Source organism: Canis lupus, chromosome 18 (assembly GCF_048164855.1).
Source record: "Canis lupus baileyi chromosome 18, mCanLup2.hap1, whole genome shotgun sequence".
In the NCBI taxonomy this organism is placed as follows: domain Eukaryota; kingdom Metazoa; phylum Chordata; class Mammalia; order Carnivora; family Canidae; genus Canis; species Canis lupus.
Genome location: NC_132855.1, coordinates 60,355,423 through 60,493,053, shown reverse-complemented (window position 1 = coordinate 60,493,053; position 137,631 = coordinate 60,355,423). Strand labels below are relative to the sequence as shown.

The 137,631-nt window shown below is 57.4% G+C and overlaps 7 protein-coding genes and 1 long non-coding RNA gene across 25 annotated transcripts; 3 read left to right on the top strand and 5 right to left on the bottom strand.

Annotated features, from left to right (window-relative positions):
• Positions 1-9,201: 9,201 nt before the first annotated feature.
• Positions 9,202-14,406, bottom strand: IBA57 (iron-sulfur cluster assembly factor IBA57). Of its 5 annotated transcripts, none has more exons than XM_072784673.1 (3): positions 14,042-14,406; positions 10,599-10,939; positions 9,202-10,347 (listed from the first exon to the last, which is right to left on the bottom strand). In XM_072784673.1, exons 1-3 carry the CDS (start codon positions 14,380-14,382, stop codon positions 9,956-9,958), a joined length of 1,074 nt encoding a protein of 357 aa, XP_072640774.1. In that variant the 5' UTR covers positions 14,383-14,406; the 3' UTR covers positions 9,202-9,955. The 5 variants fall into 5 exon arrangements, with proteins under 5 accessions (XP_072640774.1, XP_072640775.1, XP_072640776.1 ...); XM_072784674.1 differs by having other exon boundaries at positions 14,048-14,406; XM_072784675.1 differs by lacking the exon at positions 14,042-14,406 and adding an exon at positions 13,721-13,849.
• Positions 14,407-19,965: 5,559 nt separating this feature from the next.
• Positions 19,966-28,657, bottom strand: GJC2 (gap junction protein gamma 2). Of its 5 annotated transcripts, none has more exons than XM_072784668.1 (2): positions 28,505-28,657; positions 19,966-22,143 (listed from the first exon to the last, which is right to left on the bottom strand). In XM_072784668.1, exon 2 carries the CDS (start codon positions 22,122-22,124, stop codon positions 20,820-20,822), a length of 1,305 nt encoding a protein of 434 aa, XP_072640769.1. In that variant the 5' UTR covers positions 22,125-22,143; positions 28,505-28,657; the 3' UTR covers positions 19,966-20,819. The 5 variants fall into 5 exon arrangements, with proteins under 5 accessions (XP_072640769.1, XP_072640772.1, XP_072640771.1 ...); XM_072784671.1 differs by having other exon boundaries at positions 28,376-28,514; XM_072784670.1 differs by lacking the exon at positions 28,505-28,657 and adding an exon at positions 28,149-28,286.
• An 822-nt stretch (positions 28,658-29,479) lies between these two features.
• On the bottom strand, positions 29,480-35,831 carry GUK1 (guanylate kinase 1). Of its 6 annotated transcripts, none has more exons than XM_072784683.1 (9): positions 35,683-35,806; positions 33,463-33,646; positions 31,843-31,956; positions 31,471-31,512; positions 30,974-31,070; positions 30,137-30,281; positions 29,972-30,056; positions 29,764-29,849; positions 29,480-29,651 (listed from the first exon to the last, which is right to left on the bottom strand). In XM_072784683.1, exons 3-9 carry the CDS (start codon positions 31,952-31,954, stop codon positions 29,616-29,618), a joined length of 603 nt encoding a protein of 200 aa, XP_072640784.1. In that variant the 5' UTR covers positions 31,955-31,956; positions 33,463-33,646; positions 35,683-35,806; the 3' UTR covers positions 29,480-29,615. The 6 variants fall into 6 exon arrangements, with proteins under 6 accessions (XP_072640784.1, XP_072640786.1, XP_072640787.1 ...); XM_072784685.1 differs by having other exon boundaries at positions 30,143-30,281; XM_072784686.1 differs by lacking the exon at positions 35,683-35,806 and adding an exon at positions 34,734-34,902 and having other exon boundaries at positions 30,143-30,281.
• Positions 35,812-39,107, top strand: MRPL55 (mitochondrial ribosomal protein L55). Of its 4 annotated transcripts, none has more exons than XM_072784689.1 (4): positions 35,812-35,955; positions 36,577-36,633; positions 38,373-38,571; positions 38,920-39,107. In XM_072784689.1, exons 2-4 carry the CDS (start codon positions 36,608-36,610, stop codon positions 39,067-39,069), a joined length of 375 nt encoding a protein of 124 aa, XP_072640790.1. In that variant the 5' UTR covers positions 35,812-35,955; positions 36,577-36,607; the 3' UTR covers positions 39,070-39,107. The 4 variants fall into 4 exon arrangements, with proteins under 4 accessions (XP_072640790.1, XP_072640791.1, XP_072640792.1 ...); XM_072784690.1 differs by having other exon boundaries at positions 35,822-35,992; XM_072784691.1 differs by having other exon boundaries at positions 35,829-35,964.
• A 374-nt stretch (positions 39,108-39,481) lies between these two features.
• On the top strand, positions 39,482-40,065 carry LOC140609330 (uncharacterized). The gene is made up of 3 exons (XR_012011223.1): positions 39,482-39,620; positions 39,750-39,836; positions 39,929-40,065. It is a non-coding gene; the product is annotated as an uncharacterized lncRNA (long non-coding RNA).
• Positions 40,066-40,648: 583 nt separating this feature from the next.
• On the top strand, positions 40,649-42,933 carry C18H1orf35 (chromosome 18 C1orf35 homolog). Of its 2 annotated transcripts, XM_072784680.1 has the most exons (8): positions 40,652-40,835; positions 41,092-41,242; positions 41,358-41,403; positions 41,478-41,560; positions 41,666-41,738; positions 41,850-41,938; positions 42,187-42,321; positions 42,408-42,624. In XM_072784680.1, the coding sequence occupies exons 1-8, from the start codon at positions 40,742-40,744 to the stop codon at positions 42,487-42,489; spliced, it is 753 nt and encodes a 250-aa protein (XP_072640781.1). In that variant the 5' UTR covers positions 40,652-40,741; the 3' UTR covers positions 42,490-42,624. The 2 variants fall into 2 exon arrangements, with proteins under 2 accessions (XP_072640780.1, XP_072640781.1); XM_072784679.1 differs by lacking the exon at positions 41,666-41,738 and having other exon boundaries at positions 40,649-40,835; positions 42,408-42,933.
• Positions 42,934-43,382: 449 nt separating this feature from the next.
• On the bottom strand, positions 43,383-57,580 carry ARF1 (ARF GTPase 1). Its single transcript, XM_072784687.1, has 5 exons — positions 57,444-57,580; positions 45,193-45,377; positions 45,003-45,113; positions 44,802-44,926; positions 43,383-44,643 (listed from the first exon to the last, which is right to left on the bottom strand). The coding sequence occupies exons 2-5, from the start codon at positions 45,338-45,340 to the stop codon at positions 44,482-44,484; spliced, it is 546 nt and encodes a 181-aa protein (XP_072640788.1). The 5' UTR covers positions 45,341-45,377; positions 57,444-57,580; the 3' UTR covers positions 43,383-44,481.
• Positions 57,581-73,260: 15,680 nt separating this feature from the next.
• WNT3A (Wnt family member 3A) lies at positions 73,261-119,458 on the bottom strand. Its single transcript, XM_072784803.1, has 4 exons — positions 119,288-119,458; positions 105,844-106,085; positions 86,018-86,283; positions 73,261-73,778 (listed from the first exon to the last, which is right to left on the bottom strand). The coding sequence occupies exons 1-4, from the start codon at positions 119,356-119,358 to the stop codon at positions 73,299-73,301; spliced, it is 1,059 nt and encodes a 352-aa protein (XP_072640904.1). The 5' UTR covers positions 119,359-119,458; the 3' UTR covers positions 73,261-73,298.
• Positions 119,459-137,631: the final 18,173 nt, after the last annotated feature.

The following is a 137,631-nucleotide window of genomic DNA, read 5'->3' as shown; positions in this document are numbered from 1 at the left end:
TTGTGTTAGAGGGATTCCCACACTGCGATAAACGGCACTCCCTTCTCTGCGTTGTGTTGTTGGTTTTGGAGAACATAGCTTTTCATTAAAAGTATGTCTCCCATGTGAACACCATCTCTTGTCCTGCTCTGTGTGCCAGGTAAGGAGCCAAGTTTACTCCCTTGGTGAAATGTCATTGAGTCAGGATCCCTGAACCTGCTTTATATTGTGATTAACTTTTCCTTTATGATACAATAAAGCTGACAGCATGGAAAGATGCAATCCACGTGAGCATCTTTGTAGTGTCGTCATGACGGGCAGGAAGGCCCAGGTCTCACTGAGACCACTCGATGGGTGAGGGGCAGCCCCCTCAACAGACAGTGTTGGATGTCCACAGTGGAAGTTCTCCCTGACATTGGCCTTGGCAAAGATTTTTTAGACCTGATGCCCAAGCACAAGTGCCAAGAGCTTGTGGTAGGGAGAACCACATGGAAGCCCTAGCTTCTGTGCAGCAGGTGAAACTGTGGATAAGGTGAAGTGACAGCCTACAGATCAGGAGCACTCTCTGTAAACCACATGGCCGTAAGGGATTGTGGCCAAATGAACCCATGTGGCCCAACCGAGGCAGAAAAAGAAAGGGTCAGATTCACAGTAATTAGTCAAATGGTAGCTGCCAGGGGCAAGCGGATGAGGACAAACATCATCCTTCATGACAAGAGAGAGTCCCAGGGATCTGATGCGCAGCATGGTTACAGAAGGAAAACACAAGCAGACACTTCCCCGAACTCACTGGATTATGCACTTTACATGGATGCATCAATATAGATGATTTAAAAAAAAAATGATATCATGGGGCACCTGGGTAGCTCAGCCTGCCTTCAGCTCAGGGCATGACCCTGGGGTCCTGGGATCGAGTTCTGCATCGAGCTCCCCGCAGGCAGCCTGCTTTTCCTCTGCCTGTGTCTGCCTCTCTCTGTGTGTCTCTTATGAATAAATAAGTAAAATCTTTTTTAAAAAAATATTATTATGGGATCCCTGGATGGCTCAGTGGTTTGGCGCCTGCCTTCGGCCCAGGGCGTGGTCCTGGAGTCCCGGGATGGAGTCCCACGTTGGGCTCCCTGCATGGAGCCTGCTTCTTCCTCTGCTTGTGTCTCTGCCCGTCTCTCTCTCTCTCTCTGTGTCTCTCATGAATGAACAAATAAGATCTTTAAAAAAAAATGATATCATGAGCAATCTCATCACAATGAAATTGAGAACTAAGATGATGTGGACAAGTTTTTAGAAAACACAACCACCATTTCAATTCATGCCTACAAAAACCAGTAAACTCCAACAACCGGTCATGATATTTCCTTTAGGTTTTATTTTTTATTTTTTGGCAGGGAGAGAGTGCATGGGCAGGGTTAGGGAGGGGCAGAGGGAGAAAGGATCTGAATGGACATTTTTCCAAAGAAGACATGCAGACAGTAACTGGCACCTGAGAAGATACTCCACATCACTCAGCCTCAGGGAAATACAAGTCAGAACTACTGTGAGGTACCACCTCACACCTGTCAGAATGCCTAGGATCAGAAAAATGAGAAACAACAGGTATTGGAGAGGGTGCAGGGAAAGGGGAGCCCTCATGCTCTGTTGGGGGCAATGTAAGCTGGTGCAGCCACTGTGGGAAACAGTGTGGAGGCTTCTCAGTGAAAAACAGAAATGCCATAGGATGCAGCAACTCCACTTCTGAGTATCTATCTAAAGAAAATGAAAGCACTAAGCTGAGAAGACCTCTACACCCCCATGTTCAGAGCAGCAGTATCTACAGAAGCCCTGACACCGACCAGGGAATGGATAAACATATGGTGTATGTACAAGGGAATAGTATTCAGGTATATAAAGAACAGAACCTTGCCATCTGCAACGTGAACAAACCTCCCAGGCATTATACAGAGTGACATGAGTCACAGACAGACATTTATTTCTTGATTACAGGATTTTACTCAGATGTGGAATCTAAAAAAAACCCAAAGAACTCAAATAAGCTTCCTTCCTCCCTCCCTCCTTCTGTCTCTGTCTCCGTGTGTCTCTCTCCCCTCCCCCCCGTATGGTATCACATCTCATTCACAGACTTCAGCATTGGGATCAGACTCTCTTCTCCCCAGAAGGGCTGGGTGTCCATGGACAGCTCGAGCTCTGAGTTTCCATCCATGTTCTCTGCCTCTAGGAAGCCTGACCAAGGTTCACCGTGGGCTGCGTGCTGCAGCTGCATCGCCCTTACCCGCCTGTGTCCTTCTCTTCAGGACACACACCTGCCTGTACTGACCCAACTCACACCCCTCATCATCTTCTCACTGTGTTCTCTCCTGTAAGGGACTCCTCCCTATGGACTATACCCTACCTGGCTTACTCTCTGGCCAAAAAGTAGGTTTCTGGAAAATGAACCATAGTTTTCCTCTGAGTTACACTTAGAACGAATCCTGTAGATATGTTTCTTTGCAGGAAAGTCTAAGCTGAAAAACTTAGTTCACGGTCTTCCCCATTATATACTGGAAACTTCTGTTTATGACTATGTTTTGCAGGTTAGAGATTTTCCTAAATTGATACTCTGGTCTCTCAGACACTCTCTCCTCCCACTTAATGTTTCTATTGTTTTAGGTGATGCATCTCCCCACAATTTTTTTCCGATACAAGACAAGCCTCTTAATGTCACATATTGAACTAACACAAAATGAGGTAGCGCAAAACTGACGAGCTCTACACTTCCACAAGTACATGGAGCCTGTTTAAAATAAGTGACATGGGCAGCTCGAGCTCATGATCCTGGAGACCTGGGATTGAGTCCCACATCGGGCTCCCTGCATGGAGCCTGCTTCTCCCTCTGCCTGTCTCTCTGCCTCTCTCCCTCTCTGTGTCTCTCATGAATAAATAAATAAAATCTTAAAAAAAAAAAAAAAAAAAGAATTATGTAGACAAGCTCGTGATCCTGGGATCGAGTCCCACATTGGGCTACCTGCATGGAGCCTGCTTCTCCCTTTGCCGGTGTCCCTGCCTCTCTCTCTCTCTCTCTCTCTCTCTCAGAAGTAAAATCTTTAAAAAATAAATTAATTAAATAAATTTGTTTAAAAAAGAAGTCTCTCCATGTGTTTGCAGAATTATGTAGACAGGGGATCCCTGGGTGGCTCAGCGGTTTAGCACCTGCCTTTGGCCTGGGGCGTGATGCTGGAGTCTGCTCATGATCCTGGAGACCTGGGATTGAGTCCCACGTTGGGCTCCCAGCATGGAGCCTGCTTCTCCCTCTGCCTGTGTCTCTGCCTCTCTATCTCTCCGTGTCTCTCATGAATAAATAAATAAAATCTTAAAAAAAAAAAAAAAAGAATTACGTAGACAAGCTCACACTCATATCCTCAATTTTAAAGTTGAAAGTACAACTGACTTAAAAGAGAATTTGCCTGTCAGTGTAGGTAGAGAAATTTATAATCCTTGTTTACACAATAAACCATCATGCTCTTGAGAAATGAAAAAAAGAAAGAGAAAAAAATGTAAGGCTCTGGTAGACACACACTTCCTTTGAAATTTATATGTGAAGGTGCAGACCATCCAAGGCCTGAAGAGCCTTGAAAAAGAATTAGGTGGAAGAGCCCATCATGCCCAAGAGAAGGCGTGGACGGATGAGCGGGACAGAACAGGGTACCCACACACAGACCCACACACACATACCCAGCTGGCCTCTGGCACACCAAGGGAAGAGGGGCCTTTTCAAGAGAGGGTGCTGAGCACCCGCACATCCACCCAAATCTCACCCCAGATGTTTGCAAGACTCGTGCAAACAGGGGCTCAGACACAGAACAGACACCATGCAGCTCTCAGAGAAAACACAGAAGAAAACCTTCTGAGTCTAGGACCCCAGCAAAGAGCGCCTGCACAGGGCACCCATCACAATGCATAAAAGGGAGCATGGGTATCAATACCCCGCCACTGGACATCTACCCAACGGATTTGCAAAGACGAATGCACCCCTGTGTTTTGTGCAGCACTGTTCACAGCAGACGAGACCCGGCAGGACCTGAGGCTCTATCCAGAGATAGATACCAGGGGGATACTCGCCACCGAAGAGGAGATCCTGCCATCTGAGGCCACCAGGCCGGACCCAGAGTGTATGGTGCTAAGTGAAGTGAGTCAGTTGGAAAAAGATAAATACCTTGTGGTTTCACTCACTTGACAAAGATAAAAACATCCAAACAAAACCCAGAAGCAGACGTGTAAATACAGAGAATACACTGAAGGCTGCTGGGGGGTGGGGAGGTCCCAACTCCCTGTGATAGAACAACTAAGTCACGGGGAGGAAAGGCACAGCAGGGGGACACGGTCCATACTATTATGACAGCATCTGCGGTGACAGATGGCAGCTACACTTGTGGTAAGTCACCATGAAGTACAGAGAAGCTAAGTCACAAGCTCACACACCTGAAGCTGCCATGATGCTGTGTGTCAGCTACACCTCAACAAAAAAATCATTATATAAACAAATAAAAAAGAGGTGGGAAAAAAATGACAGAAGGGACATCCCTACGAATCCTACAGAAATTAACAGGGTAATAAGGGAATACGATGAGCCACTCTGTGCCCCAAAGCTGATAGCCTGGAGGACACACAAGGTGCCATCTGCCAACAACACTCAGGGAAGGAGAGGCAGGCAGTACCAATAGGGCTCAACCTACCAAAGAAACCAAGGCAATAATAAATAACCTTCCAAAACAGAAAGCACCAGGCCCAGCTGGGATCCAAGTGGATTCCACCAAACATTCCAGGAAGGAACCTAACAGCCCCCTCTAGTCTCTGTGGGAAGGTAGCACATGGGGAACACCTCCCTTCTCTATGAGCAAGGCCAACAGCACCCAGACACCAACACCAAAGACATTACAAGAAAAGAAGACCACAAACCAACATGTGTCTTCAACAGAGACACAGAAACAAAAACACAAAAAGGAAAAAGGAAAGACCAGTGTTTTGGAGCCCATCAAAATTTAGACCTTCTGCTCTGCACAAGCCCAGGTGACAGATGGCACGTCCAGCCATCCACAGGGCTGGAAATGTGCAAGCCACGGTCGACCCTTGGCACTCATGGTTTCTGGCTTGGCGAATCCGCCCATGTGTGAAGCGTGCCTATGGGCCCACAGCAGTTCTGGAGACATGCTGCATCCCCGCGGACACATGCAGAACAGTGACACGGTGCTACAACATGAACCCTCCATAGGGTCCCTTCCACGGTTGGTTCAGGACCGTGATCTGCCCTTGGGGATTTCTGCTGGAGATGTCCCTGTGTACAAGCAGGGACCTGGGGGGGCTGTCTGGTGCTCCAGAGTGCAAGGGGGCTGCACTGTGCCTCACAGGGAGCATGAGCATGCAGGAGGTGCTGCAGTTGGGCCTTGAGTCTCGCTGGGGCCTGTGGGTCCAGTGTGAATGCATCAGCAGTACCTACACATAAGTGGTCTTCAAACAAGACATACATCAGGTGAAGCCGCCTATTGCCGACAGAAATGTTGAGGCCGGAGCTTGGCAGGAAGCAAAGTGCGCTTTGTGGGAATCAACACAACAGGACACTCTAGTACAGAATGCACGCACCCTTACAGGTGGGCTGCCCCAGGTCAGGAGAATCCTCAGCATCTGAGGAAGGACTGGGACAGAAACCCAGACTCCCCAGTAAAAATGAAACACAAGATCCCACTAGGAACCTGGCAAAAGTCCTGAGAAGGCATTGCAGCACGAGGGCAGACAGGCCATCAAGGAAATTCATGTCAAATCCACCACAAGACGCCTCTCACAACAGGTAAAACCAAATCCACTGGCACCCCAAAAACAGGAAACTGGATCTCTGGCATGCTTCCGATAGGAGCGCATGACACAGCAGGTGCTCCGGAAAAGTCTGCAAACCTTGTCAAGTTAACACGCCAATGGCCCGGGCCAGCCTCACCTCCTCTGGGCATGTGTACACGTGAAACCTGTGCATGAACATTCACAGCCGCCGTTTCTGCAGTCGACTCAAGTGTCCTGGCTCAGGGGGTGGCTGAACAGACCACGATGGATGGCCCGACGGAGCCAACAGGCAGGCAGAAATGAGCTCCATGCAGCCACCGTGGGGACCTAGCACAGTCCTGGAGAGCTGTGCTGAGTGGCCCAGGGGAGATGTCTGGGTGGGTCCTCTCCCAAAGCGCCGCTGACAGGACAGAATGTAGAAAGAGGGCAGATGGTGGTGGACATGGAGGGGCTATAGAGGCTGGGGGGGGCATCCTGTGACCCAACTGTCCTGGAGACACTGCCCCCGGTGACAACCCCAGCAGGACCGTACAGGCACAGGAACAAGAGAAGGGGGTGCTCACCAGGACACTGGGTCCTGTGCGATGTTGCAGCAGCTGTGCACACAGCTACCGCTGGAGACCGGCAGGGGGCGGGGAGGGCGGGTGGCCCAGAACACAGGGTGGTGGGGATCCCAGGCAGGTCCAGGCAGGGGGCCCCACCGGTGAGCCCTGGGCCCAGTGTCCCCCAGAGCCCGGTCCCTCCCATGGGTCCACCATACCCTCAGCTCCTGTCCTACAGGCCACCGGCCACCCAGCAGGCAGCCCTGCAAAGCCTCCCTGATGCCTCCTATAAGGAGGTGGGCCACCCCTGACTCCTCACCCATCAACACCCTCCCCACCCCCAGCCTGGGGATCCTACCAGGACCGCCACATTTCCCCCAGCTCCTCCTGTGCACAACAGTCCACCTCCCTGACCCCACCTGAGCTCCGCTCAGCCAGGCCTCCTCCAGTGCCCCCTCTCCTGGCCCCCACCTCGCCCCTCCCAGCCCCCTCCAAGCCCCGCCCTCCCAGCCCCACCCTCCAGGTCCCTCCAAGCCCCGCCTGCAACCACACTGCCCTATGCAGTTGGAAAGACAGTCAAGGTGTAGCATTCTGCAAGGCTCTCCCCCAGATGTACCCTCTCTCCGGGGATGCCCAGCACACCTGCCCCTCCACCCCAACCCTGTGTGTGTGTCCAGGCCCTGCTACACCCCGACTCCACACACTGCCTATTGGCCTGCTACTCCCCCACCCCGCTGTGCCTGGACCCTGCACACAGCCTGCCCCATTCCAGCTTCATCACATGAAAATCCAGCCTACTTTGCAGTTACCTTATGGCTAGTGGGCACTCACCTACTGAGGGAACAGATGAGTGAATGAAAGGTAGACCAGGACACGACATGGCAGACTCCAGAATGTTCACCAGCAGAATCCCTGTGGCCAACTTTCCCCGACCGACTCCCCTTGGAGAGCTCTCCACAAAACACAATTTCTTCAGAAATTACTCACAAATATGACCACACTGGATCAACACCCCAGGAAGAAATGGAGACAGGGACGTTGGGGTGGCTGGGGCTCCCCACCGTCGCTCACACACAGCCAGGCATCGGCCGGATGTCTGAAATCTAAACACCAGATCTCCAAGTGGAAGTTACAAGGGCTGCCACAGGTCAGCAAGGCCACGCTGTCCGCGGGCACACCACACGGAGTGGTCACGCCGAGAGCATGGGTGGCTCCCCACACAGCCCTGTGGGTCTGACCTCGGGCGGTGATCTGACCAGGTGAGGCTTATGTCTACAAAGGGCTCGCTCCCATTGTGGGCATCCGCGGAGACCCCCGCCAGAACAGGCAGAGCCCACCTGCTCAGAGCTCTGACATGGCAAGGGAGTCGGCCACCCAAGCCCATGTCTGCAGATTCACAGGCAGTTGGGAGCCTCCATCATTGGTGATGGGGGTTATGGTGTGGCTGCCGGGGCTGGGGCTGGAGACGGGCCAGTTTCCTGGGCAGGCTATGGGGTCATGAGTATTTACAACAGTCCAGCCAGGGTCCATCAGTCCATCTGTCCGCTCAGGGCTGCTTTCCCCGTAACAGGACACAGCAACACTAACTGTGGTCCAGCTGCCCGACAGGAGCACTGCCCTCCCCGCAAAGCTCTAGAGCAGCCTCAGCTGTGGGAGGTGGGGTGTAGGCACTGTCTGGAACGGGGTGGACAGGAGCTGCCCGGTGGTGGGAAGTTCCAGGCTCTGGGGTGCACAGCTATAAACACTTCTCAGAACCCATGAAATAGCAGCATCTATGCATTTCACCGTAGGCCAATTTTACCCCTGAGGGGAAGAAAGAGGTTGATGTTGATGAAGGCATTAGGCATGAGGGGGCTGAGGTCTGCCACCTGCTTGGACAGGCAACGAAAAATGACAAAGGCTGAGGGGCCCAGAAGATGGGGGTGCTGGCACGGGGACCCAGCAGCCAACTGCCTGCAGTCAGGCAGGTGCACAGGTGCTCACTGCCAACTCTCATGCCCCCTGGGCCCCTGGGTTACGTGAACACAACAAAACGTAGAGGGAAGTCAGGGCACTCAGGTGGCTCAGCTGGTTAAGGGACTGACTCTGGCTTTCAGCTCAGGTCATGATCTGGGGGTCCTGAGACTGAGTCCCACGTGAGGCTCCAAGCCAAGTGTGAAGTCAGCTTCAGATGGTCTCTCTCCCTCTGCCCCTCCCCTCCTCCATGCTCACCCTCTCTAAAATAAATAAATTTCTCAGTCTCTAAAATAAATAAGCCTTTAAAAAGCAATGTTACAAAAAAAAAAAGCAATGTTACTTGACAGGATGAGCACTGGGTGTTATTCTATATGTTGGCAAATTGAACACCAATAAAAACTAAATTTATTAAAAATAATAATAATAATAATAAACAAAAAAGAAATAAAAAAGAAATGTTGAAGGAAACACGTCTAAACAAGCTTCACGGTGGGGACCAGGGGCCTTGGGAGGGCCAGAGCCCTCCACCAGCCATTACCCGGACCCTCTCAGGGCACAGGGGTGGGGCATATGACAGCTTACTTCTCAGAACTCTGAGCTTCGCACGCACACACAAGCAGCTGTGAGACACAGCAAGGGGCTGAACACACACACCCGTTCTCAGAAATCGGCATTTGTGAGCACAGAAGCAGGCGTCAGCATCACGCACTGCCTGATGCCCTCGGACCCCCGGCGGCGAACACCAGTCTGCCCGCCTTCTGCCGTCTGCTCCAGGCTCCCAGCTCCCCAGCCCTCCCATCCTCAGAGGCCTCTTCCCAGGGCTCTGCTGGGAGATTTCATCTGCTGAGTTCTCAGGGTGTCTGGTCTACACAAAACCAAGTCCCATCACCTTCTACCCAAAAGGAAACCAGAATTCCACACAGGCTACTTGTGGGTCATACTTTAATAGCCACCCTGTAACATCAAAGAGGACACCCCAGCACCAGAGGTTCACATTGCTGGGGACAACAGAAGTCAGTGGTCTCAAGCGGGGAGGAAAGTCACCCCCAACTGCGAAACCTTGGCCACATCTCAAACCAGCAGCAAGTAAACCAAGCAGAAGCTCCATCCTGGGCCCTGCTGTCCAGGCCCAGGGCAGCTCCAGGGCAGGAGATGTGGAGGGCTGGCATGAGGGAAGGCAGTGCCCAGAGCCCGCCTGTTCTATTGGCCAGTCCCAGATGCAGAAGGATGCAGGCAGCCCCAGGGCGAGGCTCTGGACTGCCCTTGTCCTGCGCTGATGGTGGAATGACCTGCAAACCCTCAAAGCTGGTATCTTGTCCAACATCACACAGCAGAGGCTACAGCTCAGCTCAGCCCAGAAACAGATGTGCGGCAGGCTCCTCCTCACCCCAAGGCCAGGGTGGGCTCCTACCACTCCCAGCCACAGGGAAGCCCCCACACAACGGCCCATGCAGGGCCTCCAACCCACCACGAGAAGCACGGTGGGCAAGGCATGCCCGGGCCGCACCTGCACACCCGCAACACCGGCGGCCCTGGGAGGCCCACTACACCTGGGGGCCTCCAGAGCAGGGGACCGCTGTGGGCAGTGAGGGTCAGCCTGCAGAGCGTGGCCAGCAGACAGGCCCCTCCACAGCTCCCTTGGCAGCTCCAGAATCTCTGGGAGTGGCGGGCATCCGGGGCTACTTGGTAGCCATGGGCCACCAGTCCGGCACAGACACAGTTACAGCCACCTGGCCGCTCTCAGAGGTCCTGATGTGGAGAGGACCTCTGATTTTCTCTGACCGTAGCAAGGCCAGGCCCACGTCTCCCTGGCCTGCCCGGTACTTGCCAGCCACCTGCCCCGACTCCATGAGCACCGTGGTGCCAGGCGTGATGCCACTGGCAGGGAGAGGGCCTGAGAGCTGTACCGGGAAGAGGCGCTTGCGGATGACGCCCATGTGGTGGGTGCGGGCTGTCAGCTCCTGGCCGATGTAGCAGCCCTTCGTGAAGCTGACGCCATTCATGAAAGCCAGGTTGGACTCCAGGGGCAGGGCTACTCCTGGGGGCAGGTCACGGATCCCCTCGGGAACACCTGCGGGGTAGGAGGGAAGTGGCTCCCTGAGGCCTGAGGGGTCCTTCAGCCGGGGGGTGGGGGGCACCCCTCCCATGCCCCACACCCTGCAGAGCCCGCTGTCCACGCGCCAGCCTCCAGCACAGGTGGGGTTGTGGAGAGCTAGCACTGAACACCTGAGCCCCCGCCCAGGCCCCCCAGGGCACAGGCCCAGCACAGGGCCACCACTCCACCCCACCCCCACCCGACCATGCCCCATCCCACACCCAGACCTTGCCGGTACCGGTGCCGGTGATAGTCCCGGAGGTCTCCCAGCTGGCCCCTGGGTACCAGGGCCAGGCCCTCCTCCTGGGTGAGAAGCCTCCAGCCCATGCAGGCGGTCCGAGGGTCGCGGGTGAGGATGGTGGCCCCGTTGGCCTGCTCCCACAGTGGCACAGCCCCACCAGCATCCTCAGGGGAACTGGGCAGTACAGCCCACACACGCAGCTCCGGGCACGGCTCCACCTTGACCTTCCGTCGGATCTTGTACAGAGCCAGGTGCCCCTGCAGCGCGCCCAGCACTGCACTGTCACACTCCAGAAGGAAGGCGGGTGCCTCGTCCAGCTCGGGGAGACTGCAGGCAGAGGCAGGAGCTCCTGAGGTCAGTGCCCAGCCATGGACCACCCGTCTGTACCGCTGTGTGCCACCCTCACCCTAAGCCCCACATGCCGTGTGAGACCTCACGTCCACTGAGGCGGCCCTCCCCACCCATAGGGCTGGCAGTGCTGGTGCGGGCCCAGGGAGTAGACCACGTGGGGCAGGCCCGGGGCCACAGCCCTGCAAGGTGGGGGCAGGCCCGGGGCCATGGCACTGCGCAGTCTTCACAGACAGAGGAGCACAGACCACGGCTACTGCAGGGTCCTTAGCGGGATGTCCAGGGCCCACACAGTACAGAGGCGGGATCCTGGCTACAGAAGTGGATTGAACACAGACCCACAGCTGAGGGGAAACCGAGGCAGGGAACTGGTAAGACCAGCCAGGTTTATGTCTGAGAAGGTCACCAGGTGCTGCCCCTGGCCCTTCCCCTAGTCCCCACCAGCAGGCGCCCCCCGGCCCCTCCCCCAGACCCCACCAGGTGCTGCTCCCCTCCCCTCCCCACCATGCCCCACCACCAGGTGTCCCTGGTCCTTCCCCCCAGGCCCCACCAGCTGGTGCCCCCAGACAAAACAGGGTTAAGTGCTGCCCTGGAAAAACCAGTCACTCTCAAAGAAAAGAGCTGCAGGGGTTTGCTTGCCTCACCCTAAGTATACATCCTGTTGTGTTCACACTCATCCCACAAACAGCAGCCATGGGTCCCAACCAATACAGGTGGACAGAGCTAAAAATCGTCAAGGTATGTGAGCCCAAGCCAAACAACTCCCTTTGTCTGACCTCCTGAGACGACCCATTACTTAGGGTAGAAAGGAACAGCCAGGGAGGAGCAGGGGCTGAGAAGGGCGGATGTGCACACAGGGCTGACGGGACAGCTGTCCTAACCCAGTCACAGACACCTGCGCACCCAGACACACATTCACACGTATGTGGCTCACGTCCCACCCCTGAGTGTCACCCCAGACCACAGGAGGCAAGACTGTGTGTGGAACTATGGGAAGGGTGTTTGGAGCCTCCCTGCTCCTTTATCTGCTTCCTGTGTCTACAATTATTTTTAAAAAAATAAATAAATAAAAAAGTTAAGCGATAAAAAAGCAGCTGCCTGGGAAGGTGGAGCTCAGGGTGTCTGTAGGGGATCAGCGCCCTGCACAGCACCCAGTATGCTGGCATGTGCCCTGCCATAAACACAAGACTCCACTCTACCCTGGGCCAGGATCTTCGCACATACACAGTCCCTTGAGGATGCAGCTGGGGGCCAGGACCGGACAAGGACAGAGGCTTGCTGGCATGCTCCAAGTCACCTAGGGGTGCACCTACTGGGTACACAAGGGGGGCTGAGGACACAGTGGCCTGCAAGCTCCCAAGAGCTACCCCCCGGAAGGCCAGGGCAGGAGTGCTGCCGAGATGCTGGTTATATGCATATATGCCAGGGGGCACCCCCTGCTGGAAACAGGGGAGCAGATGACAGTCCCTGTCCTCAATGGGGAGAGCACCTAGCAAGGCCAGCATAGCCAGGGGCAGAACCTACAGCATCTCCTACACGGTCTGTACCCGGGGAGGGCCCACAGCACTCAGGGAGGGTCCCGCAGCATCAGGGCCACGTAGGGGTCACATGCATAGTTGGAATGAGACAGCACACAGCCTGGCCTGAAAGGATGAGCCAGCAAGTGTCACATCCGACAAACGTCTGTTGTTCAAAATACAGAAGAGCCCTGGAAACTCAACAAGAAACAAACAACCAGATTAAAAGCAGGCCAGAGACTTTAAGAGACAGCTCCCCAGGGAAGACAGCAGGAGGCAAAGAAGCTGGTTTGCAGGACAGTACAGCCGCTCTGGAAGACAGTTCGGCGGCTTCTGGCAAAACCAAATGCTCTTCCGCTACAACCCAGCCATGGAGCTTCTAGGCACTGTCCCAAAGCAGATCCCCAAATCCCGACTCGGGGGTTTACAGCAGCTTTACCATAATCGCCACAACCGGGAATTGTGAATGCCTAGAGACACCTTGGGCCGTCCACACAATGGACAGGACTCAGTGCTGAGAACAAACGGGCTTCTAAACCACCAGGAGCCGTGGGGGAATCTGAGGGGTGGGTTACTGGGTGAAAGCCGCCCATCCCAGCAGGCACGCACTCTGCGATTTCAAGTGTGGGGCGTCCTGGAGAAGGCGGGGCTGTGGACACAGGAGACAGGTCCCCTCTGGGGGCAGCGGGGGAGGACTTGGGGAGCACTGCAGAGCTTTGGGGCCGTGAAACCATCGTTGTGTGACCCTGCGGTCCTGGGCACACGTCCTACTCCGTGCCCACGGCAGGCACAGCACCAGGAGTGAACCCCATGGATGGGGGGTGGGAGGGTGAGGCGGCTCTGGGTGATGCAGCATCAGTGCGGGTCCATCAGCTGGAACCCATGCACCCTCCTTCTGGTGGGGACGCTGACCTGAGGGCGGCTGCATGCAAACAGGAGCTCTCCAATCCTTCCCCTCAATTCTACTGGAGCCAGAAGCTGCTCCAAACAGTCAAGGCCACTATAAAAGCAAAGCAGTGAAGCCACCCCTGCGACCAGGTGCCGCACCCAGGAACACCGAACAGGGAGCCTGAGGAAGGAACAAGGTAGGGACACCAGAAACTCCAGAGAGCAGCAGGCAGGGGGCGCTGGGCTCCCAGGGAGGCGGCCCTCTCCCCAGTGCGAACCTGGGCCAGGCAAGTAGGCAGGACTGGACCCACAGGAGGAGCCAGACCTCACCGCAGGCACTGGGGCCAGTACATACCTCATATAGGTATATGGCTCCTCACCTGCCCGAAAGGGAGCCGACTGCGGGGCGACCCCCTGTGGCACTGCAGACCCCACCCGCGGCTTCCCCAAGCGCAGCTGAGCAGAAACAGCCACTCGAAGGTGCTGACCTCGGACACCAGCTGGGAGTCTCCGGCCGGGCGCGGGAGGCCGGGTCCGGCGTCCTCCCCCGCCCTCCCCCGCCCTCCCCCCGCAGCGGGGCCGCCCGCCGGGGCCCTCCCCCGCCCCCCCCCCGCAGCGGGGCCGCCCGCCGGGGCCCTCCCCCGCCCCCCCCCCGCAGCGGGGCGGCCGCGCTCACCCGTACAGGAGCACGTCGTAGAGCGTGCGGCCCTGGGCGCTGAGGACGTGGGCGTAGCCGGCTCGCGCCAGGGGCGGGGCCGCGCCGGCCGCAGGGCCCGGGAGCGGCAGCTCATTGGTCAGCAGCCCCAGGAGGAAGGGCGCGGAGTCCGGCCCGCGCACGCGCAGCAGAGCGCGCTCGGCCAGCGGGAAGCAGGCCCAGGCCGCACCGCCCCCAGGGTCGTCGCCCTGACGGCCCGCGCTCTGAGCCAGGCGGCGCCCTGGAGCCGCGCGCAGCCGCCAGCACCAGGCCGGGCCGCCGCGCCCCGGAACCGCGCCCCGGAGCAGCGCCGCGGCCGCCATCTTGGGGAGGAGTGGGGCGGCGCGGAGGGGCGGCCCCGCTGCGGCGCGGGCGGGAGTGCACGGGGGGCGGGGCTCGCGGGGCAGGACGGAGCTTCCGGCGGGCGGGGCGTTTGCGCGGAGGGGGCGGGGCTCGCGAGGAGGGGCTGGGGGGCGGGGCCTCGCGCTGCGCGTCTGCCTCCCGCCCTGGGTCCGGGCGCCTGACCTGTCCCTGTGGTCCCGCCGGCTTCGCTGCGGCAAGGTGAGCTCCGCCTCCTCGCCGAGGCGCCGTCCAGCTCACTTGCGTGCCGCCGCCGCCAGCTGCCGGGACTCCCGCTGCCCTGTGTCGGGGAGCCTGACTCCCGAGGGCGTCCGGAGCAGGTGCCAGGGCTTCCTCTGTCGTGGGGAGGTGTCCGTGGCTTGGAGACCCTGGTCGCAGTTCCTGTGGGTATCGTGTGCAGGACGCCTTTCTCCCCCTGTGGGTTCTCAGCTCTCACAATCCCCTTTTCTGATGCTCTGGATGCTAGATGTGCTTGGGAGGGGGCCCCCGCTCTGGCCCCATCCACGTGGAGTCACACCCCACAGGCCACCTCACAGCAGACGCCAGCCACAGTCCAGGGGTCGCCCCCGCTGACCCCCCGGCTACAGGCCAGAGGCTCCCACGGCCCCTCCTCGGGTCCCTGAACTTGCTGGAGCGGCTCAGATCTCAGAGAAATGTTGGACGTTACCAGCTTATTATCCAAGGCTGTGACCCCGGGGCCAGCCCCGGGGCAGGTCACTCTCCCCACGTCTCCACGTGCTCACCAGCCCCAAGCTTCCCAAGCCTGTCCTCCCGGGTTTTCATGGGGCCTCATCACTGGGCATTGGTGACGGACCCCTCTCCCCTCCCAGAGATCAGGGGGCAGGACTGAAGCATCCAACAACCCTCTGCTCCCAGGGTTGGGTCCCCTGGCCACCTGCCCCCATCCTGAGGGGCCACCCAAGGTCACCTCCACACTCCCTCAGGGGCTCCTTACGAGCACCAGGACACCTCCATCGCTCTCCTCACTTGGGGAAACCCCAAGGGCCTTGGGCATTCTGTGCCAGGAGCCGTGACAAAGACACACGTGCTTCGTGGTATAAACCACATGATCAGAGGTGCATACCCCAAGGGGAGTTGCCAGGTCATATGGTAATTTTCTGACTTTCCAAGGAAAGTCCATACCATTTTCAGTGGTGTGTGCATCAATTGGGAGACACACCCCATCCCAGGTGGCTAAACCAGACATCGGTGTCTTGAAATTCTGGAGCCTGGAGTCCAGGAACGGTCAGTTTCTGCTGAGGCCTCTCTCCGTGGCGTGCAGACAGGCCCCCTTGCCTTTACTGTGCCTTCTCTTGACCTGGTCTACCTGTCAGAGCCCCCTGTAGCAACCTGGCATGCAAATGAGGCCAGAGGCCAGGCTGTGCCAGCCCCTGCCCAGTGCTCCAGGGCCATGCTCACACTCTGTGGTACCCCACCCCCCTCACACTGCCTGCAAGCACAGCTCCACGTCCCTGTCTGCACTTGAGACATCTTCCCCAAATTCCAGACCCGCGGCCTGCTGGGCACCCCCTTGTGTGTCCCGTCCCTCAAGCAAGAGCATGTTTGCACCAGTGGGACCCACACAGCTCCAATGGCCCTGAAGAACAATTTTGAGACACCTCCCTCTGCATACCTGCATCCAGGAGCTTGGGGCTCCACATGGCACCAGGTCCCCCTGCGGCGTGGCCCCTGGGTCTCCGCGGGTTCGGGTACTGAAGAGACCACTTGAAAAGGCTATGGCTGCTGGAGCCACAGCCACCCCGAGTGGCATCCCACAGTAAGCAGTGTGGTCCTGCACCTAGCGACCCCACAGCTGTCCACCTGCGGCCATCTCCAGACTGCCCCCCTTGCCCTGGCCACTCTCTGAGACACTGAACGCCCCACTGATTCATGTGGTTAGTGTGTGAGGCACCAGCATCCGGGGTCTCTGTGGCTCCCTGCCGCACCCTGGGGCACAGGTAACAGTTGCAATGCACAGGCCAGCGTCCAGGCAAGCTCCATGGGAGGGCCCATCGTGCGTGGTCCGAACACCTTGGCAGCCTCATCCGGGGCCCTGACCTACCCGTCCCTCTGCCTCGGCACTTCTGCTGACCCGGCTCCCTTGCACCCTTCCCAACCCTTCTCACACTCATGCTGCCCAGGACCTAGGAGGTGCCAAGTCCTTCCGGACTGGCGGCACAATGACGAGTGTGGGTGTCCCAGGTCCTTGGCCCCCCTCCTGGCTGGCGCCCTGGCTGTGACCCGCCAGCCCTGGTATGCGTCCCCCCTGGCCGCTGGCTGTGCGCCCTTTCTATAGAAGCTCTTCCTCTGCCCAGCCTGGCATTCCACAGGTGACCTGGCACCTCCCTGTGCGCCCGGGGAGGATGGAGAGGAAGCCACTGGGACGACACGGGCTGGGGGTCACGTTCCTCTGGCCTCACGTCAGCCCATCCCTCAGCCAGCACAAGAGAGCTTTCCCACCAGCTCTGGCCAGCAGGCACCCCCGGAACCTTCCCTGACCTTCCCAGTGCCCCCCCACCCCACCCCCGGCACTGTCCATCGCTGCAGCTGCCTGCCCCAGGGCTGCTCAAGGGCTCCCCAACCCAAACAGAGCCAGTGAAGCTTTGGCTTCTGCCTCAAGTCACTGCCACGCCCAGAGCCTCAGGGCAGGTGGCTGCCCCCACCCACCCACCAGCGCCGCCCCAAGCCCCCTCCTCCGGGAGGCCCTCTGGGGTCTCCATGCCAGCCTGGCCAGCCCGCCAGTGTGTGGGCTGCGCCTTCCTGGGTGCAGCTCTGGGCCAGAGGTGGTGGAGGCGGTGGGGCGGGGGTCTGTCTGGCCGCGGAGGCTCCCGGGCACCCATACTCCTCCACCCGGGTCGGTCCAGCAGCTGCATCGTCGCTGTGCCGCCCGTCGGAGGGGCGGAGAGCCGGGAGCTGGGAAACCGGCAGGCCTAGGGGTCCCAGACTCGACTTCCCAGCTGCTGCTGGGCCAGGGGTGGTTTCCTGTTATTCTCAGCTCGCGGCCTCCTCCCTTCCCAAAGGGAAGCATCCTGGCAGCCCCTCCCCACAGCCCTCCACAGTTGCCCCAGTGCCAGCAAGTTGGCTCCAGCTGTGGAAACGGATGACAGCCAGACAAAGCCATCCCGTCCGCTCTGGCCCCCCAGCCCAGCAAGGCCTGGGCTCTGCCTCCTCCGCACTGCAGGGACCAGAAGATGGGGGGCAGTTAGGGGATGGCCCTGCACCCTGGGTTCAGCCTGCATCCTCACAGCACTCCCAGGTGCATGGGGAAACTGAGGCACTCATGGAGAGGGGCTTGTTCAAGTAGCTGAATGAGTATTGAGTACAGGGCACCGCTCAGGTGTGTCTCCAGCTCCGGGAGTTAGGAGCCTCAAGAGCCTGGGCACCACGTCCTTTAGGGCGCCTTCAGGTGTGGGATCAGGCCATGTCAGTGTTCTGTAGGCTCTAGGCCTGGGCAGCCAGGACACCAGCCAAGACGGCACGACCACAGAGCCTAAGTCCCTGCGTGCAGGGGGCACAGAAGTCAGGGGATCCCTAGGGGTACATGTGGACCCCCGCGTCCCTGGGGTGGGTGCTCTGTCAGCAAGACTTGGCTGCTAGGATGTGGATTAGTGGGGGGTCTCTAGAGAATCAAAACCACTAGGGTATGTGTCGAGGGAGAGAGATTTATCTTAGGAAATGGGGTCGTGTGGGGACGGGGCTGGCGACCTGCATGATGGGCTGGGGACCAGGGAAGCTGGGCTGTAGTCCCAGCCTGAGTCTGTCCCAGCAATGTGAGTTACCTTCCATGCCACCTTTTTGTTCTGCTTAGGCCTTCACCTCACTGGGTCAGACCCACCCACACTGGCCCGGGCATCTGCTTTACTTGGTCTGCAGATTTTTTTTTTTAAGATTATTTATTTATTCATGGGAGACACACAGAGAGAGAGACAGAGACAGAGGGAGAGGGAGAAGCAGGCTCCATGCAGGGAGCCCGATGCGGGACTCGATTCCGGTCTCCAGGATCACGCTCTGGGCTGAAGGCGGCACTAAACCACTGCGCCACCCGGGCTGCCCAGTCTGCAGATTTAATCCCCAGACTGAGCGGGGACCTCAGGCTTTACTCGGCAGACCATCACCTGATTGGATGAGGCCCACCTCCACTGGCAAAAGCGATCTGCTTGACCAAAGTGTGCTATCAGTGTCAATGTCATCTGAAAACACACCTTCATGTGACATCTAAGCTGGCGTAGGCACAAGTCACTGGGCACGGATACCTAGCCTACCTACATCTGCCTTCTGTATCCAGGGACTCACAGCAGAACGGTTTCCCCATCAGCCCCCTGGCAGGTCCTCCTCCTGTTGACCCCAACTGCCTCAAATTGCATGTAAACCAATTAAGAGTGGGGTGAGGGAGGGGATTGGGGTACAGAAACCAGATAGGCTGCACCCTAGAGGCAATTCACAGGGGGATGTCAGGACACTGGTTTGAGGAGGGTAAGTGACCACGAAGTCCCTGGGAGCAGGCCCCAGCGTGGGTAAGGGGATGGGGTCCCTTGTCTATGGTGGGGAGCAGGTGACCAAGCAGGCCCTGGCATGGGTGAGGGGATGGGGTCCTTCATCTATGGGGGGGGGGGGTAGGTGACCAAGCAGGCTGCAGCATGAGTGAGGGGACAGGGTCCTTCTTCCTATGGGGGGGAGCAGGTGACCAAGCAGGCCCCAGCTTGGGTGAGGGGACAGGGTCCTTCGTCCATGGGGGATGCAGGTGACCCAGGCTGGCAGGGCCCATGTGGTGGTGGTAGTCTCTGAGACCCCACCGTCAGATTTCCTATCCCACATGTGCCCTTCACTGTAACATGGACCCTCCCACAATGAGTCCGGTTGGCTCCTGGATCCCGCAGGCCTGTGGCCACCGTGGAAACAGTGTGACATCCAGGCTGGGGACCAGAGTCACCGGCCTGAGCCATGCTGAGAGGCCCCACCACAGAGACCTGGATTCCCGGGACAACACCACCAGTAGCACACCTCAAATAGGGATGCATAGGCCTCCAGCGTGTCCTGGGCTGGACGCCCCTGGGGACCCAGCGTCACTTGGTGTCACGGGCAGGCTGACACTGGGCTGGGGACACTGACAAGGGTTTGCCGGCCAGGAGGGCTTGTCCCAGCCTGCTCGGAGGATGCTGGGTCCCCTAAGTCGAGTTGGAGGGGGCTCCTTGCTGGCAGCAGCTGACCCTCCCCTCAGCTGTGGCCAGGTTCAGTAATGCTGTGCCCTGAGTGCCCGCCACCCGCCTGTGTTCTTTGTTCTCACCATCTGCGGGTTCGGCCATGCTGCCTGGCACTGAAGGGCACCCACGTGGCTTGAGCCTTGCTTCTCCCAGCAAGGCTGGAGCTGAGCCATGCATCCCTGGGGGGCAGTGGTACACACAAGTGCATGTACACACACCCGCACGCATCACACATGCATACACAGAGGCATGCACACTCACCTACATGTCCACACCACACTATATACACGTGTGTGCATGCACAACATAGGTGTGCATGTCCACATGCACCCACGGAGGCAGCTGTAAACAAAAGTTAGTTTTATTTTGCTTCCTTTGTCCTGGGGACTGTGTTTGAATTAGGGAGGGGGCTGGGGGCAGAGAAGGAGCACAGAGGACCCCAGAACCCCTTCCCAGGATGACCTCCACCCAAGCCCCGACCACCACCTGCAGAAGGTGAGCCCACAGGTTTGTAGGACTTCAGTGTGTTCAGAGGAAGGGGCCACAGCACAGTACGAGAAGCCCCAGCAGCTGTGGTCTGTCTTATGGCGTCACCACTGTCCAGCAGGGAGCTGAGAGCATGCTCCCCTCGGAGGGAGGACCAGGGCCCAGCAGGGGCCAGGCACATCCCAACCTTGGTTTCCCCTTCTGCTCAAGAAAGACCTAGGATTGCTTTCAGCCCTGCAGGAAACAGGAGGGGGGCAGAGGGGGAGGGAGCCCCATTGGTGGCCACAGGGAGTAGGGACCTAGCACGGTGCCTCCAGTGCCCCCATCCCCCCCCCCAGGTGCCCCTGGGTGACGCAGGTGGGCTGCTGCAGGGGAGAGGGTGAAGCCCCTGCCCGCTCAGCGGGGTCCCTCCTTTTGGGCAGCCAGCCAGGGGGCCAGGAGCGGCTAGGAGGGGGTGGGAGGAGTGTACCCCAGCCACAGTCCCCTCCACCCTTCCGGGTTGGGGATCAGAGCTGCGGACCCTCGCAGGGTCCTCGTCCTACTCTGGACACAGGGGGGCTCGGGGAGGGACCGGCAGGGACATGGAGCGGACGGCGTGCGCCCCCCTCCCGCCTCCCGAGAGGGAGGGTCCCCGCGGAGGTGGGGAGGAGAAGGAGAAGACAGATGATGTCCGCTGCCCGCCCCGCAGCCGCCGCGCCGCCGCGCCGCGCCCGTCAGATCCACACCGTGGTCTTGCCCTCCCTACTGCTGGCACTGCCCTTCTCTGAGCCGGCCCGGGGCTTCCCGCCCGGCCCGGCCTGGCCGCCGCCCGCGCCCGTGCCCCCCGACGCGGCGCTGCCCGAGCCCGAGCCCGAGGCGGGGGCGCTGGGCCGCGCGGGGCCCCGGGCGGCAGCGAGGAGGCCGGGGCACGGCGGGCTGTCGCGTTCCCCCAGCGCGTGGCCGTCCCGCAGCGCCCGCAGCGCCAGGCTTGCCAGGTCGGGCTCGTGGGGGCGCGCGCGCTCGGCCGCGCGCACCACCAGGCTGTAGTCGGGCGGGCAGGCCAGGCCGGCGGGCGGCGGGCAGGGCGGCGGGCGGGGCGCGGGCCCCGGGGCGGCGGGCGCGGGGCGGCGGGCGCGCACGGCGTCCTGCGCGCTGCCCAGGCCCAGGTGCGCCATCTCGCACAGGTTGAGCAGCAGGCAGAGGCAGCTGACCACGTACATGACCAGCAGGAACACGGTCTTCTCCGTGGGCCGCGACACGAAGCAGTCCACCACGTGCGGGCAGGGCTGGCGGCTGCAAGCGAAGAACGGCCGCACCTCGAAGCCGTACAGCAGGTACTGGCCCACCAGGAAGGCCACCTCGAAGGCGGCCCGCGCCACCAACTGGGCCACGTACACGCGCATCAGGCCCTCGCGCTGGATGCGCCTCCGCCCGTCGTGCTGCCCGGCCGGGCCCCCCACCCCCGCCGCCTGGTCCAAGCCCGCGCTCTTGGCCGCCAGCGCGTCCTCGGCTTCCGCGTCGTCGGCGCCCGGGCCGTCGGCCGCCCCCGACTCCTCCTCGTCGTCGCCCAGGCCCAGCATGGGCTCCTCCTCGCTCAGGCCGGCGGGCTCGGGCCACCCGGGGTGCGGCGGGGGTGGAAGCGGCAGGGGCGCGCGGGGCGGCCGGCGGCCGGAGGCCCCGGGGGGCAGGCGGCGTCGGGGCGCGCGGCGGCGCTCCTCCTCTGAGGCGCGGGCCAGGCGGTGCACCGCGTAGCCCAGGTACATCACGGACGGCGTGGAGATTACCACGATCTGGAAGACCCAGAAGCGCACATGCGACAGGGGCGCGAAGGCGTCGTAGCAGACGTTGTCGCAGCCTGGCTGCCGCGTGTTGCACGTGAATTTGGTCTGCTCGTCCGAGTAGATGGACTCCCCGCCCACGGCTGTGAGCACGATGCGGAACACCACCAGCACGGTGAGCCACACCTTGCCCACGAACGTCGAGTGGTTGTGGATCTCCTCCAGCAGCCGCGTCAGGAAGCTCCAGCTCATGTTGGTCATAGGGGCGGGGGCGCGGGACCTGCAGGGGCGGCAGCGGGAGCTCAACCCGGGGCGGGGCAGAGGGTGGGGGTGGGCGGGTGGTGAACCAGCGGATCTAAGGGGCACTCCCAGGGCGCGGAGGGGGTGGGACAAGACCAGCGGGGGACCGGAGGGGGAGCTCAACCGGGGCGGGCGACGGGGCCTTCGGGGGCCAGCTGCCGAAGGGAAGGCCGAAGGGGCACAGGGGGTGGGGAGGGGAGACAGGACCAGGGGACTCAAGGAGCACTCCTGGGTGGGGTGGGGAGGTTAGGACCAGAGGACCAGAGGAGCACTCCTGGAGCAGGAGTCATGGAGCACTGGGAGGGACGGGGCGCATCTCAGCGCCTGGAGCCAGGGACCCTGCCTGAGGAAGGGGGGTGTCTTGCCACCCTCCAGGAGCTCCATGCCCACCCTGGGTCCTGACCTCGCCCTGAGGAGGGATACGGGAGAAGTCAGGATACCCCTGGCTCACCCCAAGACTCCTCCCACATCCCAGCGGCCTGCAGCTGCTCCAGCACCCTGTCTACCCTCCCACCAAAGCCCGGCCCCTGGCAAACTGTGCCCCACCCCCAGCTCTGGGGACCCAGCCCAGACCCTGAGAGCCCATGGGAGACCAAGGCCAGCCCCCTCAAGCAGTGTGCAGGTCAGAGGAAAGGGTCTCATGCAGCCCGGTCCCCACCATCTGGGCGCACCCCCAACCCAGCCCCTTCCGACCCCAGGCCCCCTAGCAGCACGCCGTGCCCCGCTTTCCACTCCACAACTGCATGGGGCCTTGGCTTCCTCCCTCTGCACGAAGGACCCCCCACCTTCATGCCTCCCTGAAGGCACCTGCAGGGTCCCCACGCTGCTGCCCAAGCCTTGGGGCTGCTTCCCCTCCTGTCCCGACACCACCACCCTGTCCACCCTATGGCCACATAGCAGGACATCCCCACTGGGAAGCCAAGGGAGGCCCGACATCCTTCCAAGACAGGGACTGGTCCAGCAAGACACAGGGACCTTAGGGCATCTGTGACCCTTGGAGACAGCCAAGGTCCCAGATGGGAGGCCCTTGTGGATGAGCTGCCCTGGAGACAGACGCTGCTGTTCATCTTTCTCTGCCTCCAGGAAGGGGACAGGGGCATCAGCCTCCCAACGCCCACCCTCCCAACTTGGTGACCAAGGCCAGTACCTGCGTCGGGGGGAGTTTGGGGACAGGAGACCCCTGATGTCGGGTGCGTCTGCCCCCTCCCTCTGCGTGAGAGGCAGCGTGGGCAGGTGTGGAATGGAGCTGCAGAGGCAGCAGGGGCTCAGGGAAGCTCGGCTTTATGCAGCTGGAGCCTCTCCCCTTGGGTGGGGGCAGGAAGAGGGGGCAGCTGGGGTTCCTGGGGAAATGACCCTTCTTCCTCACATCTGTGTGCAGTGCCCCTCAGAGCCACACATGCATAAGCCCTTCTCAGATGCATACATGCATATGGTTGCACATGTGAACCCCCACCTGCATGCTCATGTGTGCACACGCTCACAATCAGATGCGCAGATGTCCATTTGAGTATTTGGGTGCACACAGGACACACACGCTCCTGTCTGCACACATTTACAAGCAAATGCACTGGCACATGTGCAAGCTCTCAGACACACGTGTGCACACTTACACCCTGGTGCACAGGTGCACACCCCTGGGGAACACAGACACACATGCACCACCCCGCCCACACAGGGCTGCGCACCCAGAGCCCCGACTCCCTCCCTGGAGTGACTCTGACCCCCTGCACCCCCAGACTGGCTGCTCTTCCGTCCGGAGTTCTAAGCACAGGTCTCCCAGGACCTGTGCCCACCCCAACCTGACAGCCCCACCTCCGCAGAAACCCAGAAAAGGGGGAGGCACGGGGGGGGGGGAGGGGGCCCCCACCTCTTCTCTTCCTCCCAGGACTGGGGCCCCAGGAGGAGCAGAGAGAAAGAGTCGTTTGGTGTGTGCTCTAGGCGTGCATGGTAGCCTTGTAGGCCCACCAGTCCCCGGGGTCCCTGTCCCCACAGGCCCCTGGCCAGCTCCAGGTGTGTGCTGTGCAGCCCGTTCCGAGGTGTTAGGGTCAGAGCCCCGGAGGTGACGCAGCCCATCAGGTCTGGCCCTGCAGGCCCCTCAGTCTGGGGGCGGGGTGGGGGGAGGGTGCCATCTGGGGAGCAGGAGGCTCTCCCCGAGATCTCCCAGCACAGTGGGGACTCAAGTTGCCTTTGGGTGAGGGGCAGAGGCTCACAGGTGGCAGCACCACTACTCTTCAGACGAGGGCCAGTGCCCAGTGTGTGCAGGGCCTGGGTCGCACCCGCCTGATGCCAGCGCTGCAGTAGCCAGGAGGCTGCACTGACTGGCTGTGCCTGGAGGAGCCCAGGCCTGGCGTCAGGACCACGCAGGATGGGGCTCCAGATCCAGGCTTCCGCCCCCCCGCACCCCATGCCTCCTGACACACGCAGGTGCTGGCAGGAAGGGGACCCCAGCCCTTAGCTGCCCCCTGCGACCTGGACCGCCCTCTGCCCGGCTCCCCGCACCCCGGAGGCACACTGCCCAGTCCCGCTCCCAGGGCTCCCAAGAGTCACAGCCAAGCACCAGCCACCCAGGTAAGCAACCCCAGGTTGAGCCCACGGCTGCAGGGCCTGTGCTCTGCCCCGGCAGGTACACACACACACACACACACACACACACACGCTCATGCCCTCCTGGACGTGCCCACGTGCACTCCCGCCCAGGTCCTCGCCCTGCTCACACCTTGCACATGCCCTACCCCGCACACACTCGTGCCAGTCAACATCCTGCGTTCCTGCCCTGGCTCACCCTGCACGTGCCCCCACACCCACCCCTCCACGCGGCACACGTCCCACCTGCGGCCACGCCCCCACGTGTCCAGGAGCGCCCACACTCCATGCCCCGCCCCTCCTGCCTGGGGGGGGGTTCTCACTACTGGACCCGTTGGGGGAGGGGCGGGGAGTCGTGAGTTAGCATGGGACACCTAGGTCTGCGCCCGTGTTCAGCTGCCCACGACACGATGGCTCCCCGGGGACTGACACGGGGACGTGTGTGTAGGGAGGTTTGTACACACGCCTAGTCCCTTGCCCGGTAGCTCACAGGGTGGCAGTGCAAAACACCCACAGCAATGGACACACGCACCATGGTCCTCCTCGGCAAAGAGCCCTGCACTTATGGACATGTGGTGGGTGTCAGACATGTGCCAGAGCATGTGCCTGTGCCCGAGATCGAGGAAGTGGAACGGCACACGCACGCAGACATGGGCTCTCATGCACACCCAGGCAGACATACACTCATGCACCTGTGTGCAGACACACAGGCTCTCTGGCATACACGTGCCCACACGGGCTCTCATGGACTCGTGGATCGACATGGGTTCTCATGCACATGTGTGCCGACACAGGCTCTCAGGCACATGGGCTCTCGTGCACATGTGTGTGGGCACACAGGCTTTCATGCACACATGCGCACACGTGTGCCCACACACATGCACCCACACAGGCAAGCACATGCACACATCCATGGATGCACGTACACACGTCCTTACACTGCGAGGGCTGCGTCTCCGGGTAGCAGGAGTAAGGAGTGGTGCAGCCTGGGTTCTGGAGTCCCCCCAGGCATAGAAAGTAGAAGGAAAGGGAATTCCAAAGTTTCTGCAGCCCCCTCCCCTAGCTCCCGTCCTGAGGGCCAGCACACCAGGAGGGACAATGCAAGCTGGCACAAATCCCCACCCAAGTGAGAAGCCAGCTTGGGGCCCAGGTCAGGTTGCCCCTGTGCAGAGACAGTCATCAGGGCACCGGGGTCAGCAGGGGCCAAGTGGTGGGAGATTCTCCTGCAAGTACCTGACCTTCCCGGGGACTGGGGTGTCAACACGGACAAAGTGAGGAAACAGAGCACCCGAGGCCCACAGGCACCCTCTGGGGATGACTCGATGCCCCCTGAGACCCTGGGCACCCCAGAGTAGCTGTGAGGATGAATGCTCTGTGCCCTGCTGGACTCCACAACGGGAGGGCCAGGGGACAGTGTGAGAAGGCAGGGACCTGCCCCCAGGGGCGCTGGGGTACCGCCTGGCCCCCTGCTACCAGGTAGGTTCTTGGAGGCTGCAGGCAGGGGACCAGGCCTGGCTGCCAGAGGACCCTGACCCGGAGGAGGGGGATGCGGGGGAGCTGACCTGAGGCCCAGGGTGGGGGCACACAGGGGGAGGAGGGTCCGTTTAGATGGCATGTCACCCAGAGCTGGGTTGGGGGTGGGGTGGTGGTGGTGGTGGTGGTGGGGTGGTAGTGTCACTTCGGGGATGCGGGAGGGGCCATTGTGGGGCTGGGGGCCAGCGGGTCACCCCGGGGGGGATAGGGGGGGTTCAGGCAGCACCAGGCCACCCCTACGCACCCCCCCCACCTCAGTGGCCGCCGTGGAGGAGGAAGCTCTTCGCACCCCTGAGCCTGAACAAGCCTGGGAGGGCAGGGGGGCACATGGGGGGCTGAAACTGGGCCTGCCCATCTGCTTCCTTCCCATCCCTGTTCTGCTTCCTCCCAGGAGCCCCTCCAGGCCAGGCGGGGCTTCCTCCCTGTGAGGCGAGGCTGTGGGCAGGGCCCCCAGAACCCAGAACGCTCAGCACCCCCCCAGAAGGCTCCGCTCCCCCTAGAATGCTTGCCCCCCCCCAGAATGCTCAGCTCCTCTGCAGTGTCCCCCCCCCCCACCCAGAGCCAGGCTCCTCCCCTTTCTAACTCATCCACTTGTGAGCACCCACAAGCACCCTGAGGTCAGCTTGGCCTGGCCTCAGGACTCACCCACGGACCCCCTTGTCTGCTAGGGGTTGCTCCTTGGGGTTCCCCTCTGGGTCTCTGCCCCTGGACCCCCATCCTGGCCGCCCCAGTCAGGTTCCACCTGCACCATCCAATCCCACGGTGTGGACTCCAGGCTGCCTGGGGGGGAAGGGCCGGGAATGCACATCCACCCACCCCTGCGGCAGCCAGCGCTCAGCGTACTGAGGACCAGCCCCCAGGCTTCCGGCCCTCAGCCTCACTCCCTCTCCACACCCCTAGGCGCCCCCCTCTGCAGACTCCCTCCCCTTCTATATCCCCAGGCTCCCTGTCCCCTCTTCAGCCTCCCTCCTTCACCCCCCCTTCGCCTCACCTCTACAGCCTCCCTCCTCCTCCACACCCCCAGGCTCCCCCTTCCCCTCTACAGCTCCCACTAGGCTCCCCTTCCATGCCCCCTCCTGCTCCTGGCTCATCTGCAGGTCCTGCCCAAGGGGTTCACAGGTCCCCATCCTCAAGGTTCTTGGGCTGGCCTGGTGCATGTGCAGACTGTGGCACTGGCGCACCGGGCACGCGCGCATGCACACTCCCCTTACTCCCCTATTGAGCCCCTTCCCCCAGGCCCTTGGTGGGTTCCACCCCTACCACACCTGTGCTCAGCAGAGGCAGATGCACCTGGGAAGCTGGCTGCGCGAGTACCCGCCAAGGACTCAGGGGCCCCTCTCTGTCCACTCCCACTGCAACCCTGATGTGAGGGTGGTCCTCCCACGGGGAGCCCTGGGGCCCCGGGCGTGGGGGAGGGCTGGGACCTGGGGGAGCACCCTGTGGGGCCCTCCAGCCCTGCCCAGGCCCTGCTGGCAAGGCCTGGAGGCTGCATCCACCCCCCCACCCAGCCATTCTGGGTGACTCCACTCCTCCCACCCCACCGGACTCCAAACATCCTCAGCACCCGCTCCAGCCCACCTGGTACAGATCCCCTGCCCCACAGCAGAGCCTGGCCACCCGCCCTCTCCCCATTCCTGCCTGGGTCGCCCAGACAACTCACTCACGACATCTGGCACACTGGGGGCCGCTCCTGGGGAACAGGCTCAGGTCTGCTCTCGGTGACCCTAGGGCCCAGACCTGAGGAACTGGGGTCCACCAGGCCACTGGAAGGAACCTCGGGCCGGGTCAGAAGCAGGGTGTGGGGCGGGCAGGTGTACCCACCCCAGTTCCTCCACCCATGTGTACAGGGAAGCCTCCCCAGCCTCCTACCAGGCCCGATGGGTCTGAAGCCCAGCCTCTGGACATGCTGCAGCTGCCTGGCCAGCAGGAGCTGGCTGGACAACGCAGCCTGATAAGTCCCAGCTGCCGGGGAAGGTCTCAGGCGCACCCCCTCCCTTCCTGCTCACCAGCTGGCCTGAGTAGGGCCCCCTCCCCCATCATCACACTTTGTCCCCCCACATCAGGGAGGGGGGCCTTGGTCTGGCCACGCTAAGTACCTGTGGTCCCCTAGGGGCAGCCACTGCAGGAGGGGGATGCCTGGGCCAAGACCCTGTGCCCACAGAGAGGTCGCATGACGCTCATCTCCAAATCGATGCCCACACCTGGTCCCCTGGACAGGGCCCTACCTTCTCCAGGCCAGGAAGTAGGAGTCCCTGAGCCCTTCCACCTGCCAGCTGGCTGGACACTGGCCCTTCAGGGTGTATGCCTGGCTGAGTCCTGGGCCTGACCCAGGGCCACCTCTCACCACCAAGCACAATGCGGGGGGAGGGCCTTCAAGGGCTCCATTGTTCCCCCCAAGGCCTAGGGTGTGAATTCCCGATTGTCCGGGGCTGGACAGGGCCCAGAGAAGGAAGGGGCGTCCCCTACGGCCCCCTCCCTCCCCTTCCCTCATGTCAGGCTGGCCCTGCCTCACCTGCCTCAGGCCTGGGCATGGGGAGGCCAAGGAACCCTCGCATCCAGGCCAGGCTCCCACCTACCCTCCTGGTGCATCTGCGCTTTGGGACAGGGTCCACCCTCCCCGTCTGGCTTCTGCCTGGGTCCCAAGAGCACAGCCCAGGCGTAGCACGTCTCCCGCCCTCCACAGCACCCTGGCTCCAGGTATCTCCCTGGACCCCTGAGTCCCATGTCCCCCCTGGAGCCCAGCACTGGACTGGGATGGGCTGCAGGACGCAGGGTTCGGCCTCCCTCCTGGGGCAGCAGTGCCGTCCCTCGGCCACCACAGCTCAGCTCAGGGACCCTGAGAACAAAGGGCTCAGGCAGAGCGAGCTCCGTGCCCTCCCCACAGCCTAAGGGCACCTCCACAGGGCAGCAGGAGAGGCTAGCAGATCCGTCTGCTCCTGCCAGGGCCCCATACCCACTGGGGCCTCAGGCAGGAAGCAGCCCAGCTGCAGGGGATGTACCCAACACCTGATGGGGGGCAGCTGCTGCCAATCCCTGATGTGAAGATGGGGCACAGGAAGTCGGGCTGGCAGCCCAGAGCAGCAGGTGCTGCACAGCACGTGCGGCTGGTCAGGGATGGGCTGCCAGGAGTGGGGGTGCACGTGTACAGCCTGTCCCCAAATCCCTGGCCCAAAGGGCAATCCACAGGCTCACAGACACCATAACCCAGCAGTTTTTTATTGGAGGCCACCCCAGCTCCCAGGAGATGGGGAGAGACCAGGGTCCACCAGCCGTGGCAGCGTGAGCAGGAGACGCGGGCAGCACCCCCACCAGGGAGGACACCACCAGCATTTCTTCTCAGGAGCAGCTGGTCCTCTGAGCCTTCTTGATTTCCTGCCACGGAGAGGAGGAGGGTTGGGGCCAGGGTCGGCTGACAGGCCACGTAGCCTCTACCAGCCCTCGGGCCCGTAAGCACAACAGGCCTGAGTGCCCCCTGAGAGCCCACCTCTGATAGCGCCTCCTCCAGGGCCCGATAAGCCTTCTCCAGATTGTCGTTGATGATGACCAGGTCAAACAGGCCCTGCTCCTTGCCTGTGGGGTGTGTATGGGGGGGGGGGGGGGAAGGACACAGGTTGGCATGGGCCCTCCTCCCCAGGGACTCCCGTGCTTCATGAGGAGCCTGGGGGAGGGGGGACGCTGGCGCCCACACTCACTGCTCTCCATGTCCACCTGGGCGGCAGCCAGCCGCTTGGCCAGGCTCTCCTCTGTCTCTGTGTTGCGCTGGCGCAGCCGCTGCTCCTGAAACATGTGGGAGGGTCAGAGCCTCTGTGGTCACCTGCTGCTCCCGCTCCTGCCCTGGGGCTCCAGCCTCACCCCACCCCCACCAGGACATCCAGTGAGGGTGGCTGCACGAAGATGTAGATGGGCCGCAGGTCAGTCTTCTTAATGTTACGCACGCCTTGCAGGTCCACGTCTAGCACGCATATGCGGTTCATGGCCTGCACGGCCCGCACGGCTGCTTTGCTGCAGGAATAGACAGACAGGGATGGCTCAGGGGGCTTCCTGTGGCCTCAAAGAGCCTGAGCAGAACCATCGCTGCCCATGCCCTGAACCTACCCGGATCCCAGCACCTCCTCCAGCTCTCTGGAAGCACTTGTGTGCTGGGCCCTCTGTGGGGCTGAGGGCGCCTGTGGGCCAAGGCACAGGGTGGCTGTGTGGCTGTCACCACACAGCCCAAGGCCCCAGGGACTCCCTCTGGGGGCCCACCAGCATTCCCAGATGTGCCTAGGGTGCAGCGAGATGAGTCTTACAGGGGCTCAGGGACAGGCTGCACATGGAGGCCTGCCCAGGCCTACCTGCCTGCCCCGGACGTGGCTCTGGGCCTGGAGCTCTAGGCATCCCAGCCAGATGGGAGGTGCTAGCAAAGACCCTACTGTGGATTATGAGGAGGGAAGGGGAGCCCAGCACAGCCCATGCCCCTAGGGGACCCAGATGCCTTGAGTCCCCGCTGCACACGGGTCTGGAGGGGCCCTTGGCTTCCAGGGGCTTGGCCAGGTGGATGGAGGTGGCCTGGAGAGCCCCAATGCTGTCCCATCCTGAGTGCTGGCGGGGTGGGTACTGACCCCAACTGCCCCAAGAACCCTCAGAGCACCCCCTGCCTAGGTCCAGCCAAAGGGAGAGCCCCTGGGAGGGAGAGGACACCGGCAGTGGCCCACCTGGTCCCATACAGGTTCCCCGAGAACTCAGCGTGCTCGATGAAGTCGCCTGCAGCGATGTCCCGCTGCATCACCTCCCTGGTGACGAAGTAGTAATCTGCAGGGAAGGGCCCACTGAGCCACAGCGGCTGGGCCCTCAGGGCCCTCAGGGAAGGGACCCATCTGGCTCACAGCGGGGTTGCACTGGCCATCAAGCAGGGAGCATATGTGCACACAGCATGTGGTTACACGCCCCTGCTCAGATAGCCTGGAAACCATGGGCTCCCTGGGGGAGGCTCCTGGGGGCCGGGGGGCCAGTCAGCATGGGCAGGGGAGGTGGAAGGGACTTCCTGGGTCCTGCTACCACGACAGAGACCCTCGTGGTGCATGGAGAATGGCCCACAAGCCAAGAGAAGGGCCTGTGGAGATCTCCACAGGGCGTCGGGGCCCCCACCCCATCTGCACACCAATGCCCCAAGTCCACCTGCCTTGCAGGAGGACCTGAGGACCCAACTCACCTTTGCCATTCTCTTCTCCAGGCCGTGGGTCCCTTGTGGTATCTAGGAACGAGCACCCAGGATCCATGTGGGCCCAGGGTCCCTATACTCCATCCATGGTCCTCCCCACAGGGCCTGGCTCAGCCTCCGTGTGTGGGTGTACGGGGTCAGGATCAGGGTAGCAGTGCGGGAACCCTCCCCGTGGGTGGGTGTGGGAGCTCAGGGTCAGGGTCAGCAGTGCGGGGACCCCCCTGTGGGTGGGTGTGGGGGCTCAGGGTCGGGGTCAGCAGTGCGGGGACTCTCCCTGTGGGTAGGTGTGAGGGGGTCAGGGTCAGGTCAGCAGGGGGCCCAGCCCCCCATCCCCCCTTCAGGCTCCCCAAGCCAGGGCCTCACGGGACACGCTGAAGCCAAAGATGCTGCCGTGCTCCTGCAGCAGTCTCTTGAGCAGGGTGCTCTTCCCTGCCCCTGACGGTCCACTCAGGACGACAGGCCTTGGTCCCGACATCCCTGCGGGTAAGGAGAGTGGTGTCAGCAAGGCCGGAGGGACGCGCCCCCCTGCCCCCCGCATGCAGACATGTGAACACCCCCACGGCTGGGGCAGAGCTGCAGGCCCTGGACTTAGAGCCCACCTGTGGCTTCCCTCCCCATCCACAGCAGGTGCCCTGTGCCCCCAGCACCCTGCCCCACAGCCTCAGACCCATCTGTGGAACCCAAGGCCTGGTCTGAACAATTCCACCTGGCCCAGCCCGAGGGACCACAGCATCCTAACTGCTCTGATGTGGGGCCCCGGAAAGCTGGCAGGTGGACAGTTGCCCCCCACCCCCACCCCACACGGGAGGAGGGGAGCTCTGTACCCACCGGACCACCCCGGGCTGGACCCACCTCCAGGTGGGCTGCAGCCTCCTCACAGCCTGGGCTCCCTGAAGAGCTGGCAGGGGTGGTAACCCGGCCCACGCCCCACCCTCCGGGCACTAATCCCTCCCAAGGCGGCTGGCCCCACCCCCCCAGGACAGAGGGAAGAGGCAGCTCCCCCCCACCCAGGCACGAGGTGCCACATGTGAGGAGGGCCAGGCACAGCCTGCCATAGGGAGGCCGGGAGGGTGTGTGGGGAGCTGGCGCCGCCCCCTCCTGGCAGGTTCCTGTCCAGGGTCCCCAAGGGCAGGGCCAGATTCCCTGGGGCTGCCCAGTGTTCCGGCCGAGGGCTGCCATGGGGCCACTGGCTTTCCTAATCCTTGATGTAGGCCAACACGGTAATCTGGCTCAAGGAGGCTATTCTGAGACCACCCCGCCACACACACTGCCCCGGGAAGACACCACCCCAGGAGGATGGAGCAGGAGGGATCCCCTGCTGAGCACACATGAGCCGATTGAGGCTGCACATGTGAGCGTCACCTCCAGTGACACCTCACCTTACCAGGTGTCCTGCTCAACGACATGTCTTTCAACTTAGCCACAACCCCACTGGACTCCCCACTCTGTCCTGGAGTCCAGGCTCTCCTGTCCAAGGCCCAGGCTCACTGCCGCTGCCCCCTGCCTGGTGGGGTCACCCCAGCTCTGTGGGACTTCCCAGGTGCTAGGGATGGGGCGAGCCAAGTGGGGCTGCAGGCTGGGGTGTGGAGCGTGGAAAGAAGGCTTGGCTCTGTCCACCACGTGCCTGTCCCCGGCCCGCATGGTGCTGAGCCACTGCCCGCCCACCCCACCCCAATATGGACATGCACATGCACCCCACCTTCCTGCCTGCAGGGCTGAGCAGGTCTCCCTGGGCCCTGCTGTCCTGATGGCAGTGCAGGGGGACACCCGCCCAGTGGTGATCACAGCGCCACTCCCTCAATCCAGCAGACATGGCTGGGCACCTTGGGACCCGACTGGGAGCACCCACGTCCCGGGGCAGAAGAACATAAAGGGGCTCCCCACCAAGGATGGCAGGACGTGGCACCCCCACGCCCTGAGCACTGTGTAGCTCCTGCTCCCCAACCCACAGGCAGCTCTGGCTACTGCAGACAGCAAACCTACCGGGAAAGACACGTCTTCCATCAGGGCCCCACAGTGCACATGAAGTCCCAGAGCCTGCCGCCCTCACAGGTCATGCCACTCAGGTCTTACTGGCTCCTGACCTGACGCCGGGGCCCTCTGGCCTGTCCCAGGAGGCTGTGTGCCCCAGAGCCCTGCCAGTGCAGGTCACTTCCACCTGAGCAGGCTGCAGTGACAGGTGTGCTCAAGATCCACCAGGGCAAAGTCCCGTCCCCGTTCCTCCCCCCCCCCCCCCCCCCCGCAGCTTGGAGGCCTTCTCCCAGTATCCTCCTGCCTGCCTCCCCCACCCCCCACCCGCTGGCCCTCAAACCCAGGCTCCAGACCTCCTCCTGCCCTCCCTCAAGTGCAGAAACCCTGATACAGTGGGTAGGCACAAAAGCTTGGCCCTGCCAAGGGCACTGAGTGGGTACTCACGTGGGGCCCACAGGGCCGAGTTCCCTCCCTGCTCCTAAGGCTGACTCCACCCATCACAAGCACAGGCTCACCTGACCAAACCAGGGCAGCCTGGCCTGGCACCCAGGGCCACGTAGGCACAGTGCTGAGCAAAGTCACCAGCATGGGATGGCACTACAGGCCCTGGCTGTGCTCCAGGGTGCCCTCTCATAGTGGACCTGGCCAAAACGGCTGGTCATGGCTGTCCCTGAGACAGGCCATGTGAGGACACGTCCCAACTAAGCGACCTCATACAAGCCTGTCTTGAGAAGGAACGCTCAGAAAGCAGTAGACACCTTTTTTCTCACTTGCTCTCCCCACTTCCTTGAAAGAAAGCCAGGCCCTCTGAAACTGTGGACGGCTCCAGGGCAGGGCTGGGGGGCCCGAGGCACCAGAGCTACAGAGCAGGAAGGAGCCCAGACCCTCAGAGGGGACACCCAGCCCCCACGCGCAGGCAGGGTGGGGGCAGAGGTGGTGGCCCCCACACCTGTGCTCCTAGTAGGTCACCCTCACTGCTGCACATTTCCTCTGGACAGGGGGTTGACCGCTTCCACCCCCAATCCTATCACAGTGCCCCCTCTCTCAGCTATACCCAACACATCACAGAAAACAGACACAAGCTGCTTAGACTGAACTGTGCCCGCAAACAAACATGCGGCAGGTGATAACCCCCCAAGACTGCTAATCCAGCCACAGGACAAGGGCTCGGTCGGGTTCCCAGAACACCCACCCTGGTCAGCACAAGCAGACTGCACCTCTGCAGGCACAGCAGGGACCTGGGCTGCGGGTGGCCCTGAGGAGCGCTGGAGTGCCACTCTTACCAGAAAAGGGCAGCACAGGGGTGTTCAGCTGTGGGTGCAAAGTCCGGAGACGGAAGCACCCCAGGCCCCCTTGTGGATGAAGGACAAAGCATGCCCAATCAGGGTCCAGAAGATCTCAGGGTGACAGAACAGTCTGGGAAGGTCCACATTTGGGGGGCCATGCCCCCCCCCCCCCACTGGCCATTAACTCCTCCCCTTCCTTCTGGCGGGAAAGGGCCAGTGACAGCGGGAAGGCGGCAGGCCCCCGCCCTGCACCCCAGGCCAGCTCATGGACAGCTGAGCTCACCCAAAGGCCCGTATAATCACACCGACCACCCGTATCCAACAAGCCTGACTCCAGTCTGTGCTCCTGGGACAGGCTGCAAGACGCCCCGGAGCCAGACGCGCCGCAGGCTAGCCGAGGGGGACGGAGTGGGGCCGGATCCGGAACGTGGCCCCACCGCCGGGACGGGAGGGGCGGAGCAGCCAGCTTCCCCCGCGCACGCTCCCCAAGCCCGCCCGGCGGAGCGCGCGGGGCCCCGGACGCGCCGGCAGAGCGGACCCTCGCGTGGCCGTGTGCCCGAGCGCCGGCGGCAGGCCCGCCCCACTCTGGCCCAGCCTCCGTCCCCGAGCTCGGGAACACGCGCTGCTCAGGGCAGGGGCGGCCACACCGAGCGGCCCGGACGCCCGCCCGCTCGGCCCTGCGCTCGCTCCCGGCACGGTCCGCAGAGGCGTGCGCGCGGCGCCCTGGCCGGAAGCGCCCCTCCGACCCCGGTGGCGGGGACCCCGAAAGCGTCGCCTCCGAGCCCCGGAGAGACCCTTCCGACCCTGCGGGCAGCTCCGCTTCCCGCTACGACTCCCGCGCAGACCCGCGCGCTCGGACAGCCTCGGAGCGCCGCCCGCGCGCCCCTCGGCTCCGCTTCTGCCCACGGAGGGACGCGCTCCGAGAGCCCCGGCGCCAGCCACTCACCGTCCGAGGGGGCCCGGCCCAGGGCGGCCGCCGCCAGCCCGGCCAGCGGGCGTCGCAGCATGAGGGGCTACGTCACAGCACCGCGCCAGCACGCCTCCGCCCGCAGGGCTAACGTCACGGCCCGGCGCCGGCCTCGCCCGCCCCTCAGGGTTGCGTCAGCACCGTGCGACGCCGCGAGGGCGGAGGACGTCCCGGCGGGGCCGCCCTAGGACGCGGCGTGTGCACGGCCCCGGTCGCTTCCTCTCCCGCCTGGCCCGTGCGGCTGGCGCGCTGGTAGGCGAGGTGGGCCCGAGCTGGGGGCCGGCGTCAGGTCGGTGCCGGAAGGGCGCTCCCGACGGGTGGGCCGGGCCTCGCCGCCGGCGCTTGAGGGCGGCGTGGTCGGGAGTAGCCCGGCGGCAGGTCCTCCCGAGGCGCGGGGCGGGCCCCCACACTCCCGGGGGCCGAGGCACGCTCGCCGTCGCGGCCAGAAGGGCTCTGTTGCCGGGGTCGGAAGCCCGGCTTGCGGTCGCGGACACTGGCACGGACGCCCCGGCACCCTGCGCGCGGGAGGAGCGGCCGTGCGTCCCCGCTGCCCCGGTCCGCACGCTGCGGGCGCCGGGAATCGCCGCCGTCCCGCCGACCCCCCTCCCCGCCGCTGACCCCCCGTCCCGCTGATCCCCTCTCCGCGCTCGGGACCGCTTCCCGGCATCTGGCGCTCAGAGACCGTCCACAGCTCAGCCTAGCAGCGAGTGTGTGTGTGGGGGGGGGGGGGGGCGGGCAGGGCAGCCTGACAGGTCACGGGGAGGACAGAGACCTGGAGGGGATGCCTCCGTGGGAGACAACATGTGTCCGAGCTCTCCCTGGGGCTAGGTGAAGGTTAATGAGGTGGGAAACCCTGTTTTATTCCCTCCCCAGGCCTCAGCTGCCACAGGGGCCCTCAGGAGGAATGGCCGCCAGGGGCAACGTGCTTGGGTAAGTGGGGACTTGGGGCCCCTTGGCCTGCTGTCCGGGCGCTAGAGGGGTGGTCAGCGCCTTGCTCTGGAGCAGGCAGGGGGGTGGGTGTGGATGGCTGCCCTGGCAGGGGTTGAGGGAGGCGGCAGGAAACACACCGTCACCGTGACTTTCCTGTTCAGATCTGCAGCCCAGCCTGGCTCTGGGTCCGTGGAGAGGGCCATGCCTGCCGGCTGTTCCCACTGAAACCACTTGGTCTCCCCGACAGGACAAGTGTGGCCTGAGGATGGTTTTTATGAGGACAGAAGCAGAGCCAGTCTCTAGTTGGCTCTGTGGATATGGGGCGGAGGGGGCTCCTGACACTGCCATCAGGGTGAAAGGAACCAAGGGACTCTGGCTGCTGCCTTCCTGCAGGGCACCTGCCCTAGGAGAGTTCCCCATGTAGCCCTCTCTTGCTGATAGGACATGGAGCATCCGCTGTCTTCTCAGCCCTGCAGAAGCCGCCTCCCCCCCCCCACCCCGTCCCCGCAGTCCACGGCCCAGGGTCCTCAGGGCGGCCATGTGCCCTCTCCCCAGTGCTGCTCCTGCCCTGCCAGCCTAACCACAGGCTTCTCTGGCGCTGGAGCTGGCCATCTGTCTCCTCTCTACCGGTGTTTCTTTTGCCAAAATTTACTGAGTGCCCAGTTGGGGCTCTGGGACTTCAGAGCAAATAAGATGTGGTTCTTGCAGCTAGGGCCGCGGGGTCTGGTGGAGGACGCATAGGTACCATACCCTCAGGCCGAGGGGTGCTGGGAACGCCACCCAGGGCAGGTGCCTGTGCAGGGGCTGTGCTGCTGCTCTGTGGAACCGGAGATCCTGAGAGCTGAGTGAAAGCCTGCAGAGCATGGGGACTCACCAGGAGCCAGAGGGGATGGTTTGGGCTTCGTCCATCAGTGGCTCCACCACTCACAGCCCGGGAGCCCTCTGAAGGCACTTGGTGGTGTCAGACACAGCACTGGGCAGCAGGGCTACTCCTGGAATGCCTGACAGCTCCAGGGAGCTGTGGAATTGTACCCTGTCACAACCTGCGGTCGTGGGAGGGGACGGGTGGGGGAGAGACAGCTTTGGGGTCCTGTAGCCTCTATAGGTGGCCCGCATAGGGCTTCCTCTTCTGGTTTCTTGGAGGCACACCCTGCTGTGTGCAGGGAGTCCAGCTGCCTGCCGTGTTCAGAAGCCAGGTGGACCCTAGGGGTATTGGTTACAGGTGGGCGGCTTCCTCTGTTGACAGTTCTGGAGGCTGCAAGTCTGAGGTCAGGGTCCAGGCAGGGTTGAGTTCTGCCGAGGCCTGCCTTCCTGGTCCTGAATGCTCTTCTAAGAGCAGCAGTCCCACACCGTGGGGGGATGGGGGAGGCTCATGACCTTCTAGGGTTCCCACGTCTGATGTCATCTCATGGAGGTAGAGCTGCAGTGTGTGAATTTGGGGGAGACACAAAGGTCCAGGCTATGGTACTGGGTCTCTGCTCCCCTGGAATCTTTCCTGCCTGATGCTGTGTGGTGACCGTGCTCTCAGCCCACTGGGGGCCTGGCTGCTGACCTCTGACGTCACTTGTCCAGAAGGTCCCTGCACTTGCCCCTGCAGCCTCTTCCATGGGGCAGGGGCTGCTCTGACCACACTCCAGTCTGGTATGCGTCACCGCGTGCCCCCACAGGAGCTGGACAGCCTGAGCTGCATGGGCGCTTGGGTCCGAGCACCAGCCACTGACCAGAACGTGTGTTTGTAGCCTGCTGCGGCAGCAGGTACTGACGGGGACTGCTCCAGTATGTCGCCTACACACGTCCTCCTGGCAGGCTGATAGCAACAGGGCCTTGCTCACGCGTGTGCACCGACAAGCCTATGCACGCCTCTACCCTGTGCTCCTGGTCAAGCAGGATGGCTCCACCATCCACATCCGCTATCGGGAGCCACGACGAATACTCGAGGTATGCCTCCCTCCCCAGTGCTCCCTGGGGTGCAGCTGCTCCTCCAGGGGCTCGTGGGCTGTGCCCACAGCAGCTTAAAGGGGGGAGTAGGGGGAGAAGCCATGACCTGGGATTGCTGGAGGTGGAGTGCTCACCCCATCTGTCAGACCAGACAGCAGCGGTGAGCTGCGTATGTAACGATGATCAATCTTGAGAAAACAAGTCTGTGTAAAGATGGAGAGCTCTGATGACAGAGAAAATCCAGCAGAACGTAAAAGCCCTAAATACAGAGTGGAGAATGAGGTGAAGTGGAGGCACGGACAAGGTTCTGGGCCCTCCAAGTGAGCTTGTGCATGCCCTTCCCCACAGATGCCCGTGGACCTGGATGCCCTGTCCCCAGAGGAGAGGCGGGCACGGTTCCGGAAACGAGAGTCACAGGTCCAGAAGAAAAAGGAGGAGCCAGAGCTCTATGATGACTTTGACGTGGAGCGGTACAAGCAGTTTTGGACAAAAAAATGACCAGGCCTGGAAGTGTCCTTAAACCGTGTGTTCTCGAAGCTGCCTCCACCTGGCCTTTCCTTCCCGCACGCTCGAGTCTGTTGTGAGCTCTCTGCGACCCAGTGGGCTAGGTGGCTAAGGATTGGGTCAGGCTGTGGTGTTCAGACGAGGTCTGAAGGGAGTGCCCGTGTGGGAGGAGGAAGGAGAGGGCCCTGGAGCCCCTCACTCCCTGACCAGCTGCAGCCTCAGGGGCCAGGGGCCCTCAAGAAGAGAGTGGGAGGAGCAGGGTGTCAGGGATGCTGGTACGGGCTGTCAGTGGACTGGCCCACAAAGGGAGGTGCCTTCAGCTGGGCTTGTGGCCCCTGTGACTACAACAAACCTGTGGTCGGCTGCCATTCTTCTGCTCCAGTGATGGGTTTCAGCCTGGCCAGGCTTCTGCAAGACCAAAAGGCCAAGTCCCAACATTTCCACTTGTCGCTGGCCTGGCCCAGGCCTGCCTCTTGCCCTGGCCTGGGCTGTCAGGACTCTTGGAAACCTGAGTGAGTGCCCACCGTAGGGCACTGATACAAAAGGTGGGGAAGGTGCCCACGTTCTATGGGAGGGGGCTGTGTCTGGGCTCCTGGCGAAGGGTGCTGCATTAAGCACCCACCTTTGGACTCCTAAGTCCCTGGTGGTCCACTGAGTTTCCTGGCCACGCGCAGGGTCCTGGGAACATCCAACGGCATTGTCTGCCCTTCCCTTGAAGTGGGGTCACAGCAACGATGCAGGGGTCAACAGCAGAGCAGAGGGTGAGCGGGGCAGGGACAAGTGGGACTTGTAGCCACAAGGCAGGGTGGGTGCTGGTGACGGAAATCACTAAGAGGGCCCCCCCCCCCCCCAGGCAGGGGGTTCTGGCAGAAACCACCTACTGAGATTGCTGCTGGTGGGCCTGGCAAGACCTCCACCAACGCACGGGCACCTGCTTAGCTTCTGAAGGGGGCCGGAGGTGGCAGGCTCTTCACCACAGCGGGTGACACGGTGAAGTGGACGGAAGGCCCAGGCCCGTCTGCAGCGCTCTGGTCAGTGGAGGTCCCATCTGCACCAGGTGTTCCTGTGTGTGGGCCCCCGACCCCCGCTCCGCAGGACCTCGCCGCCGCCCACGTGGGGGGCTTCACACACTGTCCATGCCGCTGCTCCCCCGTGTCCAGGGCTCGGAGCTGATCCTGCTTTGCCCAGCACAGCCGCCCCCCGCGGCGCCAGAGGAGCCCGTGCATTGGCGCACCTGCGCCGTCCCGCCTGCCCTCCACGCTGGGGTCTCCAGGGGACGGCCCCGGGAGTTGCAGGCCGTGTCCCGCTTCTCCGGAGCCGAGCCGCCCCCGGTGCCCGCTCCCGGCACTGCGGCCCCACCCGCTCGCCCATCTCCCGGCACAGCCCCAGGACCGTCGCCCGCACAATGTGGCTCCCAACGCCGGCAGGATCCTCGGGACCCGCCTTGGCGCCTACGCCCGCTCCCTTCCCGGGCGGTGCGCCTAGCGCTGGGGGCAGGCGGGGCGGCGGGGCCGGGGAGCAATGCGCAGGCGCTTGCGGCGCTGCCCGGGTATGCGCGAGTGTGACGTCAAGGCGCGCGACGCGGCGGCGGGACCCCGGCGCCGGCGCCGCCCGGGGCGGCCAGGCCAGGGTTGACGGAGGCAGGGGCGGCGGGCGGCCTGGCACCATGTTCGGCTCCAGCCGGGGCGGCGTGCGTGGCGGGCAGGACCAGTTCAGCTGGGAGGACGTGAAGACCGACAAACAGAGAGAGAACTACCTGGGTCAGTGCGGCGCCGGGCCCGGGGGCGGGGTGCGGGTGCGGGGCCGCGGGTGCGGGGGGGCGGGGGAGGACGCCCGAGCTGCCGTGCGCGGTGCCGCAGGTGCGGGAAAGCGGGGTTGCGAGGTTCTCGGTGTGGGCAGCCGGGGGCGCGGGGGCGCGGAAGGAGAGGGCGCGAGGTGCGGGAAAGGGGGGCTGCGGGCGTGGGAAGGCGGGGAGCGGCGACCAGCGGGCCGAGCAGTCGCGCTGCGTCCCCGCAGGCAACTCGCTGATGGCCCCCGTGGGCCGCTGGCAGAAGGGCCGAGACCTCACTTGGTACGCCAAGGGCCGGGCGGACGGCGCGGGACTGAGCCGGGAGGAGGAGCTGGCGGCCGTGCGGCAGGCGGAGCAGGAGGCACTCATGGCGGCGCTGTGAGTGGGCCCCGCGGGGTCGGGGGAGCTCGGGGGGCCCGGGGGCGAGGCGGGGTCCGAGGGGCAAGGCCAGGGACTCCGGCCGCCGCCTGAAGCTCGCCCGCGGCCCCCACAGAGGCTACAAGAACGTGAGGAAGCAGCCCACTGGCCTGAGCAAGGAGGTGAGCGGCGCACGGGGGGCGGGGCGCCCGGAGTCTGTGCGAACCCCCGCCTGAGACCCGCTGGCTCCGCACAGGACTTTGTGGAGGTCTGCAAGCGAGAAGGAGGGGACCATGAGGAGAAGGGAGTGGACCGGCTGCTGGGCCTAGGGAGCTCCAGGTGCGTGGCTGGGGGGTGGAAGGGGCCCTCCCCAGGTGGACGCACCGCCCCGCCGAGGGAGGCCTGGGCCTTCTCACCGTGGGGTCCTCGCCTGCCTTCCCGCAGCGGCTCTGCAGGCCGAGTGGCACTGTCCCGGGAAGACAAGGAGGCCGCCAAGCTGGGGCTGTCGGTGTTCACGGTAAACCCCCCTCTGCGGGCGGGGCACCCCAGAATCGGGCGGGCGCCGAAACTGGGACGCCCCCCCACAGCCCCCTAGAGTGCCTTCCTTCCTTGCTCCTTCCCTCCCCAGCACCACCGCGTGGAGAGCAGCCGCCCAGGGGCCTCCCCCACCTCTGCTAGGAAGAAGCCTCGGTTTGAGGAGGAGAAGGTGCAGCCTGGGTAAGGGCTGCTCCCACCCCTTGGTCCCAGGCCCACCTGCTGGGCTCCCCCAAGGGGGAGGCAAGGTGCACTCCCACCCCTGCTTTTCCTCCCTGGATGGGGAAGCAGGGCGCCTTCCTACCTCTGCTGCTCCTGGCAGTTTCCTGCCACAACGGGAAGGAAGGACCGCTGTACCCACTGGCCACAGGGAGGGGGGGGGGGTGTCTGTGTGGACAGTGCACAGGGGACGCCACCCCACGTCCCTGCAGCCTGGAGAGCCACAGGAAGAGCAGGAAAGAGAAGAAGAAGAAGAAGAAGAGGAAGAAGAAGCACAAGAAAGAGAAGAAGAAAGACAAGGCACACAGGAGCAGGGTGGCTTCTCCACTGTCTCCAGCTCCTGCAAGGTAGGTGTGCTCAGCCTTGCCGGGGCAGAGGGAAGGTCTGGGGAGCAGGGCAGCCTCCCCCTGACCACATGTCCCCATATCCCCAGGCCGGGGCACCACCAGTGCGGCTCTGACTCTGAAGATTCCTTGCCCTGCTCCAAGAGGCGACGCAGCCACCACAGTGACTGAGGCCAGATCACAAGGGGCCCCCATGTCCAGCAGGGGACCTGCCCCGGGAGGACACACTTGCCTGGGAAGGCCCCGAGACACTTCTATTTTTCTTCAACTCACTTTGTACTTAAATAAACTTATTTTAAGGGGAAAGCCTCTCATCCTTGAGGGAAGGTGGCTGTCATGTCCCAGTAAAGTTCCAGCAAGACCAGCCTGAGACCCTGCTGGTAGGGCGGGGAGGGGGGGGGGGGGCGGGCTCTCCCTGGGTTACCATGTCCAACCCCAGGGCACAGACGTGCACCTGGAGCCAGCAGTGTGCCCCACCCCTGGGAGGTGAGCACCTAGTCATTAAACCCTCCTATTACAGCCTGCCTGCAGGGAGGATGAAACCCAGGGTGCACTCATGATTGTGAAACTGGCATCTTTGGCTTTAAGTCATCAAACTAAAAACGATTCTGTCTTCATAACCCTGGCCCTGGTGTTTCAACCTGGTAGTGGTATAAACAATCTTGGGCGGGGGCCAGACTGGGCGCCCCCAGCCAGGAGAAGGAACCAGACCAGCATGCCCAGTCAGGTGGGAGGGATGGTCTCCAGCCAAAGAGCCACTAGGAGCCCTGCCAGGGGTTTCCTACCCCTCAGGAGCAGGCTGGCTAGCAGGGATGGGCGTGGACAAGAGCAGGCCTCGGGCACACCCAGTGTGGTGACCCTGCTGTCCCTCCACGTCCCAGTCCCACAGAATAGACCAGGGGCTGCACTAACAGTCAGCGGGTGGACGATGAGAGGGCGCTGGGTCATATGCACACCTAACACAGGGAGCAGTGAGCCACACCATGTAGGTCCCTAGCCAGTGACATCCTCTGTGCACAGTGGTAAGTGTGGGTCAGTGGCACCCAAGCACTGGAAAGCCATGAAATAGTTAAGAGATTTTATTCTAGTAGCTATAATTACAGTGCTTGTTTGTCGAAATGAAAACTGAAAACAAGTATACAAAACAGTTGATTACTAATCGTGTATTGAAAGCAGTAAGAGGTTCCACGACACCAAATAAACCAGTTCTGAGAACTTCCCCAAGATAAAGTTGAACAGCTCCAGCTTCTTCAGTGTTTATCAAAATACAAAAGAAAACAGTAGAGGTCGTTGTTTTGATGGCAAATCTGACCCTTGCAGGCTGAGGGAGTGAAAGCACATGTAGACCAGGGCTCCCGGGGCTCGGGGCTGAGGTGCTGGGATGACTGGCCTGCCCGCCCGCACTCCTGCTGGTGAGACCCCAGGCAGCCCAGAGGAAGCCAGAGTGCCCACACTGCCCCCAGGGAGGCCGGGGTCCCTCCAAGGGGTCCGTGAGCAGTGATGCAGCCCCCAGCCCATCTCCTGGGTGGCCGTATAAGCACAAGTACAAGCACAAATGCTAGGGGATACAGGATGACCCGAGACAAGAGCGATCACAGGGACCCTATTGTGACCATGCAGAATGGACCGTGGCTGGTTCTGCCCTGTCTCACGTTCCCGATGGGAAATGGCCCACTGGTGGACTGGACTCTGGCCGCCACTGCAGAACCTACACTAGGCACATATCTCCCTTCTGTGTGTTCAAGTGTTCTCCTTTTCTTGTATTTGTAACGATTTTAAAAATGCACTGAGTTTGGGTTAAAAACCAACCACCAAAATGGATCTCAACATAGACCTAATGCCCAGAGGAGGTGTGCCAGGCTGGTCCCACACAGCGACTCCCGGAGGCCCCATGTGCCTAAATCCCTTCTCAGTATTGAACGGTGGGTTGATTCTCTTTGTACAATAAAAAAAGCTGAGTAATATTGCATAGGAGTACCAGAAACTGCCTCGTTGGGAACACAAAACTATTTACATTAAATAAAAACCCGGCTGCAGGCTGCGTCTGCACATTTACAGCATGGTGAAGCACACTGTGACCAACCATGGAGACAGCTTCTGGCACTCACACCACATGAGAGTAAAGCAGGGTGGAAGGAGGGAGTGAGGGGAGGGGGGCGCGGCTCACTTCTGGTTCCGGAGCTGATTGGACAGCCAGTCCAGTCCCTCATAGAGCCCATCCCCACTGGTGGCACAGGTGGCCTGAATGTACCAGTTCCTGTGGCGCAGGGAGTGCAGCCCTAGCTTGTCCGTGATCTCAGCTGCATTCATGGCGTTCGGGAGGTCCTGGTGAGAGAGGCCCAGTGGCCTGGGGTCAGCAGATTGCAGGGACCAGCCCTCCCGCCCTGGGACCCCTGGCCGCCCCACCCCTACCCCCATCCTGCAAGCCGTCCACTGGCACAGGGCACGGTCTGCTGGCAGCCAGCTCCCACTTGTGCGCCTACCTGCTTGTTGGCAAACACCAGCAGGACGGCATCCCTGAGCTCATCCTCCGCCAGCATCCTCATGAGCTCCTCACGGGCCTCATTCACACGCTCCCGGTCATTGCTGTCAACCACAAAGATGAGACCTGCGGAGCCGTGGGCATTAGTACCAGCACCAAAGGCACCCCGACCTCTCCCTCGGGCCATAGCCCCTCTGCTCACCTTGTGTATTCTGGAAGTAGTGGCGCCACAGAGGCCGGATCTTGTCCTGGCCACCCACATCCCACACGGTGAAGCTGATGTTCTTGTACTCCACGGTCTCCACGTTGAAGCCTGTGGGAGCATGACCTGGGTGAGCCTCGCGAAGAGCTGCCCCCGCCATCCCCCCACGCCCACTGCCCCCCCTCCTCACCTATGGTGGGAATGGTGGTCACGATCTCACCCAGCTTTAGTTTGTACAGGATGGTGGTCTTCCCTGCAGCATCCAGGCCCACCATGAGAATGCGCATTTCTTTTTTGCCAAAAAGGCCCTTGAAGAGGTTTGCGAAGATATTTCCCATGCTGTAGACTGGTGGGAGCAACACTGGCCAGAGAAACCTGTAGAGACAGGAGTCCTGGGTCTCTGTGCTGCTCAGGGCCAGCAGTGTAGGAGCAGCTTGGGGCCCTCCCTCCAGCACCAGATGAGACCTGGTTCCAAGCAGCAGACATGGAGTCCTGCCCTTACATGGGAGCTCTGGGGATCTCAGGGCAGGTATGACCGAAGCCAGAGGCTGCTGTCACCAGAAAATGATGCCCACATCTACTCCACCTGCCCTGGTCGTGATATATAACACATGACACATGGAGGGGGAATGCTTTCAGTGAATGTGAGATGCTCCAGAGTATCGGCAAAACAGCTGCAACAACCATCCCAGCAGTGACACAGGCCAGAGCCCACCTTCACTGACAAACTGAAGCTTTGCACTCACCCATAGGCAGGACCTGGGCCCTGGGACAGCACAACAGCCATGACATCCGAGGGGGAACCTGTCAGGCGGGCACTTTCACCCCAGGGTGGAAGTAGCCCCTAGGCCACATCGGGGACTATTTGCCCCAGGGTCCCCTCGTTGAGAGCAGAAACCTGGCCTGACCCCTCCACAGGGAGGTACTTTCATTTTTCTAGTTTCCTTTCCTAACAGGGACTTGGGAGACAGTCACTTTCTCAAATGCAGGTTGCCCAGGAATCTAGGTTTTTAACACCTAGCAAAGCCATGTAGCAGGGTGTGAGGCAGCCTTCAGACAAGAGCAATTGTCTGTGTGGACAGAATGTTAGTGTGTTCCAGGCAGGCAGGCAGGCAGGCAGGCAGGCAGATAGAGCAGTCCTGAGGTGGAAGGAGCCCAGCCACGCACAGCTGTCCCTAGGAGTGGTCAGGAGACCCCAGGCTTTGGAGCATGGAGAGGATGCAGGTCTGCCTCCATGTCACTTCTGATGACAGGCTCAGGTAGCATCACCAGGGCTCCACTATGTTCAGCCCTCATCACCAGTGAGCACTGGGTGAGAACATATACATTCCCACTCCCCCTAGTTTCAGCACCCAACACACTCTGGCCGAATCACCACCAGAAGGACTGTCAAACCTGCCTCATCATTCCTACAACCAGTCCATCAGCACTGGCCCCTAGGATCCAGGAGGCAATGACATTCCTGTTTTACGTGGTGGGTCTGATGCTGTGGTGGCTCCAGGCATGCCCAGTGGAGGCCTTCCAACTGGCTTGAGTACACTTTTTTCAGTTGTTAAAAAATTTTATAATTAACTCCTCTATACCCCCAATGTGGGGCCTGAACTTACAACACTGAGATCAAGAATTGCACGCTCTACTGACTGTGCCAGCTGGGCGCCCGGATTCAATGCATTTTTGACATTTTTATTCTTTTGGTTGTGAACAGTATTTATTCACAAAATTAAAATTTAAAATAATCTTTACTGCAACATTTCCTTTTTCCTTAGCCAATTTTCCTAACATATACTCTCTGGGGAACACACATGTTCATTCTCAATTCACTGTTGAAATCACTTATGAAGAGGTACCCAACCCACAAAGACAAAAAGAAAAAGAGGGCGACAAGGCATTCTAGAAGCCATGGCGGGGTGGGTGGGCCTGACCTCATCATGTGTGTCCTCAGCTCTGCAGGGAAGGGACCTTCTTAGAGCAACTGAACCAGGGGCCCTGCTGCCCCCTGTATCCTTGGCAGGTGAGGTGCTGGACAGACAGGCACTCTACCCCACAGGCCTCCCAGCCAGGGCAGGACCTATGGCTGCTCGTTTCAGGAGGACCCAGAATAGCCATGGCCTAGGTCCCTTTAAAAACCTACCAATGGAAGAAAGGAAAAGAATTTGGGGCGGGGGGGGGGGGGGGGGGGAAGACGGACACAGAAGACTATTGAAAACAACCACGCAACCCACACCTAGCCCCAAGGCAACAAGGTGATGGTCTGATGCAGAAAAAACAAGGACAGGGTGTTGGACACAGGGAAAGACTCTTGGCAGACCTGACAGCCAAAGTGAAATACACACACACACACACACACAATGGATAAAAAAGATTAGGAGCAATTTAAAAGGTCCACATTGACCTTGGTCATGGGAGTGTCTTTTTAGACACAACACCAGAGGCATGAACCATGAAAGAAACAACTGACGTGGTGGACTTCATTAAAGCTACAAACTTCCACTCTGGGCAAGACCATGTCAAGAGTGAGACTGACCAGACTGTGAGAAAACATGTGCAAGATCAAGGACTGTTGTCTAAGAAATACCCAAAAGACCATTTAAAATACAGTAACAAGCAAATTTTTTTTTCTTTTTTCTCTTTCTTTCCTTTCCTTTTTTAAAAAAATTTTTGAAGATTTTATTTATTTATTCATGAGAAACACAGAGAGAGGCAGACACAGGCAGAGGGAGAAGCAGGCTCCCTACAAGGAGCCCTATGTAGGACTCCATCCTGAGTCTCCAGGATCACGCCCTGGGCTGAAGGCAGCGTTAAACTGCTGAGCCACCCCGGCTGCCCAAGAAGCAAATTTCAATTGTATTTTGGAACTATAAAATGGGAGACACCTGGGTGGCTGCATCAGTTGAGCTTTTAACTCCTGATTTTGGCTCAGGTCATGATCTCAGGGTCATGGGACTGAGCCCTTCACTGAGCTCCAGAATGGGCACAGGGCCTGCTTAAGATTCTCTCTCCCTCTACCCCTGCAGTTCCTCCTTCTCTTAAAAAAAGAAAAATCGTAAAATGGACCAAAGACCAAACACCTCCCCAAAGACATATAGATGGCAAATGCATATATGAAGAGACTCTCCACATAATACGTCATCAGAGAAATGCAAATCAGAGCTGCCCACTACACACCTATTAGAAAGGTCCAAACCCACAACCCGGTGACACCACCTGCCAGTGAGGATGTGGGGCCACGAGAACTCTAATGCCTCATTGGTGGTTTGTAGGACAGTACAGCCGCTCTGGAAGACAGTTCGGCGGCTTCTGGCAAAACCAAATGCTCTTCCGCTACAACCCAGCCATGGAGCTTCTAGGCACTGTCCCAAAGCAGATCCCCAAATCCCGACTCGGGGGTTTACAGCAGCTTTACCATAATCGCCACAACCGGGAATTGTGAATGCCTAGAGACACCTTGGGCCGTCCACACAATGGACAGGACTCAGTGCTGAGAACAAACGGGCTTCTAAACCACCAGGAGCCGTGGGGGAATCTGAGGGGTGGGTTACTGGGTGAAAGCCGCCCATCCCAGCAGGCACGCACTCTGTGATTTCAAGTGTGGGGCGTCCTGGAGAAGGCGGGGCTGTGGACACAGGAGACAGGTCCCCTCTGTGGGCGCCTGGGGGCAGGGGGGAAGACCCGGGGAGCACTACAGAGCTTTGGGGCCGTGAAACCACCACTGTGACCCTGAGACATCCTCCCATATGTGTCCATGCCCACAGCAGGCACAGCACCAGGAGTGAACCTGGAAGACAGGGGTGTGGGCGGGCTCTGGGTGATGTAGCACCAGTGCGGGTCCATCAGCTGGAACCCACGCATCCTCAGGTGGGGACGCTAACCTGAGGGCGACTGCAAACAGGAGCTCTCTAATCCTTTCCCTCAATTCTACTGGAGCCAGAAACTGCTCCAAAGTCTTTGGGGCAGGGGGAGCAGAAATTCTTAAACAAAATAACATCTAACAGAAACTCCAAAAAACAAAGAGCACAGAAAATTTTGAGAAGTTAGTTCTTAAATGTTCCAGCTCAGGAAAACACAAACCTCCAGACTGAGAGAGCCTGGGGTACAAACACTGAAACAGATCTACTCAGGACACCAGGGGTCAAAGCACATTATGGAAGGGACACAGCAGGGCTTTCAACCTCCCAAGTCTATAATACCCAGCCACAGTAGCAATGCAGGGGAGGGGCAGAGCAAAGGTAAGGCCAGACATGCAAGCCTCCAAGTAGGTGGCCACAGGTGAGGGGAGCCCGGGGTGGGGGGGCTCCCGCACAGGCTAGAGCAGGAAGGCAGAGTTCCAGAGAAGGGGAAAACACTGTGCGCATGGCTAAAAACTGGGGCCTGGCAATCCTACTGATGACAGGTGCGATGACAGGTACGCAAAAACACCCAGGGATGAAAAGGAACAAAAAAAGAGCGTTTTAAGATTTCCTGTGGGAAAATGTAAGCCAGTCACCAGCTGGCTCAATCACAGTTCCATTACTGTTACTGCTGGGATCCAGGGGCTGAGGCCAGGGTCCAAAGCAGACAAACTAGGACTGTCTGTCAGCAGCACATTCATCTAGAAACAGCCCTCAGAGTGGAGCCACGACAGGGGACTGGGCTGTCTACTTGTTTCAGCGTTACTGGATCTTGTTCTAACCAATCGACACAAAGTCCCAGGGGCCCCCACCTTGTCCCTGGCCTCCTCTGATGAGCTCTCAAGACCAATGTGATCCCTGTCCTGCCCGAAGTCCTAGAGCCCTCCAGGGGGGCTGGGGATGAGCATAAAGTCTTGGGTTTACCATTTCCTGTTCTGCAAAAGGTCAAGACTTAGCACAGCATCTGCCACAGGAGACAGTTGACACGGACTGCCAGAGCCATCCTGTGGCCTCTCGGCACAGGTTCTAACATGCAGGACACCTGGCCCAGGTGCTATGTCACACCTTCTGCCACCAGAATCCCTTGAGCTCAAGTCCAAACCCGTCTTTCAGGTTTACTGTGATGATCCTCTGCAACAGGGAGCAATGAAAACATGGACTTTGTCACCAAACCTCCCTCCTGGGAGGAGTGAGTGCCACCCCACAGCCCTGTAGGAATGAGTTTTTCCTCTGTTAGGACCAGGAAAAATGCAAAGCAAAGAAGGTGGTGGCCTTTGTTCTCGGATGCAAAGGTCTACTTGGCCACAGGCCAACGCCAACAACGGGGCCTCCCTGGGCAAGCCAGTCCAACGAGATAAAAACGCAGCTCCGTGAGTTTACAACTGTTCCACTCCGATAAATGAACACAACGTGACTGGTTTTGCTGCTGTGGAAAAGTGCAGCCTCGGCATCCCCTCCACAGGCCTGTGAGGTTTCAGGAGACACAAAGGAAGAAAGTCTGCTACATTCCCTGAAACCGTCAGAGGTGATTACCAACAGAACCTGAACTGTTTGCAGTCGTTAGCCCAAAGAAACCAACAACCCGAGTTTGACTTGGAAAATGAAAACGTGACCCAGGGAGGCAAAGACTTGAGGGTTTGGGCTCCATTCTGTGCTGGGAATGGGGAGTTCAGATGGACGAATCCTGTGCTCCAATGAAAATGTGGGAGACACCTGAGCTTTTCTTCTTTCCACCTTTGTGAAAGTCAGGTTTATTGGGCCTGAGTTACACACTGTAAAATGTGCAACTCCGCAGTCCAGACTCTCACTTGATATCTAATGGGAAAGAAATTCACAAAACAAAGACTTTCCCTAGGAGCTGATATGCATTGGGGACCACTTTTTTTTTTTTTTTTTTTGTGCCCAGGAGAGCATATTCCTATATATTTTATATATATATAGAAGTTCAATTTGCCAACATATAGCATAACACCCAGTGCTCATTTCGGCAAGTGCCCCGCCCCCCCCACCCAGCGCCCGTCATCCAGTCACCCCAACCCCCAACCCACCTTCCTTTTCACTACCCCTTGTTCGTTTCCCAAAGTTAGGTGTCTCTCATGTTTTGTCACCCTCACTGATATTTTCACTCATTTTCTCTCCTTTTGGGGATCACTTTCTAAGGGTTTCCTGAACAAGCAAATTGTGTCTAGCAGCCACCTATGTACAGAGTTACTCAAAAGCCCAACTCACCCAACATGTAGAATTTGACTGTTAAAGGGGTTTGTTGGTGATATGATCACAATGTGCCACAAAGCAGCTTTTTGCCCACCAACTCAGGACCCCAGGCTCAGGTCATCACCCTGCCTGCAAGCCCAAAACTCCACTTGGTAGCGCAGGCTCCTTCGGCAGCTGAGCAGCACATGACACATCATCCCTATTTCACAGAATCAGTCTGTGCCAGTACTAGTGATGAGGTACGTCTCATACTCCTAACACAACTGTGACAAAAGACAGGGATCAACATGCTCACAGGGGAGAGTATTCAGCCTGGCACTCAGTGGATGCAATTAAACTGTAATCTTTTCTCCCACCCAGTGTTATGTACATAACAGACACATCACTGAACGAGTCTCAGGTATGCAACACAATGACTCTGTGGGTAGGTATATACTGCAAAAGGATCATCACAAAAGTCTAGTCAACATCCTTCATGTCCCAAAGTTACATATTATTTTCTTATGAGGAGAACTTCTGATTCTCCTCTTAGGAATGTCTCTATTATAAAATCTAGTCCTGTGAACTAGTCACTGTAGTTCCTGATGTCCCAGGACAGACTTAGACTGTTAAGCCTGCACCTCTGGACCACAGTCACCCAGCCTCCCACTCCTAGCAGGAACTTCCAGCAGGAAGGGACAAGGCACCCAAGCAGAGACTATCCCTCTGCTCTGCACCCTTAGGCCAGCTGTCTACTTGCCCTCACTCTGTGCTCTGCCTCTGAGAGCTGAAGAAGGGGCTGGCAGATCTGACTCAGAGGGCACAGCCAGGGAAATGCAATTTGCTTGCCCTTTGCCTGCTTTAGATTCAGAGTTAAGGGACGCCTAGGTGGCTCAGCGGTTGGGCATCTGCGTTTGGCTCAGGGGGTGATCCTGGAGACCCAGGATTGAGTCCCACATTGGGCTCCTTGCACAGAGCCTGCTTCTCCCTCTGCCTATGTCTCTGCCCCTCTGTCTCTCATGAATAAATAAAATCTTAAAAAAAAAAGATTCAGAGTTAAATGCAACAGCTAGAAGTGAATTTCGTTATCAGCGTAGCTCCTCTACAGTAACACACATGCCCAAGAACCACTGTCCACTGTCAAAGGGAACAGACCACATGGGGACTGCTGGACTGCAACTCACCCCTCTCGCCACCAGCTACAAAGACCAAAGCTCCTAAGTGAACAACAGATTTATGGTCTATAGTTCCCCTCACTAAGAGTCTTCAAGTTTTACTATTTTTTAACCTATCCTCAAAACACCTCACCGGAATGAATGGATGGGAACAAATAAGCAGACAAGCTAGCACAGTGTGAACAATATGCACAGGAGACCACTCAACACAGGTCAGTCGGCCCCCGAATCGACTCATCTGAGACAAGACACACACACTGCGGCCTTGCCAGGATGCTGCGTCAGGAGCCTCTCTCAGCTCTGTGCATTCGCCCTGCTGGCAGACGCTGACTGACTGTTCCAACACCATTTCCTCACGCCTGACTTGTCCCTGGGGTGGGGCAGCAGCGATGGGTTGCCTTCCAGGTCCTCCTGCAGGGCTGGTGGTGGGGACCCCTGGCCCTCACTCTACTCTGACTTCTCTGACTTACATGTTAAGGGCACAAATACTTTCCTTCTGACCCTAAATGCAGTAAAGTCTGAAGGACCTGTTACTGAAAAAGAAACCCCAAAAATTAAAAAAGCAAATTTGCATCAACCACAACAAATTAAGCTGAAAATTGAGGAATTCAAGTAATTTGTGACAAGGCAGAGCAGCATCTGAAAAACCACCCATCACCCCAAGAAGCATCCTGGCACTGACCCTTACCAATCTGCAGGGGGTTAGTTACTGGTCCTTCTCAAGCCAGCTGGAACTGTAGCTCAATCCCCCACAGTGGCAACCAGAGGACCAGCAGTCTGGGATGGGTCAGGAAACCTCAGACCTCATTCCAGGGACACTCCAGTGCCTTCTCCATGAGGTGCTCACTCAACCTGGGACCTTACCTTGATAGGAAATGGTCCTTTCTACACTGCCTTCCGGGTGTACCCTCACCACACTCATGAAAGGAGCAACTGCACAAGAGCAGCGCCGGGCACAGAGCTTCAACAACACGCAGCAAACACAAGTGGCAGACCAGGGAACGGGAGTGGAAGAGTGCCAGCATACGTACGCCCTCTGACCCCACCTCCACCGCGAGCAAGGTCTCAGAGGAGTCTTTCATGGTAGGGTCCCCATACACGTGCTGAGGCTGCTGCACCTTTTCTGTGCCTCTTCAGAGAGGTCACCAAAGCCCACCACACAGGCCCTGAGATCCCCCCCACCCCGATACCCTTCTGGGAACCACCTAGAACAAGGAGGCCCCTGAGGCTCTCTCAGCACAGGGGCATGGGGGGCAGATTAAGCTAATCTTCAACCCTTGGCTTCTGTCTTCCAGGGACCATTATTGAAAATAAAATAAACGAGCAGCCCCATCTCTTTTCTGTAGGACGGCCTTCCTGAGGACATAGAAAAGCCAAGTGCAGCAGAGGTTCAGCACCTCTGTGGGATCCCCTAGTATATCTGCCCTCTGCCAGTGGTCTTCTCAGGCTCAGGGCCCCTCTACCATGCTGGTCCTGTTCTGGAGGCCACCATCCTTATGGGGACTTCTCATGTCTGGCCATCTCTCCACGGCCTCTTCCCGCTCTGGCCACACTTGCAACCACAGACAGCCCTGGTGCCCATACCATCCTCTGCTTGAAGCCCCTCAGATGAACAGGAGGTCCCATCAGGTCAGCATCCTGCACATTCACATTCTGGTACTACCCCCTCCAGGGACCCCCCCCCTCTCCTGCAGACTTTCCCACAGATCTCCCAGCAAGACTGAACCCCAAACATAACCTAGCAACCTCCTCCTAGGTCCTTGGGTCCAAACCCCAGAGATACCCACCACCTCTCTCTGTGTCCCTCATCCCCCATCTGCCTGCTTCACCAGCAACTGCCCTCACCCTTCCCTCTGAAAAGCACCAGTACCTGCCCATGAACTGGCCCTGGCCCCCTCATCTCCCCTCTGGCATCCCAACAGCCTGTGGCTTCCACGCCACCAGCAAGGGGTCTGCTGGTCAGAGTCAAATGCCTGCATACTACCTGTCATGCTAGGGTGCTCACAAGGGTCACGGCTGACACCGTGGAGTTTCATGTGCCACACCATCATCTCAAGAGGAAGCTGGCAGCCAGCACAACCAGCACACACCCTGGACTGCAAAAAACCGGTCATGTTGCTCCATCTATCACCAAATGGGGAAATAAAGGGCAGTGACCCATTATCAAACATGTGCTTCCAGACTAGGAACGACCACACTACAAATTCTGCCAAACCACCTGCCAGAGACTGCTGCAAATGCACACCACTGCAGCACATGTCAGGGCCTCAGATCTGAGGACAGGGTGGCTCTGTCGACAAAGCAGTTAAGTTTCTCCTGGAAACAGAAAGAAACTCTGTAATAAAGTTCTACAAAGAACAAAATACAATCTTCCTTGATTTGCAAGGTAGTCGCATTTCTGGAAAATTCAGAACATCTATTAAAACCACACACACACACACACAAAGTGTTGCTTCTGTACACAAGACACAGATACGAGGTCACACAGAACGCATTCTTCCCAGTCCCACAAACTCAGGGCTGGAGAGGAGCCCCCTCTGCCCTATCTTCTGTGGACAGGCTGCTGAGCTCTCCTGGCCAGGGTGTGCAGAGACCAGGACATGAGGAGCTATAGGGACGTTTGCCACTGCTCCCGACTCACACAAGGAAGTTGGGGAGGCAGGCCTGCAGGGGATGGCCTATGATGCTCCTAAGGACACACAGCTCTGAGGCTGTTTTCGTGAACCTTGTCACATTTCTTTTAGCTCGTCAGGCCAACCCATCCGAGAGCATGCACCATCTCCCAAGACAGTGACAAACTGTATAGTAGGTACACTACACCTACGCTTTAGAGTTCCTAGTAATCACCAGAATATGCAGCTAGGACGACGTAAATCAGCTGAGGGTCATTTGCGTGACCTGGAATCCCCTCAGCCTCATCCCCATCCGTCCACCACCCCCAATACTCTGGACTCACATGCTCACTATCCCACTCTTCCTCTTTCTCATGCATGCCCTAAGCTATTCTTTCCCGGCCACGTAGCAAGTCACTCAATCCACTACTGACTGGGTCAAGACCAAATACCGGCCATGCCAACAAAGAGATGGGAGTACAGGACCTAAGCTCTTACCTAACTTCAGGAAGTCAAGGAAGAAAGAGAGCAGACTGAAATTCACACACCAAGACACCCTCTTGAAGAACTGGAAGGATGGAGTGCAGCTTCTCACAGCAGGTGAGCACACTCGCTATGGACCTGCACAGGCTCATCCCTCTGGCCACCTGACTGGAGACCACACCCAGCATTACTGAAACAAGCAGAGAAGCCCAAGGGTGCCTTCCTGGACTTCCGAGCCTGTCCAGTCTGGGGAGACACAGCTCAGCAGGTCTGAATGTCCTCCTTGTGGAGCACACAAAGCTAACAGTTCGACCACATGGGAAAAACCAGAACTGTGAGGGGCACACCACCAGTTTCTGCTTTTGGGGGCAATCAGACAGCACATGAATCAGCCATTCTCCAAACCCACTATCTCAAGTCCTTTGAAGTAGCAAATCTGGACACCTGTCTCTGAAGGCAGCCTCCTAGGAAGCAGAGCCTCCATAATGCCCCAGTGATGTGGATTATTTCCAGCAAGGCATTCCTGAAAACAGGGACAACTCTGCAGAAGCACATCTACGTCCAGCCCATTAACAAGACCAAATCCTTAGGGGAGGAGGACAGGACGCTCTAACAAAATGGCTAGATTGGTGATTAACACACACTCAACTCCCTCTAATTCTGGAGCCAGTTGGTGAGAGCATATGCATTTCCAGCTTGTGCAGTTAGGGTACTCCGTGCTTGCCGACACTCCAAGTGATATCGGCAGCCCCGCAGTGGGTCCCCCATATAATACACTGGGAGAGGTCTGTCTCAGCACAGCTACAACACAGCCTGGCGTCCACACTCCTTCGCACAGACACACAAAGCCAGAAATGCAGAACCAGCCATGCAAACAGCAGACAGAAAAACGTGCTGACCACTCACTTGCTAGTTCTGAAACAAGAACTACAGCCGACCCCTGGAACCCCAGCAGCAGGCCCAAGGCACAGCACTAACAGTGACTTCCGGGACCACCCCAAAGCTCTGCGTTCCCTCCTCCTGTCAACGACTTCTTGTGCAATTCTGCTTGACGTTTGAGGAAATGGGAGGGTGCCAGGAGCTCAGAGGGCAGTCGGAGCTAAGCACTCTACACTAACCAGCAAGCCTTGTTAACCCCTGGCTCAGCACCACCCGCACTATGCAACAAGTGAGCGCTAGGGCGCAGGGCTTTCCCATCTCTGCCCACCGCGGGCGGCCGGGAAGCAAGGCCCGTGTCGTGGCCCCACCACCGGCGCCTCCTGGGGCCGCAGGGGCTACCCTCGGACCCCAGGACCCCTCCCCAGGGCACCGGTACGGGAAGGCTGCCCCGTCCCACCCCCGTCCTCCGAGCCCACAGGAACTGGGCTCAAACCCTGGCCCTCGCGTGACCTTGGCAGCGTCCCGGACCCCGGGCTTCGGTTTCCTGGTCCTCGAGACCCCGAGGCGGGAGGCCTCGCAGGCGGAGCAGGAAGCAGAGCTTCCTGGGGAGCCCGTGGCCTGGGCCGGACTTCCGGGCGTCCACCCGGCGGCTCTACGGGGCGCGAGGCCGCGGCGGGGCGCTGGGGCAGCCGACCCTCGCCCGGGGCTCCGCCCCCGCCGCGCTCCCCTCTCACGGCCGGCTCTCGGCTCCTAGCCCCCGCCCCGCCCCGCCCCGACCCCCCCGCAGCCTCGACCCCGGCCCGCTCTTGGCAGCCTTCCACCCAGCCCCGGCCTCGACCCGGCCTCAGCTGGACCCCCAGCCCAGCCCAGCCTCGACCCCCGGCCCAGTCCTCGACACCCGCACTGCCTCGTTCCTCATCCCAGCCCCGACCTCGGACTCGACTCGAGCCCGCCCCCGTCTCCATCCCCGGCCCAGCCCGCCGCGCCCGCCCCGCCTCGGCCCCCGGCCCCCGGCCCCCGGCCCCCGGCCCCCGGCCCCCCGCCCCCGGCCTCGGGCCTCGCCACCCCGGCCTCACCCCGGCCCCCGCCCCGCCCGGCCTCACATGGCCCTCACCGCCCCGCCGCCACGGCGGTGGGCAGGGCCTCGCGGGGCCGGGACCGCCCCCGCCACCCAGCCCCGGCCTCGACCCCGGCCCCGGCCCGCCGCCTCACCCTCGGCGGCCGCGGCGAGGCTACTGCTCCGAGCCAGGCGTTGGTTTCGCTCCCACAAGATGGCGGCTCTGACGGCGGCCACGTCAGTGCCTCCTGCCGCGGGGGACGCTGGGGAACGGGGCGGGCCTGCCTGCGGCTCCGCCCACTCCCCGCCGCAGCGCGCACGCGCAGACTCTGGGCAGGAGCGGGCGCGCGGGGACAGGGGCTGCGCCCCGCCCCGGGCCGCCCCGGTCCCGCCACCGCGCGGGCGTACTTGCTTTCCCTGGCCCGGGCGGAGTCAGCCCGCGCCCGCGCCCGCGCCCGCGCCCCGCTTTTTCCCGACCCCGGGTGTCTCAAACCCACCTACTGGTGTAGATGAAGGGACCGAGGTGGGCAAGGGCCCTGCGGCCGTGGCGCACGAAAGGGCGCCTGTGCCCTCCCTAACCTAGCAGGTCCCGGTGGACCAGCGGCCGGGTGTGGGAGTCGTGGCCGCAGTCGGTGCCCGGGCCCGGCGTGACCCCAGAGCCCACCCGAGGGAGCAGGCCGCAGACCGAATAAAGAAGCCGCGGCCAGTGGCGCAGCCAGGCTGGGGACGGCGCTGCCCCCGGGGTCGCCGCCAGCCGAGGTCCCAGAGCCCTGGAAGGAGGAGCTCCCTCCCCCGGGAAGCCTCCTTGCGCTGGTCTGAGCGGCGCCGCTCCCCAGGCTCCAGACTCAGGCCCTGGCTGCGATCCCACGGAGGACCTAACTCTTCCCTCCTGCCCTAAACGTGCCTCGAAGCCTCATGCAACGTGCCCTCAGGGGTCTGTACCTCCAGGAGTGGCACAGAATCCTGGTAGTGCTGGCTCCCTACCCCCAGAAACCAGTCCTGCCGGGTTATGCTGGTGGTCCTGTGTCTTCAGAAACGAAATTTAAAAAATCATAAAGAATCTAGACAGGAAGGAGTGTCCAAAAGATACACGCACAGTTTAAAAACGAATGATTCCTATGTGCCGGCCTCTCGGTAAAGGCATCCGCCGTCCTCTTGATTCTGTCCTTCCTGGCTTGTCCCCTGTGGGGGGGAAGGGGCATTTTTAGGCTGTGGAGGCCGAGAAAATTAAGGCCATTCCACTTTAAGTTCAGCGTTAGCACAGGTACAGCCATCCCAGGCCCCTGTGAATAAGAGCTGAACTTTACCTTACTTCAGTTACAGGAAGAAAACAGCTTTTAGCTTAATGTCCTAGAAAGCCCCATATTAGAATAACAGAGCTCAATGCCCTTGAAAGCCCCTTATCAAAACGTAAACAGAACTTGAGAAATTGCTCCCCCCCTTCTGAAGGTCCCCTAGACCAGCCCTTAAAACTAAGCTGAAACCCACCTCGGGGCCCAAGTCCCTGCTCCGCTGTGTCGGGTATACTTGGACCCAAGCTCGAGCTTGTAAATAAACCGTCATGTGTTTGCATCAGTGTCGGCTCCTTGGTGGTTTCTCGGATTCGCGATCTTGGGCCCAACAAGGCCAGGCCACACAGGTATGGGGGTCATAAGGGGAAGGATCCCTGCCCCCGCAGGAGATCTGTCAGTGAGCGAGGAAGTGCCAGGGGGTTTCCTGGAGGAAACCGAGGCCCAGGTGCTCACCAGAGGTTCTCCAGGGAACTATGGCCCTCTGCCCCTCTTCCCTGAAGCCCACAGCTAAGACACCCTGGGGACACATGGATGGCATGGGGTGCCTGCCCACCTCCTGCCAGGAGGGGGTGAGATGAGCTGGCTGCAGGGCACTCTAGATTCTCACCTCCAGTCTGACCTCTGGCCAGGGGCTTGGGTCAACCTCCTATTCCCTAGGGGGCCCAGGCCCAGGCCCAGGTCCAACACAAGGATGCTAAACAGGAAGGGTGGCTGGGAAAGCAACTCAAGGATCGGAGGACTGGCAGGAGCATAGGGGCAGAGGAGGGGATTGGTGGGGTGCTGGGGATACTCCCTCCTTTGGGGTGCCCTGGCTGGCAGGCACCTCTCACAGCTATGTGATGGGTGTTGTTCGGGGAGGCTGAGCATGCTCAGAGAGGTTGCATGAGGCTGGGCCTCCTGCCTGCCCCATCAGCACCTGTGCTATTGTGCCAGCCGCACCCTGCTGCCCAGGACAGGGGCTGCTATCTTGGGTGTCTCCAGATCACTACTCAGTTAAGGCCCTCATTATCTGGCGCCTAGGACAGTGTGGGGAGAGGGGGCCTCTGGTTCCCTGGTCTGGACATGGACCCCTGAGCCCAGAGGTGACCCCAAGACAAATTCCTGTCCAGATGGGTAAGGGCCCCACATCTCCCTCTGCTCTGTTCCCCTCTTCCCCAGGCCTAGCCCCAAAGCCCACCTTCCTGCATGTCCCTCCTAGGCCAGGCTGCGGGACCTTCGGCCCCTACACTCACCCCTCATTCCCCACCCCACCCCGAGGCTGCCCTGCCTCCTGTCCTGGGCCAACCAGGCGGTGACTCTCATCCCTGTGGTCATGCCAGCATCCCATGGTGGGCAGGGTGTGGACACCTCCGAGTCATACATGGGGGAGGCCTGCATCGCCTTAGGGCCCTTGAACATCCCTGATTACCTGTACCCACTCCTGCCTCCGTTTCCCCATCTCTGAACCCTTACTGTGGCCTCCTCCCCCAGCCCAGCTCGTGGGGCCCCTGCTCATCCCTGGCCCAGGCTGGAAGTACTCCTGATCTGGGGCTTTGCTCCCTCTGTCCCGGGCTGGGCAGCCCCTGCATGTGTTGCTTGACTCCTCCACCTGGGGCACCGTGGCCCTCCTGGGGCGGGCCAGCGGCATGGGGCAAGAGTATCTCCCGCCTGGTTCTCAGCGCCTGGAGAGACAGCGGGGGAAGCCGAATGGGGCGCCCCACGCAGCAGGCACCGTTTCTCTGCTCTGAAGCCCTCTGTCTGCCATGTAGCATTCCTCACCAAACGCAGTCGTCCTTCCCAAACAGCAGTAGGCCAGGACCTGTGGATTTGTGGGCAACACAAACCCACTTTCCTATCACATTATAGCTGGTATGGGAGCCAGTGGCAGGTTCCTGCCCCCCTCACACCTGCAGTCAGGGAAGGTGCCAGCCCACCAGCGGCCCCGTCATCCTGTGGAGCCACTGGGAACATCCCACCCCTGAGGTCGTGCACCCAGGGTGCTTTTCTGCTTTCAGTAACTGGATCTGTTCCTGTGGAAGTGGAACCTCATTTATTTTAGACACCAATGAGACAGGGTCCCTTTCACCAGCCTGATAGGGGGTCCCTGTGGCACACATAGCCTCCACATTCCACATCGACAGGGACCCCCGACACTTGCTGGCCTCAGATGCTGCTCTCACTTGTGGGGCCCTGGCAGGTAGTCTGTGGGTGCCTGTCTCAGCCCCGCTTCCCCACGGTGGTTGGAATGGGGTCTCTGGGGTGGCCCTGGCCTCGGCCCCCACCCCAGCCAGCAATGGCACAGCCAAGCCCACCCAGCTGACAGCTGACTAGCCTGAGAGGCCACCAGGACTGGCTGGGGCATTGGCTCTTGCCCAGGCAATGTGGACAGCTAGACCCCTGGAGGGCCCCTGGAGGGTGGCAGAGCCTCTGGGCCCCACGCCTGCGCCTCCTCCCACCTGAGCTTGGGCCTGGGTCTGTGGTATCCAGCCCGGGGGGTGGGGTACCGCACCCGATCTCATGATGTGTCACACCCCCAGCCTCCAGCCTCACCCAAAGACAGTGGCCAGGGCGCTCAACTGCTTGGCACCCCGACCCCCAGCCCTGCTTCCCTGTGAGCCCGGGTCCTGGGGGACAATTCTGGTGGGGATGGGACAGGCTGCCTTGGTGACCTGTGGACAAGCCGTGGCGAGCGGCCATGGGGGCCCTGGTGTGCCCCAATGTTTTAAATGGGTACGCACGTGTATTCAGGGAGTGTGGGGACACGGATGCATCCATGCACTTGGCGGGGCCACCCCCGGTTGCTGGGTCCATGGAGGTGCGAATTGGGCTGCAGGGAGTGTTGTCACGCTGGCGTGGCGGGAATACTGTCCCTTGGGTGGCACCTGGAGCGGACTTGGGGCGAGCCAGCAGGGCATCTTTACCCAGGTCTGACCCACCAGCCTTTGGGAGCAGCCATGCGGCTGACACCCTCGCAGGCGGGCCTCCCCTCTGCGGCTGTGCACAGAGCTATTTTGGAGGGGAGGCCACTGGTACTCAGGGCCTGGCCAGGCTGGGCTGCCGTTCCAGGGGGTCTCAAAATGGAGCCCCCACCCTCAGACTGGGGTCTTCCCTGGCCTCCTGGCTTCACCATCCACAGGGCACCCCCCCTTCTTGCCCCTGCATTACCTTGTTGGAGCAGATGACTCTGGCCCTCCCCAGTGTCACCCCTGCCCTCTTCCCTCTGCCCTCTCCCCTTCAGTAACACCCTCAGCCTGCCCCTCTTCCTAGGGACCGGGGGCAGAGAGGAGCCTTCCCTATGTTGGAGAAAATCCTCTCTGGGCCCTGTGAAGGGAGCAGTGGACCCTTGGCCAGGGCCCACCTGGGACAGCAGCAGGACCTGAGTCTGAGCTCAGAGCTCACCAACCAGCCTTGGGGTGTCCCGTCAGGGCACGTGGTGGGGCTGTGTGGTGCGGCTGCATCTGTGGCGCTGGCACTGGAGTCTGCTCTAGTCACAGCTGTCAGTCACAGCTGTCAGGGGTGCAGGGGCCAGCCTGGGGCAGGAGCAGCCCCAGAAGGTGGGACAGCATGTGTGAACTACTGTCACTGGAGGCATGGAGAGGAGGTTCAGTGGTTTTCCAGCACAGGAGTTTGGCATCAGGTAAGGCTTGCTGAAAGTGAGCTGGAGCTATAGTCCATTATGTGTTGTATAGAAGAAAGTCTGACGTGGGAAAGCTGGAGTGGAAGAGCTTCCTTTTGTCCCTGGAGCACGTGTTTGGAGGGCAGTATGGGTAAAGGGTACGAGTGATACGTGGACACAGTCAGTCGGGGTGGAAGGAGAGACCTCTGTGGGGCCTGAGGTGTGTCTGGGGGTGCCTGGCACCCTGTGAGGTGGTGGGTTGGGGGAGGGAGGACGTGGTTGGGCCCCCATGGATCTGGCACGGAAACATGCACTGGGAGGGCTGTAACCCCCAGCTTCACTGGGATGAAGTTGTTCTCTTGAGGTCGACCCCAAGTTCGAGGCCCAGACAGAGGGCAAAGGGGGAACCCCGCCAGGCCACGAGGCTCTGTGCATTCAGGGTTCTGAGAACCCCGGCCATGTGCCCCGAACCTGGGGCCCCTGCTCAGGGAGGCAGGAGGGACCCTCCTGAGCCTTCAAGGTGACCTGGTCTCCAGACCTGGGAAAGGACGAAGCCTGGTGTCCTGAGCCACCCGGTGGTAGTCAGTGGCCGCAGCAGCCTGGACCTTCAGGTGGGTGCTCCTCACTCACTCATTGGGTTCGTGCCTGAAAGAGTGGGGGCTCTTTGGACACCATCTCCCTGCTCTGTCTGTGTCCACGTGGTCTCTGCACACAGGCACCGCTCTGGGGCTTGGGGTCACCATGGCTCTGGCTACTGGGATCAGACCCATTCCCTCCTGGGCCATCCCAGGCAGGACCAGCAGCAGGCCGCCTGGCAGCAGCTTGTGAAGACACCCCGTCACCCCACTCCCTTCACCCATTGCCCCCAAAGCCTGGTGTCTGCAGGAAACTAGGTGTGGATGTCAGTCCTGCAGCCATAGGTATTGCAAGACCGCCCAGGGAAAGATGGGCTACCATGGGGCAGAGCTCACATGCCTGCCTCAACCTCCCCACACTGGCCCCTGCCCCGTCCTGGGTGTGGACCATTCTGGGGAGCCCACGTGGGATGCACGGACTCTCTCCAAGGACTCACATGTGTCTCGCGTGCCACCCTCTGGCAAAGCCAGAGCACCTGGACACCAAGCAGAGTGGGGGGCCGCAGGGATCAGGTACCTAGCAGGTGGCCAGGTCAGAAGCCCCCAGGGGGGCTGACAGGCTCTCCACCCCCATGTGCATGGCCCTCTGCTGCTGGACACCCCCAGCTCATTTCAGCTCACAGGCCAGGCACTCCGGCCCCCACTCTCCTCTGCCCTGCCTAGGGTCCTCACCCAGGGCCTTTGTGCTGGCTGCCCACCTCCAGGTGACTTCCCTCCCTCTGTCCCTCCCTCCGTCCCTCCCTCTATCCCTCTGTCCCTCCCTCCGTGGGGCTGTGTGCTCCCCCTGCTGCCTCTCTCTGCCCCTAACTCTACTCTCTTCCACTGCATACCACACATTTGATGCATTTATTTGTTTTGCTGTGTGGCCCCCGCTGACAGGCAGGGCCTTTGCAGCAGACAGGTGGTGGATGCTCGTTGAGCACTTGTCCGCAGTTCGGGCGGGTCCCAGGGCCCGCCAGGAGGCTCAAAGTGGGAACACAGGGACCAGACCCGAGCCTGGGCAAAGGCGGGCTGGCCTCCCCACCAGGGGCAGTGCAAGGCGAGCCGGATTCGCGGCGGCGGTCAGCGGGGGGCGCTGTTGCCCAGGACACGGATGCCCGTGCGAGCTGGGAACTACACGCTTTAATTAAAACCCGCCCCTCTGCCTGACCCCACTCTGCCACCGCATTCTCCACTTAATTGGGGCTCTTCAGAGCGGCCGAGGTTAATTAAAAAGCCCACCGGAGGCATCGTGGTGTCCTGGCATCTGCCGCCAGCGCCTGCCTGCGCACCCCACCCCGAGCCCCAGAGGGCTGCCCCTCCCCTGCGCCCGCCCCTGGGCCCACACCTCCTCACGGCTTGCTTGCCGCCCCCCCCCTCCTCTGGCCTGGGCCAAATATCCTCCAGGAACCCTGTTTCTGACCTCAGGGCGGAGGGCTGGAGCAGACATTGCCTGCAGCCCTGCGATGTGCTGGCCTGTGTGCTCCAGTGGCAGCCCCCACCGGTCCGCCCTGCGGTGCACCAGGGCCTGGGGGGCCGGTTCCTGGGAGGCCAGGGGTCTCTGGCTCTGCCCAGCGCCCTATGAGGGGGAGTACGGTCTCAGAGGAAGAGAACAGAACTTGCCCCAGGGGCTCTGCTGCCAGGTGTGTTCAGGGCAGTGAGTGCCCCATGGGAAGCCGGCAGTGCCACGCGGGGGCTCAGGCCGCCAGGGGAGAAGCCACTGACATTGGGATCTGGGACCTGAACCTTCAAGGACCTCATATCCCCAGGCCTGGCTGCAGGGAGGGATGTGGCACAGGCTGGCAGAGAAAGGCAGAGTCCCTGACAAAAGCTAGTCTTGTTTGGCCATTGATGGGAGCACAGGAGGTCAGAGCATCCCGGCCACTGCCCCAGGATGGCCTCCTGCCCACCTGCAGCCCTGGGCCTGGGCCTGCAGGCAGTGTAGGGGCCAGACCCAGGGGCCACAGAGGGGCGGGGCAGGGGGCTAGGGGGCCAGAGCAGCCATCCGGGCTCTGTTAGCAGAGAGAGACACCCCTCGTTAACTTGGTGAGAAAAATCCAAACCCGACAGTGACGGTGCGCAGGTATGCTAAGTTCTCGTGGGAGCAGCACAGGGGGCTCCGGGGACGTGCTGGTGGGTCTTCCTGGCCTGTAACCTGCTCAGGCCCTGGGACCCCCATTGGAGGGGACACAGGAAGTGTATGTGTCCCTTCTCTGGCTGAGGATGCAGGTACCTCACCTGGGGGCCCGGTTGGGCTCTGCTCACAGATGAGGTCCCTGCAGGGATACAGCTGGCCCTGGAGTTAGGAACGCGTGTTGGTTCCTTGCACCTGCCACGTGTGGGGCCATGTGTCAGAGAGAGGCCAAGAGCAGGTCTGAGGCCCCTTGAGTGTGTCCTGGCCCGGGGCCCCTCCTCCGGCCTCCTTCCCACATGTGTGGGACCTGTGTCACCCCACCTGCAGTGCCCCCACCATACCTGTCATCCTCACAGCGGGTGGGCTGTGGTGGGGCTGCACCCCTGCTGCTCAGAGGGGATGTCGAGGGCCCCGGCTGTGGGCTGAGCTGTGCGCCGGGGAGGCCACGGTGCCCTGCGGGTCTGAACTGGTTGCTGGTGGGGCTCGTGCAGGTGGGGAGCCAGAAGCATCTGCTGGTTATGCGGGCCTGTCCTTAGTTTGCTGTGAATGCTAGGAGGCCAGGACGAGGCCTGCCCCCTGGTCTGCACATGGTGATGGCTGTGCTGTCATTCTGAGGCTCCCCGGCTTCCGTCCTCAGGCCACCTCCCCAGGTCCTGACGTGGAGCACAGAGCCGTTCCTTGGTGGGCACATGCATAGGGAGCCCCGGCGTCACCACAGAGCCAGCTGATAGAGTGAGGCGGCTCATTCAATCTGGGGCTGGGGCCAGGGCCGGCTAGGGAAGGACTGAAGGGAGCTGAGCCCTCGGATCAGGAGGGGCACCTGCCATGCTCTGGCCTGCAGCCCTAGGGACAGGCCGGGTGGGGGGCTTGGCACCAGAGCCCCCCGCACACATGTGCAAGCACACATGTGGCCGGGTACCACGTGCAGGCTCATGAGGTGTGGCTGTTGCTGGCCTTGCAGGGTCCCAGGTGACAGTGCTGTGGGAGGCATGAAGCCACCGGCCCCTGTGGCTGGAGGATGTAGGGAGGTGGGGGTACTGCAGGTGGGATGTGCCTTGCCTGCTGTCAGCGTCTCCATTGTGGGTCGGAGCACTGGGACCAGACGGCTGCAGGTATAGGCCGAGACAGGAGAGTTAGCCTGCGAGCACTGGGGAGCCATGGAAAGTTCTTGAGCAGGGGAGGGGCTAGAGGAAGGCGACCTGGCCCTGCGCTCAGTTCTGGCTCAGACCAGGAATTTTTTTTTTTCAGACCAGGAATTAAGACACACGGGAAGAAGCAGGTGTCAGACAGCTGGACCCACTCCCCGCCTCGCCCCTGTGCAGGCTCTGGGCTGGCAGGTCTGTGTCCAGCAAGGACCCCGTGATTGCAGCTGGAAGGGGGGTTCTGAGACGTGCTAGAGGTGCTGCCCAGCTTGCTTGCCCCTCCACAGCCGGCCCTCAGGCAGGGACACAGGACAGGCAGTGCTGGCGCCTGCAAGCCCAGGGTTCTGCTCTTCAGCCTCCTGCAAGAGGGCCCACATGGCCGCAGGGCACAGTCCTGACACCTGCCATCAGACCTGGAGGATGCCAACAAGGTGGGGGTCCTGCCTGGGAGGCAAGCGATAGGAGCTGCCGTTGGATGCAGAGCACCCTGAGGGAGCTGGAGGGTGCAGGTGAGGCTTTAGAGCTCTTCCTCGGATGACCGTCTCTGCCGTGAAAGTCTCACCTCCTCCTAGAAGCCCCCCAGGATTAGCTACAATGTGCCAAGTGTCGGCCACCTGCAAGCATGCAAGGACCCTGCTGGCAGATGCAATGCCAGCCTCCCATGTGGCTGAGGGGGGGAGGAAGGCCCTCCTGGAGCTGGGCCTCCCGGGGGGTGGGTGCCGGCCCTGCCAGCCCAGTGCCTCCTTCCAGCCAGAGTGTTTGGGTGGACAAGTCCTGGTCCTCACACCATAAACACCAATTTGCAGGGCCCCGAGAGCCAAATGACTATTTACTGTGTGCTCCAGAGACTCAAATAAAAAAGTGGGAGAGAGAGAGAGAGACATGGTGGAGGTGCCAGCCTCGAGCTAAACGTCAATTAGCACCTCCTGACTAGCTCCTGTCCCTGCTGCCAGGCAGGCGGTGGCGGCTCCCTGGCTGGGGCCCTCTCGGGGCTGCCCGCTGACCTGGGCACCCCTCCTGGTCCCCGTGGCTGCAGGCACGGACACCAGAGTGTCTGGCAATGCCAGAGCCAGAGGAGCAGCGCCCATGCTCACCTCCTGCTGGAAGCCCCTCCGGGTGGCCCAGAAGGCAGTGAAGGGGGCCACCACCCTCCACCCTCCAGGGCCAAGGTCACCAGGCAGGTGAGGGGCGGGGCAGGTGGGAACGTCATCCACAGGGTGTTCCCCATTCCCCTACTTTACAGTGGGACAGGGAGGAAGGAAACAGGGCAGCCTTGCCTTCATGAACTCACACTGGGGAGAAACCCTTGTCCAGCATGCATCAGTTTACCTGGTGGTCCTATGAACACAAAGGCTGGCAGCCCCCCCCCACCCAAGCAGGAGGGGAGGGACACCATCCCGGTCTTCCCCGGCCATGATTGTGCCCTTGGAGGCTGCATGCCATCCACACCAGCTTACCTGGGCTGGGGGGCAGCACGGGCGGGTCAGGCACCGTGTTTGTGTGAGCCGGAGGCCAAGGGGCTTCCTTGTGGAGACAGAGCAGCTGACTGCCCAGCCAAGACCTCAGGATGCCCTGTCCTTGGGGCAGCGTGAGGGTTCCACAAAGGTAGCAGGGGTTTCAATGGGGAAACAGCCTGAGTGCTGAGTGGGTGCTTAGGCAGGACCTAAGACTCTGGTAGAGGAGGCTGCTGGGAGGGGCAGAGGGACTGGGGCCACTCCAGGCCAACAGGCCAGCCCCCGACATGGACTATGTTTCCATTCCAGACCCCAGGGCAGGGCCATGTCCCCTAGGCTGGACCCTGCCCTCCAGACCAGCCCCAGGGGCAGGGACAAAGATCTCCAGGCTCCTATGCAGGGTAGGGGTTAGCACCATGCGGCACCATGTGTGTGGAGCTGGGCTTAGCCCTTAGTGCCAGGCTTGGGGACCCCGAGGTGACCCTGCACCTGCTACCCCAGAGATCCTGGCCCTGGATGTTATGGCCCAGCACAGAGTAAAGAGGTGGCCAGCATGTCCTTGCAGGGAGGGCACAGGACCCAGAAACCAGGAGTCTGGGGGAGGGAGGGCTGGTGGGGGCTCAGGGGAGGGGGCAGCCACACCCCTTACAGGACTTCAAAGCTGCAGCCCTGGGAGTGTGAGATTTGCAGGGGGCTGAGCCAAGGGGGGCCTGGTGGGGTGAGGCCCCACTACCGCCAGGGCCTTTAATATGGTTATTCCTGTCCTGTCTCAACTACCTGCGAACAGGCCCACCGGGCCCATTTCCTCCCTCTCCAGGGCAGCGGGAGGGGCTGTAAACTCCCCACAGAGGCCCAGGGGCCAGGCTGCCCTGCTCTGCCCTCGGAGTGGGGGGTATCCGCGGTGGGGGGGAGTGGGCCGGGCCACAGAGGAGGCTTTCCATGCAGTACCCCTGTCAGTAAAGGCCAGGAGCAGACAGGCCCCTCAGCGCATTTCCTCTTGCCCCGGAGGGAAACTGAGGCTGGCCAGCAGAGCTGAGGGTTTTGGTTCCTTGCTCCCTCAAGCTGTTTCCAGCCACCCTCGCCCGCACACCAGGCCTGCTCCACATGGCCCACTGGCCAGGGTCGTGCCCCATCTTGGCCCCGAGTTCTGTCTCCCTCCGTCCTGCAGCCACAGGGAGCGAAGACCATGTCCTCAGTGGGCTTGCTCCCAGACCTGCAGAGGGGCCTCAGGTCCAGCACCTGGGGGCCTGCCCAGGTCCCTGACATGCTGTGTGTCCTCAGGCCAGCACCTTGCCCTCTGGGCACAGAGCCTGGAGGCTGGGGGTCTGCAGTCCAGTATGTGGGCCAGGCAGGCTGCGCCCACCCTGGCTGACCCCCCAGGGCGGCCCCATTGGCTCCCTAGCTCCCCTGGCAGGCCCTGCAGCAGCGCCCTCCCCTGTGACCTGGTGGCCATGCCTGTGCATCTGCCTCCTACCCCACCCACCTCTCCAACCCTTTCATCTGTGGCAACCCCAGCACCTGGGTCCCCACAGGTGCCAATTAGGGCGGCTGCTGCCTGGGCGCTATCTCAGAGGTGGTGCGCTGTGGAGTGTTCCATGGACTGGGCCCGAGGGTGGCAGGGCAGGGCACTTGTCACCCCCTATCTCCAGGGCTGGGACCTGGGCAGAGACTCAGCCAGGATGGCTGCGGGCTGCACTCAGAGCTCCCCCAGGGGACCCACCCCCGTGGAGCACATTGGCTGTCCCTGCTCCTACCTCGGCCTTGGCTGGTGCTCTTGATCACCGGCTCCTTCTTCATAGAGTGTCTGCCCACAGCCCCACTGGTTTAGCTGACCCCTGGGCCCCAGCTGGGAGTCCCCAGTGCTCTGCTGCAGCATCAGAGCAGGGGTGACCCACCTTGAAAGGGAGGGTGGGAGAGCAACCAGCATGAGGCCCTGGCCTTGGGGTGGGATGCGGGACAGCCAGCCCAGTGAGCTGAGCCTGACTCTGGGGGTGACGGGAGGGGTCCTGGGAGTCCATGGCCCTGCATCCATGTCCAGTTCCACTGCCCTACTGGGCCCCTCCTGCTCTGTCTCCAGCTTGGAGACTCCAGGGAAGAAGACCAGTGTGGCTGGTAAGGGATGGAGGAGAGGCCTGGACTCCCCTTGACATCCTGTTGCAGGGACGAGGCCACAACCACCCCCTACCCCATACCTCTGTTTGCTTCTCCTGTACTTCAACGCCTACCACCCCACACCCTCTCCTGGTTCTCCCAGTGCACAGCTCTGCTGGATTGGATACGTCTGCCCTGGGTCTGCACCCCTTCATCCCAGTCCCCTTCCTGCCCTGGGTCTGTGCCCCCTCATCCCAGTCCCCTTCTTGCTCTGGGTCTGCGGCCCCTGGCCAAGGTCCCTGTCTAGCCAGCTGTGACTTTCTGGCTGCAGGGATGCTGTGGTGGGGATGCCATGGGCCCTGGCGCTCTAGCTGCTGAGCTGACTGCTTTTGGGCTTCTCTCCCTCTGCTCTGCTAAGCCTCCCCCCCCCACTGCCTGCCCCCAGCTCCCTCCCTTCCAGCAAATGGCCCCAGCTGGGTGGCTGTGCTGGGCTTGACCTCTGAGAGGATAGGGGCTGGGTCTTCAGCTTCCCTGTCACCTTCCTCCCATCCCCACCGATCCCAGCCTGTCCCTCACCCTTGACTCCTCAGCTCTCTCCTTCCATGGTGGTTAGTCTGGCTGGGTATCAGGGCAGGGCACAGATGTGGGGCATGGATGTGGGGCACGGTGAGGGACAGGAGCCCTGCCCTGCACCTAGCTTGGGCAGGGAAGGCTGCGTGCAGCCCTGTATACCCCACATGCCCCGAGTCAGGCCAGACGTGGGCCATAGCCACAGAAGGGCCGGCGATGCTCCAGCCAGCAGGACACCTGGCTTGGGAAGGCAGGGAGGAGGCTCCCGAAGGCAGGGCCACCCCTTCCCCATCCCAAGGGCCTGAGCATGGTGCTGGGATACAGCCCAGCTTTGAGGCTGCCCATCCCTGCCAAGCCTTGCACCCTGCAGTTATTCCGCCCTGGCACAGTGGGGAGGCCAGGCATCCTGTGGTGCTCTGGCTTCTGGCCCAAGGAGCTCTTGGCCTCTCGCAGCAGCTCTGCCAGCAAGAGATGTCCCTTGTGGCCTTCATGCTGGACTCTGGCTGCATGAGCTGTGACTGCTAAGCTGGCCTTGACTGGAGGCAGGGGGAGGTCAGGCCCAAGAACAGCACCCCGATATCCAGGCTCTGTGTGGGCTGGCGAGCCTCAGGTTGAGGGGTGTGCGTGCCTCCCAGGCAAGCCAGTCTCCCGGAAGACCCTGTGCTGGGCCATGCTGGGGATCCCACACAAGGGCCACGTAGTCAGCCCTGGAATGTACGCTGGGGAAGCATGCTACGGATACCCGGGAACGTTTGGGGCTTACAGTGGACTTGGGGAAGACTCCGGCCCCACCGATCGGCATGAGGTCTGCCAATTGGGGCTGCCCAGGTGCTCAGCACGGCCCGTCTCCTGCAGTGAACAGGTCATAGCCTCCATCCCCCTGGACCCCTTCGGTCTACAGTCTATCCTGTCTCACGCCTCAGGAGGGCCTCTTTTCTTTGGTGGCCATCCCTCTCACCCTGGACTCCTGGTCTCTGGAGATCACCCCTCCTGGCATGGTCCGCGGACATCTCCTCTCCCAGAGGGCCACCGCTGATCTGGCCCCTGGGCCTTGCCAATGCACTGCCAAAAATCCAGCACAATCCACTCTCGTTTGGTTGTTTCTTCTTTTTGTTTGTTTGTTTTTCACTTTCCCCAAATTGTTTGAAACTCACAAGCTATGACTAAAATAATTTCTTTCATAGAAAGAAAAGGAAAACAACAACAACACATCTGTTTGTCTAGCTCCAGTGTATGGTGGATATAGCAGCATCACAAATAAAATTAAAACAAAAAACGCAAGACTCAAGGCAGAGGGACTTTGCGTCCCCACCAGTGTGCAGGTCATCCTGCAGCACCGTCTCCTCCCCCTGCCTGGCTGTGGGCCCTCAGGGCCGGGGGTGGGGGACATTTCACAGTGGCAGAGGCTGAGCAGGGAGAGGTCCCTGTGGGCAAGGGCCAAGGGTCCAGCAGCCTCTGGCTCCCAGGCAGGGTGGATGGGGCAGATGGAGAGGCTCCGGGACAATGGCTGGGGGGCAGGCAGGTGTGGGACGCCATAGCCACTGCAGCAGGACCTGGGGTCAGTCCTAGCCGCAGGGTGCTGGACACAGACCCCCTCCTTGAGGGCTGTGGGTCCTCTGCCTGCAGCACGGGGTGAACTTCCCCTCCTCAAACCTCCCACACTGCCCAACCCCAGCCAAGGTGAGCCTCCAAGGCAGGGTCTGGATGGTGACACCGACCAGCTGCTTGGGCAGCCTTGGGGCCTGAGCCCCCTTCCTGCCTTCCCCTTCCTAGGGGGCTGTGGGCCAGGGAGATGGGGGGACAGGTGCTGAGGCCCAGTGGGAGTCAGGATGGGGATGGAACTGGATGCTTTGGTCCCCTGTGGATGGGAGGTGAGGACAGAGGAGGGCTGGCCAGGCACTGAGACTTTCAGGCAGCTGCAAAGTACAGGTCCCTGCTGACCAAGCCAAGAGCGGGGTCTGGCAGTGACGCTGGAACCGTCCCTGGGAAGGTGGCCTGGGGGGCCGAGGCCAGGGCGCATGGCAGCCAGGGCACAGACAGGCTTTAGAGTCCAGACTCCTCTGCTGCTGGGCTCCCCGTCCTTTCACCGGCCAGAACCGGTTCCTGGGGCTAGGCACGGCCAGAGGCGACCCAGGCCGGGGTCCTGCGTGGGAACTTTGGCAGATGCCTCCAGACCCCTGAACAGCTCCAGGGTACCAGACTGGACCACGGCGCCCGGACCAGGGGTGGGAGGGCCAGATGCCATCCCTCGGGGTCTCCGCTTCTAGTTCCGCAGGAGCTACTGCTTCACGCAGACGAAATGGGGTGGGGGGTGCAATGGCAGCAGGGAGCTGCGCCCCAGGGATGAACTCCCTCCTACATCCGCGGAACCCCACCCACGGAACCCCGCCCATCACGGAGGAGCCCCGCTCCCACCCAGGAGGCCCGCAGCGGGGTGGAAGCCCACCCCACTCAGGAGCCTCATCCCAGCCCTGTCGCTGGGAACCCTCCCCCATCCAGGGGTCCCGGTCCTGAAGTCCCGCCCCCACGGAGAAACCGCGGCCCATTCAAGGAAGGAACCACAATCTGTCCGAGGACCCCGCCCCCGCCCTCCTAGGAAGGAGCCCACCCCCATTCAGGAGCCCGCCCCCAGAGAGGAGCCCCGCCCCATCCAGGGAGGAAACCAGCATTCGTCAGGCGGACCCCGCCCGCAACTGGGAGCCCCAGTTGGGGACCCTGCCCTATCGGGGTGGAGCCCGGTCCCCCTTCTTCTCGGGAGGAGCCCTCCCCCGGGGAAGACCCTAGCCCCCCGTCGGGAGGAGCCCCGCCTCCATCCAGGAGCCCCATCCCCGCCCCACCCGGTAGGAGCCCCCGCCCCCATCCGGGGAGGAGCCCGCCCGCATCCAAGAGCTCCGCCCCCCGCCCTATAAGGGGGAGCCCCCGCCCTCATCCAGGGAGGAGCCTGCATCCACCCAGAGCCCCGCCCCTGACCCATCAGGGAGGAGCCTCCGCCCCGTCCAGTGAGGAGCCCCGCCCCCATCCAGGAACCCCGCCCCCGCCCCATCAGGGAGGAGCCCCGCCCCACCCAATCAAGGGAGGAGCCCCGCCCCCAGCCCAGCCGCCCGCCGGCGGGGTCGCGCTACTTGCAGGTGTGCACGTCGTAGACGCGCGCGCACTCCTGGCAGCTCACGTAGCAGCACCAGTGGAAGACGCAGTGGCACTTCTCTCGGCGCTGCTCGGTGCGCGCGTTGTGGCCGCGGCCACAGCACAGCAGGTCGCAGCCGTCGATGCCGTGCGAGCTCACGTTGCACGTGCGGTCGCGGGTGCCGAACGAGCCGGTCTCGGGGTTGGGCTCGCAGAAGTTGGGCGAGGCCTCGTAGTACACAAGGTCGCGCTCCGTGGGCACCTTGAAGTAGCTGTAGCGGGGCCGCAGCGTCTCCACCCAGCCGCGCGACTCGCGGTGCTTCTCCACCACCATCTCGGAGGCGCTGTCGTACTTGTCCTTGAGGAAGTCGCCGATGGAGCGGAAGTCGGGCTGCGACCACCAGCAGGTCTTCACCTCGCAACTGCCCGACAGCCCGTGGCACTTGCACTTGAGATGCATGTGGCTGGCGATGGCCTGCAGGAACGCACCCCGGGGCGTCAGGGCTGGCCCTGGCACCCCCTGCCCGGGTTGGCTCGCCTGTGCCGTCCGTCTTCCCCGGGGTGAGGTCCTGGCCGGCGGCTCCCCTCCTCCTGTTGTGCTGGCAGACCCAGTAAGACCTGTCCCTTCTCACGGGGGTCACCGGCGCCGCCTCTTCCGTGCACTGCAGGGGGCATCCTGGCCGACCCAAGGTCCACGGAGGGCAGGGCCTGGGAGGAGAGAGGTCTCCTCGGCTGGGGTCAGGTTTATTTCTACATCCTCTAGGACCAAGCGAAGGAAGGGAAGGGACTGTGAGGTGATGATGCGTTTCGGGCATGCAGGAGGGAGGATGTGGGCTGGAACAGTAGCCCAAAGGACCTGTGCATGGTGGCGAGGTGATGGGGGTGGCTGCCCCCCCGCCTGGAAGCTGGCTTCACGGGTATGTAAGGGAATTGGAAGAGGTGGTACAGCACCAGGCTGGGGGACCTTGGGTCCTGAGGGTCAACAGCCACAGGGCCTGACTGAGGAATGCATTTCTTCCTTTCTCTCTTTGAGGGAAGGGACAGGGTTGGGGGCTAAGGGGTGTGTGACTCAATCAGGTTAATGTTGCATTGACCGCTGGGGTGCACACCTGCCACCCACGAGCCCTAGAGATGGGGCTGGTCCAGGGGGCCGTGGGCTGTCTGCTGGCTGGCGCAGACCCCCCAGACCTCACACAAGAGGAGGACTATAACATTTCATTCGCTGTTTTACTATTGTGACTGTCATTGCAATGATAACACATTGGTTGATATATCGGCCACAATTAAATTCAACATGAAAATGAATGCCAGCTGCTTCCTTTTTAAATGCAGTTACAAGAATATCTGCAGCTGCGTATGTGAGTCTCATTATTCCCCTACTGGTCAATGTGAGGTGGGCTGTGCATCCAGACACTGCCCCCACCCTGTCCCCTCCCTGCTGTGTCTTCCACACTTCTCTCCTACTGGCTATTGGCTCTTTCCCAGGGCATCTGCAATGACTGCACCCCACCCCACAGTTAATTTCTGTCTTATGTCTGTGCTCTTCTCTTTTCCAGAGGAGACCTTTTCAATGTCTTTAGGTTTACTTTTATAAAAGTTATATATGCATGTACTTTAAGGAGTCCAAGAGTACCTGAGACTTGCTCCCACACCCAGGCCCACATGGCACCTCCTAACCAGCCAGAGCAACACCTGCATCTCAATAGAATGTTTGACTTGCTGCATCTTGAGTGTTGAGGGACCCAGCAATGTCTCCCCTATCCCCATGGAGGGCAGGAAGTCAGCTCTTTTATCATCACCCCGCCACTCCAATGCACACCTGCCCAGCCCCCTCCACCCTAAAAACTGAAGCATACTCCAGTTAGATCAATAGTGAGTGCTGGCAGTATTGGCATTGTGTTAGATGCCATACCCAGCTGAGCCCCATGATCACTCCTTTTCTTTTCCTACAAAACTTTGTGGTTGCTGTTTTTAATGTACCTATTATGGATTCAGGCTCAGGCTTTGCCCGAATTGTCTTTGAGATGTTTAAACACACCACATATTTTAAGATTTCAGCTTCTCGGGGGCATCTTTTTCAGAAGCTGTCTGGCAGATTTGGGGAAATATGCATGTCCCAAAACTCAGCTTTTCTACCTAAAAAGTCGGCAAGATGGTTTAGCTGGGTATAAAAGTCTTGGCTTAGAAACTCATTTCCCTTTAGAACTCTGAATGCACAGCTCCATTTTTCTTTCAGCTTCCATTGTTGTTCTTGGGAACCATTTGGATCCCAGATCCTCTGCATGAAACCCACAGAGTGAATGGCTTCCCTGTGTTGTAGGCTGTGAATTTCAGGGTGATGGGTCTTGACGTGGGTCTCCTCTCTCATGCACCAGTGCATATGGTCTGTTCGGTCTGAACCTTGTGATTCTGGGTACCTTCCTGCCTTCTTAGCTGACTTCCTCTACATCATGTCTGTCATTGTCTCTTGGACAGATCCTTTGTATTCTCCATTCTTTTCCTCTTTTCCATCTCTGCCTTGTCTCAGACAACCTTTGTGCTGGGAGTTTGATTTCTTCTATTCTACCTTTATTTTCTAGCAGTTTCCCCCACCTTCCCTGAATGTTCTTTTGATTCAACATCCTATCCCACTTTTTGGAGAGAGTATTTTCTCTCTCTGGGTATTGTGGCAGGTTTTTTTTTTTTTTTAACTTTTTTCAATCTTTTTTTTTTTAATTAAAAAAATAATCTCAATGTCCAATGTGGGACTCAAACTCATGACCCTGAGATCAGGAGTCATATACTCTACCAATAGAGCCAGCCAGGTGCCTGGAAGAGTGGTGGAGTTTGAAGTTTTCACCTCTCTTTACAATGTTTTATTCCTGTTTGTTTTTATCTTTACCTCTGTGGTTGTGAGAGGCCTTCCTCAGATGTCCTGTGATCCCTGGCTGTCTGCTGATACTTAAAAGGAGGACCTGACCTGTCATGTTGGAAGCTCAGCTCCTTGGTGGGGGCTAATCTGCATGGGCCCCTCATTGTAGAGTGACCTGGCTCCATTATTTCTTGGGGAACCCCAGGTCAGTATCTTTGAGTTTCCTCTTGGGTTGGTTCCATCCCGCTTCCTGGAGGGTCATCATGGTCAGTGTGGAATACCGACAATAGGAAGGTAAATGTGTGTGTAGATGGGAATTTCACTCAGGGAAACCTCGCCTTCACCCAGGCTATGCTTGCTGTCCTTCTCTCTGGACACACAGTACTTTGTCTTTCCTGGGGAACACACCTGCAGATTTCTGCCTTGGTAAAGGGTGGGGGCATTTGCCTGGGTACAAGCTATTGGACAAAGGCCTGGTGGGTTCTAAAGTACTCTTACTGTAAATTATCAATCTATCTTCCCATTTTTAAGCTGCACTTTTCAAGACACCTGATACTAGTACGTCCCGAGTTGGTTCTCAGAGTTCTCTACTCATTTAGGATTCTACTTGCTTCTAAGACCTAAGTATTCATGCATCTACTTCTTAGTCTACAAACTTTTGCTGCCATGCTCAGCTCCTGGCTTCCATGTTGTCAGGAGCATCCCTGTGTTGATGTGTTGTAACATTCATTCACTGTCATTTTAGTGGGGTTCTGAGGGGTTGCAGAGAGAAATGCTTGTATTCACTGCGATTCCTCACAGGTCTTTCCACTCTACAGTTGCTATGGGATTCTTTCCAAAGGATATTATATGATCTGTATAGTTTCCAGTTCCCCGCTGAGACATTCAGACTCGCATTTTGGTTTTGTAAACCTAAGTAAGCATATTTCTTTTCCACAGTCTGTGTCTCATAATTCCAGTATCAGAGTCCATGTGGACTTGTTTCTGCGAGTTTTGCTGACAATCACTCATTGTGTCACCAGCTCATGTGACAGGTTATCCTTTGATTCTGTGCTGGATGCTGTGTTTGGAAAATTATTTGTAGAAACATTTTTTGACCTTGAATATGGTTATCACCCTTCAAAGGGGGATTTGCCTGCCTTTTCCAGGTATGTGGGAAAACGAGCAATTGGGATCACCATAATCTGTTCCTAGATCTTGAGATTTTTCTAGCCTGCACTTGTATACAAGGGCTGGTCTACTTCTGGTTTTCCTTTGCTCCTCAGAGCTCCAGCCTAAACCAGGGGGAGGTTTCCTAGAGATGGAGAGGCTGCCGGAAGTGTATGCACTGTGGCCCAGTTCAGGATGAAAGCTGATTCAGCTCCTGGGCTCAGGGTTCTGCCTTCTCCCGGCCCTTGAGCCACTAATTTCTCACTATTCAAGGTTACATATTTGACACCTAAAATAACTTCATAGGGGCATAATATACATACAAAAGTATATATGTCATAAATGCAAAACCTGACAAAATTTCACAAATTGCCAGCCACTGGACATCAGCTCCCCAGAAACTCCTGTCATGTTCCCTTCCAGTTGTCTCTTTGGCCTCTTATACCCTTCTATGAATCTTTTAATATGTCCAGTTTTCTTTCATTGCAAGTGCTTTTATCAGTCTGTTTACAAAACCTCTGCCTACTCCAAGGTCATAGAAACATTCCATGTTTTCTGCCTAACATTTCTGTTCATTTGTTTTACCTTTTCCATTTGGGTTTGCCATTGACTGTATATATGGCATGAGGTAGGGGTCAGGGTCTTTTCCCCACCATGTCATTGTCTGATTGACTAGGTACCATTTATTGAAGGGACCATTTCTTGTCTGTGCTGCCCTGTTGTCCCGTGGTAGGTAGGGTGACTGTACACAGGTGGGCTTCCTCTGTGTCTAATGGGGCCCCTTTCCCATTTCATCCTGCATTTGTACTTGTCTTGGACAGGAAGATGAGTCAGTTTCTTTGTTCTCTTTTGATGGCAGCCCAACGCTTCAGACCTCTGCAATGCCCTGGTTCCCAGGCCAGCACCATCCTGGTGTTGCTGAAACTACTAGAGCATTCTGTATCACCTCCCATGACTGACTGGTCCCCTGTGGGCTCTCCACGACCATCAGACCCAGTCCACTCCAACATATATAGCCCTTCCCAGCATGGTCCTGTTTGTCCTCTTCCTCTGCTCTCTACATGCTGTCTGCCAGACAGCCTCACTCCAGGTCACAGGCTTCGGGTGGCCCCAGGGCTCTCCTGGCTTTCCTCCACCTAGATAGCTGTTAGCTATTTTGCATGCACTGCTCCCAGTACCAGCAGAAGGCATTTGTTTTAAGATGCCAGCCCGGGGTGTGTCCCCTGCAAGGTGCCCGGGTCACCCTGTGTGTGCATTTCTTTATCACACAATGTCCCACACTGTGCTGCAGGGGCCTCACTTTTTCCTCCCTGGACTGCAGGCAGGCCAACAAGGCAGCCCTGTATCCCACCTGCCACCCTGTGGGAATGCCCTCAGCCCTTGTGCAGTGACTGGACTGGCTGTTTCAGAGAGCCCCAGGCAGTAGGTGAGCAGATTTCTAGCCTGGCCACCAAGGATGGCCCATCCACCCAGCCACACCCTCCAGGGAACTGAGGCACACGTCCTGCTCAGAAATCTTCCATGGAGGTGGGGCTGGATGGCAGAAGAGTAGGGTCCCAAAGTAACCTGTCCCCACCAAATTACCTAGATGACCTTCAAATCATCCTGAAAACCTACGAATTTGGCTTGAGATTTAAAGAGAGAACAGCTGGAATGCTACAGTGAGAAGAATTAATACCTCTATCAAGTACAACTTGCTTTTGGCCACTCTGCACTGAGCAAAATGACTAGAAGGAAAAACTCACCTCAAAAGAAAGAATCAGAAACTGTCCTATCTCCCACAGAGTTACAAAATTTGGATTACAATTTAATGTCAGAAAGCCAATTCAGAAGCACTATTATAAAGCTACTGGTGGCTCTAGAAAAGAGCATAAAGGACTCAAGAGACTTCATGACTGCAGAATTTAAATCTATCAGACGGAAATTAAAAATCAATTAAATGAGATGCAATCCAAACTAGAGGTCCTAACGACGAGGGTTAACAAGGTAGAACGAGTGAGTGACAGAGAAGACAAGTTGATGGCAAAGAGGGAAACTGAGGAAAAAAGAGACAGACAATTAAAAGATCATGAGGATAGATTAAGGGAAATAAATGACAGCCTGAGGAAGAAAAATCTGCGTTTAATTGGGTTACCCGAGGGCGCCGAAAGGGACAGAGGGCCAGAATATGTATTTGAACAAGTCATAGCTGAAAACTTTCCTAATCTGGGAAGGGAAACAGGGATTCAGATCCAGGAAATAGAGAGATCCCCCCTAAAATCAATAAAAACCGCTCAACACCTTGACATTTAATAGTGAAGCTTGCGAATTCCAAAGATAAAGAGAAGATCCTTAAAGCAGCAAGAGACAAGAAATCGCTAAGTTTTATGCGGAGAAATATTAGATTAACAGCAGACCTCTCCACAGAGACCTGGCAGGCCAGAAAAGGCTGGCAGGATATATTCAGGGTCCTAACTGACAAGAACATGCAGCCAAGAATACTTTATCCAGCAAGGCTCTCATTCAGAATAGGAGAGATAAAGAGCTTCCAAGATAGGAACTGAAAGAATATGTGACCACCAAACCAGCTCTGCAAGAAATTTTAAGGGGGACTCTTATAATTCCTCTTTAAGAGGAAGTCCAATGGAACAATCCACAAAAACAGGGACTGAATAGGTATCATGATGACACTAAACTCATATCTTTCAATAGTAACTCTGAACATGAATGGGCTTAATGACCCCATGAAAAGGCACAGGGTTTCAGACTGGATAAAAAAGCAGGACCCATCTATTTGCTGTCTACAAGAGACTCATTTTAGACAGAAGGACACCTACAGCCTGAAAATAAATGGTTGGAGAACCATGTGCCATTCAAATGGTCCTCAAAAGAAAGCAGGGGTAGCCATCCTTGTATCAGATACACTAAAGTTTATCCCGAACACTGTAGTAACAGATTAAGAGGGACACTATATCATACTTAAAGGATCTATCTATATTGATGATAGGACACAATCATCAATATTTATGCACCGAATGTGGGAGTTGCCAAATATATCAATCAATTAATAACCAAAGTTAAGACATACTTAGATAATAATACACTTATACTTGGTGACTTCAATCTAGCGCTTTCTACAGTCGATCTGTCTTCTAAGCACAACATCCCCAAAGAAACAAGAGCTTTAAATGATACACTGGACCAGATGGATTTCACAGATATATACAGAATTTTACATACAAATGCAACTGAATACACATTCTTCTCAAGTGCGCATGGAACTTTCTCCAGAATAGACCAGATACTGGGTCACAAATCAGGTCTTAACCGATACCAAAAGATTGGGATCGTCCCCTGCGTATTCTCAGACCATAATGCTTTGAAATTAGAACTAAATCACAAGAAGAAGTTTGGAAGGATTTCAAACACATGGAGATTAAGGACCATCCAGCTAAAAGATGAAAGGGTCAACAAGGAAATGAGGGAAGAATTAAAAAGATTCATGGAAACTAATGAGAATGAAGATACAACCATTCAATATATTTGGGATACAGCAAAAGCAGTCCTGAGGGGGAAATACATCGCAATACAAGCAGCCATTCAAAAACTGGAAAGAACTCAAATACAAAAGCTAACCTTACACCTAAAGGAGCTAGAGAAAAAACAGCAAATAAATCCTACACCCAGCAGAAGAAGAGAGTCGAGCAGAACTCAATGAAATAGAGACCAGAAGAACTGTGGAACAGATCAACAAAACCAGGAGTTGGTTCTTTGAAAGAATTAATAAGATAGATAAACCATTAGCCAGCCTTATTAACAAGAAGAGAGAGAAGACTCAAATTAATAAAATCATGAAAGAGAAAGGAGAGATCACTACTAACACCAAGGAAATACAAACGATTTTAAAAACATATTATGGGCAGCTATACGCCAATAAATTAGGCAATCTAGAAGAAATGGACGCATTTCTGGAAAACTACAAACTACCAAAACTGGAACAGGAAGAAATAGAAAACCTGAACAGGCCAATAATCAGGGAGGAAATGGAAGCAGTTATCAAAAACCTCCCAAGACACAAAAGTCTAGCGCCAGATGGCTTCCCAGGGGAATTATATCACACGTTTAAAGAAGAAACCATACCTACTCTACTAAAGCTGTTCGGAAAGATAGAAAGAGATGGAATACTTCCAAACTCCTTCTATGAGGCCAGCATGACCTTAGTCCAAAACCAGACAAAGACCCCACCAAAAAGGAGAATTACAGACCAATATCCCTGATGAACATGGATGCAAAAATTCCCAGTAAGATACTAGCCAATAGGATCCAACAATACATTAAGAAGATTACTCACCATGACCAAGTAGGATTTATCCCCAGGATACAAGCTGGTTCAACACTCGTAAAACAATCAATGTGATTCATCATATCAGCAAGAGAAAAAACAAGAAACATAGGATCCTCTCAATAGATGCAGAGAAAGCATTTGACAAAATACAGCATCCATTCCTGATCAAAACTCTTCAGAGTATAGGGGTAGAGGGAACATTCCTCAACATCTTAAAAGCCATCTACGAAAAGCCCCCAGCAAATATAATTCTCAATGGGGAAGCACTGGGAGCCTTTCCCCTAAGATCAGGAACAAGACAGGGTTGTCCACTCTCCCCACTGCTATTCAACATAGTACTGGAAGTCCTGCCTCAGCAATCAGACAACAAAAAGAATTAAAGGGCATTCAAATTGGCAAAGAAGTCAAACTCTCCCCCTTCGCAGATTACATGATACTCTACATAGACTCCACCCCAAGATTGCTAGAATTCATACAGCAATTTGGCAGTGTGGCAGGATACAAAATCAAGGCCCATAAGTCAGTGGCATTTCTAGACACTAACAATGAGCCTGAAGAAAGAGAAATTAAGGAGTCAATCCCATTTACAATTGCACCCAAAAGCATAAGATACCTAGGAATAAACCTAACCAAAGAGGTAAAGGATCTATACCCTAAAAACTATAGAACACTTCTGAAAGAAATTGAGGAAGACACAAAGAGATGGAAAAATATTCCATGCTCATGGATTGGCAGAATTAATATTGTGAAAATGTCAATGTTACCCAGGGCAATTTACACGTTTAATGCAATCCCTATCAAAATACCATGGACTTTCTTCAGAGAGTTGGAACAAATTTTTTTAAGATTTGTGTGGAATCAGAAAAGACCCCGAATAGCCAGGGGAATTTTAAAAAAGAGAACCATAGCTGGGTGCATCACAATGCCAGATTTCAGGTTGTACTACAAAGCTGTGGTCATCAAGACAGTGTGGTCCTGGCACAAAAACAGACAAATAGATCAATGGAACAGAATGGAGAACCCAGAAGTGGACCCTGAACTTTATGGTCAACTAATATTCAGCAAAGCAGGAAAGACTATCCATGGGAAAAAAAGACAGTTTCTTCAATAAATGGTGCTGCGAAAATTGGACATCTACGTGCAGAAGAATGAAACTAGTCCACTCTCTTGCACCATCCACAAAGATAAACTCAAAATGAATGAAAGATCTAAATGTGAGACAAGATTCCATCAAAATCCTAGAGGAGAACAGAGGCAACACCCTTTTTGAACTTGGCCACAGTAACTTCTTGCAAGATACATCCATGAAGGCAAGAGAAACAAAAGCAAAAATGAACTATTGGGACTTCATCAAGATAAGAAGCTTTTGCACAGCAAAGATACAGTCAACAAAACTCAAAGACAACCTACAGAATGGGAGAAGATATTTGCAAATGATGTATCAGATAAAGGGCTAGTATCCCAGATCTATAAACAACTTATGAAACTCAACACCAAAGAAACAGACAATCCAATCATGAAATGGGCAAAAGACATGAACAGAAATCTCACAGAGGAAGACATAGACATGGCCAACAAGCACATGAGAAAATGCTCTGCATCACTTGCCATCAGGGAAATCCAAATGAAAACCACAATGAGATACCACCTCACACCAGTGAGAATGGGGAAAATTAACAAGGCAGGAAACCACAAATGTTGGAGAGGATGCGGAGAAAAGGGAACCCTCTTGCACTGTTGGTGGGAATGTGAACTGGTGCAGCCACTCTGGAAAACTGTGTGGAGGTTCCTCAAAGAGTTAAAAATAGACCTGCCCTACGACCCAGCAATTGCACTGTTGGGGATTTACCCCAAAGATTCAGATGCAATGAAATGCCGGGACACCTGCACCCCGATGTTTCTAGCAGCAGCGTCCGCAATAGCCAAACTGTGGAAGGAGCCTCGGTGTCCATCGAAAGATGAGTGGATAAAGAAGATGTGGTTTATGTATACAATGGAATATTACTCAGCCATTAGAAACGACGAATACCCACCATTTGCTTCAACGTGGATGGAACTGGAGGGTATTTTGCTGAGTGAAGTAAGTCAATCGGAGAAGGACAAACAGGGTATGTTCTCATTCATTTGGGGAATATAAATAATAGTGAAAGGGAATATAAGGGAAGGGAGAAGAAATGTGTGGGAAATATCAGAAAGGGAGACAGAACATAAAGACTCCTAACTCTGGGAAACGAACTAGGGGTGGTGGGAGGGGAGGAGGGCGGGGGTTGGGGGTGAATGGGTGACGGGCACTGAGGGGGACACTTGACGGGATGAGCACTGGGTGTTATTCTGTATGTTGGTAAATTGAACACCAATAAAAAATTAATTTATTAAAAAAAAGAGACTCATGAAAGAGAAATTAAGGAGTCGATCCCATTTACAATTGCACCCAAAAGCATAAGATACCTAGGAATAAACCTAACCAAGGAGGTAAAGGATCTGTACCCTAAAAACTACAGAACACTTCTGAAAGAAATTGAGGAAGACACAAAGAGATGGAAAAATATTCCATGCTCATGGATTGGCAGAATTAATATTGTGAAAAATCAATGTTACCCAGGGCAATTTACACGTTTAATGCAATCCCTATCAAAATACCATGGACTTTCTTCAGAGAGTTAGAACAAATTATTTTAAGATTTGTGTGGAATCAGAAAAGACCCCAAATAGCCAGGGGAATATTAAAAAAGAGAACCATAGCTGGGTGCATCACAATGCCAGATTTCAGGTTGTACTACAAAGCTGTGGTCATGAAGACAGTGTGGTCCTGGCACAAAAACAGACAAATAGATCAATGGAACAGAATAGAGAATCCAGAAGTGGACCCTGAACTTTATGGTCAACTAATATTCAGCAAAGCAGGAAAGACTATCCACGGGAAAAAAGACAGTTTCTTCAATAAATGGTGCTGCGAAAATTGGACATCTACGTGCAGAAGAATGAAACTAGTCCACTCTCTTGCACCATCCACAAAGATAAACTCAAAATGAATGAAAGATCTAAATGTGAGACAAGATTCCATCAAAATCCTAGAGGAGAACAGAGGCAACACCCTTTTTGAACTTGGCCACAGTAACTTCTTGCAAGATACATCCATGAAGGCAAGAGAAACAAAAGCAAAAATGAACTATTGGGACTTCATCAAGATAAGAAGCTTTTGCACAGCAAAGATACAGTCAACAAAACTCAAAGACAACCTACAGAATGGGAGAAGATATTTGCAAATGATGTATCAGATAAAGGGCTAGTATCCCAGATCTATAAACAACTTATGAAACTCAACACCAAAGAAACAGACAATCCAATCATGAAATGGGCAAAAGACATGAACAGAAATCTCACAGAGGAAGACATAGACATGGCCAACATGCACATGAGAAAATGCTCTGCATCACTTGCCATCAGGGAAATCCAAATGAAAACCACAATGAGATACCACCTCACACCAGTGAGAATGGGGAAAATTAACAAGGCAGGAAACCACAAATGTTGGAGAGGATGCGGAGAAAAGGGAACCCTCTTGCACTGTTGGTGGGAATGTGAACTGGTGCAGCCACTCTGGAAAACTGTGTGGAGGTTCCTCAAAGAGTTAAAAATAGACCTGCCCTACGACCCAGCAATTGCACTGTTGGGGATTTACACCAAAGATTCAGATGTAATGAAACGCTGGGACACCTGCACCCCGATGTTTCTAGCAGCAATGTCCGCAATAGCCAAACTGTGGAAGGAGCCTCAGTGTCCATTAAAAGATGAATCGATAAAGAAGATGTGGTTTATGTATACAATGGAATATTACTCAGCCATTAGAAACAACGAATACTCACCATTTGCTTCAACGTGGATGGAACTGGAGGGTATTATGCTGAGGGAAGTAAGTCAGTCGGAGAAGGACAAACATTATATGTTCTCATTCATTTGGGGAATATAAACAATAGTGAAAGGGAATATAAGGGAAGGGAGAAGAAATGTGTGGGAAATATCAGAAAGGGAGACAGAACATAAAGACTCCTAACTCTGGGAAACGAACTAGGGGTGGTGGGAGGGGAGGAGGGCGGGGGGTGGGGGTGAATGGGTGACGGGCACTGAGGTGGGCACTTGACGGGATGAGCACTGGGTGTTATTCTATATGTTGGCAAATTGAACACCAATAAAAAATAAATTTATATGTAAAAAAAAAAAAGAAATCTTCCATGTCTCCAGGACCCTCAAGAATGTGGTCAGAGAGTGCATCGCCCAGCCCCCACAGGGCCGGTGTACAATGGCCCCCTTCCCCACCCCCTGAGGGCACACGGCCTGGATGGACAACTCCCCGTGCACCTCCAGGACCAGCCAAGGGCTGATAACATACCTGGCGTCCGGCCTCATTGTTGTGGCGGTTCATGGCGGAGCGGGCGTCTGGCCGGTTCTCCCGTGCGTCAGCGAATTCCCGGGACACCATGCCACCAAACTCGATGTCCTCGCTGCAGCCTCCCCACTTCCAGCCCTCACCTGGTGAGCCCTGGTGGCGGCTGCTGCAGCCACAGATGGCAGCGGAGCCCTCCGCACATGAGCGTGTCACAGCGAAGGCCACGCCGGCCGAGGCGATGGCGTGCACAAAGGCAGACTCCCGGGTGGCTGCGGAGAGAGGCGACCCAGTTGGCAGGACCCGGCAGGGCTGCAGGGGTTGGCACCTGGCCCCAGGGTATCGTGGCCTCTTGCTGGGCTGGGCCTGAGTCCCTGGGGTGGTTGTGGGTGCTGGACTTACAGTCTCCCCAATGGCCAGGCAGGGCCAACGAGCCCCAGGTGGGGGACCGGGTATCAGTCTCCATGAGGAAACACAGGGACCCCTGCAATTCAAGGGTCAGATCAGAGCCAGCACTGGCCAGGATGTGCAAAACCTGAACCCCCTACACTGCTGGGGGCAAGGAAATTGGTGCTGCCCCTTGGAAAGCAGTTTGACAGCTTCTTGAAGCCAGACCCCTACCATGTGACTGGCCATTCAGCTAGGTATTCACCCCCGAGGAAGCTCAGGTGCTTCAGGGGCCAGGAAGCAGAGGGCTTGGCTGGGGGCTCCCAAATGTACATCAGCAGGTGAACGGATAAAAATCCGTGGCATGAAATCAGTCAGCTCTGCCGATGTGATGCAGAAGCTCCCACTGCGAGAAAAATTATTGTAAGCACATGGTGGGAGGGGTACTAACCCGACTTACTGTAGTGGTCATCCTGCAATATGTGCGTGTATCGAATCAGTATGTGGTACACCTGAAACTGAATGTTATGTGTCAGTTTTACCTCAGTTAGACCAGTAAAGTGGAATTCTGTCTAATTGGGGACAAAATGAGGGGCATGAATGAATCTCAAAATCATCCACTGAGAAAAGGCAGATTTAAAGACCCCTTCCTCTTGGGCCCAAACAACCCGTGGTAGAAACCCCCAACCCAGACGTCCAGGATGAAAGTGTCCAGCAGCCTGGTGGCCTGCTTGGGGGCAGCTCCTGGCCCGCACACTGCCCACTTGTGCCTCTCATTCTGCCCGCACACTTTCCCATCTTCCACCCCTAATTCCAGGGACCTGCATGGTCCAGCTGAAGGGCCACTTTTTCTGGAACCTCCTTGAGGTCAGTGCTTCCACTGGACCCTTTGCCCCATGCTGGTCCCATGCTCCTGGACCTGGAGATGCTGAGCGCTGTAGCATCCAGGCCCCTGCTGACCCTGGGGGCTGGTCTGGAGGCTGCTGGGGCCCCCAGATGCAGCCTTCTCCCTCCACATGAGGGGAAACTGAGTGTGGGGACATGGTTTTGCAGAAAGGCCATGCAGGAGGGGTGGGGCTTGGGAAGCAGGAGCTGGTGAGGCTGACCAGGAGCAGACAGAGGCCTAGGGGGCACTGGGGAGGCTGTGGGGGCTCTGCAGAGGCTACGTCTGCAGCTGGGCTTCCCCTGACTACACAAGTGCACGTGCGTCCTGCGTCTGCATGAGCCTTCCAGCGAGGGGACCCAGCAATGACCCCCTCTGGGGGGAAGGTGAGGATGGGGCTACCCTGTGTGAACGGATGGGCCTCCCTCACTCCTCCATATGCACATATGGAGCCTGCTCTTTGCCAAGTTCTGCAGAAGGGAATATGGAAGCCTCAGGGAGCTTACCTGCTGGCGAGCAGGAATTTAAAAATCTAGATAAAAAGCCACGGGCTCTGGAGTTCAGCAGGCCTGGGGCTGAACCTGGGCTTGGTGTCCGGTGTCCGGTGCACCTGTGGGCATCTCTGCTGCTGTCCTGATGGGGACCTGCATCCCACCTCTCCTGCGCCGGCAGGAGGGAGAAGGGAGCAGGACAGGTGTGAGGATGGGCCCCTCCAGGCCTTCCATGCTGGGCATGGGCTGGGTGCCCTGCTGTGTCCCCACGTCCCTCCTGGGCAGCAGGCCTGGATGGTGCTGGGGCCCCCAGTGGCTCCCATTGTGGGGTGCAGACGTGTCCCCGCCCACATCAGTGCCTGGTGGCTTTGGTCTTGGCTGGGGGATGGGCAGGTGGGCTTCATCTTGGGGAGTGAGCAGAGGCTGCCAGCAGAGGCTGTGGGCTATTCCCCTGGCTTCCTCAAGCTCGCTCACCCCCGACACCAGGCAGGTAGAGGCAGAGGAATGGCGAGACAGTTCCAGCCAGCAGCATACACACTCAGACTCATCCAAGAGCCGACATACCTGTCACTGAAAAACGCACAAGTACTGTCCCCTCCCCTCTCCCCTCCCCTGCCCTTGAGTCCAGCCCTCAGCGTCTGTCACCTGTACCATCACAGGCTCCTGGATGTGACCTGCACACCTGCCTCCAGCTTTCCCCCATGCACATGTGTGTGTCATACATCTCAAACACACAGGCACAGCGTGTGCACAAGCATACACGCACACAAACACATGGGCACACATGCACACAACACACGTTTGCACACATGCAATGCACACATGCATACACACACGTGGACACACGCAAACACACACAGACATGCAAACACATGTAACACATGTGCACACAAACATGTATATGCAGAACACATGCACACATGCACAAACACGCACGCATGCAAGCACGTATGCACAGACCTATGCACACATGCAAGCACACGTGCACATACACATCACACAAGGCTGAGGGCACAGCCCTTTGCTTCATGCCCAGTGCGTCTTGCCTGGTCCCTCTGAGCTCCTGGGGCTGTGTCCTTGCCTGACCTGCGCATAGGCCCCCCCCACGTGCTGCCCCCCCCAGCTCTGGCAGCTGCTCCCTGGCCTCCAGCCACAGTCAGCCTTTGTCACTCCCCTAGGGAGACTTCCAGTTGCTCCTCTGGTCATGTGCACCTGCCGTTTCCTCCGTGTGCTCTTCAGCCAGGGTCTGGCCATGCTGTCCAAGTGTGGTCACTGCCTGGCCAGGGAAGCTCTCACCTGCACCCTCTCCTGATTCGTCCCCTCCTTGGCCTGGAAGCTCCCTGAGGTGGGGACTGTGTCTTGTTCATTCTGCGTTTCCAGGAGCCCTGGGTTGGGACAGGGAGGCCCAGCAGGATCTGAGCCTGTGGGGCTGGCTCTCCACCCCTCCCCACTCAGCAACCTTCACTGTCCCTTCCCCGAAGGCCAGCAGACAGCTGCTCCCCCAGATGTTGGATGCCCTGCCTCACTCTCCTCTGTAGCACAGTCCATCAGTTCTCAGGCCCGGAGCTGCCTTCTGCAGGTCTGAGGTCTCTGCATAAATGCCAGCGTGGCCTGGACCCAGGCACCTTGTCCCGCTGTCCCTCCCCTCCAGCAGAGCCACACCTTTATTTTGTCTTTCTCCTTGGAGCCAGACTGGGCTCACTGCTGGCGCTGGCCTGGGGCCTCTCCTGCAGCCGGTGTTCTAGACACTCAGGGAGCCCAGTGCACACAGCCCAGTGCTGCTTCAAGCTGCCTGAGGCCCCTGGTGGCCAGAACCACTCCTCCTGGGGGAAGACTGCCTCGGCCTCCGCCCACCACCCTCCTGTGACGTTGGGGGAGAGCCACCGAGCCTGGGGCCTTGCCCCTTACCCGAACAAGGGCTTGCTACTTATCAGGCTCAGGCAGACAGGCCAGGCCGCCAGACACACTCGAGGGGAAGGGCGTGATCAGGGCGGTGGGGGAGGCCTTCAACTTGGGAGGAAGAACTCAGTCCAGCCCTGCTCACAGCTTGCCCCAATTGGCTCCCCTGTGGGTCCCAATCTCCCCTTCTGCCCTGAGCAGAAGGGGCTCATCACACACCAGGTCCGAAGGCCGAGGACACCGTGTATCCTTCAACTTGCTCTGAAGGAGAAGAAGCGTCTGAGGAAACGCCACAAGACCTGTGGCCAGAAAAGTGTGAGATGGGTTGTGCTGGCAAAGAAAGTCCATTTGGAAGTGGAAGACACGGCCTCCACGCAGTTTGGGAAGCTGAGACCTGGCATAGCAGATGCCCTGCCTGGCCCACCTAGCCGGCGGGCCCCACAGTGGGCAGGCGGCAGGTGCCTCGAGCAGGTGCTCCAGGGACACCCATGGAGGCCTTCCCAGCAGAGTCAAGGAATGTCAGGCAAACCCCAAAGGCCTGACCCATCTCCTGGTCTCGAGGGCACAAGGGGCAAGGCCAGGCAGACACACCTAGGAGGGGACCCTGAACAGGTGGAAAATAGGTGAAATCGGGGTGAAGTCTGGAATTAACACCCAGGGATCTCTGCTTCAATGGATGCAGCTGGATCTGTGGGTTCTTAGCCTTGCAGGAGGTCTGGGAGGGGAAACGGAGTCAGCATCACTCCTGCAGTGCCTCTGTATGTCCACGGTTCTTTCCAGAGAAAAAGTAAAAGTGCATGCTGAGGTCGTGCAGGAGGAAGACCCCTGCATGCCCGGGTGACACCTGCAGGACTGGGGCTTCCCATCCAGGGATCTTGGGGTAGTGTCACTCCAAGCAGGAATCACAGGCCATGTCAGAAAGCTTGTGTGTGTGGGGTTGTGTTGTTGTTTTTGGATAGAGAACCTGTTGCTTTTATCAGATTTCCACTGGTGTTGGAAAGAAGAAGGTCATTATCTGACCGGCTGGAGTAGCCTCAGGCTTTGGGGGAGGTAGGATGGGGCTCCCCTGAGGCAGTGGGCGGGGAGGGCACAGCAAGGATCAGACTGGGGTCTGGAGCCCTGGCAGCTGCCCCAGTCACAGTAAAGTTCTTAGCCACCGACAGCAGCTTTGTCAGGTTTCTGCTTCTGTTTACACAACAGAGGCAGCTAGGGAACGAGAGGGGATCCATCCCACCGTGGGAAGGGAACCGTGTCTTGGGAATGAGATTGGAAACACCTTTGTCACTGTCACTGGCCATGGGCTACAGCAGGTCAGGAGAGGAGGAGGGGACACAGGTCTGGGATGGTGGCCAAAGGGCCTGTGCTGCCAGTGTGCCAAGTCCCTGGGACACCACCTGCCTGAGCCCTTGGAGCTGCTCAGACCGCCCTGCTGGCCCCAGGACTCTCCTCCACACCCGTGAGATGGGCTTTGCCTCCCGGGGTCTCAGAACTCTGGAACAGGACCGATCTTGTTTCCAGACTTGGATTTCATAGGCTTGTCAAGTACCAGGGATCATTTGAGGACTGAATTAGGACTGCCAGGTGTTCTCACTTCCCTGTGAGAGGATAAGGCATATGGAAAATGTCACAGTTTCAGAACTGAGGTCGGGGCTGGGAAAAGGAAGGAGAAAGGAAATTTGGTGACAAAGTCGTTCTGTGAGTTAAGCCTTCTCCACGGGGAAAGCCATCTTTGCCAGGAACTTGACATTGTTTCATTACCAATTATTTATTGAGTTCCTGTGAAATGTCAATGATCTATCCTTCCTGCCATTCATCTACCATCTATTCATTTATCCATCTATCCATCCACCCATCCACCATCCATTTATCCATCCACCATCCATTTATCCATCTACCATCCATTTATCCATCCATTTACCCATCCATCCACCATCCATCCATCTGGGATCTAAGAGTCTGTAAAGAGCTATATACTAGGCTCAAAACCAGGAATATGAGGTGGGTAAGATGTAAGGTGCCCATTCTCAAGAACCAAGCTAATAAATCTGCAAGAAAGGGGATTGCTGCTCTATCTGATGAAATTTCTAACAACCCAGGCTTTCAAAAGGTGAAGGAACTACCCACCCAATTGTTAATTAAGGAGAACCTAGATGACCCACTCTCAGGTGGAAAGAATCCTTGCATGGAGGGATGCCTAGGTGGCTCAGTGGTTTGGCTCAGGTCGTGATCCTGGGGTCCTGGGATCGAGTCCCACATCAGGCTCCCCACAGGGAGCCTGCTTCTTCCTCTGCTTATGTCTCTGTCTCTCTGTGTCTCTCATGAATAAATAAATACATCTTTAAAAAAAAAGAATTCCTGCACTGGAAAGAAAGAGGGTGAACCAGGGGAACCCTGTCTTTAGTAAGAGGCTCCGCTGTTGTGGATCAAGTTCGTGGCTTTGGGCCGTGCTAAGCCACCTGCCTTACAGTTCATGAGAGATAGAGTAGGAGAAATAGTAACATATAATGAAGCTTGGCAATGTGAACTCTGGGGCAGGATTGGGATGGATGGATGAGTAGATGAATGAGTGGGTGAGTGGCTGCTGGATGAATGAGTAGGTGGGTGGATGGGTGGGTAGATGGTTGGATGTATGGATGGGGGGATAGATGAGTGGATGGATGGGTGTGTGGATAAGTGGATACATGGATGGATGGATGGATGGATGGATGAATGATAGATGAATGTGTAGGTGGATGGGTGGGTGGGGATATATGATGGATGGATGGATGGATGGATGGATGGATGGATGGACTTATGGATGGATGGATAGATGGTAGATGGGTGGATGAGTAAAGTCTGGAGCAGCTGAGGGAGTCCCGTGTGGTGAGAGCTGGGTGTATGGCAGAAGGCAGGGAGAGCACCCCACAGTGCTCCATCACAGTTAGGCTAGTGGAGCCTTAGGTGTCACCCATCAGATGGGCTTCCGCAGTAACTTTGCCTCCTTGGGTTTCAAAAAAATTTGAGGGATCTTAACAAATTCTTGTTTCCAGATTTGAATTCCACAGGCTTGTCAAGTAGGAGAGATCATTTGAGGACTGAATTAGGATCACCACTTGTTGTTACTTTTACTTTTTTGTGAGAGGATAAGACATTAAAAATAACATAATTTTAGAGAAAAAACTTTTTACATGCAAAAAGAATGTTTTCTGGGTACTTTGTGTTGAAGAAAGTTCACCTTCTCACATTTCACCATGAAGTTGGTGATCAGCAACTGCTAATTGAGCACTGACCGTGTTCTTAGTGGACAAGAATCCTGCAGCCTCTGCTCTGGAGCTGACCTTCTTGCAGGGAGGCCATCCAGGAGGCTGTTTCAGCAGAGACCGAGAGGACACACTGCCTTGAGTCTGGCGAATCCTTTTAATGCTGCTGAGAGAACCGGCCCAGGAAGAAGAAGGGCACTCCTCTCTCTCTCCCATTGCCATGGGTCCTGTAGGCCCCCTCACCCCAGCATGCAGGCCCACAGCAGTAATGCTGAGCCCAGACAGGGCCCAGGGAGAGGCTCCTACACCCCCAGCAAAGGGTCCTGAGATTCCACCAAGCTGGTTTTGGTGGCTGCAGCCTTGAGGTGGCTGGGCCCCATCTTCTCCTGGGGGACGACTGTGAGGGCCAACACTGAATGAGAAGGATAGGGACATTTACATAAGCTCCTGGGATGAGACTATCCGTCTAGGGGGCTGCTGCAGTGGCCTTTCCAAGAAACACAAGTGACCTCTGGCAGGAGAAGTTCCTGGAAGGGGCTGTGGTTCAGATGTGAGCACTGATTGATGTGATGGAATTCCTGTCTGCCCAGGTGGGCCCCTCAGGAAGCTGTGCGGGGAAGAGGGCCTAGGGGCTGCCCCAGCAGCAGACACCCCGGGCAGCATGTCACACCAGACACATGTTGGGCCCATAGCCATAGTTCTTGGAAGGATACCTATTTCTCTAAAGGGTCTCCAGGTGATTCTGATGCAACCCTGGACTGAACCCCCAGGCTCTACCATAGCCCAGAGCACCATGACTCACAGGCCCATCCCCCTCCTCAATAGTGGCCAGATCCAATAGAGGCTTGTAGAAGGAGGCCCCAAATGATACCCACTCAGGAGAGGGGGAGGGGGTTTCTGATACCACCTCTTTAAGAGGGATGTGAGGGGTGACTACGGGATCTAATACGGGGTCTCTGACACCTGCCCAATCAGAGGAACATGGGGGGCTAACACGGGAGGTACTGACAGCCGCTTCCATCAGAGGGACATGGGGGCTAACATGGGGGGCTCTGACACCCGCTCCACCAGAGGGACATGGGAGGCTAACACGGGGGGTACTGACACCCGCTCCATCAGAGGGACATGGGGGCTAACATGAGGCGTACTGACACCCGCTCCACCAGAGGGACATGGGGGGCTAATATGGTGGGCTCTGACACCTCCTCTGTCAGAGGAATGTAGTGGGCACAGAGGAATGGGGGGGGGGGTGTTTCTGACCTCTCCTCATCAGAGGAACATCAGGGGGCTAGTATGAGGGCTGACACCTTCCCCATCAGAAGCACGTGGGAGGGCTAATATGGGGGACTTTGACACCTCCTTCATCAGAGTACTTGGGGGAGCTAATATGGGGGGCTCAGTTTCCTCTCCCTATCAGAAGGATGTGGTGGGGGCTAACATGGGGGCTCTGATCTTTGCACATCAGAAGGCCTTTGCACATCTGATGGGGAGCCATCTTGGGGGATCTCTGACATCCCCTCCCTCCTGCCATGGGTTGTAGACCTTTCGTCTGGCGCCTATATGAAGCCTGGGCCCTGGCCACCTGCCTTTAGGACTCAGGGGCCTGTCTCTTGTCAGCTGGTGGCAGGCAGGGACTTAGACCAAGACAGGGTAGGGTGTGAGCTCTCCTGGGAGCCACAGGTCCTGCCTATCAGAACCTTTCCTTGGCTGACCAGTGGCAGAGGACCCGCTCTCCCTCAGCTGAGGCACCTTGGGACCCCAGGCTGTCTGTCCTCTGGACAGTGCTGACCTTGGGGTATGATCTGGCGCTGAGGTGGGTGCGCCTACATGTCTGCGGAGGGGGTGCTGTGGGGGGGCATGCTGTCCTGCCTCTGTGGAGCCCCCCTGGCAGGGGTTCCTGGTGTGCAGCCCATCACCACAGTACCTAGTGAGGATGCTGGCTGAGAGGGTGCGCTGCAGCTCTGTCAGGCTTCTCTCTGCCTCCCCTGGCCCTACTGCTCCCAGAGCATCGCTGGTGGCCCTAGGAGAGAACTGAGGTGCTCTCACCATGTGGCGCCCCCAGTACACAGCAGGCCCAGCCCACAACCAGGGTGGTGTCTCCCTGTCTGGACCCCCGGGCCTCTACCCACCTGGCAGGTGAGGGGTGGAGTGGGGGGCTGTCCCTCTGCTGGAGCAGATGCACCCATCTCCCTCCTCTCTGGCCAGGAAGACCTGGAAGGCTCCTCTAGAACATTCGGGAAGGGGATGCCTCTTCGGCCCCCCCACGCCCCAACACGGAGCGTGTGGCCCCACGGAGCGGAGGAGCCCGGGGCCAGCTCCGCCCCTGCGCCCAGCACATCCACCTTCCGGGGCCCTGCGGTGGGCGGGCCCTGCGACGGCATTTGTTAACCCCCGGCCGCGCCGGCACAAAGGAGGAGCCACCTGACCGCGGAATGCGGCCCGCGCCCCACAGCGGCCGCGGCCCCTGACACCGCCCGGCCGGCGGCGCGGCCGGCGTCCTGATTACCTGCTGGGGCTAATGAATCTGGCTTTGTGAGCCACTGTCACGCCGCGTTAGGCCCACAATGGGCCGTGATATTTTATATGAATTTCCCCCTGGTCGGCGATTAGGCCATAGCCAGCCAGTCATAGCAACCGGGAGGTATGCGCGGCCCGGGGCCCGAGGCGCGCGGGGAGCGCGCTATTCACACGCTGCGGCACAGCACTCCCGAGGGCGTGTGAATCGCCCGCAGCATTTCACTTTCTCTTGTGCTTAATCTTGTCCTCGTCGTGGGGACATTGTGTTCTGAGCCGGGCGCGGCGGGGAGGCGCCGGGGTCCCTCCTGGCCCCTCTACAGCCCCCCCGCAGGGCAGAGTTAATGATATACAGGGGAGGCCGTGGAGACCGGCAAGCCCCCCAGCCACGGAGAACCGAAACACTTTCCGATGGGGGTCAGGGGTCGCAACCTGGATTCGGGAGGCCACCTCCCCCTGGGGCCTGGCCGGCCTGCCCCAGCCCCGTGCCTGCGTGCCTGCGTGCGCTCCGGACACCCAGGGCAGCCGACGGACCACCCCCTGGAGTCCTGGACCCTGGGGGGGGGGGGGAGGCTCTTCCAGGAGGGGGCCACCTACGTGACCCTTGCACCTCCTCCCCCGGCCCAGGCCCCCAAGGAGACCCGTAAGAAGGAGGGCACACTGACCAAGGAGGAGGCAGGGGACTGCGGAGGAAGGACACCGTTGGGGGTGGGGGGGCACAGTCTTGCTGAGAAACGTGACTGACACCGGTAGACCCTGCCAGGAGCTTGGGGAGTCTGACCAGGAGAACTGAGCAGGCCTGATGCTGAGAGGGTCAGTCTAGGCCCCTAGAGGGTGAGCTAGTAGATTCCCAGGCCACGGCCTGCCCCCACCTCTCCCAGCAGTACGTGGGGACACCTGCTCCCTGGTGTGGACGGGCAGGCCAGCATCCCTCCAGCCCTGAGACCCTGGGGTAGCCTGGGGAATACGGCCCTGTTGCACGGGGGCTCTGAGTGGACAAGGCAGGCTGGGGTGCAGGTGGAGAGGCCCCAAGCCCTCCCTCCCCTCTTCCTGAAGTTATAGGCTGCCCCAAAGTTCCCTGGCCTGGGCCTGGGCCCCTGGGGCCCAAGCTCCTGCAGGGGCTTGTCTTGCCTGGGCCTCCTCTAGGCTGGCAGCGGGCGTCTGCTGGGGCACTGAGCCTGGGGACCAGCCTTGCTTGCCCCACGTCTTCCCCACCCCCTCACCTCCCTGAGGGTCAAGAGGAGGTGTTGGCCAGCTCTCAGGCAGGCTGGCCCTTCAGGTGCCTGGGGGCCCGGGGACCTGCCTGGAGGAACAGATAGCTACCTTGCACTCAAAATTCTTCAAATGCTTTCTGCCCTATGACGCGAGTTACATGGGGTGGCGGCCTTCCGGAGCACGGGCAGAGGGCAGCTCTTCCCAGCCCCATGCTCTGCACGGGCAGCTTCCGGGGGTTGGGCTGGACGACCCCGCCTCTGGCACACACACGTGCTCACACACACATGCACACGCTTGCACACGTCCACACAGGGCCGGGCCCCTCTCTTCGGCTGGCCGGGCAGCATTAAGCTCTGTTCAAGAGGCCGCCTCAGCAGGGGTGGCCAGGCGCCCCGTGGACCCTGCCACAAAGCTGGGGTGACCTCTGACACGATTAGGGTCGCCCTGACCCTAATCCAATCAGATTGATTACCACAGGCGCGTCCAGGCGGGCAGGCAGGGGCCTCCACAATGGCCTCCCAGAGCTGGCTTCTCCCTGGGGCACCTGGCGGCTCCTTCCTAGAGGGCCTTTCAGCTCTCTGGCCACAATGAATTCCGCCATTTCTCAGCCCTGTGGCGGGCAAGGGGGAGAGGGGGTGAGGGGGCTTTCTTTTTCCATGAAAGCCAAGTGGTGAGGGCCTGGGGGCTGAGATGATTTTCATCAGGCAGAAATGGTAGAAGGGGACAGACAGGAGTGGACACAGGGAGCACAGGGCAGAGAAAGGATCCTGGACACGAGGAGGGGACATGGGGGTCATGGAAGTTATGCGGAGTGGACGTGCGGAGGGGACATGGGGAGAGGACATGGAGGACATAGGTATATGTGCAGGAAAGGGGCCAGGACACGGATTTTCAAGGAACAAGGGGGTGCATGGGGAGAAAGGGAGCTCCCTGGGACCACAGCCCAGGAGCCAGAGGCTTGTCTACTCCTTGGGTCCCTGCTCGCTGGGCTCCCCTGCTCCTCTCTTCTCATCCCAGACCCCTGTCAGGTGTTCTCAGCACAGGCCGGGGTGGACCCAGGAGTCCTGGCCTGGTCCTTGCACTGCTTCTCCATGTCCTCACTTGCAACCAGAGCAGCAGTTCATCGGAGGGCTGTTAGGTAGTATTCAAGTTCCTGTCGTGTGCAAAACACTTAGCATATCCAGAAAGCACTGTGAACATGTTCCAAAGAAAGAGAAAAACTTTTGAGATCCAGCTCAGAGGCCACCTCCCTTGGGAAGCCCTCATCTGCTCAGCACCTCCTTCTGGAGCACCAGCTATGTGCCAGGGCACTCATTGGCACTGCCCTAGCATCTGCCTTGCATTTGTGCTGCGTGGGCACCTGCTGTGTGTGACAGGGGACCCACAACAGACGTGAAGATGCCCTGCAGGGCCTGGTGTATGTCCTGGGACAGTGACAGTAGGGAAGGACTCAAGAATCTCGGAGCAGCCCTGGGGCCTGGCAGAGGGCTAAAGGGTAAGATGGAGCTGGAGAGAGGGAGGCTTCAGGGACTGAGGTGGTTTCAGACTGTGGGGGGCAGTGAGGACGGGGTGCAGAGGCAGGCAGCTCTGGATGGGCAGGGAAGTCTGTGTGCCACAGCCATGTCTGAAGCAGTGGGGAGTGGCAGAGGCCCCCCGGAGAGGGCCTGGGCAGCAGGTGGTGGTAATGCAGGAGAGCAGAACAGCAGGGAGTGGGTGCAGAGGCCAAGGGCCCTTAGAGGCCACCCTGATTGAGGAACTTGCAGGCATGTCTGAGCATAACTGCAGGGCTGTGGTTTTGGCTCTCAGATGATGTAACCTGATGTATGAACTTGTGGGAAAAGGATGGAGCATGTGGCAGAGGGGGCAGTGCTGCATCCCAGTGGGAACTATGGCTCACCCTAGGGGTCTCCAAGGGAGGGGGGTGTGTAGAAATGGGCCAGGATCTTTGGACAGCATACATGGTTCCAAGGCATTCTCCCTTCCTCTCTGCCTGTACCCCTACAACCACCATATCCCACTTGTCCCAGGAGGGGATTCCTAGGCTTCCGGGCCATGTTGATAACAACGAGGCCATGGAGTTCTGTGGCGCTCTGTGCAAATTGGGTACCTCATCCAGCTCCTTGTTTTCCAGAGTGAAAGGAGGACCCAACCAAGCCATGAGCGGACATATTTTTTAAATGTTTTGTTAATAGATCACTATGTGACTTTTGTCACTTACAATTCAGAAAAAAAAAACTCAAAGAATTGAGAGACACATTATATTAAAACTCTCCAAAAACAAAAACAAACAAACAAAAACTCTCCCATGTTTTTCTTTGATGTGAGTGAGGATCTTCATACCTGGATTTTTAAAAGTTAAGAACAGGATACCCAGTGATGAAAGATGGAAAGCCACTCCTGACATCAGGAGGAAATCAGGGGTGCCTGTTTTGCTCACTGCCACCCAATAATGTCCCAGAGGCTCTGACCAGGGCAAGGAGCAAGAAAAGAAAGGGTATCTAGATTGGAGGGAAGAAGGAAAACTGTTCCCATTAGCCAAGGATATGAAAATCCTATGGAATACACAGAACATCCATCAGAACTGCTAAACCTTCTGCAACGTTACAGACCATGAGGCCGAGATCCAAAACCAATTATGCTTTTCTATGCACCAGCAATGAACAATCCAAAAATAAGATTAAGGAAACGATTCCACTGACAACAGCATCAAAAAGAGTAAAATACTTTGGTCTAAATTTAGCAAAAGAAGGTTTTGTACACTGGTTTGTACACTGGAAATTGCCCACTGTCATTGAAAGAAACCGAAGAAAGCCTCAATACGTGGAAAGACATCCCACATTCATGGATTGGGTGGCTTAATATCAAGATGGCAAAATTCCCCAAGGTGATCCGCAGATTCAACGCACTATGTAATGATGTGAGCTTTTGTTTTGGCAGAAACTGACACGCTGATCCTAAAATCCATACGGGAAGGTAAGGGGTTGTGGACAGTCACAACAGTCTTGAAAAAAGTGGAGCAAAGTTGGAGGACTCACACTTCCTGATTTCCAACTGTACCGCTGACCAGGCAGAGAACAGACCATGGGGTAGAAGAGAGCTCTGAAGGAAACCCACCTTCCTTCCCTACCTCCTAGGTGGACTGCCTTCCTCACCACCCAGTTGGCAGCTGCTGCAGGTAGGTTAGCTTCCTGTCTGCTTCCTGAAATCCCTGACATTCTTTTCTATCTCAGGGAGCAGGGTTGTCCAGGGGCCTACTGGACATGAATCCTCGGGCCACAACTCCACTGGCCACAGCACAGCAGTGGGTGTGGCAACCATACCACACACATATGTTCACATGTGCACAGGCACCTACACACACATACACATACGTGTGTAGATTCACTCATGTACCTGTGTGCTTACAGATGCACATATGCATGCCCACATATGCATATACCACACATGTACACCCACCCACCACACAAATGCACACACACACACACAGGCCCTCATACAGCTGGCATATCACAGTGTCCTATGACCTAATTCCTCCACACACGGCAGCCGCTGTCCCTGTGAGGATGACCATGTAATTACCTCAACCAGCAACAACTCTGTGAAGTCAGCTGAGTGGCAATTAGTCTCCCATTTTATAGACAGGGACGCTGACACTCCAGGAAGCTGGCTGACTCACCAAAGTCACATAGTGTGATGCCCCTCTCTTCCCTGCATGGCCCCTGGGCATGGCCATGACCACCTGAAGTAAGGGAGCCTCAGGACCTTGAACAAATGCAATCTGGCACCACCAACCCTCCATGCAATGCTTGGTTGCCTGCTCAGGGCCCCCCTCAGTTGTCCTCCCCTCCACGCACACCAGTGGTTTCTGGGCCCAGTGTAGCTTCCTCCCAGCATTGCTTGTCCTTCCTTCCTCTTCATTCCAGAGGCAACTACACCACTGCATGTTCCATCCTTCATTCTTATCTCCCTAGGGACCTCTACATGCCACTGAGGCATGGGTCTCGGTCTCCGACCTCAGAACCCAAGTGGACCTTCATAAGTGCCTCCACTAACAGAACGTGGCACTGTATGGCCTCTGAGGCCAGTTTGGAAAAGGGGGTATGGAATGGCATCAGCAAAACATCAGAGTGAGGAGCTCCAAGGGCCCCTCCCTCCACAGAAATATGGAAAGAATGGAGCAGAAACTGTCAGAGCCCTGGAAAGGAGTTCAAGGTTTTTAGCAATCAAGCAAATGCTGAATCAAGACAAAAGTGTCTCTGACAATGTGAGAGAGCTTTGAGGCACTTTCACTTGGTCACAGCACCACCCTCCCTGGCACAGGGAACACTGGAGGCAGCAGTGTGCATTGTTCCCACATGGGTGGCTGGTTCCAGAAGAAGCAGAGTGGATGTTGTTCCTCAAGAATTTTGTCTATTTGGCCTGTCTGGGGGTTCCCTGAAAAACTGATGCCTACCTCAGAATTCTCTCAGGTGGAACAGTGGCCAAGCAGTACTCCTGGAAAACACTGAAAATCAGATTGATGAGCTCCTGCCATGTGGGGCAAAAAATTACAGTTGCGGTGGACAACAGACATAGTGACCACCTGGGGGGAAAGTGCTGGGGATAACTGCCTTGGGGAAGGAAGTGTTTGAAGAGCTCCTGTGTACCAAGAGAGCTAAAGCTATGTGCACACCAAGGGTATAACATGGGGTTAAGGAGGGACCATAAGCTTTCACTCACAGCTGATCTTCAGGCTCAGTACAGGCAGGCAGCGAGGGCTAAGACGGGGCTGTGAGCAGATGAGCTCATGTTGAAAGCCAGCACAACACAGCCAATCTGCAAAAACCAGAGGAGTCTTCTTCCTTTGCTTTGTTTTCTTTTCTTTTTTCCTCCAAGACATTAAGGAAAATTTTTTGCCAAACCACTAGCTGACCACAAAGTAAAGACAAGTCACTGAATAAACAAGCAACTACAATCCACAGTAAGCACACCAAACTCCAAGGAGGGGAAAGAATTTGATTCTCTGAGTAACCATCTTATAATAATCAAAAGGTGCAGATTCCAACAAAAAATTACAAGGCATGCAAAGACACAAGAAAGTGTGGGCCATTCACAGAAAAGGGAAATTAACAGCAAGTATCCCAAGGAAGCACAAATATTGGATATACCAGACAAAGACTCTGAATCAATGTCCTAAATATGCCCAAAGGGATAAAAGAAACCAGGAGAACAAAGTCTCAACAAAGAGAGAATATTGGTAAAGAGATAGAAATTACAAAAACAACCAAATAGAAATTGTGGTGCTGACAAGTATGGTTACTTGAAGCAGGATATTTGCTAGAGGTTTTCAACAGCATAGCTGAGTAGGCAGGGGAAAGAATCAGTGACCTTGAAGACAGTTCTATTGCAATTATGCAATCTGAGGAGCAGAAAGAAAAAAGGATGAAGAAAATTGAACAGACCTGTTGGACACTATCCACTGTAGCAACAAACATTGTATTGCAGGAGTCCCAGGGGAGGATAGAGAGAAAGGGACAGAAAAAATATTTGAAGAGACAACAGCCAAGAAGTCCCAAATTTGATGAAGGACTTGAACCAGTATTTCCAGGAAACTCAATGAACTTCAAGTTGGATCAACATAGAGAGATCCACACTGAGATATATTTTAATTGACTATCAAAATACAGAGACAAAGAAAGAGAATCTCTAAAGCAGCAAGAGAGGAGCATCTTGTCACATATGAAGGGTTCTGCATGAGATTAACCACCAATTTCTCATCAGAAACTAGAGTCAGAAGGCAGTGGGATGATATGTTTCACATACTGAAGGAAAACACTGTCAACCAAGAATTCTACCTCTGGCAAGACTATCCTTTCAAAGTGAACCATTGACTTGGATGAGATGGATGCCTTCCTAGACACACATACATACCAGAACTGACTTAAGAAGAAATAGAACATCTGAGCAGACCTATAACCAGGAATGAGATTGGATCAGTAATGTAAAGCCTTCCAAGAAAGCAAAGCTTCGCTGGTGAATTCCACCAAACAATTAAAAAGAATCCACACCGACACTTCTCAAGCTCTTACAAAAGGCAGGAAAGCAGGGGACATTTCCTAACTCATTCCCTGAGGCCCGTGTTGCCCTGATCCCAGAGCCAGACAAAGACACTACTGCAGGGAAAGAGAACCGCGGACCCATGCCCCTTGTAAATATTGACACAGAAATCCCTAACAAAATACTCACACACCAAATCCTCCAGCATGTTAAAGGGATTATTGACCATGACCAATGGGGATTTATCCTAAGAATGCACGGGTGCTTCAGTGGAGGAAAATCAACCAATAACACCACATCACATTAAGAGAACGAAGGAACAAAACCTCATGGGCATCTTAATTGGGGCAGAAAAAGCATTTGGTATAATCCAACACCGTTTTGTGATACAACAGCTCAACAGATGAAGACTAGAAGTGAATTTCCTCAACCTGATAAAGGGCAGTTATGGAAAACCCACAGCTGACCTCTCACTTGATGGTGAAAGACTGAAGTGTTTCTCCCTGAGACCCGGAACAAGGATGCCCACTCTCACCCCTTCTGTGCAGCATGGTGCTGGAAGGGGTAGAGCAAGTAGGCAAAAAGAAATCAAAGGTAGGCTAACTGCACAGGAAGAAGTAGAGTCACCATTCATAGGTTACATGGTCCTATACATGGAAAATCCTAAGAAACTTGCAAGAAACCCTCTCAGAGCTACCAAAATATTAACCAAAGTTGCAGGATTCATGATCAAAACACAGACATTAGTCATATTTTATACAGTAGCAATGGACAGTCCAAAATGGAAAATAATATAACAGTTTCATTTATAGTAACATCAAAAAGGATAAAAAAAAAAAAAAACTTAGGAACGCGTCCACGAGGGAAGTGCAAGGCTTATGCACTGAACAAAATGTAGCTGGAAGAAACCAGGGAAGACCTAAATAAAGAGAATGTTATCTCATGTTCAGAGATTAGGAGGCTTAATAGTCTTAAAATGGCAATACCCTCCCCCCCAAAAAAAATCTACAGGCCGGATGTAGTGCCCATGAAAGTCTCAAAGCCTTTTTTGCAGACCTGGAGAAGTTGACCCTAAAATTCAAGGGACCCCAGATGATCCTGTAAAAGAAAAACAGAATGGAGGATTTGATTTGCATTTCCTGACTTCATAACATACTACAGACCTACGTCCATCAAACCAGTGTGGAAATGGCAAGAGGACAGGCATGTAGACCAAAGGAATGAATGAAACGGAGAGTCAAGAAATAAATCCACACATCCACAGCCAGCTGATTTTTGACAAGGGGACACGCCAGGAGGGGGAAACTATCTGTCCAACAACAGATGGCCCTGGAATAACCGGATTTCCACATGCAAAAGAACAAAGTTGGACCCCTCCCTCACACTGTACACAAGCATTTATACGCCATGGACCAAGGATTAAAGGTGAAAGGTCAAATTATAAAACTCGTAAAGGATAACATAGGTGTAAATCTTTGTAACAGATGAGACAATGCTTACTTTAAAATGACATTTCAATAGATAAATTGGACTTCACCAAAATCTAAGGCTCTTGTGCATTCCGGGACACTGTCACAATAAGGAAAAGACCACCATAAGAAAATATTTGCAGATCACGGAGCTGATAAGAACTCAGTGTCTAGAATATGTAAAGAGCTTTGAGAACTCAACAACAAAAAGACAAGCATCCCAATTAGGAACTGGGCAAGAGTGCCTGGGTAGAGCAGTTGATGGGGCATCTGACTCCTGGTCTTGGCTCAGATCACGACCTCAGGGTCCTGGGATAGAGCTCAAGTCAGGCTTGGTGCTCAGTGACTCTGCTTGACATTCTCTCCAACTCTGCCTCTCCCCTGGCCCCTCCCCATACAAGCTCTCTCTCTCTCTCTCTCTCTCTCTCTCTCTCTTAAATAAGTAAGTATTTTTTAAAAAATTGGGCAAAGACCTTGAATAGACGCTTCTCCAAAGAAGTACGGATGACCAGCCAGCTCAGGAAAAGGCACTTGACATCACCAGCCATTGGACACGTGAATAAGAACCACAACGAGGTACCATTTAGTGCCCACTGGGGTGAGAAGGAAAGAGGCAGAAGTAAGGTGGTGGTGAGGGTGTGGAGAGCCGGGAACCCTTAGGATTGCTGTCAGGGCATAAGATGGTGCCAGCCATGCACGGCAGAGTGGGGTTCCCAAAATTTTATACGGAACAATTCACCATGAAGAATATACCCCAAGGATATGAAAACAGGTATTCAGGTGAGAATCGTTCGCCAAAGGCCACAGCAGCACAGCACCGCTGACCACAGCCGCCAGGTGGGAATGACCCGGTGCCCACTGACACTGCATACCAGCCACTGGTGGTCCAAGCACACCCTGGAATATTATTCATGTGTGTGTGTGGGGGTGCGAGGTGCTGACGATGCTGCACATGCATTAATCAACCTAGAAGGCATCAGGCTGGGTGAAAGGGGCTGTGCTCCCTCAGCGCCCTCGGTGGGGCCCAGCCACCAGAGTGCACAGCCCACATCCCCGCGTTCTCGCTGAGCACAGCATCTGTGGCCAGACCTGTGGGGCGCGGAGCCGGCTGCCCTCTGATTTGCACACGTTGGGATACCAGCACATGGTCATTATGGTGCAAAGCACTATCTTTGGTGAAAATGTGCTCGTCACCAAAAGTGAACCGACGCCCAGCCCTGTCTTCTACTCCTTCCTAAGATAAGCCCCTGCCCCAGGGCCCTGGGTGACTTCCCCAGAGGGCTTCTGCCCTCTCCTCTCCTCCTCCCCTCCCTGTGTTTAAAAAACATTATTTTTTGTATTTCCTCTGAGACGCTCCGAAGGCCCAGCCCCTGTGGGTGCTCTGGGATGGTTACTCTCATCCCTCATCCCTTGGACGGTACCATGTCCCCTCCATGAAGGGGAAGCAGGAGGAATGTGTGCAAGGAGCTGTCTCGCTGGCGCCCCAGGAGACCCCAGAACAGTGGGCGTGGAGACATCCCTAGAATGAGCTCTTTGCGCCCTGCCCACGGCTGCACGGGCCACTCCCAGGTGAGCGCAGGGGACATGCTGAGCTGGATGGAGACAGGCAGCTCCTGCCTTAGAGTGGGGAGCCCCTGGGCCGCAGCACCTGCCCCCGCTCCCCATGTGCAGCGAGGGCCGAGCAGGGTGTCTCGCGTACCTTTGTCCAGCACAGGGCCGAAGATGGCCAGGCTGTTGTTGACTGTGGTGCAGTTCCAGCGGCGCCCGCGGAACTGGTGCTGGCACTCCTGGATGCTGATCTTCATGCCGTCCGCCACGCTGGGCATGATCTCCACGTAGTTCCGGCAGAAGCGCAGCTGCTTGGGTACCAGGCCTGGGATGCTGGCGCACAGGATGGGCTGAGTGCCCAGGGATGAGTACTGGGGCCCGACGGCCAGGGACCTGGGGTGGGGGGAGGCCCAGTGAGGGGGCGGCCCTGTGCCCGCCCTCCTCAGAGTGCCCGCGGCTCTTTCCTTTGCGGACGCTACCGCAATCATGACCCCCTGGAAGGAAGCGGGTCCCTGCTTGATGCCAGGACAACACCGAACTTGGAGATGCACCCGGGGAAGGGGCGTGAAACCAGCCAGGGAAACGGTGGGTATAGGGTGGAGCTTCGGAAACGCAGGGAACAGAACCTGCAGGCTCGGGATGGATGGGTTAGCCAGGGGGCTGCTTGGAGGAAGATGAGGTGCCTGCCATGGGCCAGAAAGGGCACAGCAGGGCTGATCCACAGGGTGTGAAAATCCCCCTGAGCTCTCAGCTGCCATCAACTGTTCAAGCAACAGAGAGCCACACGCCCACCGTCTGGGTGCCCACGGACATTCCCAGCTCTGCCGTCAGGCCACAGCCACCTGAGGCTGCACCCCAGGAGCACAGGTGAGGAGCTGGTGCTTGCACCTGCTGGGGAATGAGGGCACCACGTTGCTGGGGGGGCAGGTGCACCTCAGCCTCGCGCAGTCATGGGGGGACACAGCACGGTGGGGGCTCCTCCTGAATTGTGTTGGAAGACCTGCTGTGTGAAGGCACTGAGGGAACACCCCCTCCCCCAGCCATGGCTCCCACTCCCCACAAGCCTGGGAGACTTCAATTAGGTGAAAAAACAAAACAAGAGAAATTTGATTTTCTGGTGTCACCTGCCAAGACGGCCGTGGCTACCGAGCCAGATGGTTAGATGTGGGACCTTCCCATCCCCGTGGGAAGTTCTCCTGGACTCCTCTGGTCTGGGGTGACCAACATGGTCCATGATGGAGGCAGAGTTGGCTACACACACGTGTACGTGTCCACACCCACCAAACGGCATCTATTTTACTGATGTGATCACACTTTGATTTCAGAGAAAGACCTGCCAGTTCCCGTTGGGGACAGGCAGCAACGAGCTTCTACAACCAGGTAGTGACACTCTGTAACACCTGCTGGGTCCCCGGGTGACAGTGGGTCCTGCCCCCCCATGGATGCCCCCACCTGGTGCCCAGGGTGACAGTGGGTCCTGCCCCCCTCCATGGACGCCCCTCCCAGTGCACACGTGCTCAGTCTCACACATGTTCCCCCTTCCAACCCAGGAGCCTGTCTCTCTCCATCCTGGGGCTGCTGGGTGTGCTGTGTCCGGGGCCTGGGGTGCAGATCCAGAGCAGCCCACGCCCACCAGGATAGTTCCTGCTCACTTGGGGGCCTTGTCTGGGAAACTTCAGGCAAGAGGGCCTGTGTCTCTTTTGTTTGGGGGGAGAAACTGAGTCCAGGCGGCTTTGTGGACACCTCAGTGGAGCCCCAGAGGCTCTTTGGCTTGCCCTGGGCGGCTGAGCACCTGGGGGAAGACGGGACAGAGGCCTCCATGTCCCTCAGCAGCCCACACACCTGCATTAGGACAGCGACCTTAGGTAAGTCCTTCCTGGAGTCTGACCCAGTTCCGTGGGGCTGTGCTGGGACCATGGGAATGGGGAACCACCGTCAACCTGCCCTTTGGAAGCGCACAGCAGATGCTCACACCCACCCCCCACCCCCCCACCCCCCCGCCAAGATCTTCCAGGCTGCCCTGCCCTGAGGCTGGAGGCCCAGCCCTTCAGCACCAGATCTGCTTCCTTGTTGCTGGGCCGAGAGCACCTGGACTGTGTGCTCTTCCCGCACATGCCACAGCCCTGAGTGGCTGCCCCAGCCCCCTGCACACCCACACCCCCAGCTGTCTCCCCATGGACACAGCCTTCGTCCGCCTGCACCACAGCCCCATGGCCCTGGGGCCCTTCCTGGGCAGGGCACTGTGTCCACCCCTCCCCTCCTGCTCTGTTTCATCGGGAACATCCCTGAACAATTAAAACCTGTGTGTTTGCCACAGCATCAGCGCCTTACAGGCCCAAGCCCGACCTTGCTGCCTTGCCGTGCGCAGGCCCTGCGTCCCTGACCATGCACACCTGCACACCATGTGCCGTGCCTGGGGCTCCTACTTTCAAGCACCACCATCTGAATCCTTACTTGGTGCGCTGCCCTCAGGTACTGTCTGTTGTCACCCGGGTGCCACGATGAGCCTGGCATCACATACCGGAGGCCTCCCCAGTCCCGCGTGACCTGCGAGGGGGTGCTGGCTCACTCCTGTGGGCTCACCCCCTGTGGACCCTACTGAGTGCCAGGCGCTGGGCCAGGCCTGAGCCTCCCCACACTTCCCCACCCACCCTGCAGTCCATGAGCACCAAAGTTTCCAGAAACGCCACCCCCTTCCCCACCTCCCTGTGTAGTCTTGCTCTCTAGGGTGTGGGCCTAGAGCTCCTCCCCGGGCCTTCATGGACAGCTCTGAGTGGAGAGCACGGGGCTGCCCCCATGGGGACCTGGGCACTGACCATGGCCATGAGCTTCGCAGTGGACAGAACAGGCAGGCAGGGCGGGAGGGATGCTGGGCCTGTGGGTTACATGGGCTGAGGGGTACATGCAGACCCACACCAGGGTTCTCTGGCCTTAGGGGCCACACAGCCAGTGTGTGGAAGTGAGGCATCCAGGCTGAGGAGATGGGCCTGGCTGGGAGGGGGCAGAGAGGACGGGGGAGGCGGTTGGGCCATGTGGGGGGACCCACCCCCTGCACCCCCAATAGAATTCCAGCCGCAGCTTGCACAGAGGACCCATGAACCCGGGCTGTCCTTCACAATGTCGTCACCTGTGCTGCCTGTGCAGCCTCTTCCTGCCAGTCCAGGTGGCCTGCCCGCCGACGCAGCCTGGAACTGGCAGCAGAACGGGCTGGGGTGACTCCAACACGCTAATGAGCGGAGGGACCCAGTGGCAGGGTCCCTGAGAAGCAAGTAGCCAGGGGGCCAGGTGAGAACACGGCTGGGCAGATCACAGAGCAGGAGCTGCGGCAGGGTGGATGCTGGTTCCGGATCTTTCTGCAGCTTCTGTGGCCTCCCTGTACAGGAGTTCGCCCCTGCTTCCCCCTGGGTGGCCTGGCTGGTCATTCATCAGGCCCCTTTCTGCCTCCCGAGAAAGGGCTGATGTGGCCAGTCCCGGAGGCCACACTAGGTCAGCGAGGCGACTGTGGGGACCAGGCTGGTTGGGATCTGTGCACCTCCCAGCACCCAGGAGCCCCAGGAGAGGTGCCTTGGAGGCCACGGGTGGGGCGAGGCTGGGGACCCACAGTTAGCAGGTCACCGCAGGTGCGGCTGCGTGGGGCTCGGGCTCCTCCACCCCAGGAGCCAGGACACCCACTGATGCTTGGACCACGGGGGACGTGCTTTCAAGCAAGCATGGGGCTCTAGTTCTTGACGCACCAGCCCCGGGGCTCAGCGCAGTGACACCTGAGATGAGATGAGAGGATGAGGTGGGCGCTGCTGGGCCGTGGGACAGCCATGCATGGTGGATAAACTGAGGGCAAACAATGTTCCCGCCAGGGGGCTTGCATCCATGTCGATGGCGAGACTCCCTCTGGGGGAAACACGGGGTGGGGGTCCCATCAGGGCCCTGGGGGTGAGCACTTCTGGGGGTTCCTGGCTCCTGGGGGTGGGCAGCAGGGGTGAGGGTTGGGGGCTCCCTTCAAGGTGCTTCCCAGGGGCCTGCCTCCCGGTGACCCGGGGGTGGAGGGCTCCCTCCAGTGCCCCTGGTATCACAGCCCTGCTCTAGCACGGGATGTGGGGGGGTGTTCATCACAAGGACCTTGACCCCTTCTTCCTTTCCCTTGGAGACTTAGGATGAGCAGAAAAGAAAGGCAGCACTTGATTCAGACACAGGTCGGGCAACCTGAGGAACTCACTGCGGGGACTCACTGTGGGGCGGGCGGGGGTGGGCAAAGGAGGACAAGGGGCCCCCTAGAGCCCCTGCACTGCCCCGGAGGCCCACCCCCCTCCTCCCTCACAGGTCAGAGGGGGAACAGCAGCTGCCCCCCAGGCCGCGCTTGGCTGTGGGGAAGCAGAGCGGGGACTTCCACACTCACCGATTCTGGCAGCCCCTGGTTCCGGGGAGCTGAGTCAGCTCCTGCCCGCCCGCCCCAGCCCTCCACCTGGGCAAGCCCTGGCGCGCTGTACCCTGGGGCCAGGGAGCCAGCCCAGATGCCGGTCCAGCTGTTCTGGCCTCCACCAACCCTGGCTGGGTTCCCCTAACCCTGTCCCGACCCCACGCCCATGCCCATGCCCCTGACCATGCCCCTGGAGCTGCTTCCACAGACCTGTGTCCCAGAGCCGAGGGTGCTACAGACCCTGTTTGAGGATGGTGGCCCACCAGGGCTTCCTATCCCACAGGGCAGGGGCCAGCATGACGCGTGAGGACAGGGTGAGGGGGCTTGTGGGGGCATTGGGTGGGGCTTGGCTGCAAAGGTAAGAAGGGCTTGTGAAAAAGTAATCACACAAAGTAGTTTAGTGGGCGCTTACTAAGCAGATTGCGGCGTTGTGTGGTGGTATGTCGGTGTATGGAATCGCTGCGGTATAACCTCACGCTGGGGGAACCCTAATGGGCCGTGCATGACTCCCCCACACGCCCAGGACTCAAATTCCTAAAGAGAAGGTAGACATCCCAATCTATCAGCACTCAGGAAACACAGCCTTCTGGGAGGAAGTGGGGGTGCAGGGTGAGGCCAGGGCCACATCCAGGGTGGGAGGAGCTGCAGGCTGAGCAGTGGCTGCAAAAGGCCTGTGGTTGCCTCCAGGGACTGGGGAATGAGGTTGCCCTGGCCTGTCCCAGGGTCTCCCTGGGAACTGGAGGCAGTGCCCACGGGGGGACGGCACCATCATCTCCATGCCCTGCGTCGCCCCGAGCACTCCAAACACATAAAAAGCAAGAGCATGTAGTACAGGGCGGGCTCCTGGGTCCTCTGGGAAGATGGCAACATCAGGCTGCTTCTGGTGCGAGGTCAGCGTGGTCTGCATGTAGGACGTGAGTGTGACAGGTGGGTACTGTGGTGCGGAGGGCGTTAGTAGGTATGTCCTCACCAGCAAAGAAGGATGGCAGTGGGTGCAGAGTGCAAACCAGGAGCCGCAGAGGTGGTGATGGGTGCCTGGCTGCCATCTGACAAGAGGGCACCCTCCCTGGGACATGGACTCAGAAACCTGACTGCTGCCATGCCCCAGGTGCCTGGCTCCACTGCTGTCCACGGTCGGTACAAATGACGGGGTGGGGGGTGCCTGGTGCATCCAGGCTGCTCAGAAGCTTCCAGGAGGGGACATGTGGCTCTGTGCCTGGGGAAGGCAGCATCCCTGCCAGGCCCCGATGGTGACTGCCCCAGGAGGCCCGATGACAGGCCCTGCGTGCATCAGGGTCACCGATGCCTGCCAACTGCCCGTCCAACTGCCCGTTCACCTTCGAAGCATGGCCTCCGCCTGGGAGCAGACATGGGACACATGGGGCGTCCGGAGCTGCTGCTGGTCCTGTGCGGGGATGCTGTGCTCCCCCAGGAGCAGAGCACCACCCTGTCGGCCACCGTCGGCACAGCATGAACGAGAGGACTGGGTCCCCCATGGGTAAGGACTCAGACCTGACTGTGGAAGAGGTCGAACTCTGTGTCCCAGGCTGGCAACTGTGGATCCGAGGGGCCCTGGTGAGCCACCCAGACCTGCGGCCTGCTGGGCCTGAGCTAACAGGTTGGAGCCGTCTGAGGCAGTGCAGTCAGGCTGCGTAGGAAGCAGGAAAGACAGATATGTTGTCCACGCTGGCCGGCCAGGCCTCTGGGTCCCAGGGACAGAGCCTTGCCCAGCAGTGGCGGGTCGAGCAGGGTGCCCCCATTGCCCAACCACTTGGGCATTTGTTCCCTCCTGTCTCTCTCTGTGCCTCATGCCAGTTGTCCCTTGATCCCAGGCTGGCCGCTTCTCCTGCCCAGGCCCCCGGCGGCCCCACCCAGTCACCTGGGCGGCCCCGGGCTCAACTGGCCCTACAGGACTCCTGCAAACTCGCACGACCTTGGGGATGGTGCCCTGGATGTCTGGACCAGGACCCCCGCTCTGATGAAGACACCTGGCTGGTGTCCACGTGTTCTTATGTCAGAAGGGCCTCTGGCTTGCCCCCTCCTATACTCTCCTGCTCTTTACACATAGGGAGTAGTGTGCGTACAACATAGCATGGGGACAGGCGTCTCAGCCAGCGTGCACTGCCCCAGCAGGCCCCACGGCACAGGTGCCGCGGGTGGTCTGCACAGCACATCGTTGTTTCTCACCGGTCTGGAGGCTGGACGCCCCACGATCGAGGTGCTGGTGAATGTGTGGTCCAGTGAGTCCCCTGGCAGGCAGGCAGCCACCGCCTCGAGACCCTCATGGATTAGGGACACAGAGAGGGCGCTGGCCTCCTGTTTTTCCTACGGGGACCCCATGTCCACCATGGGACCACCTTCCCACCCTGTCCCCATGCAGGTCAGGACTCCCACACAAATTGGGGGCTCCAACGCCTGTCTGAGGGTCACATGGCCCACACTCGGGATCCTGAGTGCCAAAGGTGTCCCGGGCCCCATACAGATCCATGTCCATTGCTGGACAGTCATCGAGGGACAACAGGGAGCGGGGTGGTCTGCATCTGCCCCTGGCCAGCTGCACTAAGGCCCTTGCACCACACATTCTCCCCACAGACACCCCAACGGGGAGGGAAGAGTGATGCTGCATGGGGCCGCCCACTCCCTAACCTGTGAGAGGGTGCCTAGAGGGACCACGTGGACCAGGCCTCATGGACACTCAGAAGCCCATGCCGTGTGGTGGCCACAGGGTTTGGGCTGGGGTTCACTCCTGGTTGTCCCCTCAGCCTCACAGCTGACAGGTGTGCACACAGGGACAAGTGGGCCGCTTCCTCCCGCAGTGCTGGGGCCGTGGTGCCCATCTGTCTGGGTGAGGGTGAGGCTGTGACCCTGCTGGCTCCAGGGAAGGCTGATGGGCCTGCGGGTCTGGGGGGGCAAGGCCGCCGCACTCCTGCTGTACCCACTTCCGTTACCTTGCACCTGGCGCCGTGATTCACCCCTCGAGGAATTCACTGTATTTCCGCAGGCAGGGTGCCATCCCAGAGGGCGCCCACACCCTGCTGCCCGGCTGGATGTCATGCCCGCGACCTGAAGGCCCCTCAAAGCTAGGGCGTCCCTCATGAATGCACCCTGACCCAGCACCCTGTCTCGCTCTGAGCCTGTACCCGGACCCAGCTCCAAGACCCCTGCTGGCTGACCACACGGCAGAGGGGCCAACGTCCAGGAGCAGGTGATGGTGGTCTCCCCAGGTCTGGGAGACAGCCCCCAACTTCTAGAAGACGTGCTGTGGAGGTAAAGTGCAAGCACAACACGACACCTCTGCACGGCACCTCTGTGACCCCTGGGAAGGTGGGTGACACGAGCCATGGGGAGGGGAGCGTGCTGTGTGGACAGTGGCCGTGGACTCCGGTCCCGGCCTGTGGCTGAGGCCAGTGAGCCCTGCCCATCGCCCGCCAGCGCTAATGGTTTTCCCCTCCCAGGGAGTGCATGGTGTCAGTGGGTGGGCACCTGGCCAGGCCCTCCTGCTCAGGGTGGAGCGGGCGCTGGCTGGGACACGCAGGGAGGAAGGCCCAGGCCCCAGCCTGGGCTGGCGGCCGTCATCCGCCGGGGCTTCGCCATGATGGCGCGATGGGGCAGGGGGCAAAACAAATCTCAGCATGTGTGGGGCGCCCGCCCATGGGCTGTGGGCACCGTACTGCCTTCACTGGGGCCCCTGTGTCGGGGGCAGGTGTCAGAGAGAGGGGTTCTTGGGGGGTTTGGCTGGGCCTGGGAGACTTCATGCTTTACCTCCTTGCTGGCCTCCACCTCCCCAGCCTCCAGCCACCCTGTACCGAGGCTCCCGGGGCTGGGGGAGCTGAGTGCTGGCCGAGTGGGTCCACGTGTGCCTGGCCTTCACCTGCAGCCACCACTCCAGCCCTGCTAGCTGCCTCCTCTGGGCCATGCAGAAGCCTGGCTCTACTCCAGCTTGTCCTTTCACATCTAGACCACTGGTGAGGGCGAGGCCGAGGGGCAAGGCCACCTCCTGTCATCCGAGGGCACAGAGTGAGCATAGCGCTCCGCTGGGTGTCTGCAGAAGAGGGCTTGCTGGGCCCCTGGCTCTCCCCCTGGGGACCATGTGCCGGGTGTCACTGAGACACCCGGTTCCATTCACAGGCCGGATCCATGGCTACGTGGCTGGTCGGTGGTCCTGGGAGCTGAGGGCCGCCCAGCAGACGGGGGCTCTGTCCTCCCTGGGGGCCCACCTGCCTGGGCCTCTGGGGCTGCTTTTCTCTCTCTCCATGGGGTGGGGTCCGGGGAGGGCCCGGGGCCCCCTGGCCCCTGCCCCTGCTGCCCCGGTCTGCGCCGGGCCATCCCTCCCTGCCCGCAGCACACCCCCCTGCACCCCTGCTGCCCCGCCGGCTGAGCCAGGATTACTGACACATACTTTGAGCAAGTCCTGGCAGGCGGGCAGAGGCTCCTATGCCCGCGGCCATGCATTTGCCCGCTTCCCTGGGCGGCAGCGGCACGTTTTGTCAGGGAAGGAATGTGGAAGCACCAAAGTGCGAGACACCTTCAGGGTGTCACCTGGGGAGGCCGGGAGGGAGACCGAGGCAGCGCTGCCCAGTATGTCCTGGGGACTGGGGCCCAGAGCTGGGAGCTCAGCTAGCGGGTATGGGAACGCCCGGCAGTGTCCTTTTGTCCCCCCGGGGGGTTTCTGTTTCTCGCGGGAAAGATTCCATCACTCACTCGCTCATTCATTCGTTCATTCATTCATTCGCTGGGTCCAGGATGGGAATCTTCCTGGGCAGCTGTGGGCTGAAGGGTGGAGCAGGGGAGGGACTGAGCCCAGAGACTGTGTGGGGCTTCACAGCGGGTATGTGGGCACCGCCCTTCTGCTGGCTCTGCAAACAGGGGCTCAGGGCCCTGGGGCCTCTGCATCCTGTGCCTTCTGGGGCCTGCGCACCTGCTTCCCGTGATGGGCAGCTCATCCCCTCTTGGCATTGTGTGGGCACTACTGTCATCTCTGGGAAGCTGGCCCAGGACCCACCCTGCCTCCTGAGGCTTCTCGATCCTTTGACCAGGCTTGGGGGGGAGGGGGCAGCTGCAGAGTGTGCACCTGCCGGTGTGGGCAGTCACTCGCGGAGGGGTGCCAGTCCAGGGAGATGTCCCTCACTTGGGCTTCCTGGTCGATGAAGGTGCAGCTTGACCTAACAACTTGGGTTTTGGGTTTTTTTAAATTTTCCTATCCCTTATTACAGAGTACATAAAATCCTGCATAAAAAATAGAGCAAAAGAAAGCACAACTGGCATGTTGTCCCCAAGTGGCCTTTCAACTTCTGTCATTTCTTCACGGACAACCATCCGGATGGCTCTGGCCTGGAGGCCACTGTGACTGGTCCTGGGTTGCACCCGCAGGATGGTGGCAGCGCCCCCAGGGACCCCTGCAGCCAGCAGAGGGAGGCCTGCACACAGGACCCACCTCAGGAAATGTGGCTTTACCACATTTTATACTTTTTATACATTTTATACCACTTTATACTCTAAGACCATTTCCACCCCCATTGTGTTGCCGCCCAGTCCTCCTGCCCCACCACAAAGGATGCTAGCAGGTTTATGCAAATACGACAGAAAATCATCTTATTAAAAGGTGAGCCCAGTGAGGTGTGGGGACACAGCCTGGGAGAGCCGGTCCTGAGTGGGGGGCAGCCAGGTTGGGGGTGCTGGAGGCTGGGGAGACTCATGTGTGGTGCCCTGCAGGGGCAGGAGGTGAAGTGTGCCCACCCGGTGGCTCTCTAGAACAGGTGCTCTGACCATGTATCTTTGACCCATGGCCCTGGATACGAGGATGCCACTGGTGGCCGTGTGGAGGGACGCTGTCCCCAGCACCCTGAGATCCTACAACACCAGAGGGGTCAACCTGCTGTCTGGAGTCCTCTGGTCTTAGGGCCTTGCTACTGTCCTTAGCAGCCTTAGGGCAGCAGATGGAGACCGAGAGGCAGGCAGAAGGAGCAGGGAGACTGGAGCAGTGATGGGCAGGGCCACCCTGGGGAGGGGTGCAGGGGTGCAGATTCACCAGAGACAGGGCAGCTCAGGAAGGGCGTCTTGTCCGTGGGCCCTGCTGCCTGTGAAGTTCAGCCCTCAGGTCCCACTCACCTGACACAGGTAACCCCTCACCCCTCCTCTTTGCCCCCTTGAGGCTGGTGCCTCAGGGGCACCCCCAGAATGCCCCTGGCCAGCCACCTACCTGAACTTGAGGTGCACCTGCACCCCACAAACCGCGGGCACAAGGAGACCCAGGTGGGGGCCAGAGGGGCGGTATGGGGGGAGGGCCAGGCAGAGAGAAGGCTCTGGAAGGTGGAGGCATTGGCTGCTGAGCAGGCCCTCCTGGGGCCAGAGCTCCTTCCAGTTGGGAGTCTGCCGCCAGCAAGTGCATGGGGGACATTGGTGGGTGGAGCGAGAAGGCCCTCTGAGGAAGAACCTGGGGGGGCCTCACTGGGGTACATTTTGGGCCAGTCCCCGTGTTGTCTGCTCCAGGGCCCAGCCTCTGTGCTGGAGAGCTTGCTGTGCTGGGGAGAACCAGGTGGTCGCTGGCCACTGGGGCTATAACTCCAGGGCAGAGAGGGTGTGGGGTCAGCAGCAAGGGCAGGCTGGGCCCAGGGGGTTACAAGACACCCTCTGCCCAGACTCGGGGACACAGGCTGAGGGAGCCCAGAGTGCACCATGGGGCGCTGGCACCTACTGAGTGCTCTGCGCGTCCCCTCGACACTGAAGCCATCCAGCATCTGCAGGGCCCTCCTGCAGTTCTAACTCTGAGCATCCTGGTGTCCCAGGGGAGGAGGAGCCTGCAGTGTGCAGCTCTGTCAAGGCTCTGCTCCCTTCTCTGCAGTCCCCCTTGTCCTGCCCAGAGGAGCCCAGAGACACACTCTCAGCATCAGGTGTTGGGACTGTGTCTGCATGTCCCTGAGGCTGGGCTGGGACCTGCCCCGGCACCGCGGGTGAGGGATGTTTCCGCGAGTGCTGGGGAGCGGGTGGCCCTTGGGATTCCTGCAGGGCAGCTGCCAGGAGCGCTGGCTCCTCCTCCCCCTCCACCCTCCCACCAGGAGCCACACCAACATCAAAAGCCTAATTACTCCCGATTTGGGCTGTTTCCTCATCCTTCCCGCAGGTGAGAAAGCCCCCGTTACTTTCACTTTTATATGCAAGGTGTGCAGAGGGGGGGGGGCATAGCTTCGTGGGGGAGAGAGGATGAAACACCACAACCAATTAGGGAGGCTGGGCGTGAAGGTGAGAAGTTATAAAGATGAGACCCTCAGCGCCACGGGGAGGAGGGCAGGGAAAGGAGGAGCCTCCAGGGTAAGCTCCGCCAGGTAGGATGTGAACACAGGAAGGCTTTCCCTTGCTGGATGCTGTTGAAGCGGAGCCTTTCCATGTGTGCCCTCCTCGCCATTCCGCCTGCAGTCGGTGCAGAGATGGCTCCCTCCTGTCCAGCTGGTCTGCGGCCAGACAGGAGGCCAAACCAGCCGCCCCCAGTGCACCCCTGAGCTGGTGTGTGCTACAGGGGCCTCTCGTTAGGAAGCAGAATCACTGAGGGGGGTTTCCATGGCACCCCTTCTCTCTGGGGCCAAACAGGGATTGGGTGAATTGCTGAGTGCAAGGGCTCCTCCCCACCTGCCTGGAAAATGCGGGGCTGCACCCAGTCCACTGGAGCATGTGCCGGCCCATTCAGATGGAACACACCTAGCCCAGGTGCGAAGAGGAGCACACCTGTGTGTGTATGCGTGTGGGGGGTGTCAAGGCCAGGGAGCCTCAGGGCCAACAGGACACAGATCCCAAGGTGTGGGGAAGGTCGCCAGCAGGCTGGTGGCAGGGCTCTTCCCTTTGGGAGCAGCGGCAGGGGCGAAGGGAGCTTCCTCCTGCGCCCAGGAATGCGGCGGCGGCAGAGTCTAATTAGAAGCCTGCGCCGGAGCGCGGCCGGGGGCTCTCTCGGACTGTACCCCCCCGCGGCCGCAGGCACCGCCGCCCCAGCCCACGCTCCGAGCGACGGGGCGCTGCAGGTGCGGTGTGCGCCGTGAGGCCGCCGGGGTCCCCGAAGGGCCTCGCCCAGGTCCCTGGGCCGGCCTGTGCCGCCCCTCCCGCCCCGCCCCGCCCAGCTGCGTCGGGACCCGCGGCGCCCCTGCTCCCGAACCATCTCGGAGAGAAAAATTATTATCGGATTAGATGTACTTCAGCTGGCTCGGTTCCCCCCCTTCCCCTCGGTGTAATTATTATAATACCAGGCAAGCCGTCGGAGCCGGTTCCTGTGTGTGTGTGTGTGTGTGTGTCTGTGTGCACATGTGTGCGCGCACTCCCCAGCAGGCATGTGTGGGGGAACCTTCTCTCCAGCTCCAGGCATCCCCTCAGCCACCACCGTCAGGTCTCCGGACTCCGCCAGCGCAACCCGGCACCCCGCTGCTGCGTGACCTTCGCTGGCGGGCCTCTGCCTAATCAGATACCCGGGGGGAGGGTGGCCCTGACTCCCCCTCGCCCCACTCCCACCCCGTCTGTGTGCAGCAGACCCTGCGGACCTGCCCTTGGTTGGTCGGCACCTTCAACTCTTTTTTGCTAGGGTCTCCCTGCAGTGTGCGAGCTCTGGGCGGAGGGCGCGGCCCCCAGCCTCGTCACTTCGGAGCCTCCTCGCCCTCCCTCCGGGCCCAAGGCTGCGAGCAGAGGCCCCTCGGGACACCCTCCCTGTGCGCACACACAGAGCCGGGAGGCGGCAGGGCTGGCGCTGGCCCCAGTGGCCGCCACTCCCGGCGGGTCCTGCTGTCTTTACGCAACCGCCCGCCGCAAGCGGCTCGGGCTCGTCTCACCCACTTTGTGTCGAGGTGTGCGCGTGTGTGCGTGCGACACGGTCCTTGGGGAGGTGCACCCGCTCGCCCTCCTGGCTTCTGGCCTCAGGCTGCCTGGCTGTTCATGCCGTCTCTGCGGACAGCGTTCCCGCCTCTGCCCAGGCGCTGCGCCCCTTCCGACGCCGGCGGGCCCCACCAAGCCCGGGACGCCAAAGTCCCCGGAAGCTCCGACACCCGCGTCCCAGCCCCGGCCCCAACAGGTCGAAAGTGGCCGCCAAGGAAAACAAGCCGCCCGCGCCCGCGGAGCCGGAGGGGCAGGGCGCGGGCTCCGGGCCACCGCGGGGCCCTGCCCGAGGGGACCTCCGAGACCCAGGCGGACGCGAAGGAGACTCACTCACCACCAGATCGGGTAGCTGCCCAGCGCCTGCTTCAGGCCGTAGAGGAATAAGAAGTATCCGAGCAGGGCCATCGCCGGGCGGGAGAACGCGGAGGTCCGGGAGTCCACCCCGAGAGCACCGGCGCCGGACCCGGCCAGGCCCTGGGAGCTGGCGGGCGGCGGCGCTGGGCCCTCCTGCGGCCGCGAGGTGCGCGGGGTGCGCGGGTGTGCGCCGGTGCGCGGACTCCGAGGGCGGCGCTGCGCCAGGTGGGCCGGCGGCCGGGCGGCGGGCCGGGGCCCGGGGCGGCGCGGGACGGCGGGGGCGGGGCAGCGCCGCGGGGGGCGCCCGCCGGGGCTGGGGCTGGGGCCGGGGCCGGGGCGGGGCGGGCAGGGGGCGGGCAGGGGGCGGGCGGGGCCCTGGAGCTGGGGCGGGGGCGGCGGCTGCGGCCCTTCCCGTGGCTGCGGGGAGCGCGGGGTGCGCGGGGTGCGCCAGCTCCCAGGGCCGCGCTGTGCCAGATGGGCGGCCGCTTGGGCGGCCGGCGGAGGCCGGGGACGGGGTGGTCCGCAGGCGTCCCCTCCGAGCTCCAGGACCGCGCCGTGGCGGGGAACCCCGCGCGCCCCGCGCTCGCCACCGGACGCTCTGTCTGGCTCCCGCTCGCGCTCCCACTGCGGCTCTGCCGTGCGCGCCCTCCTGCTCTCAGAGTGGCGGGACTGCACTCCCTTTCTTCCGTCTCCTTGGCACGGGGACCCGTTCCTCCGAGGCCAGGTCGGCGCGAGCTGCTCTCGGCTGGTCCACCGGGAACCGAGCTGCCCGCGCCGCTCGCTGCGGACCGCGGCGGTGCTGAAGGCGGCCTGTCCCGGGGACGGCGGCTGGGTGGGCGGCCAGGGTGCAGCCCCTTATCTGAAGGCTGGGATGGGGACCTGGGCTGTCTGGAGCGCAGGTGTTGACGCCTCCAACTTGTCCCCCACACCCCACCAGGAGAGAGGACGCCCAGTGCGTGGCGCCTCCGGGGAGGGCAGTGTAGCCACGGGTCCCGCTCTGAGACCTCCAATTCCGGGGTCTGCCCAGCTCTGCTAGTCTCCTCAGCCAGAGGGATTTCGGACAATTTAGGTAAGCCTTACGCTTTAGTGTGGGGGAAGGGCGAACCAGAGAGGGAACGTGACTTACCCAAAGTCTCAAAGAGTGGTAGCAGTACCCAACCCCCTCCCCGCCCCCGCCGGCAGTCCCGGGAGCCCTGCTTGCACATTCTGGGGTAGGTCGAGGGACCCCAGGGGGACTTTCATTGGGGAAGGGAAGACCCAAATCCTGAACTCTCCCAGCTTCCCCTGGGCACAGGTGAGAGAGGGTCTGAGCACGCCCTGCCCGTGGTGGGAGGCGACCCTCAGTCTCCACGAAGCACAGCAGGAATTCGTGTCACCACGGTGGGGTAAAGGAAGCAGAACTGCAGCTTGAAATCCCAACTCCAGACTCTTCTCTGGTGTCTCTTGTCCTGTGGACCCCCTGCCCCCCATGAGTCCCCTCAAGCTGGGCCTTATTGCCTGGTCCACCGTGGGAGCCCCATGGAGAGGCCACGGTTTGGGCATGTGGCCGCTTCTCCAGGCAGGGGTGGCTTAGTGAGCTTCCAGGTTTGGCGCTGAGAACCAGGGGCGGGTCACACCCACTGCATGCTGCCCCCACCCACTGTGGTTTCCCCATCTGCCGAGAGAGGCAGTCCCAGGGTCACCTGGGTGACAGTGTCAGGAGTCCCTTCCCAGATACAGAGCTAGAGCCCTTCTCTTTCTTTTTTTCTTTTTTTCTTTTTTAAATAAATTTATTTTTATTGGAGTTCAATTTGCCAACATACAGAATAACACCCAGTACTCATCCCATCAAGTGCCCCCCTTAGTGCCCGTCACCCAGTCACCCCCACCCCCCACCCACCTCCCCCTCCACTACCCCTAGTTCATTTCCCAGAGTTAGAGTCCTTCTCTTTCAAGGAAACCTTCCTCCACACCGCCTTTGGGATCCAGTTAAGTCTATGCATGCCCGGACCCTCTACCTGCCCCCCCTTTTCTCCGTCACTGCAAGCCCCCCACCTGCAGCGGGAAGGAGAGAAGATTCTGGAATGAAACAAGGTGGGCGGGAAGGGAGCTGGCTCCCCTCCTCTGGACTTTCCCTCTCTCTCAGTGAAAATCCCACCCAATTATCGCATTACCGGAGACCTGGGCTGTGTGAGTGGAGTGGGGGCTGCGCTGAGGCGGCAGGCTCCCCACCCCCCCCCCCCCCCCCCCGCCCTGGCTCTGGGGCCAGGGAATTAGAGCCATTATGGGGAGCCCCCAGTGGCTGCTGGCTCTGCGCACACAACGGGGAAGCTATCCAAGCCCAGGGGGGCTCTACTCAGAATGGAGCTGATGGGCAGTTGCCCCACCTGCCAGGTCCCTTGGGGCTGGGTGTGCTGCTGGCTTCTCCCTCTTTCGTCCCTGCCTTGCTGTGCAGGTGACTGACAGGGAGGGGAGCATGAGCTGAGCAGCCCCCTGTGGTGCAGGGGGAGACAGTGGAGTTCCCTGAGGATGTGCATCTTACATGTCTTTGGTGGTGGCCCTGGGCTGGGGGCTCCCAGAGCCCTTCCTTCCCCTGCTGCGGTCTCAGTCAGAGCCTCCGCCCCTGCCTTTGAGCACAGAGATAAGGGGATCAGGACCCTGGAGGGCAGGTTGGCCTGGTGGGGGCTCACATGGAGGGATGGAGGGGGTCCTGCTTTATTGTCTGGGTGTCCTCAAGGCTCCGGAGTCTGTTTCCTGAGACCCCAGAAGCATGGGGTTGGGATGGTGTTCCTTCCAGCTTCCTGACTTCCAGATGGGAATTCTTCAGGAGGGTAAAGGGCAGCTGGGTAAGTGTTTGCTGGGCGCCCTGCTCCAGAGGTGCCTGCCTTGGCCTTGGCACCCTTCCTCCTGCAGTGCCCCCTGCTGTCTCACAGAGGACAGATTGGCCTGAGGACTCCCTGTGAATGGGTGACCTGGGTGGAAGAGTCCCAGAGGCCCCCGGGGGAAGAAGTCACGTCCCAGGAGCTCTGGAAGCCCAGATGGGGGGCACTTTGCTTTGTGAGAGAGGCAGCCCCATCTGTGGCCGAGTGTCCGGGGTCAGTTCTTACTGTTTACTCACTTGCTTCCTGGCAGGGAGGGTCTGGGCAGCCAGGGGAAGGGCCACGGGCAGGGTGAGAGGAGGGCCTGGGATCCTGGGGATCACCCAGGGACAGCCACTCGTCAGGGCGGGTGCTCACACCCAGAGCTGGACTTGCTTTCCTGCCTCACCTCTCGCGGAACCCAGTCCCAGAGTCCCTGCCCAACTCAGCAGCCACTTGGTCCAACACTGAACATAGGACTCAGGAGGTCTCTGAAAGAAACACAATGTGTAACCCGTTCTCCTGTGTCTGCCGCAGCGTCTCATGTCACTGCTGCTGGCTTTTCATTGTGGAAGCAGCCAGGGCCCAGCAGAGACCGTAGGCATCTCTCCCATGGATAATGCCCCAGCTCTGGGTCTGCAGTGCCCTGGGGACTTGCTGGGGTGCCCTGGTGTGCCTTGGCACACCATTTGGGAACCATGGTTCTTATAAGCAGGACCAGCAGGGGCTGGGGGAGGGGAGGTCTGCCGTCACACTGGGCCACGTTCCCTCTCATCTTGTGCTCTAAGAGCCTCCTCTCCAGCCCAGATTTGGGTCAAATTTTACTCGCTCTTGATTTCCAGAACATTCTCCTTGTAGTTGCAAGCTATCCCATCAGACAACTTCTCTGAGACCCTCTGAGCACAGTGATGATGCCATGTGCCCTGGGGTCCTAGCCCTGCCTGGCATCCTGGGAAGCCACGTTCAAGGAAGTTCAGAGCAGCTCACTGCCAACTTTCCTCACACCCCAGACAGACTCCAGGCAGGATGAGGGTGGTGGTGGTGGTGTCTCTGGATTATGTTAGCCTCAGAAGTAAGTCCCTCCAGGTCTGAATGCCAGTGATGGGGCTCTGGGCCTCAAGGTGGGGCAGAGAGGGTGTGTGTGGAGCGTGTTCCCGCAGGGAGCACGTATGATCCATGTGGTTTCTCCCCATGCGCTGGAGTTCCCCAGGACTGGGAGCTTGCCGAAGTGTGGGGTGGTCCTTCTGGGAACCAACCTGTCCATCATCTCAAGTTATCCTCCACGATGGGCGCTCCCCCAGCCTGGGCCAAGACCAAAGCCCGGACCAGCCTCTCCTTGCACAGGGGAACTGCATTTGGGGGTGTCTGGAACCTCCTCCAGCGACCACCATGGCTTCGTGCTGGGGAATCAGCAGCCACCCAGCCTGCCCCTTTGGGTGTCCCATGGGAGGCTGCCCTCAGAGGCTTGGTGAGTTAATGTCGTCCGAAGCTGGACTCCTGTGTGCATTCTGGGCTGTGCAACCCTGGCTCCTGTGTCTCACTGCCCAGCCTCCTGCCCCTGGCTCTGGTTAGGACAGGGCCACCTTGCAGGTCCCTGGCAGACCCTGTGCCCCTTGCAGTTTGCATTGTACTTGAGCCTGCTGTTCCCGGTCACTCGGATGGACGGAAGTGGCCTGGTCATGTGGGAATCCCAGTGTCATGGAAGGGGGGCAGCAGGCTGTAGCTCCCCAAGTAGCCACACAGTGCATTGTCCCTGAAGGAGCATTTGCTCTGGACATGCTGGCATCACCCAGCCACAGGGGCAGGAGACCCAGAGCAGTTGGAAAGTAGAGCCACTGGATCTCGGCATCAACTGCTTCCCAAAGCAGGGAGCCACAGGGAGAGTCTTAGGACAGTGAAGAAACAGAGAATGGGGTAAAAATCAGCAGAGTGGTCCTGCAGTCCTGCCAGCAGCGCAGTGTAGTCAGCTGTCCTGGAGGCCAGGAAGGTGTGTGTGTGTGGGGGGCTTGAATGCTGGCACCAGGTCCTCGCTCACCCACCTGCAAGAGGAGAACGTGAGTCAGCTGGACTGACCACGACAGCTGCTTCTGGGCCGACAGCACCACCATGTGGAGATGCTGAGGGAGGTGTGGTGGCGTCGCTGCCAGAGTCACAAAGGGCCTGCAGGCCTGGGGCTCAGCTGTAGATGGAGCAGGCTCAGCACCCTTCTGCCCCCTGGTGGCACACTCTCCTCCTGGCAACAGTGGTGCCCACATTAGGTGTGGCTTGCGAACTGCGTGATGCTGAGATGGCTCTAGACGTGGTGTCACTACCCCCAGGGCAGGAGTCACAGCTCAGGCCACCCCGGGGGTCAAGATTGAGGTTCGTGAGGTGAGTGTTCAGTGTCCAATGAGGACACGGCCTGGGCGGTGGTGTCCTCCCTGTGCTGCCCATGACTTGCCCGCAATGTCTGACTCCCCCTACCCAAGACTCTCTTGTGTGCACCCCTAGTGCCACCTTGGGGCTCCCTGGGCTGAGGAAGCAGGATCACCTCCCCACACCTCAGCTTTGGGCTCAGTGGGTCAGGAGGGGTGGGCAGGTCAGGGCCCAGGGCTGGGACTGACAGTGTCTCCACTGGCCACTCCCTCAACCTTGCTCTTCTCCAGCTGAAATGGGATCTGGTGACATGTGTCCTGAAAAGCTCCATTCCCCCCGCCCCACACACACACCTGCTCTGCAGGTCCTCTTGCCCAGCTTCCCCATCAGCTCCTCCTCTGCCCAAGAAGACAGTGTTTCCAGCTGCCAGGCTGGTCCAGGAGAGTCAGGAAAGCATGTGTTCCTGCCTCCCACTCAGCAATCACCCCCTGTCTCTAATTTTCCACCTGTTCACAGCTCCCCACTCTTAGTCTAGAGGCTAGGTGCTACTTTAAGTGGTATCATTTCTTCCCATTTCCAGTTCCATTATTTGTTGCTACTATGTAGAAATACCACTGATTTTAGTACATTGAACATGTGTCCTTCGTAAACTCACTTGTTAGTTCTACTGGTTTTTTTTTCATAAGTTCTGGAGGATTTTCTACACAGACATGGTGTCATCTGTGAATAGAGACACTTCTATCTCACTTTCAATTTGGGATACCTTTTATTTCTTTTTCTTGCCTTATTACATTAGCTGGAAATGACAGGATAGGGTCAATAACCAGACCCTCTTCTTGATTTAGGGGCAGATTCTGAACAGGCATGCACTGTTTCATTTAGATATGATGCCAGTGGAAGATTTTGTATAGATGCTCTTTATCAGGTTGACGAAGTTCCCTTGTATTCCTCATGAGCTGAGTTTTTATCCAAACGTCAGAATTTGCCCACTGATTTTCTTCATCTATTGAGACAATTGATGGTTTTTATTTTTTATTTTTTAGTCTGTTAATATACATAATGGTATTAACTGATGTTTAAATATCAAGCCAACCTTGCATTCCTGGGATAAATCCTGTTTGGTCATGATGTACTGTCCTCTTTATATACTGTTCAATTGGAAATGCTAAAACTTAGTTAAGAATTTTTGCATCTATGTTCATGAGGGATATTGGTCTGGTATCTTCTTTCCTTATAATATCTGTCTGATTGGGGCATCAGGATAATCCTGGTCCACACGGACTCCTTAGGAATATCACAACCTCTTTAATGTCCTAGGAGAGTTTGTGGAGAATTGTTAGTATTTTTCTTGTATGTTTAGTAGAACATGTGCTGGTCAGCACCCAGGGATGACTTGAGGAGCACTCTGCAGGTCCTGGGAGTGCTGTCCATGTGGTCTTGTCCTCTCTGGTGCTCTGTTTTATGAGCTCCAGCCAATCTGGATTCATAGACCCCCAACTCTCTCCTTATCCAGGAGGGCTGGGTCCTTCTCCTTGTGGCATAGGGGACTTTTTCCCATTGGCCTGGCAATTCCTACCTTGCTTTTTATCCGTCTTTTAAGGATGACTGTCCTACAATGGCTGACACTCATTCCCTGTGGTTTCGTGTATTTTCCCCATTACTTTTCTGTTGTTTGTTGTTGTTTTATATAAGAAGGTAAATCCATTCCCCATTACTCTGCCTGGGATGGAAGCAGAAGTCTTGATGTCAGTCACATTGATTTTAGTTCTGCTAGTGGGTGCAAAGTGGTGGCTCACTGCAGTTTTGATTTGCACTTTTTCTCATAACATCTGTGTATCTTCTTACTTTGAAGTATCTGTTTGATCATGGTGAATAATTTTCTTAATGTACTGTTGGATCCTATTGGCCAGTATCTTGTTGAGAATTTTTGCAGCCACTCTGGAAAACTGTGTGGAGGTTCCTCAAACAGTTAAAAATATACCTGCCCTACGACCCAGCAATTGCACTGCTGGGGATTTACCCCAAAGATACAGATGCAATGAAACGCCGGGACACCTGCACCCCGATGTTTATAGCAGCAATGGCCATGATAGCCAAACTGTGGAAGGAGCCTCGGTGTCCAACGAAAGATGAGTGGATAAAGAAGATGTGGTTTATGTATACAATGGAATATTACTCAGCTATTAGAAATGACAAATACCCACCATTTGCTTCAACGTGGATGGAACTGGAGGGTATTATGCTGAGTGAAGTAAGTCAGTTGGTGAAGGACAAACATTATATGTTCTCATTCATTTGGGGAATATAAATAATAGTGAAAGGGAATATAAGGGAAGGGAGAAGAAATGTGTGGGAAATATCAGAAAGGGAGACAGAACGTAAAGACTGCTAACTCTGAGAAACGAACTAGGGGTGGTGGAAGGGGAGAAGGGCGGGGGGTGGGAGTGAATGGGTGACGGGCACGGGGGGTTATTCTGTATGTTAGTAAATTGAACACCAATAAAAAATAAATTAAAAAAAGAAGTATCTGTTTGAGTGTTTTACTCATTGTTTTATTGAGATTTTTGCCTATTTTTTTATTTGTAGGAGTTCCTTATACATCCTGGATGCAAGTCCTGTGAGTGTGGTTTCATGAAAATTCACCACATGTGTAGAACCCTGGTCTTGTGAACCTCCTCCGTCACCTCAAAAGCCTCCCTATGTGGCTCCTTTCATCCACCACTGGTGTGTCCTCCATTCTCAGTAATGTCCTTTTGAGAATGTCATATCAAGGAATCATGTGTTAGGCGACGCTTTGAGACTGTCTTTCACTTGGCAGAATGCCTTTGAGCTTCATTGAATCATTGTGTTTATCAATAGTTCATTCCTTCTTGTTGCCCCCACCGCAGGGGGGCACTATGTTTGTTACTCATTTGCCCTTTCTCCTGTTGAAGGCCATGTGAGTCTTTACCAGTGTTTGGCAATTGTGAGTAGAGCTGCTCTAAACTTCAGTGTGCGTGTTTTTTCGTCTGAACCAAAGTTTTATTTTTCTCAGGAGTAAATACCTAGGAGTAGGATGAAAGGTCACATGGCAAACATGTGTTTGACTTTATAAGAAGCTACCAAACTGTTTTCCAGACTGGCTGCACCATTTTGCATTCCCATTAGCAACATATACATTCCAGTTGTTTTTGCTTCCTGGTTAATACTTTGCATTTCATCGTCAGGGTTGTTTTTCCTTTTTTAAATCTTAACTGTTTTAATAGATGTGTAGTCATTGCTCATCATGGTCTTCACATACATTTCCCAATGGCTAATGTGGGTAAGCACCCTTTCATGGACCACTTTGCCTTCTGGGTATCCTCTTTGGTGACATATATTTTCAAATCTCTTATGCATTAAAAAACCTTTTTTATTTAAAAATAACCATAGATCTGGGGTGCCCAGGGTATCAGCCAGTTAAAATGTCCAACACATTGGTTTCAGCTCAAGTGCTGATCTCAGGGTCATGGGATCAAGCCCCAAGGCAGGCTCTGCATTCAGTGGGGAGTCTGCTTCTGCTCACTCTCTCCCTCTGTTTTTCCCCCAGTCTCTCTCTCTCTCTCTCTCACACATTCCCTCTCTCAGATAAATAAATAAATAAATAAATAAATAAATAAATAAATAAATAAATCTTTTTTTATAAATTTATTTTTTATTGGTGTTCAATTTGCCAACATATAGAATACCCAGTGCTCATCCCATCAAGTGCCCCCCTCAGTGCCCGCCACCCAGTCACCCCCACCCCCGCCCACCTCCCCTTCCACCACCCCTAGTTCGTTTCCCAGAGTTAGGAGTCTTTCATGTTCTGTCTCCCTTTCTGATATTTCCCACTCATTTTTTCTCCTTTCCCCTTTATTCCCTTTCACTATTTTTTATATTCCCCAAATGAATGAGACCATATAATGTTTGTCCTTCTCTGATTGACTTATTTCACTCAGCATAATACCCTCCAGTTCCATCCACATCGAAGCAAATGGTGGGTAATAAATAAATCTTTAAAACTAACTAAATAAATAAAAATAACCATAGATCCACAAACAGTAGTGCATAGAGTTTCCATAGGCTCTTCATTTACTTTCCCTCCAGGGCTACATTTTATGTCATTACAGTACAGTTGTCAAAAGTGGGGAACTGGCATTGGTATAATGTCTGTTAGCATTTCTCATTTCATCTGCACTTTGTCACCACCATCACAATCAAGGTAGGGACCTCTTGCACCACCACACTGCTCCCATTCAGGTTACCCATTTACAGACCCACTCACCACTCCCCTCAAATCCCTACCCTGGCACCACAAATCTGTTTGTCATCTCTATAATTCTGTCATTTCACAAAGGCTGTACACATGGAATCACACAGCATGTGACCAGATTGGCTTCTTCATTAGCACAATGTCCTTGAGATCCATTTAGGTTGTTGTGTGGATCAATAGTTATTTTTTTATATTGGTAAATATGACATTGAATGGATATCCTAGAGTTTGATGAGCCATTCACCTACTCAGGGATTTTGGTTGTTTGCATTGTTTTAGCCATTACAAATAAAGTAGGCCATTTACATTTAATGTAATTGTTGATATGTCGTGGCTTATGTCTGCCATTTTCTTTGTTTTCTGTTTGTTCCCTCTTTCTCTGTTGTCTCTCTCCTACATTCCTGTGGTTTACTTGAACATTTTCTAAAATTCCATTTTAACTACTGTGCTTGTGAATGTATGACTTTGTAAAGCTTTTTTACTGGTTGGTCTAGGTGTGTATATAACATCACAGGCTACTGGAGTAGACATCTTGCCAGTTTGAGTACTGTGTAGAAAGCTTACATTCCTTTACAAGACATTGTATTGGTTCCAGAGCATCCTTCTGCCATCCCTCATTTAAAATATAATCATCCTAGGGGATCCCTGGGTGGCTCAGTGGTTTAGCGTCTGCCTTTGGCCCAGGGCATGATCCTGGAGTCCTGGGATCAAGTCCACATCAGGCTCCCTACTTGGAGCCTGCTTCTTTTTCTGCCTGCGCCTCTCTCTCTCTTTGTCTCTCATGAATAAATAAATAAAATCTTAAAAAATATATAATCATCCTAAACATTTTCTCCTCAAACTTTAAGAACCACACCACACAATCTTATAATTTTTGCTCAAACCATCAAACACAATTTAGAAAACTCTAGTGGGGGAGGAAATTCTATTGTATTTATCTACGTTTTTATTCCTTCTTTCATAATATTCCTTGATTCCATCCACTACTTCCTTTCTGCTCCATGAACTTCTCTTTATCATCTTCTCAGACTGGGTCTACTGGGGACACATTCTTTTCATTTTCCTTCTTCTGCAATGTCTTCACTTTCTCTTCATTACAGAAGGATTTTTTTTTTTTTGGACTGGCTATAGAAGTCTAGGTTGACAATTCTTTTCTCTCAGTGCTTGAAACATATACCACTTCCTTGGCCTCTGTGGTTTCTGATGAGAAAAACACCACTCTAGTGGTTTTCTAGGTTGGTAAGGTGTCTCTTTCCTCTTGATGCTTTCAAGATTCTTTCTTTGTCTTAGCTTTCCCAGGTTTGACTTTGATGAGTCCTGGTGGGCATTGTAACCATGGATCTGGCCAGGGTTTGCTCAGCTTCTCCAGTCTGTAGGTTTATGTTTTTCACCAACTCTCTCAGCCCAGCCCTCTTTCTCCTGTCTTTCCAGGATCCCGGTGACACAGGAGACGTTCTGTTGTCCTCGGGTCCCTTGGGGCTCTGTTCTTTTCTTTCTGCTTTCTTTCCACTCTTCAGATTGGGTGGTTTCAATTGTTTTGTCTTCACATTCCCTGATTCTTTTCTCTGTCCTCTTTGTTCAGCTGACATGCCTGTGCTTTGAGATATTTATTTAGTTGCATTTTTCAGTTCTAAAATTTCTGGTTTGGTTCTCGTTTATTTCTATTTCTTGACTGACAATTTCCCCCCATTTATTTCAAGTCCATTTGTAATTGCCTGTGAAACACTTTTCTGGTGGCTTTGTGAAATTCTTTGTCAGATAAGGTCAATATCTGAGTCATTTTGGTGTCTACTGATTGTCATTCAGGGTGAGGACTTCCTGGTTCTTAATGGCATGAGCATCTGTGCTACATTCAAATCTGTATTGCAGGCCCGTTGTGACACCAGCCCCTGGGGCCAGGGAGATGCTGCCTCAATGCTGCCTCACTGCTGCCCGCCGGGGTGCGGTGGGGAGACACAGCTCCTACCATACCCCCCTGCTCCTCACATAGCCTCTGCCTGCACTGAAGGGCACTGGTCTCTTGCTCATGTTCTGTGTCATCTCCTTAAACTGTGTGTCATGCTACGTCTGCTTCAGATGATGATGATGTCTGTTGGCTTATGTTTGGGTATGGCTGACATTTCAGGTCTGTGCTCTTCTGAGGGCTCCAGCTCCCTGCCAAGTAGACTGAGTGAGGAAGGCCAGAACCAGCCCTGGTCTGGGTCAATCCATGAGCCTAAGAAGATGGCACGGTGGTGCCCAGAGCCTCGGGCATAAGGCCTGCACAGAGCCGTCACTCCATGCTCTGCTGTGACAGGAACAGACACTCAGGGACACACAAACCAGGAGCTGCTGTCTCCACCTGCCGAGGGCCATGGGTGGCCCACACCTGTTGTGTCCTTCCCACCCAGAGCCTTCAGAAAGCCCTAAGATTATTCATCTATGGACCCCAGAACAGGGGTCGGGATTCATGACTGCTGTCTCTGCCCAAGAGGCAGGTTTAGACAATGGGAAAAGCCAAGATCAGACACTGGACGTGTTCTTCCTGCCTGATAATGAAGTCTAGTAGATAAGACCATAAGAGGCAACCTCAGGGAGACCTCAGTGAGTTCACTGGCTTACTGCTGCAGAGGGAGCCAGGGCGCCTGCTGCTGTGCTGGGTGATCCTGAGAGCATCTGTGAGATAGAGGTCAGCTCTGGGTCATGGGCTGTCAGTAACTGAGGTCTTGGCAGTCTTCATGGAGGTGAGCGGCGGCGGGGGGGTGGGGCGCTGGAGGGAAGGACTAGTCAGTGCAGCCTGGGGAGAAATGCTGCTCCCATGGCCTCTGCCAGTGGGAACCTTAAGAAGAAATCAGGGATCCCTGGGTGGCACAGCGGTTTGGCGCCTGCCTTTGGCCCAGGGCGCGATCCTGGAGACCCGGGATCGAATCCCACGTCGGGCTCCCGGTGCATGGAGCCTGCTTCTCCCTCTGCCTGTGTCTCTGCCTCATTCTCTCTCTCTCTCTGTGACTATCACAAATAAATAAAAATTGAAAAAAAAAAAAGAAGAAATCATCATGGGGTGTCAAGTGTGGAGCCCCTTGACCGAAGCTCAGCACTGGTGTGTCCGTTTCCCTTTGACACACAGCGAATCGGCACAAGACCAGCACAAGCAACCTTACTTATCACATCAGTCTGTAGATGGAGTCTGGGCACGGTGTGGCTAGGTCCTCTCCTCTGGGCCTCACCTGGTGAAACCGAAGGGGTGGGCAAGCTGTGTCCTCCTCTGGGGCTGGACTGAGGAAGTGGCTGCCCCAAGTCTCCCTGTGTCACTGGCAGAACTAATGTCTTGTGGTTCTAGGGTCTCAGTGCTATTGACCGGGGCCTAGCCTCTGCAGCTAAGAGCCATCCTCATGTCCTGATCTCCTGGCCTCTCACATGTCCAGGCTCTGTGACCTCTAGAAGGACTGGTCCCAGCTACAGGATCACCTGATTACATGAGGGCCACCTGGATATTCAACCTTCTGAAAGCTAACTGGTCAGTAACTTGACCCCATTACACTCACAGGTTTACCCCCACTCAAGGGTTGGGGCCCCTGCAAGGTGTGCACACCTGGGGTTGGGAATCTTGGGGACATCCTGGGTTGCTGCCCGCCACACTGGGTTTGGAAACCAATGCTGCTTGTCTACGTCAGAGTAACGCACGGGGCTTTGATTCTTCAGGCAAGGATGGGTTGTGCCCCTCTCACCGGGTGGTTTTAGACAGCGAGGTCCCTGGTTCTGGGAGACTGGGGACAAGGCTCCTCAGAGCAGGTGCCTCTGCCAAGGGACATGCAGGTCCACAGGTCACATGGCCTCTCCCTGCCACCTTGGGGCTGCTGCCTGGGTTGTGTGGCTATGGTGTGGTGTCTGTCTTGTTACAGGTGTCCTGGTTTCTGGAATCCAGGGCTGAATTTGTGACACGGGGGCTGCAGCTTGTTTTAATTTACCATGTCAATGACCATCTTTCCTCATTTTCAGCCTTGATGTTTGTGACCAACACAACACCTCACATGTTGCGTTGCTGGTGCTTCCATCTGAGCCAAGCAAGGGCAGCCCAGCCTAGGGCTACCTGGCTCTAGGCCTCGCATATGTGCAGGTGTCAGGAAGCCTGCCCTCTGTCCCTGCAGGGCTGGCTGGAGCCTCCCTGGCTTCCCACTCCTGTGCTGGCTCTGCCTGGTGTGACTTGCCCCTTGCCCAGGCCTCGCTCACTGCCCCACTGACCTCCAACACCCCATGTGCCCACCACAGGGCTGCTCAGAGCATCCCCCTCACTGCCACAGGGCTGGAACAGGTGTCACGGTCCCAAGAAGCTCATTCTGACCCCTGACCACTCTTCCCTGGTTTAAGTTGCCTGTGCCGTGTGTCACCACAGGCGGCTGTCTGTCACCTATCTATCGTCCATGATCTAGCTGTCATCTATCAATCTGTTTGTCTACCCGTCCATCTGACTGATTGTCTATCTCCCTGCAGTGATAGATGAGAGGGCCATATTTTGCTCTCCTGTTCCCTGCAGGCCACAGAAAACTTCACAGTCCTAGGAAACGACCAGTACTTGTTGATCAAGTGAGCAAACGTGTCTGAAGCAGCACTGAGCAGCAGGACTCCCTGACAGACTTGCTCTGCCCACCACGGTAGCCACTGGCCACATTTGCTTCCATGCACCCAAGAGGCGGCCGAGTCCACCGAGGACCTCAGCGTTTAGTTTTAGCTCATTTTAACTTACATTTAAGTGGCCACATGCAGCATCTGCCGAAGATCCGCTGTCTCACCATGAAGGACACAGCCAACACTTTGTTTGCAGTGACCCCTTGAGATTCAGTCTTTGTGGGAGCCCCACCATGGGCTGCTGGGGCTCCTCCCAGGAGGGGAAGGGCCCTTTGTCTACTGTGTTCTCCCGTGCATGCCCGAGACAAACCCCCGGCCTCGCAGGCACTTGCTGGGGCCCAAGCGTGACTTGTGACAAGTGCACAGGGAGCTGCTGTGCAGGGTTGTACACCTCTCCCTGTGGGGGAAGGCCCTACCCTGAGTCTTCTCTGCCTGAGGCCCCATATCCAAGCACAGTCACCGTCCGCTGGCTTTGCCCACACAGGACAGCCACAGCGCGGAGATGCTCAGCAAGACCATGGTCTCAGGGACCTTTCTGCCAGGGGATGGGCTTAGAGAGCAGTGGTCTCCACCCACTGCTGATGCTGCCAGGCATGAGGAAGACACATGCCTGGTCCATGCCACGGCAGGGTCTTACTCCCTGGGATGCCAGGTAATAAGGAACCACAGCCTGTCAGCTCAGACGCCTGCAGGGGGGCAGGGCACCTGAGGCCTCCATGCTTGTGGATAGATACAGAAGTGTGTGGCCTGGACTGTGCCCCTCCTCTTTACTCCCTTGGATCAAGGCCCTCCATGGCCTCAGTTTACTCAAATCACGTCTTTACAGGCTGTGCCTCCGTATACAGTCACACTCTGATGTCCTCCAGGCAGGGGCACCCACATGTGAATTTTGGGGGGCCACCGTCCAGCCCACAGGTACCTCTGGGCTCCAGCTGTCCCTTCAGCTGGGGGGTCTGCTGGACTCCACTTCACTGCTGTCTGGAAGCCCTGGATCCCCCATCTGGTTTCTTTCTTCTGAAAGTCTGCTGTAATCTCTGCCCAGCTTCTTCTGATGACTCTGCCCCACAGGCCTGGTATCTTCTCATTCCTTGGTGACCATTTTTGTGAGGCCTGGGGCTGAGGAAGACATCGATGTGTGAGCTCCACAGCCATTCTCAACCAGAAGTTTTCTTCTATCTTTAAACAGTTGAATTTTCCTGGAAACATTATGTGAAAACAGATCTCCTCTGGGGAACATTTATAATGCTTGTAATTTTGTGCTATCACAAATAATGCTTTGGTCATGATCCCTGTCCTGGGGAATGTGTGTGCATCTCTGCTATTTTTCTAGCATATAAATGCCTAGAAACTGGGCCAGTGCTTTGACGAGGCTGAACCTTCTGTGCTATGTGGCCAGATGCCCTACAAAACTCATGCAGCCTTCTGCCCTCTGCCACCACCACCATTTCCTTCTTATGCTTTAGAAAGGCTTTCTCATCCTGATGTCAACAGAAAGTTATGTATTTTATTTTCATTTCTTTTCTTTTAAAGGTTTTATTTATTTATTCATGAGAGACACAGAGTGAGGCAGAGACACAGGCAGAGGGACTTTTCCCTCTGTAGGGAGCTGGATATGGGACTCGATCCCAGGACCACAGGATCATGCCCTGAGCTGAAGGCAGACACTCAACCACTGAGCCACCCAGGTGCTCCATATCCATGGATTATTTACAAGTGTTCTGTTTATTTTCCAAACATTTGGAGAATGCCCTGGTGTCTTTGGGGTATTGATTTCCAGTTTGACCCCACTGAGGTTAGAGAACACACCCTGTATGATCTCAATTCTTTCACGTTTGGTGAATTTTACTTCATGCCCCAAAGTATGGCCTCTCTTGGCAGATGTTCTAAGGTATTTGCAAAAGATGCATGTTCTGCTGCTGTTGGGTGGTATTGATCAGACCCTTGGTCAAGGGTGGTGTTGGTTCCTCAGTCACCTTGCTGATTTTCTGTCTAGTACTTCAGGCACCTGCTGACCAAGGCTGAAGTCCCCAGCAACAATTGTGGATTGTATACACCCCCTTTCAGCTGTGACAATGTTTACCTTGTGGGTTTTGAGGCTCTGTTGTAATGTGTGTAAACATTTGGAAGTTAAGAGGAAAATAAAACATATTAAAACATGTGGGGTACAGCAAAACGTGTACTGAGAAGGAAATTCATAGCACTCACATCAGAAAGGGGGGCAGACCTCAAGGCAAAATTCTGAGTTCCTGCTTCAAGAAACTAGTAAAGGAAGAGCAAAGAAGTTCAGTATGAAATAGGAGCCATCACTACAGATCCCAGGACATCGCCAGGAGCATCAGGTAATGTTAGGAACAACTTCACAGTAAAAAATTCAAATTACAAAAAACGGACCAATTCCTTTCAAACTATAGATGACTGAAATTCAACAAGGATGAAGGAAGCCACCAGGATACTCCTCTGACCATTCAAATGATTTGTGTAAATAACAAGCTTCAAAGAAAGAAAGAAAGAAAGAAAGAAAGAAAGAAAGAAATATTCAAACCCAGTGGTTTCACTGAAGATTTCTTCTTCTTATTTTTTAAAGTATATTTTTTTATTGGAGTTCAATTTCCCAACATATAGTATAACACCCAGTGCTCATCCCGCTTAGTGCCCCTATCAGTGCTCGTCACCCAGTCACCCCATCCTCCCCACCCACCTTCCCTTCCACTACCCCTTGTTAGTTTCTCAGAGTTAGGAGTCTCTTGTGTTTTGTCACCCTCACTGATATTTCCCACTCATTTTCTCTCCTTTCCCCTATAATTCCTTTAGCTATTTTTAATATTTCCCATATGAATGAAACCATATAATGATTGTCCTTCTCTGACTGACTTACTTCACTCAGTATAATACCCTCCAGTTCCATCCATGTTGAAGCAAATGGTGGGTATTTGTCGTTTCTAATGGCTGAATAATATTCCATTGTATACAAAAACCACATCTTCTTTATCTATTCATCTTTCGATGGACACCGAGGCTCCTTCCACAGTTTGGCTATTGTGGACATTGCTGCTAGAAACATCGGGGTGCAGGTGTCTCCGCCTTCCACTGCATCTGTATCTTTGGGGTAAATCCCCAGAAGTGCATTTCCTGGGTCTTAGAGTAGCTCTATTTTTAACTCTCTGAGGAACCTCCACACAGTTTCCAGAGTGGCTGTACCAGTTCACATTCCCACCAACCGTGCAAGAGGGTTCCCCTTTCTCCACATCCTCTCCAACATTTGTGGTTTCCTGCCTTGTTAATTTTCCCCTTTCTCACTGGTGTGAGGTGGTATCTCATTGTGGTTTTGATTTGTATTTCCCTGATGGCAAGTGACGCGGAGCATGTTCTCATGTGCTTGTTGGCCATGTGTATGTCTTCCTCTGTGAGATTTCTGTTCATGTCTTTTTCCCATTTCATGATTGGATTCTTTGTTTCTTGGGTGTTGAGTTTAATAGGTTTTTAGTATATCTTGGATACTAGCCCTGTATCTGATAGGTCATTTGCAAATACCTTCTCCCATTCTGTAGGTTGTCTTTGAGTTTTGTTGACTGTTTCTTTTGCTGTGCAGACGCTATTAATCTTGATTAAGTCCCAATAGTTCATTTTTGCTTTTGTTTCCCTTACCTTCATAGATGTATCCTGCAAGAAGTTCAAAAGGGTGTTGACTGTGTTCTCCTTTAGGATTTTGATGGATTCTTGTCTCACATTTAGATCTTTCATCCATTTTGAGTTTATTTTTGTGTATGGTGTAAGAAAAAGGTCCAGTTTCATTCGTGGCTCTCCAAGTTTCCCAGCACCATTTATTGAAGAGACTGTCCTTTTTCCAGTGATAGTTTTTCCTGCTTTGCTGAATATTAGTTAACCATAGAGTTGAGGGCCCATTTCTGGGTTCTCTATTATGTTCCATTGATCTATGTGTCTGTTTTTGTGCTGGTACCTCACTGTCTTGATGACCACAGCTTTGTAGTACAACTTGAAATCCAGCATTGTGGTGCCCCTGGCTCTGGTTTTCTTTTTCAATATTCCCATGGCTATTCAGGATCTTTTCTGATTTCACACAAATCTTAAGATGATTTTTCCAACTCTCTGAAGAAAATCCACGGTATTTTTATAGGAATTGCATTAAATGTGTAAATTGCCCTGGTATCATTGACATTTTCACAATTTTAATTCTTCCAATCCATGAGCATGAAATGTTTTACCATCTCTTTGTGTCTTCCTCAATTTCTTTCA

Bases quoted from the DNA above. Each gene is read 5' to 3' on its own strand.
- WNT3A (XM_072784803.1), bottom strand. From the start codon at position 119,358: ATGGCCCTGCTCGGATACTTCTTATTCCTCTACGGCCTGAAGCAGGCG. The intron at 106,086-119,287 runs GTGAGTGAGTCT...CCCCCACCCCAG, and splicing joins GGCAGCTACCCGATCTGGTG to GTCCCTGGCCGTCGGGCCCC. The intron at 86,284-105,843 runs GTACGCGAGACA...CTCTCTCCGCAG, and splicing joins CGGCCCTGTGCTGGACAAAG to CCACCCGGGAGTCTGCCTTT.
- MRPL55 (XM_072784689.1), top strand. From the start codon at position 36,608: ATGGCCGCCAGGGGCAACGTGCTTGG. The intron at 36,634-38,372 runs GTAAGTGGGGAC...GTGTGTTTGTAG, and splicing joins GCCAGGGGCAACGTGCTTGG to CCTGCTGCGGCAGCAGGTAC. The intron at 38,572-38,919 runs GTATGCCTCCCT...CCTTCCCCACAG, and splicing joins AGCCACGACGAATACTCGAG to ATGCCCGTGGACCTGGATGC.
- C18H1orf35 (XM_072784679.1), top strand. From the start codon at position 40,742: ATGTTCGGCTCCAGCCGGGGCGGCGTGCGTGGCGGGCAGGACCAGTTC. The intron at 41,243-41,357 runs GTGAGTGGGCCC...CGGCCCCCACAG, and splicing joins GAGGCACTCATGGCGGCGCT to AGGCTACAAGAACGTGAGGA. The intron at 41,561-41,849 runs GTGCGTGGCTGG...TTCCCTCCCCAG, and splicing joins CTGGGCCTAGGGAGCTCCAG to CACCACCGCGTGGAGAGCAG.
- IBA57 (XM_072784673.1), bottom strand. From the start codon at position 14,382: ATGGCGGCCGCGGCGCTGCTCCGGGGCGCGGTTCCGGGGCGCGGCGGC. The intron at 10,940-14,041 runs GTGAGCGCGGCC...CTCTGCCTGCAG, and splicing joins TACGACGTGCTCCTGTACGG to TCTCCCCGAGCTGGACGAGG. The intron at 10,348-10,598 runs GTCTGGGTGTGG...CCTACCCCGCAG, and splicing joins CCGGCACCGGTACCGGCAAG to GTGTTCCCGAGGGGATCCGT.
- GJC2 (XM_072784668.1), bottom strand. From the start codon at position 22,124: ATGACCAACATGAGCTGGAGCTTCCTGACGCGGCTGCTGGAGGAGATC.
- ARF1 (XM_072784687.1), bottom strand. From the start codon at position 45,340: ATGGGAAATATCTTCGCAAACCTCTTCAAGGGCCTTTTTGGCAAAAAA. The intron at 45,114-45,192 runs GTGAGGAGGGGG...ATGCTCCCACAG, and splicing joins GACCACCATTCCCACCATAG to GCTTCAACGTGGAGACCGTG. The intron at 44,644-44,801 runs GTAGGCGCACAA...CTCTCTCACCAG, and splicing joins TGGTGTTTGCCAACAAGCAG to GACCTCCCGAACGCCATGAA.
- GUK1 (XM_072784681.1), bottom strand. From the start codon at position 35,743: ATGCTGCGACGCCCGCTGGCCGGGCTGGCGGCGGCCGCCCTGGGCCGG. The intron at 31,513-31,842 runs GTGAGGCCCTGG...GCTCGTTCCTAG, and splicing joins CTTTGGCTTCAGCGTGTCCC to ATACCACAAGGGACCCACGG. The intron at 30,282-30,973 runs GTGGGCCACTGC...CTATTCCTGCAG, and splicing joins GGGAACCTGTATGGGACCAG to CAAAGCAGCCGTGCGGGCCG.